Genomic DNA, 144179 nt, shown 5'->3' with positions numbered 1-144179 from the left:
TAATGTCTTTACCTGGTTTTGGTATCAGGGAGATGGTGGCTTCATAGAATGAGTTGGGTAGTATTCTGTCATTTTCTATGCTTTGGAATACCTTTAGTAGTAGTGGTGTTAACTCTTCTCTGAAAGTTTGGTAGAACTCTGCAGTGAAGCCGTCCGGGCCAGGGCTTTTTTTTGTTGGGAGTTTTTTGATTACCGTTTCAATCTCTTTTTTTGTTATGGGTCTATTTAGTTGTTCTACTTCTGAATGTGTTAGTTTAGGTAGGTAGTGTTTTTCCAGGAATTCATCCATTTCTTCTAGGTTTTCAAATTTGTTAGAGTACAATTTTTCATAATAATCTGAAATGATTCTTTTAATTTCATTTGGTTCTGTTGTGATGTGGTCCTTCTCATTTCTTATTCGGGTTATTTGTTTCCTTTCCTGTATTTCTTTAGTCAGTCTAGCCAATGGTTTATCAATTTTGTTAATTTTTTCAAAGAACCAGCTTTTGGCTTTGTTAATTCTTTCGATTGTTTTTCTGTTCTCTAATTCATTTAGTTCAGTTCTAATTTTTATTATTTGTTTTCTTCTGGTGCCTGATGGATTCTTTTGTTGCTCAGTTTCTATTTGTTCAAGTTGTCAGGACAGTTCTCTGATTTTGGCTCTTTCTTCTTTTTGTATGTGTGCATTTATTGATATAGATTGGCCTCTGAGCACTGCTTTTGCTGTGTCCCAGAGGTTTTGATAGGAAGTATTTTCATTCTCGTTGCTTTCTATGAATTTCCTTATTCCCTCCTTGATGTCTTCTATAACCCAGTCTTTTTTCAGGAGGGTATTGTTCATTTTCCAAGTATTTGATTTCTTTTCCCTCGTTTTTCTGTTATTGATCTCTAGTTTTATTGCCTTGTGGTCTGAGAAGATGCTTTGTAATATTTCGATGTTTTGGACTCTGCAAAGGTTTGTTTTATGACCTAATATGTGGTCTATTCTAGAGAATGTTCCATGTGCACTAGAAAAAAAAAGTATATTTTGCAGCAGTTGGGTGGAGAGTTCTGTATAAGTCAATGAGGTCAAGTTGGTTGATTGTTGTAATTAGATCTTCCGTGTCTCTGTTGAGCTTTTTACTGGATGTCCTGTCCTTCTCCAAAAGTGGTGTGTTGAAGACTCCTACTATAATTGTGGAGGTATCTATCTCGCTTTTCAATTCTGTTAAAATTTGATTTATGTATCTTGCAGCCCTGTCATTGGGTGCGTAAATATTTAATATGGTTATGTCTTCCTGATCAATTGTCCCTTTTATCATTATATAGTGTCCTTCTTTATCCTTTGTGGTGGATTTAAGTCTAAAGTCTATTTTGTCAGAAATTAATATTGCTACTCCTCTTCTTTTTTGCTTATTGTTTGCTTGATATACTTTTTTCCATCCTTTGAGTTTTAGTTTGTTTGTGTCTCTAAGTCTAAGGTGTGTCTCTTGTAGGCAGCATATAGATGGATCATGTTTCTTTATCCAGTCCGTGACTCTCTGTCTCTTTATTGGTGCATTTAGTCCATTTACATTCAGCGTAATTATAGATAAATAAGTTTTTAGTGCTGTCATTTTGATGTCTTTTCATGTGTGTTGTTGGCAATTTCATTTTTCCACATACTTTTTTGTGCTGAGGCGTTTTTCTTAGTAAATTGTGAGATCCTCATTTTCATAGTGCTTGACTTTATGTTAGTTGAGTCGTTACCTTTTTCTTGGTTTTTATCTTGAGTTATAGAGTTGTTATACCTTTTTGTGGTTACCTTATTATTTACCCCTAGTTTTCTAAGTAAAAACCTAACTTGTATTGTTCTATATCGCCTTGTATCACTCTCCATATGGCAGTTCAATGCCTCCTGTATTTAGTCCCTCTTTTTGATTATTGTGATCTTTTACCTATTGACTTCCATGATTCCCTGTTATGTGTATTTTTTTTTTAATTAATCTTAATTTGTTTGTTTTTGTGATTTCCGTATTTGAGTTGATATCAGGACGTTCTGTTTTGTGACCTTGTGTTGTGCTGATATCTGATATTATTGGTTCTCTGACCAAACAATATCCTTTAGTATTTGTTGTAGCTTTGGTTTGGTTTTTGCAAATTCTCTAAACTTGTGTTTATCTGTAAATATCTTAATTTCTCCTTCATATTTCAGAGAGAGTTTTGCTGGATATATGATCCTTGGTTGGCAGTTTTTCTCCTTCAGTGCTCTGTATGTGTCGTCCCATTCCCTTCTTGCCTGCATGGTTTCTGCTGAGTAGTCTGAACTTATTCTTATTGATTCTCCCTTGAAGGAAACCTTTCTTTTCTCTCTGGCTGCTTTTAAAATTTTCTGTTTATCTTTGGTTTTGGTGAGTTTGATGATAATATGTCTTGGTGTTTTTCTTTTTGTATCAATCTTAAATGGGGTTCAATGAGCATCTTGGATAGCTATCCTTTTGTCTTTCATGATGTCAGGGAAGTTTTCTGTCAGGAGTTCTTCAACTATTTTCTCTGTGTTTTCTGTCCCCCCTCCCTGTTCTGGGACTCCAATCACCCGCAGGTTATCCTTCTTGATAGAGTCCCACATAATTCTTAGGGTTTCTTCATTTTTTTTAATTCTTTTATCTGATTTTTTTTCAGCTATGTTGGTGTTGATTCCCTGGTCCTCCAGATGTCCCAGTCTGCATTCTAATTGCTCGAGTCTGCTGCTCTGACTTCCTAGTGCGTTGTCTAATTCTGTTATTTTATTGTTAATCTTTTGGATTTCTACATGTTGTCTCTCTATGGATTCTTGCAACTTATTAATTTTTCCAGTATGTTCTTGAATAATCTTTTTGAGTTCTTCAACAGTTTTATCAGTGTGTTCCTTGGCTTTTTCTGCAGTTATCCTAATTTCATTTGTGATATCATTAAGCATTCTGTAAATTAGTTTTTTATATTCTGTATCTGATAATTCCAAGATTGTATCTTCATTTGGGAAAGGTTTTGATTCTTTTGTTTGGGGGGTTGGAGAAGCTGTCACGGTCTGCTTCTTTAAGTGGTTTGATATGGATTGTTGTCTCCGAGCCATCACTGGGAAACTAGTTTTTCCAGAAAATCCGCTAAAAAAAAAATGCAGTCAGATCCCTATCAGAGTTCTCCCTCTGGCTCAGGCTATTCAGATGTTAATGAAGCCGCCTGGGGAGGGTGGGGGAGGGAACAGAGAGATAGGAGAGTAGCACCTCAGCATATAGCCAGAGTTGCTTGTCTTGCTTGGAATGACTATTATATCTGAGATTCCCGCGGGCGCGCCGCCTATGTGTGCTGGCTGTGTGGAGATTGCCCCCAGGGGGTCTGGTCCGCTGGAGTCACGGTCAGATCCTCCGCTTCCAGCCCCACGCCCAGCGTCAAGGCTCCCCTACTGGGACGGTGCACTCTCGACTCCAAAATCAGTCGCTGCCTCCCAGGGACTTCTCGTCCCTGCAGCCGCGTGGCCGTGCCGCTCTCAAGAACCAGTTGGGCCTCCTCCCAGGGTTAGTTCAGATGGGTGGAGCAGCTCCCCGTGCTTGTGCCGTGACCGAGTGTCCCGGCTGGGACGCTGTTCTCCCCGCTCCAATACCAGTCGCTGCCTCCCAGGGACTTCTCCTACCGGCTGCATCCCACGCCGCCTGCGCGACCCGGCTGGTCCCCTTCCCGGGGCTAGTTCAGGGGGGTGGAGCAACTCTCCGTGTTTATGGCGTACCTGCGTCCAGTCCAAATCCCTGCAGGACGGTTCCCCGGCTTGGATGCTGCTCTTTCTGCTCCAAGACCAGTCACTGCCTCTCGGGGACTTCTCCTACCGGCTGCGTCCCACGCCGCCCGTGGAACCGGCTGGTCCCCCTCCCGGGGTTAGTTCAGTGGGGTGGAGCAGGTCTCTGTGCTTGTGCCATACCTGACTGGTGCGCTGGCTCCAGGCTCTGAAAACAATTGTTGCTTCCCCGTATTAGTTCGTTGTCCATCTCTAAATCTGTGTTTGTTGTTCAGGGTTCGTAGATTGTTATGTATGTGATTGATTCACTTGTTTTTCCGTGTCTTTGTTGTAAGAGGGATCCGAGGTAGCGTCTGCCTAGTCCGCCATCTTGGCTCCGCCCCCTGTATTTATTTTTTATTTGTATAATTGTTTGCCGAGTCCTGTTTTTTGTTTGTTTGCTTGTTTTCTTTTGGTGATTCCTGGTAGGCATGGCTGGACTGGCCATGCTGGAGCACCCCCTGCCTGTCTTTGGGCAAGTGGAGTGGCAGGTAGGTGTTGGAGCTTGGGTCTCTCTTACTGATTTTGCAGGGCAGCTGAGCTTGGGTTGGCTGGGCTTTGGCCTCCATTTGCCTGCTTCAGTGGCTCAAGAGTGGGAAATGGTGCTCTCCATGCAGGTGGAGTGGCCGATGTGGTGGGTGTGGTGGGTTAGTGGGGGTGTACTCGTCACCTCCTGCTAGTGGGGGGAAGGAAGTGTGGGTGATTGAGGGGATGCAGCAGGCAGACATTCACACAGTCGCTGTACCGCCACCTCCTCCTGGGCAAGGGTAGGGAGGAATGGTAGACAGATATTCACTCGGTCTCTGTTAGTGGTGGGAAGAGGGAGGAAGGTGCAGCGGCTGAGTACATGTGCAGTCACTCTTCTCCCACCCTGTGCTGGGCAAGGAGAGAGAAGCAAAGGCCTTGGAGGGCTGTGCATGTAGTTGTAGCTCCTCTGCCCCTTCCTGGGCAGGTTAAGGGATGGAATCGTCCCTGGCAGATGTGTGTGCAGTGGTGCCATCTCGTGTCAGGTGGGAGGAAGGAGGAAGGCGCTACAGGGGGACGCATGCACGGTCACAGCTCTTCTACCCCTCACTGGGCAGGTTAAGGGATGGAGTCACACTTGGCAGATGTGCCCACAGAGGTGCCTCCTCATGTTGGATGTGGGGAAGAAGAAGGGAGTGGTGAGGGAGGTCTCTCGCTGTCCTGCTGCCGCTGCCCTACATCAGGCCCTTGGGGGAGAGTAGGTGGCAGTTGGGCTCACGCATGGGGGGGACGCCTAGCCTTGTTCATCAGGTAAACGGGGCTGGGTGGGGTAGGGGGAAGAGGATAAGCTCATGTTCTTGTCCACCAGTCAAGAAAGATGGTCTGGGTATGGGACCCTCTGCTGCCTCTGACCAGGAAGATGGGTTGAGGGGGAGTGTGTTCCTCCAGCTAGGATACGTGGGTGCCAGAGCACCTTGAGTCTGCTGCAATAAGCAAGCGGGACCTGTCATCTCTCAAGCGCGAGAGGGAAGCTGCTCAGGGACTGGTTAAGTGGGAGAGCTCCTGCCAAGACTCGGCGGGTCCACTTCCTCATGCATACTTCTCACCCCTGAGGTCAATGGTCCCTGCTCCTGAATATCTCTAGTTCTGGGTCTGGCACCTTCACTGTCTCTGCTTCTTTCTGTGTATGTCTGTAGTGGTTCTCTGTCCCTTTTGGGAAAGTCGTGTAGTTGTTTTGCTGTTTTCTTTACCCAAGGTTGCTGCTGGCTTTGTCTTAAGGTAGCCATAGTGGTCCAGGACAGCTGGCTGAGCTCCTCCATTCTGTGTTATTCCTCTTTCACTACTTTCCTTATTCCTTCTAATCGGTATTTGGTTCAGGTCTGAGACTTTCTTTTTTGATGTTCAGGGTTCCCAGATTGTTATCTGCTTCTGTTTCACTTGCTTTTTTTGGTCTTTGGTGCAGGGGGATATAATGACTAAGTCACCGTCTTGGTTCTGCCTCCCTCTGTTGGTTCTTTGTGGCTCTTGAGTTAACGCACAAACTCCCTAACAGGACACATAGGCCCTGCAGGCTGACCTAATTTCCCAAGTGGGGGACTCTGCCCCACCTTGCTAAGCCCCATCACACTGCCTCATTACTGAACTTAGTCATTTCTTCTATTGACCACACTCTCTCTCTGGCTGTTCACACTTGCTGCCTTCTTTCTAGAACATTTTTCTCCCCCATCCTGACTAAGTCCTCCTCACTCTTCAGGAAGCCTTCCTGACTGCCAGGTCTAGATCATGGGTCCCATAACTGCTGCTCTCATAGTCCCCAGTACTTCTGCATCACAGCACGGTGAGACCAGGGGCCTCACTATCTTATTCAACTAGTCTAGCACCTGGCATAAATTTGATGCTTACAATATATTGGATGGATGGATGGATGCATGAAAGGATGGATGAACCCCACCAAGACTCTGCTTGAACCCTCCTAGAGACATACAGCTCATTACTTCCTGGGGGAGCTATTCCACATTTGGAAGATTCTAACCACGGGCCTTCATGCTGCACAGAAACCTGCCTCCTTGTAACATCCGGTACTAGACACGGCTCAGAGAGTCTAAGTATCTAAACCTCTCCTCCCATCTTTAATTTGGTTGGGAAGAAGGATCATTAGCCTGGTTTCCAATTTAGGCTGGCTTTTCCTCTCACTCCTCCTTCCCCGAAGGAGTCACAGAAAAGCCACACACAGCCTCTATTGAGGTGGAAGTGTGACTGGGCAAGTCACAGAAGAGCCACACAGCCTGTATTGAGGTAGAAGTGTGACTGGGCAAGTCACAGAAGAGCCACACAGCTTGTGTTGAGGTAGAAGTGTAACTTACTAATGATCGAAGTGATAGATGGCCCTTGGTTGTTATTTACTCAAACCGCTTGTTTCTCAGTGGACCCTGGGGTTAGGGGACTACCTGGGATAGCTCTTTTCTCTGGGCATTGCTGGTGTTCCCTTGGCTTAGGCAGTTTCTGATCCCAGAAGGGCCAGGCCCACCACTTTAGCCCACTCATGGGATTGCCCACCCCTACCTCCTGCCTGCTGTCTGACAAGGTCCTTTCCAGCCGAGACCTCTGCAGCTCAGCTGGCCACAGGTACTGCTAGGGGCAGGGAGAAGGTTGATCATTGCCTGGGTTTTCACAGTTTGGGATGGACAAATGAGTCTGGTGCAGTTGAGACCAAGGCCACAGATGAGATTCTGTATTGGCTAGTGTTGCACAAAAGATGCCTCAGTCATGGACAGAACCCTCAAGAGCAGTCAAAGACTGACATCCAACCCAGGCCACAAATGAAATGACTCTAGCCACACATTTGCCCCAGACCCAGGCGTAGGGACTGATCATTTGAGCTCTGACTTTGGGCCAAGACTGACCCCACCCTCAATTAGCCCAAATCGAGTTCTCTTTAGTCATGGCAATCACATAAAACTGTCCCTCCCTGACCCCAGGCTCCCCAGCTATAAAACGTGGGAGTTGAAACAATGATTTCTAGACAGGCTTCCAGCTTGGAGGAGTCCCTGGGTGACACAAACAGTTAACACACTAGGCTATTAACAAAAATGTTGGCAATTTGAATCCATCCAGAGTGCCTCAGAAGACAGGCCTGGCAATCAGCTTCAAAAAAACAGCCACTGAAAACCCTATGGAGCAATTTTAAAAGGCTTAGTATTTTGTGTTTTTAGATGAGTACACTGAGGCCTGGCTTGGGAGAGTAAGTGACTCGACAGAGATCGGAGAGTCAGAGGGGAACCAAGTTCTCTGTAACTCCAAAACCCAAACTTGCTGAGCCCAGATTCCAGGTTTTTTCGTTTTTGACTTTGGGTTTGGTTTTGTCTGAGTATAAGGAAAAGGGGACTGAAAAGCATGATGTTTGAGCAGACATTTGAAGTAAAGTAATATACACTGTATTTATTTTAATTCTTTTAATTCCAGAGCTCATCTTCTTTCACTTTTCTGTATCCCTTTCCTTCATGTTTCATTCCTGAAAATAAACTTCTCAGTGAATCACTTCCTTAGCATCATTCTGGAATGACCTCTGATTCTAAAGCTGTTACAAATAGTATCTACTCAAAGGCACTTCATAAAGCAGACAACCCTAGAGAAGGTGTGGAGGATAAATTACATAGACGAGTTAGTACGAAAGCAAGAGCAACGCCTGTAACATAGGTAAAAGAAAGAGGGTGTGACTTTCTGGCAAAAATCATTTGATTTCAACTACCAAGAGCCTAGGCTGCTAACCAGAAGGTGTCAGTTTGAATTCACCAGCCGCTCCTTGGAAACCCTATGGGGCAGTTCTACTCTGTAATGCATGGGATTCCATGAGTCAGAATTGACTCGACAGTATAAAACAACAACAACAACCAAGAACTAAAAAATACATATATTTTTTAAAGTATATATTGATTTATTTAAGCTGCAAAAGAAAAGGGAAGGAAATAGAATTTACTTAGACTCAGTGAAAAATTTCTTTTTGACTTTAGATTGGGATTTCATCGGGCAATGAAATTACATTCTACATTTTGGGGGGCTAAGGGACGAATTCATGTCCTTGCCCTATGCAAAACATATTCACCCCATCACATCATGGCAAAAGTCTCAAATCAACTCCAAGTCCAAAATCTCATCTTCTGAAGCTTCTAAATCAAATATGGGCAAGACTTTAGGCCTATTCTACCCTGGGGGCAAAATTCCTCTTCACCTGTGAACCAGTGAAATCTAGAATACAAGTTATCTGCTTCCAAAATACAGTGGTAGAACAGGCACGATGTAGACATTTCCATTATAAATGGGAGAAATTGAAGGGAAAAAAGGTCTAATAGACATCAAGAAAATCTAAAACCCAGTAGAACAAATTACGTTAGCTCTCAAGGCTTGAAAATAATCCTCTCTTTTTTCTCTGAGACTATCTAGGCAATGACCCCACTCTCCAGACTCTGGGTGTTGACCACATCCTTTGCATTCTGGGTGGTGGCCCCTTGGCCCTGGGCTTCAGCTCACTCTTTCAGGCCCTCTGGGGTGGCAACTGCTCCTTCGGCTTTAGGTGGCCCCATTCTCCTAGTCCCTCTGAGTGGTGACCACACCCCTTTGGCCATGAATTTTGGGGGACCAAGGGGTTGGATGGAGCCCTGGTGGTGTAGTGGTTAAGAGTTCAGCTGCTAACCAAAACGTCAGCAGTTTGAATCCACCAGCTACTCCTTGGAAACCCTATGGGGCAGTTCTCCTCTGTCTTACAGAGCTGCTATGAGTCAGAATTGGGTTCTTTTTTTTTTTTTTTTAAGGGGTGGGTATTAGAGATTGAATTATGTCCCCTAAAAATATGTATTGTAAATCCTAACTTTTGTGGTTATAATCCTATTTGGGAATGGGTTGTCTTTATTATGTTAAAGAGGCAGGATTAGCGTAGGGTATATCTTGATTCAATATCTTTTGAGATATAAAAGAGATTATACAAGCAAGCAAAACAGCGACAGGGGAAAAGAGATACCAAGCCACATGAAGATGCCCATGAGCAGAAGTTCAAAAAGACAAGGAAATTTCCTCCAGACCTGAGAGAGAGAGAAAGCCTTCCCCTAGAGCTGGACCCTGAATTCGGACTTGTCTTCTCCTAAACCGTGAAAAAATAAATTTCTGTTTGCTAAAGCCACACAGTTGCGGTATTTCTGTTACAGTAGCCCTAGATTACTAAGATACCCATGATGCACCACCTTTCTGATGCTTCAAAGAAGCCCTGTTCCTTCTGCCTTTCTCTTACTAAAAGCTCAGATTCTCAGCCCAGTCCTGCCAGAACTGGAACAGCTGCTGTTGTTTGGTTGTATAATCAGAATTTGTTTACAGTGGCGTCCCAACTGTACATCTGGACTCACAATTAATCTCCTCAACAGCTGGTTACCAGTTTCTTCTTAAAACGGCGGTGATGTCAGCTTGCTGGTAGTACCAGATTTTTCCCTGGGAAACCCACCCTCCCTGTGAGACTCAACCCTCATGAGATGAGGCAGACTCTGAGGAAAACATTGTTATCTCCCTTTCCACTTTATTCTCAGGAATCACCGCCATCAAGTTTTGGGGCGTCTCGCTCAAGGTCCTGCCACCAGCAGGGGGCAGTAATTAAGTGATGACCTTGTAACTGCCCAATCCTATCCCTCCTCCATAGTAACAAGCCTTGTAGGACTTCATGTGATTTCATTTTGTGAAGCATTTTTCCAAGTCAGCGTAAATGAGAGAGATTTTGCTCCGTTTCCCTGCCCCTTCACTTCCATAATTTTTCTCTCTCAAACACCAGAAGCAAAATGCTAATAAATAACATTTATTGAGCGCTTATGAGCGTATGATGGCGTCCTGGTGACGCAGTGATTAAGAGCTACGACCACCAACCGAAAAGGCCGGCAGCTCAAATCCACCAGCTGCTCCTTGGAAACCCCATGGGACAATTCTACTCTGTTCTATAGGGTCGTTATGAGTCAGAATCAACTCAACGGCAGCAGGCTACTGCATGGCAGGTACTGTTTTAGGACTGTACATGTATTCCCCCATTTAATCTTTCCAGGGCCTTGTGAGGTAAGTACACTTATCCTCATTTTAGAAATGAAGCATCTCAGAAAGCTGAATATCTTCCCCTCACACTTGTTCCGAGCCTTCTCTAGCCCCATATGACCCTTGAAGTGTTGACGGTGTATTCTGAACTGCCTCTTCTAATGTCTGCCCTTCATAGTCCTCATAGCAGTCAACAACATGATGCCCTAAAGTGGAGGAGGACGTTCTCAGGGGGGCAGTCCCCACGCACCCCCCTGCTGGTAGCTTCTTAGTGAGCCCCACCTTGACCACCCTGTGCCCCTCCTTCTCACCTATGAAATCAGGACTCTACCACAGATCCAGCTCAAGCTGTCTGGCCCCTTGGAAACCATCCTCACGCTCATGGCAGGGCTATGGTGACTCCAAGCTTCCTATGTTCCAGAGGTCCTGGTCCTGCCCACCACGCTGCCCTCTCTTCCCATCCTACTCTCCCCAGTTTAGAAGACAGCTCTCCCTAGAGTGATGGGCCCAAGCAAGGGGTGGAGAATAGATAGCTGAATGGGTGGATATCTATTACTGGGTCCCAGGACTGTCTTGCCTGGAACGCTGGCCTGTTCTGTCTTGTTCATCATGACCCTAGCCCAGGGCCTGGCACATAGTAGGTGCTCAATAAACATTGATGAATGAATAAATGAGTGCTGAAGTGTACCCGCCCATACACACAGGACTATGAACTCACTGAGGGGAGGCTTGTCATCTCTGTATTCCCACAATCCAGCACAAAGCCTGGTCTGAAAGGAGAATCCACAAACAAGAAAACATTTGTTGGACCACAGTGAATGAAAGTGACTGAGAACGGAACGTGAGGGGAGGAGGAACACGCTCCACCAAGCGAAGGAGGGCGTCATGTTCCCTGAGGTTTGGCCAGAGGCAGGGCAGGGAGAGACCATGTGAAAGGAGACTGGAGGGGATAGGAGAGAGAGAGCCCAGTGCGTGTGAGAGAAAGAGAAGAAGAGGAGGGGAAGAAAAAATAAGGAGGAAAAAATTGGAGGATTTTTTTTTTTTAATTTTATTGTGTTTTAGCTGAAAAGTTTACATAGCAAATTAGGCTCCCATTTTAACAATTTTTATACAAATCGTTCCCTGACGTTGGTTACAATTTTCACAATGTGTCAGCATTCTCATTATTTCCATTCTGTTTGTTCTGCTTCCATTGATCTAACTTCCCCTCCTTGCCTTCTGGTCTTTGCTTTTGGGTAGATGTTGACCATTTGGTCTCATATAGCTGGTTGTTTAAGGGAGCACATTCCTCACAGGTGATACTGCTTGTTATCATGTGGCTGAAAGGTGATCTCCAGAAGTATGTTCACTATAAACGGTATGAACAGTTCCAAGTTCAAAGGGTATCTTAGGGCAATAGTCTTGGGGGTTCCTCTAGTCTCTACCAGTCCAATAAGTCTGGCATTTTTTAGGAATTTAAATTTTGTTCTACATTTTCTCCCATTCTATCTGGGACCTTCTATTGAGTCCCTGGTCAGAACAGTAGGTAGTGGTAGCCGGGCACCATCTAGCTCTTTTGGTCTCTAGCTGAAGAGGCCATGGTTCAAGTGGGCTGTTAGTCCTGTGGACTAGTTTCTTCTTTGAGTCTTTGGTTTCCTTCCTTCTCTTTTGCTCCAGACGAGTAGAGACTAATAGTTGTATCTTAGATGGCTGCTCGTAAGTTTTTAAGACCCCAGACACTACACACCAAAGTAGGATGCCGAACTTTACGAGCTATGTTGCACCAGTTGGCTAAGTTGTCCCTGAGACTATGGTCGCAAGACTTTTAACCCGGTAAACCAATCCTGTGAAGAACTGGAAGAGATTTAAGAAGTTATACATTCTAGTTTCTTCAGTTTGCACATGAGGCAGTTCTACTCCAATAGGTCTGAATTAATTATACTTAAGTTTATTTACAGAGGTTTATTATTTTTTTTAATTTTGCTCTAATTCTCAGTCAGTCAGAAACACAGTTCTTTTAATTGTGCTCCTATGTTAGTAAATTGTTTAATTTTTATTAACTAAAAAGAAAAAGGTGATGGCTCTCAGCTCCCTCTTCCTCACTTTCCTGGGTTTCACCACCTCACTACCACCCTCCCACCCAGAAAGGCCAACCATACCTGTCTCAGGTTGGGTTCTCTAGAGAAGCAAAACCAGTAACGTATATAGAGAGAGAAAGAGAGATTTATATCAAGGAAACGTCTCATGCAGTTTTTAGGAACTGTAATGTCCCAAGTCCGTAGAGCAGGAAAGAGGCTTCTCTATATTCATGAAGCTGCAGGAGATGGCGAACCCAAGATCAGCAGGCCAGAGAGCAGGGCTGTTGCAAGCTGTGAAGAATGGTGAATCTCAAGATCGCCAGGGAAGATCACAGGGAAGCTGCTAGCCCAAGTCTCAAGAGTTGGAGATCAGACAAATAGGAGCCAGCTGCAGGATCCAGAATAAGCAAAACCCAGGCAAACAGAGCAGGAAGGACTAAGTGGTGGAGAGATGAATGCTGAGGGGGTAGCCCCACCCCGCCCTGCTGGTACCACTTGGCAGTTCCCATCATGGGGGTGATCACATATCCAGTCTCAAAAGGGAAATGATCACAACAGTATACCCACAAAACCACCACTGCTGTCAAGTCGATTCCGATTCATAGCGACCCTATACAACTATACACAACACTATATACAACTATACGCAACACTATACAACTGCCAAAACACTGAGAATCATGGCCCCCAGCCAAGCTGACACACAGTCTTAACCATCACACTACCCTAGCCCCTACCCTTTTTATCCATAGACAGTTGGAGCTCAGGAAAGCCGATATTTTTGGAGGAAGTGCCTTCTGACCGGAGCTATCCTAGGTCCTCCTGCCCTCAGGCTCACGAGCGAAAGAAGTACAAACTAGCAACAAATGCCCAGGCGAGGAAGAGACTTCAGGATTGTTTTTTCTTTTTGCTGTTGTTTTTACCTCTATCTACCATTTTTTAAGGTCGCTGTGAGTCAGAATCAAATCGACAGCAATGGATTTGGTTTTTTGACTGTGAGACAGGCCCTGTGTAAACATGCATTAGCTCATTTAGTTCTCTTAAGAGCCCTATTTTACAGGTGAGGAAACTGAGGCTAAGAGGGGTTTGATAACTTGTCCAAAGTCCCCCAGTGACTTAGTTGCTGGGAAAGGTAGGATTTCAATCAAGGGTGTCTGTCACCAAAGACACTGGGTAGACTCCCTGCTCCTGCCCCCTCTCCACACCCCTCATCTGTCTCCCCCTTGGCATTGGCCCTTCAGCTACTGCAGGACCTGAGGGGGCTGCCCAGGTGCCCAGAGGGCAGAGGGGTCCCCTCACTCTCTACACTGTGGCCCTGTTGTGCTGTGTGGGTCTCAGCCTACCATGGCCGTCCCTCTCTGCTCTCATCACCACTTGCAAACAACTCCCACGGGGTACAGATACCTCACCAGGGGCTGTAGCTAGGGGCACGTTTGGCTCCCTTGCCTTTCCTCTGGACCAGAAGAGAGTGGGGAGGCTGGATTGAGGGATACTAGGGAGTTTTTTAAAAAAGGTAGGGACATTTTACCAAGCATCTTCTGTATGCCAGGCACTCTTCTGGGCATGCTGTCTCTCCTTCTCTCTGTCACTCTAACCCTTCAGCTGGCAGGTGAGAATCCCAAGGGCAGACAGGACTGGGGCTGCTTAAGGCCATGCAGATTGGCCCAGAAGCAAACAAACAAAATCCAAGCCAGTTGCCATTGATTTACACTTTTGAAAGTGGATTGCCAGGCCTTTCTTCCAGGGTACCCCTGGATGGGCCCAAACTTTCAGTTAGTACTCAAGCACTTAACCTTTTGTACCACCTAGGGACTCCTGAATTGTCCCAGGAGGACTGTTAAATGTTTAAAGGCACTGAATTGTCAGGCCCCACTCCTTAGCACAACCTCTTTAACGTGTTGAAAAGCAAAGATGTCACCTTGAAGACTAAGGTGTGCCTGACTCAAGCCATGGTGTTTTCAATTGCCTCGTTTGCATGGGAAAGTTGGATGATGAATAAGGAAGACAGAAGAAGAATTCATGCCTTTGAATTGTGGTGTTGGCGAAGAATATTGAATATACCATGGACTGCCAAAAGAACGAACAAATCTGTCTTGGAAGATATGCAACCAGAATGTTCCTTAGAAGCAAAGATGCCAAGACTGTGTCTCATATACTTTGGATATGTTAATCAGTCGGGATCAGTCCCTGGAGAAGGACATCATGCCTGGTAAAGTAGAGGGTCATCGAAAAAGAGGACCACCCTCAAAGATAAGGATTGACACAGTGGCCGCAACAACGGGCTCAAGCATAACGATTGTGAGGATGGTGCAGGACCAGGCAGTGTTTTGTTCTGTTGTACATAGCGTCACTGGGTGTCAGAACCAACTCAACGGCACCTAACAACAACAACTCCTTAGCAACTTCAAGGGGCCCTCCTCCAGGAGGCCGACTGTAACGGGGCAGCCAGTTGCTAGAGGCAGCCCAGGGAAGTGACCTACAGGGTGGGATTCCAGCTGGTTAGAACCCATTTCTCTACAGCTTAAAGAGCAAGCTGGGCAGAGAAGAGCTGGAAAAGTCTGTTTAAGCTGGAGCCGGCAGTCTGAACATAACAATCTGTCTATGATTTAAAAAAACAAACAGAAATAAGATTCATGAAACTGATGGGGTAAACGAGACAGCAGGGAATTACATAAATTTCTTAAGAACCTAAACTACTTTCAAGTCCTTTGGAAACCATTTAAACCATGGGAATTTGCTTATAAAACAAACCATGCAAATTAGCTATAAACCATGAGTAATCCCTGGTTACTTCACGCAGGTGCTGCAGGGGCCCCAGCTGGGTGATACGGTAGCAAACTTAGGTTTATCATTTGTAGTGTATCTGGAAATAATACGAGGGCTTTCCTTGGGAAGGAAACCCTGGTGTAGTGGTTAAGTGCTATGGCTGCTAACCAAAGGGTCGGCAGTTCGAATCCACCAGGCGCTCCTTGGAAACTCTATGGGGCAGTTCTACTCTGTCCTGTAGGGTCGCTATGAGTCAGAATCGACTCGAAAGCACTGGCTTTTTTGGGGGGGTTCCTTGGAAAGTTTCAATGATTTAGATTTTCCGTTCATTTCTCCCCTAATCATGTCCCCCAACTATTTCCTAAAGGCACTTGTTGTTTCTGTTGTATCAACAAAACTGGGCAAAAAAGTCCTTCTTAGTACCTTCAAAAAAAAAAAAAAAATTTTTTTTTTTTTTTTGCTAGGGAGGATGAAAAGACCCTTGGTGGCATAATGGTTAAGCGCCCGGCTGCTAACTGAAAGGTCGGTAGTTGGAATCCACCAGCTGCTCCTTGGAAATCCTATGGGGCAGTTCTACTCTGTCCTACAGGGTCGCTGTGAGTCGGAATCGACTTAACAGCAATGGGTTTGGCTTGGAGGGTGGATGAAAGCAGCCCTGGTGGTGCAGCGGTTAAGTGCTTGGCTGCTAACCAAACAGCAGTTTGAATCTACCAGCCAGTCCGCCGCACGGTAGAAAAGATGACAGCCTTAGAAACCCTACGGGGCCGCTCTACTCTGTCCTACAGGGTCGTTATGAGTCAGAATTGACTCGATAGCAATGGGTTTGGGTTTTTCTGGTTAGGGTGGATGACATCTCTAAAACCTTTCCAGGCCACATGTATATGTGTTGGGGCCAGGGGGGTGGGGCCTAAGGCTTCTTACTTGCTGGGACCTTGAGCAAGTGTCTTCTCTAAGAGCTCAGTTTCTCCCTTATCGCCTGGGCATAAACAAACAAAAAACCCAAACCCATTGCCATCGAGTTGATTCCAACTCATAGTCAGTTCCGACCCGTAGCAACTCTAAAGGACAGAGTAGAACTGCCCTGCAGGCTTTCCAAGGAGCAGCTGGTGGATTTGAACTGCCAAGCTTTTGGTTAGTAGCTGAAAGCTTAGCCACTGCCACCATGTGGGCATGCTAATGTAACCTGACCCTACAAATGCCAGTAAATTTCCATCAGTCAGAAGGGACTGCCCTAAACTAGCCCAAGCCAGATTTGGCCCACCCCACATGGGCAGAAAGGCCAGCTGTGGTCGTCAGTTGACCTCAACAGAGAACGCAGCAACAGGTGGAACGAATCAGAAGGAAAATCATCACTCCGACCCTATTCTGAAGGAAAGATCTGACAAGAGCCACATCACCTTTTGTTTCCTGGACACCATAATTCCTGCAACATCCTCCTTCTAGAACTTTCCCTCCCCAGTACGCCTGTGCAGCCACCATCTTGCTGCCCAAATCACATATAAGCCCTGCTTTCCCGTTGCTCAGGGAGTCGGATCTGAGGAACTTCTTCCAGGCTCTTTACTCTGCACATTACAACAAAGTTACTTTTTCTTTCTTAAAGATCAATGTCCAGATTATTGGTAGGTGTGAGCATGTGGACAGAACCCACCTTCTAGGGCTGGGCAGCACTGACAGCTCAGTCAGGTTTAAGACAACAAATGTGCACACATGTAGGAGGAGTCCCTGGGTGATGCAGTGAACACACTGGGCTGTGTGGTAAAGGTTCAAGTCCACCCACAGGTGCCTTGGAAGAAAGGCCTGGTGATCTACTGCCAAAAAATCAGCCACTGAAAAACCTATGGAGCACAGTTCTACTGTGACACACACGGGGTCGCCATGAGTCAGAACCCACTGGATGGCACTGGTTTTTTACAAATATGCCGGTTAGAGCAATATTGGAAAAGGGCCCTGCTTACAGGTTGGTGCTTTCTGCCCTAGCTCCCACTTGTTGACTGGGGAATCCTGACTGTGCTCAAAGGGGATGGCTGAGGGGAAAACACTATTAATCCCATTGTAGAGATGAAACTACTGAGGCTGGAGAGTTGAAGCAGGTTGTCAGGCACATATTATTCACTCAAGCAACGTGGAGACCCTCCTGGTGCGCTGGGCTGGAGAAGCTGCTTGGATTGCTGCTACTCAGCTTCCTCTTCTCCCAGAGATGGGCTCCTGCTGGGGCCAGTGTTTCTCCTCATCAAGGCTTCCCCAGAAAATCTCTTAGCACAGCTGAGGTCCCCCCGTCCTCAGCCAAACAGACAGTGGGCCCAGCCAGTGCGCTGATGGGGGACTCCAAGGCAGGGAGGGACAAGGGCCTCTCCCAAAGGCAACAGCCTTGTGCAGAAGGGGTGGGTGCGGCTGTCCATGGCAACCCAGAGGGAGTCACTTCGCAGGCCACAGCCCCTCCACCACCCAGGCTCCCCAGAGGGAGCTTTGGCCACTCAGAGCCTGCATCCTTCAAATTCTCTTGCAAACCCTTGTAAGAGAATTTAGCTCAAAGGACAATGACATACTCTCCCCATAGGAAACACACCCAGCATTCCCAGGAAACCAGAAGCTGACAGCTGCTCCATGGAATGGCCATCCAGGGATCCAACAGAACCCAGGAGAGCCAGCTCCAGGAGATGTCTTTTTGCATGACCTCTCCACAGCCTGGAGGACACCAGATCTCAGTGGCTACTCTCCGTGTAGAACCATGGCTTCCAAAATGTCCACAGAGACATTTTCACTAGTTGAGGGCAAAGTGAGAAAAATATGGACAGCGTAGTACATTAACCCTGCGTGGTGCAAATGGTTAACCTGCTCGACTACTAACTGGATACATCACCTCGAAAGGAAGACCTGGCCATCTGCTTCCGAAAAGTCAGCCATTGAGAACTTCTGGAGCACAGTTCTCCTCTGACACGCGTGGGGTCACCGTAAGTTGGAACTGGCTCAACGGCAACCGATTAGGCTTACGTGAAAAAAATATTATATTCTCTCATGTCATTCACAAAAATTTATTCCAGATGAATTAGAGAGCTAAGCATAAAAAACAACACTGTGCAAGTATTCAAAGAAAACATAGGGAAGAGATACACAACCTTAAAAAAAAAAAAAAAACCCGTTGCCTTTGAGTCAATTCCGACTCACAGCCTGTAGGACAGAGTAGAACTGCCCCATGGGGTTTCCAAGGAGCGCCTGGTGGATTTGAACTGCCAGCCTTTTGGTTAGCAGCCATAGCTCTTAACCACTGCGCCACCAGTATAAATATATATATATACTTATTTATTTACAGTATTAATAGCTAGATTATATTAAAAATATATGCATACTAACTTTAAAAGGCAACCCAGTAGAAAAATGAGCGAATACATAACAGAGGAAGTACAAATGGCTAAGAAACATATGAAAAGATGTTCTAATCTCATTAGTAATCTGGGAAAGTCATATTAAGATAAAAGTAAAAGACTTCTTATCAGATTGGCAAAAATTAAAAGATTGGTGGCTAAAATGCTGCGGCGGGGATGGGGAAATGGGTAATGTCATAAACTGTTGGTGTTTAATTCAGCCCAGAAGACAGCCTCATTTAGTTCAAAGGAAGAATCAGAATTACTTTTGGGTAGTGTGGACATGCTGTCACACGTTTGTTGATGGGTGAGGGGTTGATGGGGGGAAAGGAAAGAATAAGCTGAGACATAAAGTGAAACTTCAAAAGCATATGTTGCAGATAATCTTATCAGCGTGACTCACAGGAAACAAGCGTTTCTTGTGGGTGTTTAGAATAACCTCTTGAAAGCACACAGGGGCTTGAGTAGCACTGAGTCAGAGAACCACAAGAACTTGAGGGGGGGTTTCGATGTAGTCATAATTTCCCCTTAGTCCCCTTCCTGGCTCTCCCCAGGCAGGACTTTTCCAGGGTGACATTTATCTCCCCTGTCACTGAAAATAGCAGAGTGGACTGATTCCAATACTCAGAGGTGACTCCAGCATCTAGGTCTGAATGAACAAGGGCTTGGAATCAGACACTTTCTGGGCCTCAGTATGCCAATCTATAAAATGGGGCTCATAATACTCGTGGCATTGCTGGAGGGTTCAGTGAGATGATGCCTATGAAAGAAACCAAATATAGTGCCTGACAAAGGAAGTACTCTAATAAAGAACATAATACCATATGATCCAGCAATCCCACTACTAGGAATATATCCTAGAGAAATAAGAGCCATCGCACGAATAGACATATGCGCACCCATGCTCATTGCAGCATTATTCACAATAGCAAAAAGGTGGAAACAACCTAAGTGCCCATCAACAGATGAATGGGTAAACAATTATGCTACATACGCACAATGAAATACTAGGCAATGATAAAGAACAATGATGAGTCTGTGAAACATCTCACAACAGGGACGAATCTGGAGGGCATTATGCTAAGTGAAATTAGTCAATCACAAAAGGACCAATATTGCATGAGACCACTGTTATAAAAATTCATGAAAAGGTTTACACACAGAAAAAAGAAATCTTTGATAGTTATGAGGGAGAAGAGGGATGGGGAAGAGAAACCACTAATTAGATAGTAGACAAGTGTTAACTTTGGTGAAGGGAAAGACAACACCCAATATAGGGAAAGTCAGCACAACTTGACCAAGGCAAAGTCATAGAAGCTTCCTAGACACATCCACACACCTTGAGGGACTGAGTTACTGGGGCTGAGGGCTAGGGACCATGGTCTCAGTGAACATCTAGCTCAATTGGCATAACATAGTTTAACGGAAAATGTTCTACATCCTACTTTGTTGGGCAGTGTCTGGGGTCCTAAAAGCTTGTGAGTGGCCATCTAAATACACGTGTATTGGTCCTAGCATGTTCGGAGCAAAGAAGAATGAAGAAAACCAAAGACACGAAGAAAATATTAATCCAAAGGACTAATGGACCACGTGAACCACAGCCTCTATCAACCCAGAAGAACTAGATGGTACCCAACTACCACCACTGACAGGGATTACAATAGAGGGTTCTGGGCAGAGCAGGAGAAACATGTAAAACAAAATTCAAATTCACTAAAAAAAAACAGACTTACTGGGCCGATGGTGACTAGAGGGACCCCTGAGACTGTGGCCCCCGAATACCCTGCTAACTCAGAACTGAAGCCACTGCTGAAGTCCGCCTTTCAACCAAAGATGAGACAGGCCCATAAAACAAAAAATAACACACGTGAAGAACGTGCTTCTTAGTTCAATCAGCTGTAGGAAACCAAATGGGCAACACCTGCCCAAAAGCAAAAATGAGAAGGCAGGAAGGGAGAGGAAAACTGGTGGACACTGAGAAGCCAGGGTGGAAAGGGAAAAGGGGTGAGTCCTGACACATTGCAGGAATTGCAACTAATATCAGAAAACAATTTGTGTATAAAATTTTTGAATGAAAAACTAACTTGCACTATAAACTTCACATAAAACACAATAAAATTATGTATATATATATATATATAAAGAACATAATACAGTAACAAAAGATTATTGATCTGAGAATGGATTAGCTTCAGTGTTGGCTGAGGCACAGAGAAATGGAGAGAAGAAGTTGTAAAGGAGCCTGTGTGTCTGATGATACTTTAAAGCTAAAAGGAATGCAATGTACGTGATAAAAAGTGTTACTCCCTTTACAAATCAGTAAGAAAAAGACAAACACCCAAAACAAAAAGCAAAGGACACAGGCAACTCATAAAAGAGAAAATATAAATAAATGGCCAATAAACATGAAAGAACAGTTCATTATCATTATTAATTAAAGAATGAAAATCCATTTTTATCCAAAAACCTGGCAAGATCTTTTTTTTTTTTTTAATAACCAGTGCTGCCAAGGGCTGGGAGATGGTGTGCTTACTAACTGTTGTGTGAGACTGTGAAATAGGACATTTCTGGAGGACAAATTGAAGGTACATATGGAAACCTAAGGACCCCTGGTGGCACAATGGTTAACAGCTTGGCTGCTGACTGAAAGGTTGGCGGTTCAAACCCACTCAGCAGCTCCAAGGGAAAAAGAACCTGGTGATCTTCTTCTGTAAACATTATAGCCAAAGCACCTCTGTGATCATGGTCCCTAGACCTTCCGTTAGCCCAAGACGGAACCATTCCCAAATCCAACTCTTCAGACAGGGATTGGACTGGACAATGGGCTAGAAAATGATACTGGTGAAGAATAAGCTTCTTGGATCAAGTAGACACATGAGACTATGTTGGTATCTCCTGTCTGGAGTGGAGATGAGAGGGCAGAGGGGGTCAGAAGCTGACTGAATGGACTTGAAAAGAGAAAAGGGAGGGAAGGCGTGTGCTGTCTCATCAGGGGGAGAGCAATTAGGAGTATACAGCAAGGTGTATATAAATTTTTGTATGAGAGACTGACTTGATATGTAAACTTTCACTTAAAAAAAAAAAAGATCGCAGGCAAGAACATCCTATGGGGCAGTTCTACTTTGTAACACGAGGTCAATATGAGTCAGAATCAACTCAATGGCACCTAACAACAACAAGGAACAAAACCTTGAAATGGGCATCCCTGTTACCTAGGAAATAATCAGAGGTTTCCACTGCCATACACAGATTCGGGGGTATCTACCTGGATCACTAAGACCCTCCCAGTCCTCTTCCCCTGACCCCCATCCACGGGGAAGTTTGAGCAAACAATTTCCTGCCCTCTGGCCATAGTTGACAAGACTAGGGGCCCCTCACTTGAGAGGAGGGCAGGGCAGCGCAAGACAGGGGTGTCACCAGCCAGTGACAAAGAAAGCCAACCTTCACCAGAAAGAAGAAGGAACCAGATGGCCAGAGAGAGACAGAGACAAGAGTAAAGGATGTGCAGAATCAGGTTCTCAGAGAAGTAGACATCCAGATGGGATTCAATGTGTGAGAGATTTATTCGGGGAAACACCTCTGAAGGATGAAAAAAAAAGAAGGCAGTAGAAGACGGCGGGAAGAGCCTACAAACCGCAATGCAGGTCTGACGCCTGTGAAAGGAGAGAGGGAAGGAAGAGCCTCCACTCCAGTGTTGTTCTGGGGAACTCTTGGCCAGACTGATGGGGAGGCCCCAAGCAAGGAGGGATAATAAAACTTTCTGGCCCTAATTTTATAAAACATAATGAATGTGTTGTGTTCATACATAATTGTTGTTGCCATTGAGCCTCTGCATTTTCCCAAGGTAGGCTTGCAAGGGGCTCTTCCGTTGCTGGATTCCTCTGGAAAACCACTGAGTCAGTCCCACTGACTCCCTCGCCCAAGTTCCATTCCGTGCTTCTCCTACACATGCTGTCACCAAGAAGAAACCTGCAGATCCTAAGGAGTACCTCTGACCCCCTCTTACTGGCTCCTCCAGAGTCAGAGGAGACCTGGGCCAGGCTTGTTGCATCCCTGGGAGGAGGAAGCACCCGTCTTCCCCCCGGCCCCCTGCTGTTTCTTAGGCCAATTACTCTCTCGGGCTCCACTAGCTTTGTGTGTGTGTGTGTGGTAAAATATAAATAACATAAACTTTGCCATTTTCACCATTTTTAAGTGTATAATTTGGTAGCATTAATTACATTCACCATGTTTTGCAACCATCACCAATATCTACTTTCAAAACCTTTTCATCGGTCCAAATAGAAACTCAGTATCCATTAAGCAACAACCCATCTTCCCTCGCCACAGCCCTCTGTAACCACTATGTAACCCTATGCATTTGCCTATTCTAAATCTTTCATATAAGTAGACTCATACAATATTTGTCCTTGTGTGCCTGACTTATTTCACTCAGCATGTTTTCAAGGTTCATGCATATATTAAGACTTCATTTTTCTTTATGGCTGAATAGTATTCCATTGTATGGATACACCACATATTGTTGATTCATTCACCTTTGATGGACATTTGCATTGTTTCCACCTTTTGGCTATTGTGAGTAAAGCTGCTGTGAACATTGGTGTACAAGTATCTGTTTGAGTCCCTGCTTTCAGTTCTTTTGTGTACATACCTAGGAGTGGAATTGCTGGTTCCTGTGGTAATTCCATGTTTAACTTTTCTGAGAAAGCACCAGCCTGTTTTTCACAGCAGCTGCACCATTGTACATTCCCATCAGTAACATATGAGGGTTGCAATTTCTCCACACCTTGGCCAACACTTGTTATTTTCTCATTTTTTGATACTAGCCATTCTAGTGGGTATGAACTTGTATGACATTGTAGTTTTGATATCCATTTCCTTAAATGACCAATGATGTTGAGCATCTTTTCCTGTGCTTGTTGGCCATTTTTATATCTTCTTTGGAGAATTGTCTAGTCAAGTCCTCTGCCCATGTTTTAATTGGGTTGTTTGTCTTTTTGTTGTTGAGTTGGAGGTTCTCTGGCTTTGAAGGGGTCTCCTGTCTCGGTGTCTTTAATTCAGTGACTCGTCAGCTGGACCCATTTGCTCCAGGTTTCATAATAACATACTCTACAGAACAAAGACAAAGCCTGCAGTGAAAGCTGCTGCATGTGAGGCACATCACTGGGCACTTTATACATATCAACAGGGACTCTTACACCTACCCTACGAAGTAAGTATTTTCATCTCATTTTACAGTTGAGGAAATTGAAGTGCAGAGAGGCATGTGAACTACCCAACATCTAACTGCTACACTGTATGCCAGGTATGGGTGCTGACACCACTCTTGCTGGCCGAGCAGAAAGGGGAATGTGTGTCACACGGTATTAGGTGACCAAAGAAACGGGTAGGTTGGGATGTCACACAAACAGGAGAAAAGCCCAGCCACAGCAAGGGGTTTCCCTAACAGAAGCCCACAGCAGCCCCTGCCCACCACTCAGCATCTAAGATGCTAGAAAAACAACTTCAGGAACCCCACCACTGCTGCTCCAAAAACCAACTATCTCTGCCACTACACTTGTGAGAAGATACTCTCTCCGCATGAAGTCACAGCTCTCAGGCAGCTGCTTCTGCTTGGAGAATCCCAGGCCATATGTGGAAGCCCTGGTGCAAGGGAGTCTGGGAAATGCAAATTTTAGCTTCTGCCCTTCCAGAGAGGCTAAGCCTGGAAGGGGCTGAGGTGTAAGCTGAGTGAGTAAATCTGGAGATCTGTCAAGACGCTGCACAACTTATTTAACTATTTCCTTACTGATGGATTTTTTTGGGGGGGGGTTATTAATTTCTGTATTTCTACCATTTAATAATATTTCCAAAGTTACATAACATTTTACATTACATATATGATACTGTTTTATAAAACTTTAAATTTATGGCATCATAATCTAAAACTTATATTTCATGTCTAAAATATTTCTTAAATTAGTAATAAATTGATTATGCTTCCTTAGACTGTTACCTCAGTACAGTGGTGACTAAAAATGTAACTCAAAACATGCCTTTTTAAGTGACAATAAGGACTCCTTTGGTGCAAAATGTTCTTGCCATTACTGAATTTTCTTGAAGAAGAGAAAATTCTGACCCTTGTTTTGATAAAAGTCAGTCTTGAAATTCTTTTTTCATTTTTAATCAGCAAGAAAGGACAGATTGTTGGGTAACATGATGAAATTAAGCCACCAAAGTTCTCCAGCTGCCAATTTTTCTTATTTACAAAAAACAAGTAAACAGTAAGGAAGGTATTGGTCCAGTAAAAGAAAACAAAGCAGCTCACCAGCATGAGGATGGTCTGGATGGCTTTGCTTTCAGGAGAGGACTGTGGAGAACAGATAGTACCGTGAACATGCTGGGCTGTTTTCTGGTGTCTGAAAAGGATCCTAATCATATAGACACTATTGCTTGCCATTAGGGAGAGAAAGAAGACATCCCTAATGAATACCATGCATAGAAATGCTGCTGCATGATGGTAGTCAAACTTATCAGCCTTACAATAATGAGTGTAATACTTAGGCCTAATATCAGTGTTATTCCTGTTTGCCACATTTTTTTTTTTTAATAATTTTTACTGAGCTTTAAGTGAACGTTTACAAACCGTCTGTCACATATAAGCTTATATACACCTTACTCCATACTCCCACTTACTCTCCCCCTAATGAGTCAGCCCTTCCAGTCTTTCCTTTCGTGACAATTTTGCCAGTTTCTAACCCTCTCTACCCTTCTATCTCCCCTCCAGATAGGAGATGCCAACACAGATATTTTTTATATAATTTATTTGTTGTTGTTGTTGTTGTTGAGAATATACACAGCAGAACATACACCAATCAACAACTTCTACATGTATAATTCAGTGGCATTGATTACATTCTTCAAGTTGTACAACCATTTTCACCCTCCTTTTCTGAATTGTTCCTCCCCCATTAACATAAACTCACTGCCCCCTAAGGTTCCTGTCTGATCTTTTGAGTTGCTGTTGTCAATTTGATCCCACATAAATAGTTCTTAAAAGAGCACAGTGCTCCAAGCAGACACTTCCTTACTAGTTAAGCTAAGTTACTGTTTGGTTTTAATAAGACTTCAGGGGATATTTTTGGTTTAAGGGTTAAAGATTATCTCAGGACAATAGTTACAGGGGTTCATCTAGTCTTCATGGCTCTGGAAAATCTGGATCCAGGAGAATTTGAAATTCTGTTCTTCATTTTCCCCACTGTGATCAGGGTTCTTCTACACAATCTTTAACTACCATGTTCAATAATGGTAGCCAGGCACCATCCAGTTCTGGTCTCATAAAAAAGGAGGCAGTTGTTCATGGAGGCAATTAGCCACACATTCCGTACCCTCCTGCTCCTGACTCTCCTTCCTCTGTTGTTCCAGGAGAAAAGAGACCAATTGTTGTACCTTGGATGGTCACTTGCAAGCTTTTAAGGCCTCAGAGCTACCCAACAAACTAGGAGGTAGAACAGAAGCACCAAACACAGTATTAGGCCAATTAACTGGGATGTCCCATGAAACCCTTACCCTAGACCTCCAAACCAAGAAACCAAATCCCATGAAGTGTTTGGTTGTACATATAATGGATTTCTTTTTAAAAATCTTGTTGTTTTAAAATTTTGATGGCACTAAAACACATATAACAAAAGTTTTTCGTTTTAACCATTTTTAAGCATACAGCTCAGTGACATTAATACATTCACCATGTTGTGCACCCATCACCACCATCCATTTCCAAAAGTTTTCCATCACCCCAAACAGAAACTCAGCCCCACCAGCAATAAATCCCCACTTCCCCTTCCCCCCAGCTCCTAGTAACCACCAATAAACTTTGATCTCTACACAGTTGCCTATTCTAGATATTTCATATAAGTGGGATCATACAGTATTTGTCCTTTTGTGTTTGACTTTTCACTCAACACAAGGTTTTCAAGGTTCATCCATATTATAGCATATATCAGAACTTCATTTCTTGCTATAGCTGAATAATATTCCATTGTATGGATATCCCACATTTTGTTGATCCATTCATCTGTTGATGGCACTTGGGTTGTTTCCACCTTTTGGCTATTGTGAATAATGCTGCGGTGAACATTGGTGTGCAAGTATCTCTTTGGGTCCCTGCTTCAAGTCTTTTGGGTATATAGCTAGAAGTGGATTTGATGGGCCATATGGTAATTTCAGGAGTCCCTGAGTGGCACAAATGGTTAAGTGTTCAACAACTAGCCAAAGGTTGGCAGTTCAAACCCATCCAGAGGCAACTTGGGAGACAGGCCAAACGATCTGTGACCCAACTAATAACAACGATGTGGTAATTCCATGTTCATCTTTTTGAGGTACCATCAAACTGTTTTCTACATTGGCTACACCACGATGGATATTTAAGATGTCTCCAACTTACCACTATTATAAAACATGCTGCCCAGGAATCTACATTTTTCACAAACTCCTCAGGTGATTCAGAAGTTAAAAACAATGCAGAAGATCTAAGCTTAGTGAGGATAAAAGTTCTGAGACATACTGTCAAGTAAAAAAAAGCAAGTCGCAGACCATGTATGTAGTGTAAATATATATAATCCATTTATGTAAAAAAACAAGCCACACACACATGCAGAAGACAGACTGATCACAGTGGTATCTTTTATAACCAGAGGGAGGGAAATGGCAGTGGGCACAGGTGGATAAAGACCTTCTTAGCATTTTCACAGCTAGTGTGTAATCAATCATACCTTACTTGTGTGATGAAAAAATGACAGCTTTCTCTAAGATAAAACAGGTTAAAAGCTATGACCATGCTGATTCTGCAGGTGAACTTGGGGGTCTCTGGGTCTCTGGGATGTACACTGCAGGAATGCATCAGCAGACAACATCTGGGTAGTCTGCTTATTTCTTCCAGCTCATCGTTCATCCTCGGCATCTTCAAGGCCCCTCCCATGGGGTCTGACCAGTTCCCAGGGTGTAGCCAGTTCCTGGAGTCTGGTCAATGGATGGGACGGCAAGTAGGATGAAGAGCTGAGACAGGAACAAGCCGTGTTATTGGTGCTGTATGGTTTCCTGGGGTGGGGTGGCCCTATGCAGGCACTCTCTGCCCACTCTCCCCATGCCATGCCCAGGTCCATGACATCAGTGATTCCTTGTTCAAGAAGCTCTGTAAAAAGGGAGTAATGGAAGCTGGGCCTGGCCTCTGCCCTGCGGCACCCCTGCACCATCCAGCGCTCATGAGCCACACCTATTGGGAATGACTTGCTCACTGTCTCTCTTCCCCGAAATTCCACAGGCTCCTGGACAGCAGGCACACAGCTCCCTGATGGTAGCATGGTGCCGGGTACATTTAGCTGCCCAGTTTCTGTTGAATCACTGGTCACAGCCAGGTGCATATATACCCACCCTGCAAGGCTCCCTCATATCAGACTGTGCTCGCCCCCTTCACATCAGTCAGACAGGGTCTCCCTGAACCCAAGCTAAGGCCTGACTGGTCTGGACATGGTGGCAAACCAGGCTGACACCTCTCCCCCACTGGGATGGCTATTATCAGAAAAACAGAAACAAGTGTCGGTGAGATTGCGGAGAGACTGCAACCCTTATCTGTTGCTGGTGGAGATGTAAAACGGTGCAGCTGCTGTGGGAGACAGTTTGGTGGTTTCTCAAAAATGTTTAAACCAGAGTTAACATATGACCCAGCAATTCGCCTCCTAGCTATGTACCCAAAGGACTTGAAAGCAGGGACCCAAAGAGATACTTTTACACATGTTCACTGCAGCATTACTCACAATAGCCCGAAGGTAGAAACAACCCAAGTGGCCAGCAACAGATGAACGATTCAGCAATATGTGGTATCCATACAATGGAAGATTACTCAGCCGTGACCGTGCTACAACGAGGATGAATCTTGAAAACATTCTTCTGCGTGAAATAAGCCAGACGCAAAAGGATTAAACTCTATGATCCCACTTAGATGAAATATTTAGAATAAGCAAATGCATAGAGATCAAAGTCTATTTGAGGTTACCGGGGCGGGTGGGCAGGGGACTGGGAAGCCATTGCTTAGGGGTACAGAGTTGCTGTTTGGGGTGATGAAAAACTTCTGGAAATGAACAGTGGTGATGGTAGCACAACATGGTGAATATAATTAATGTCACTGAATTGTACCCTTAAAAAATGTTTAAAAAGGTATTTTTGTTACATGTACTTTACCACAGTAAAATTAAAATTTAAAAAATTGATTGAACCCCTGAGGTTAGTAGCTAAATAACAAATTGGCTGAAAAAATAATAAATACCCTAAATTATACATGTAGAAACTGTTGAATTGGTGTATGCTGTGCTGTGTAAAAAAAAATTAGAAATAATAACATCACCCATAAGTACTGTGCTTTTAAAAAATCACCTGCATGTGACCAGTCAACAATTACTTTAAAACACAGATGAGAACATATGGGTCAGGGAAACTAGATTAATGGAAATGGAACAACCAGAATAGAAAGGAGAATGTTGATGCGTTGTGAAGAATGTAACCAGTCACTGAACAACTTGGGTAGAGATTGTTGAAAGGGACTCAAACTGCTGTGTAAACTTTCACTGAAAACACAATAATATATTATTTAAAAGAAAAACAGATCGCGTGCTTACTGTATCAGGGTTGTGCTAAAGGTTCTACACATCTGAACTTGTTGAATCAGACGGGCACGAGCTCCTGAAGAGTAAACTCATATTGCTGTTTAATTGCTAGATGACCCCCTAGGACAAAGGAAGGCCTGGGGGAGACGGGGGACACACACGCTCCTATGGACACCTACCCAGTCTCCCTCTAAGCAGAACCAAAGACGGCCCCCACCCCTGCCCAGTGTACATCCCTCTACGCTGACACTCGGAAGCCACGGAGACCCAGAAATGACAACTCACACACCCTGCTGGGCTAGGAAATAATCCAGGAGGCCTCTTCCCACAGGCCAGAGATTACTACCCCAATGGGCAGTGGAGGCTCTGGGTCCCATTCTGACCACCCCTAGCTGGCCCTGGAACTACAACCCAGAGGGCCTTGTCCCCCTAATTCCCTGGAGGTGCTTGGGGAGAAGCACTGGGGCGGTGCTCTCTCTGCCTCACTCTCCCCACTGGCTCTTTACACACTAATCTCTCAGCGCTTCAAGCGAGCTCAGCCATGGCAGCTGCAGGGGCCCAGCAGGGCCACGGTGTGAGGGAAAGGAAGTAGAGGCTGAACTTCAGTCTCTTTTACAGCTTCTGAAGTCCCAGGTCAGTCTCTTTCTCTAAGGTGGTGCTACATCAGTCCCTCACACCTCAGTGTGAATTATGTTGCTTTCTTCAAGGAGGGCCTCAGCATGACATAGGGGAAGGCCCTACTGAGGATCTGAGGGGAAGAAAGCAGTGTCTGGAAAATCCCACCTTCTCTGAGAATGGAGGTCTTGTCCCAAATAAGTGTTTTTGACTCACTTTGCCCACCCCTTCTTACTCTGAAAGAGCAGGGACCCCAGCTTATGTCAGGTCTATAACCTCTCCCCCCGTGCTAAAGACAAATCAACAACCAGGCATGTTTCACATTTAGCCGTTTTTAATGCTCAAAAGCTCTGTACAAAAAAAAAAAGAAAATCACAAACGAATCCTCACAACACCCCTGTGAGGTAGGCAAGTATTAGTCTCCCATTTTACAGATGGGGAAACTGAGGCAGAGAGGTGAAGTGACCGGCCATTGGTCCCAGCACAGCAGAAAGTCAAGGCTAATCGTGAGAACACTAAGATCCCTCACACTTCAGCCCTGCTCTCTGACCCCTCATCAAGACCTTGTCTGTAAAGAATTAAAACTCTTTAATACATGCAAAAACAACAACAAATCTGAAAAGGTAGTGAACATACAGTAGTTTCGCAAAAAGAATTCAGCCAAGATGGTCAAATATTTCCCAAAAGGGGGTTGATGTGAACTTCAGCCTTTTCAAACTAATGACACCTCCGTTTTTCTGCAGAAGCCCGTAAGGCCAAAGAGAAGCTTCCCTGGCCTTGATGAGCCCAGGCCAGGTGGACAGCCCACTGGCTGCTCAACTCCTGTATGTCAGCCAGCACCAGTCCCTGACAGAGAAGCTGCCAGGCTCCACTCCGAGGCAGCAGCAGTCTCCCCACTGACGGGGCAGTGGACCATGACAGCCTCTAGCTCAGCAGGGCCTGGCCCTTTCTGCTCCCACTGGAGGCTGCTCAGTGGTTCTCAGGAGGGATGGCCTGGAATTTAGGCGACTCCCTCTCTCTCTCCCGAGCCCACCCTCACACACTCTACTATTCACTCAGGGCCACCCCACTGATTACACTTGAGCTCAGCAATCTCTGGGGCTCCTGCCGCAGGTGGGGGCGAGGGCCATCCCAGGCTGTTGGGACAGGGAGGAGGCACAGGCAGAACTGCGGCTGGAGGCTCTGGCTTCCTCAGCACCTCACCCAGGCTCCCAGGCAAATCGAGCAGGCCTCTTCCACAGTGCTCTATCCGCCTTCCAGAGGCTCTTTCCTTCCCCTGCACGTTTCCAGTTCCCTCAGGAAACCTCCCCAGTCCAGCCAGCGAGCTCCAGGGGGAAGGGAGAGGGAAAAGGAAGAAGAAGCAGCAAGGGCCCCGGCCAGCCCCAACGGCCACATGGCTGTCCCGGAAGTCTCCCAGGTTGGAGGTGCAGCATGAGAAGCAAGGAGGCTGTGTGAAGCTGCCTTTAAAGCAATAAACCCGCCTAGAGCGCCCCCACCCCCAGGTAGCCAGGGACTCCCCACCACCTGCCCAGGGCAGTGCTCAGGCAGCAAAACAGAGCGGCAAACGGGGAGTGAGGCACGAGACAGAAAGGGAAGGGGGCTCACACTGGCCAGTGCCTGTACTGTGTTGTTCTCAGAGGTGCTAGGAGGGGACAGAAGTAGCAGGTAACTCTGGGGGAAATTCAAGGAGTGAGCTCCTTGGGGCTGAGTGCCCAGCTCTCTGCCAGTGCACACACCTGGCCATCCTGGAGGGCCACCCACATGCTCCTGTCATTTACAAGGCACGACTGTGTGCAGTAAATGTCCCTACAAAAAGCTCTTTCAAAACAGGGGTCCCAACTCTACCCCACTTTCTCTCCAGGAAGCTGGGAAATCTTTTCCTCAAGGTTGGGACCCCTGGAAGCCACTCCTAGGGAAAAGCACCTGGGGCTCTTGGCAAGCAAGCGTGGGGGCTTGAGAGAGGATGGGGACAGGGAGGAGTGCCCCCCTACGAGGAATCCCCAGCAGGGGGCTCGGTGCTTCGGCTCCACTCCTGCCACCTGTAGCGGAGCTTCGAGAAGGGCTGGCCCTCCGTGTCCTCGAGCTCAGGGAAGCCCAGCTGGTTGAGGATCTCGTAGATACCAGCCTTTGAGGCCACCTGAGAGGGAAGCAGAGATGGGGCGGCGTTACCAGGAGGGTGGGCACTGTCAGCCCGTTGTCCACTTCCTCGTGTCGTCCCTCCCTCACTGTGCACCAAGGCCTCACAGCTCCTCGGCCTGAGCAAGTTTCCTCTCTGGATTCTGTTAACTTCTCTGAGCTGTTACTCCTTACGCCGGAGTAAGAGTCTCTGCCTCCTAGGAGTGTCGCCAGGAGGGTTACGTAGCATGGATTAATGGGGACAGTTTCTGTTTGGGATGGTAAAAAAGATCTGGAAGCAGACAGTGGTCATGCATATGCGACACTGTGAATACGCTTAATGCCTCTGATTTGTATACTCAAAAACAGTTAAAATGGTAAACTTTGTTACGTACTTGTGAACTACGACAAAAATTTTTTTTTAAAGCATGGCCAGCACTCAGTAGATAGTAAGTGCTGGACAGATGTACAATGAGGACCACTGTCCATTGAGCACTGGGGGGTGGGAGGGGCAGCACCTGCTGTGGCCTCTGTGGCTCCCATGCCCCTTGTGGTCACTCACAGCCCAGGCCAGCCTCGCTTCGGGTATTCAGCTGGGCCCACCAAGAGGGCTGGAAAAGACAGGTGGCTGCAGAAGCCACCAGAGGCCCCTGGGGTGTGGCCAGGCTGTGGGGCCCACCATGAGCCAGACAGAACTGGTTCTGCTTCCCAGTGGCCCAGGCCCTGGCCCCACACTCAAACCATTCAACCGCCAGTTCCCTTCTATCCCCCGCCATCCTGGGGGATGAGGAGGATGTCAGCTCCACAGAGAACAAAAGGATCAGTTTGTCCCTCTTCCCTGTCCCCAGGAAACCCTTGCCCTACCCTCTACTCGCCCCTGGGAGAGGGGCTGGGGGCCCCTGGGGCTGGAACTCACTCTCCTGCCTGGGCCAGCAGCTCTCTCCTTCTTTGGCATCCCCCAATGCCGACCACCCAGACTCAGTTGGTCGGGGATCCAGCTTCCTCCCCAGCTCTGGTTCCCCAATTTCTACTCTCCAAACAGAACCAAAGCTGTCTTAGTTCCCACCACCCCCAGGCCCCACCCAGGGCTCTGTGAGAACACTGACCCTAGTCCTGCTTAAGAGGGTGGCCCTGACATGGCCTTGGTATGACCCTGTCAGGTCTCCTGGCTCAACACTCATCCACATGTGTGAACCACCACTCCCCCCGCCGGCCCGCCCAAAGAAAAACCAAACCCACTGCCGCTGAGTCATTTCTGACTCATAGCAACCTCTTAGGACAGAGCAGAACTGCCCCACAGGGTTTCCAAGGGGCGCCTGGTAGATCCAAACTGCTGACCTTATGATTAGCAGCTATAGCTCTTGACCACTACACTACCAGGGTTTCCATGCGGTGGGTCATGAATTTCAAATGCAGCCCCACCCTGACAGCCAAAGTCCACCCTCAAGGCTGGTCCCTGGCCGCCACCACTCCTGTCTTGGCATTGCAGGATTCTCCCTGCCTGCGCTCCCTACAGCTCGGGGTCCACCCCATATCTGCCTCAACCCGTGCCCTTCCTCTACCACCTGGCTTAGGTCACTGGCCTCCTGCTCTCCCACCACCAGTGGACAGCCCATAAACCAAAAAACCAAACCTGTTGCCATCCAGTCGATTCCGACTCATAGCGACCCTATAGGACAGAGTAGATAGAACTGCCTCATAGGGTTTCCACGGAGCAGCTGGTGGATTCGAACTGCCAACCTTTTGGTTAACAGCCAAGCTCTTAGCCACTATGCCACCAGGGCTGCCCATGGCGGGAACTAATTCCAGCCTGGAATATTGGGCTGGCGAGGTCAGGAAGGGCCAGCTTCCCGGCAGAGGGGTAATTACAGGTGGCTTTGCCTAGGGGCGAAAGGAGGCCTCTCTTCTGACCTAGAGGGGCCCAGGCAACAGCTCTGCCTCTAAAACTGTCAAGCTTGAGGAAGAGCCGGGGAGGCCAGGCAGGGAGGACCCATAGACGGTGAACGGTCAGGGTAGCTTATCTTAAGCAAGAACACGGGGGCTTTAAAGTCAACCAGCCAGCTCTAATGCTGACCCTGAAGAAGTTGTTTAAGCTCTCTGTACTCAGTTTCCTCCTCTGAAAAATGGGAGAAGAATATAACACTGTTTAAGGCACATTCGCTTACCACAGGGCCTGGAAGATGGCACCCTACGTATCTCACGTTGAATCTCTACCACAGCCTTTTGTGGTAGTGGTAACATTGCCGACATCATTCCCATTTTAAAGTTGAGGACAGTGGGCTCAGGGGGGTTGACTAACTTGTCCACGGCCACAGCTGGGCAGCTGTGGTGGTAGAACCCTTCACCACCAAGCCACCTTGCCTCTCACAAGAACACTAACAAGGGCTATGGGCATACAGTGCCCAGCCAGGGTCAGTTCCCTTCTCCTCTTTGGTGCCAGGAGGGCGGTGAGAACCCACATCCCAGGAGGGACCCCGCCCAGCACTCTGTGCTGCCCTGTTCCCAACACACCTGTCTCCTCCCTCCTCCACATTCATTCATTCATTCACTCACTCTTCAACCTTTGACTCAATGACTGCCAAGCACGGACACTTAGCAAAATGGATGCTTCCTCTAGACTGAGAGATGGGAGCTCCCCTACTCAGCAGGGACCCTGTGGGGTGATGCTGAGTCTGTGTAAACCCATCACACCACGGGCCCTCTCTCACCTCCCGCATCCAGGTGCTGAAGGGCCTCTGCCAGGAGTTGGTCTTCTCCAGGTGGAGGTAAGCATTGAAGAGAATCAGGTAGACGTAGCGCTCCAGGTACTGTAGGCTCCTCAGCTGCAGCTTCCGTGCCTCCTGCTCCTCCTTGGCTGCCTTCGCCTGGAAGAAGGGACAGGTGAGAGTTCGCATGGGGAGAGTTAGAAGGGACAAGAATAGTTACACTGACACCTGCCCCCCACCACACTACACACACACACACCATATATGTATACCACACACACACTACATATATACACCACACACACACACACCACATATATACGACACAGACACACACCACATACATACACCACACACACCTCACATATATACAACACAGACACACACCCCACACATATATTAACACACGCACAGCACATTTATACAACACAGACACAGCACATATATACAACACAGACACACACACCCCATATATACACCACACATATATCACATACATATACCACACACACACATGCACATGCCACATATATACACATACATAACACATACACACACCCCACATATATACACACATGCATACACACACCACTGCCGTGGGCACCAGAGGTGGGATGGGAAGAAAGCGATTCAGAGAGCAAGGCTAAGGGTGTTACCCCTGCCCAGGGGCCTGGCTGGTGCCTGGGTGCCAGGAACATCCCCCCCACACACACATATACCTGTGAGGCATGGGCCTGCAAGTTGCCCCACCTCCCTGAGCCTCCATTTCCTCACCACGGAACTATAACTACCATCTTGTTGTCCTGTCCTGAGGGTGACTGAGCATGCCTGACAAGAAGGAGCTTTCAACAGGAAAGCTCCATACAGACGACGTGTGGACAGGTCACAGGCCCCAGGGTGGAAGCTCTGGTGAAGGGTGTAGGTTCTGCCAAGCTCTAACCACAAGGACCCTCATTGCCAACTCCTGTTGTCCCTGAGGTGTGACATCTACCCCTTCACCCCTAGCCTCCCAGGACTGTGGATGGAAGGCTCTCAGCTCCTCTCTCCAGCCCCCTCAGCCTTCCCCAGCGAGGGGTGCGATGGGTGTGACTGCTGTCCTGGGAAGACAGCAGGCTGAGTTCTGCCCCGGGCAGTGCACCATCTCCCTTCTTGATTTGCCCTCTGCCTGGTCTGCGGCCTCCAGCTGCTCAGTCTGGGCCCAGGTGGGTGAGCCCATCTCAGGTGGGAAGGGGAGACCCCTATCTTGGCCTCTGACCCTAACTGGTCCCTGCCTGACTTCTTTGCCTGTTTCTCACATGGTTCAGGACTCAGAGCCAGAGGACCATGCATACAGCCCTGTGACCCTGGCTCCCAGGCTGGGGAAATACCAGAAAGGCCCTGGGGGACAAGGGCCAGCAAGACATGAAGCTGCTCAGGGGGACGAAATCTCAGGTGTGAGTGATGGCTAACCTTATGGGGGTGGCAGTCTTTTTAATAAGAACCTTAGCAACTACTGTGAAAATGGCACCAGGCCACCTGGTGGGAGAGCAGGGACAGCAAAACTAACTGAAGGGAAGTTTCCCAGAGGGCATGGGGGCTCAGCAGGCACGCAGGCCAATTTGATTTGGATGGAGGGAATGGATGCCAGATGGGGCAGCACAGAGGCAGGGTAGTGCCTGGCACTGGGGGCTGTGAAAAGGCTGGCCTAGCTGGACCAAGGAGGCTGGGGGACAAGAAGGGAAACTGTGGGTTGGGACCCAGTTTTGGGAGACCCCAGTGATGCCTGGAAATTTATCCTCTAGGGTGGTGGTTAACACCCTGAACCCCATGCAAAATGCAGGTGCCTGGACCCCATCCCAGACCAATCCAATGAGAGCCTCTAAAGGGTGGGGTCTGGGCATCAGGATGGTTAAAAGCTTCTGGGTAATTACTGGACATTCTGACCAAAGGTTCTACAGAAAAATCCTGATCAAAAAGGGGAAAATGCAGAAGAGAATTTCAAATTCTCATGGAATCCGACTTTCTGGAGCCACTGAGGATGCGTGAACCCCTGAAACTACCGTCCTGAGATATAAACCTTAAAGCAAAAATATCCCCTGAAGTCTTCTTTAAACCAAACAATAGTTTAATTAGCAAAAGAATGTCTGCTTTGAACATTGTGCTCTTTTAAGAACTATAAATGAGGCCAAACATTAGATAGGAAGTTTAGGGGGCAGTGAATTAATGTTCATGCGAGAGGAATCACTCAGAAAAGGAGGGTGAGAACGGTTGCACAACTTGAAGAATGCAATCAACACTTCTGAATTATACATGTAGATACTGTGGAACTGGTATATGTTCTGCCGTGTATACTCTCAACAACCACCAAAAATAAGTTTTAAAAAAGAGAGCTCCTCGGTAGTCTCTGTAGCCAGGGCTGAGCAGCCACGGGAGCCACTGAAGGTTTTAGGGGGAGTGCCCTGGAAACAGGAGACTCAGGAAAGATTAGTGCTCAGGCGGAAGGGGACTGACAGTGGGTCTTCCTGCGGTTCTCCTCAGTGTGGGTGCTGGCGAGCAGGCTGGGGACACACAGACAGGCTCCTTCTGCAGGATTTCATGGCCACCACACCTGACTTTCCTCCCCTAATCCCTACAGGTGTGCCATGCATCCCACCCCCCATGGAGAGTAAACATGACGTGGGGACAACCCTCACCTTGTATGAATTCCCTCTCACCACCCGCTCAGGCCTCCGCTCAGGCCCATGGCAGTTAGCCGCCGCTCTAGAAGAGAGCTTGGCACAAGGCTGCTCCTCTAGGCGCCAGCAACATCCGTGAGAGGCTGCAGCAAGCCCCGGGGCCTCTGGGAGCCAGGAAGTGCTGGTCTCCCAAACAGCTGGGCCACAGCTGGAAGCCCTTCCGCACAGGCCCACAACATCTGCCTACATCTGTGTCTCCCCCTCGGCTGCTGCAGGAAGACACCCAAGTGGGCCCCGCCACCCCAGATGCGACATTATCCACAGCCTCAAGAATCAGGGCCAGAGTGGGCCCGCTCATGGGGCCTGCGCTCCCCCAGTCAGCATTTCTTTCTTGGGTGGCTCAGGCCTTCTTTATTCCCAGGGTGGTGTGAGTGAATGGTAACTTGCAAAGCCAGCCGCCCACACCATCCTGAAGGAACACTGGGAGCCTCAGAGATGTGGAAGGAGATGGCAGGCCACACTGAGCAGGCAGAGGGGATCAGAGTGGGTGGAGGGGACCAGAATAGGTGGAGACCAGGGTGGGCGGTCCAATCACAGGGAGACACAGGGTGCCACAAGCTGGGCTCTGGTCCTGGTTCTGCTGCTTAAACTCTTGGCCCCCAAGATTATGGAGGTAGAATCGCTCAGTAAAGTCAGGGATGGGAAAGTATCTTGTAAACCAGGAAGAGCTCCACAAAGCCATTCATTCATCAAACGGGGACGTGGCTACAACATGCCTGTCACCAAAGATGAGGGAGGCACAGCCCTGTGCTGAGAGGCACAGCCCTGTGCTCAGAGACACAGGAAAACTCGCAAAGCAATAAGCCACCGCACCGCAGGATGGAGAGGGAAGGCAAGTAGCTGGATGTTTGAGGTAGTTTAGAAAGAAGAGAAGGGGCCATGATGATGCAACATGAAGCACCCACCCAACAGCTCCATGGGAGAAAGACCTGGCAATCTGCTCCCTTAAAGATTACAGCCAGGAAAATCCTATGGGGCAGTTCTATTATGTCACATGGAGTCTCTGAGTCAGAACTGACTGGACACAGTACCCAACAACAGGAAGAAGAGGAGGCAGAATGGGGCTCTGCTCTAGGAAGGGGGCCACCTGCGAATCAGGAAATGGGTCAAAGAATGAGGGGTGTCAGGTAGACAGACAGAGCAAGGAGCTTGTGCAGGAGGGGAGGGGAGGGGATGGGGGCATGAGGCAGGGCAGGTCAGGGACAGAAAGGGTGTGGAAGCCAAGAAGCACCCTGCAGACAAAGGGGCTGGTGGCTGTGAGGCTGAGAACAGCCCCCTGACTGCTGCAGAGAAGAGGATGGGGGCAGGGGTGGGGGCAGGATGACTATTGCTTTCAGGACCAATCATGCAACTGCTCAAAAAAAAAAAAAAAAAATGCAATCTTGTTTAGAAATAGGCAGTGGACCAAAAAAGCATTATTTTACTTACATACAAACCGTGCCCAATACAATACAACCCTGCCTACCGGAAGGACAGAGATTTCATGGGGCATTCACCCCATCCCTTACTGTGTGTTGGCAGCCCTGGTGGCACAGTGGTTAAGAGCTCAGCTGCTAACCAAAAGGTCAGCAGTTCAAATCTACCAGCTACTCCTTCGAAACCCTATGGGGCAGCTCCATTGTGTCCTTAAGGGTCACTAAGAGTTGGAATCGACTTGACAGCAGTGGGTTTCGTTTTGTTTTGTTTTGGGAGGGCGGTTAAAGTGTGTCAGAGTAGAACTGTGCTCCATAGGGTTTTCAATGACTGTGATCTTTCAGAAATAGGTTGTCAGGCCTTTCTTCCGAGACACTCTAGGCAGACTAGAACCAACATAAGCAGCCAAACAAGTTCATCTTTTGCACCACTCAAGGACTCCACCCCATCCTTAGGCTGTTTCTATTCTTCCCCAGTCTCTATGTAGAGGCCTGGAGCCATTTTTAAAACAGTTTCTTACAGATGGAGCAGGAGAAAAGTGGGATTAAGATCTCAACTTCTAGTAAAAAGACCAGATTTAATGGTCTGACCAAGACTGGAGGGACCCCAGAGGTCATGGCCTCCAGACTCTGTTAGCCCAAAAGTAAAACCATTCTCAAAGCCAACTCTTCAGACAAAGATTAGACTGGACTGTAGGACATAAAACGATACTAGTGAGGAGTGAGCTTCTTAGCTCAGGTAGACACGTGAGGCTATGTGGGCAGCTCCTGTCCGGAGGTGAGATGAGAAGGCAGAGGGTGCAAGGAGCTGGTTGAATGGACACAGGAAATCCGGGGTGGAGAGGAGTGTGCTGTCACATTATAGGGAGAGCAACTAGGGTCACATAACAATGTGTGTGTAACTTTTTGTATGAGAAACTGACTTGAATTGTAAACTTCCACTCAAAGCACAATAAAAAAAAGAAAGAAAGAGGCTAAGAGCTGGCAAAAAAAAAAAAAAAAAAAAGTTTCTTAGAAAGAAGGAAAGGAAATCACCAGCATTCTCACCTGGTAAGAGCCATTTTAAACTACTTCCAATTAAAGAGCTAAGGAGAAATGTCTTGCAGGTATAAAAAGCCCTTGGCTCTGGACTTGGCCTGTGGACATGGCCACACCAGCCCTATCCTTTCTGTGACCCCTTCGCTGGGGACAGAGGCTCCTCATTCCCAGAGACACCGGCGAGGATTCGAGTGGACAGGTTGTGCAATTCCTTCTGAGCCCCACTGGCAAGGGTAGAATTATTTCTAAATTCAGATCATTGTATAAAGGTGATGTTTGGCACCCGCCGGAAGGCTCAGGGACACATCCTGCCCGATCGCAGGTCTGTGATTTGAGACAATGACCCATCTTCCTAGCAAGGCCTCGGTTTCCTAAAATCATCCCATGTCGGCACTGCCTGGGAAGGACTGGCCAGCTGCCGCTTGTCAGTAAAAATAGCGGAGCTGTTTTTAAATGGCTGGCAGGCCAGGCTGTCATTAGCTGCGGCGGGGCCAGACAAGGCTTCCTCATTCATTGGGACTAAACCCTAAAATAGAAGAGGGCCCAGGAAAGGTGGCCAGGGCTCCGGGCATTGCAGTCCTCCCAAACCTCCAGTCTGCCTAGTGAGGGACAGCGGGCAGGTCTGCCTGGCACTAACGCTGGTCCAGTGTTGTCCATGGTGGCTCTCTCTAAGCTCTGCTCTTTGCTGGGCCACCAGGAGGTGGTCCCCTGGGGTGGGTGGGTGAGCCTCTGAGGCTGACTGTGCTAAGGCAACAAGCGTGCAGAGTGCCTACTGTGTGCCACGTGCCGGGCTGAGCATGTTATTATCTCCCAGATCAACTGTTACGTTCTAATACACCCTCCCAGCAACCCTGTGAAGGAGGCGGGATGTCCCGTTTTGCACTCGAGCCTCAGCAGTTAAGCAACCGCCCTAAGTACCCAGCAGGGACATGAACTTCAAAATCCAAGCTCTTCCTACAACCCCAGGCCTTTTGGCCACAGTTAAGTTCATCTCCTCCCTGGCGCATCCTTGCCTGTTTACTTGCTCTGTTCCTCCTGCCAGGAATGCCCTTCCCCTCCTCCTGGCCTGGCCACGCTCAGCTTGTCCCTCCAGGCCTAGGACAAGCCACCCTCCTGCAGCGGGTTCTGAGCACTCCAGTCCCACAACCACACCCTGCTCAGCTTCCTCTGCTCTCAGTCCGAGCCATTTAATTAAAATTGTACTGCATTCCATCTTAAGAGTTCCTTATTGCTTTGGCAAGGTGCGCTCTGTCTCCTGAGGAAATGATAAACCCTCAGCAGGTACCAGGTTACGGCCAGGTTTACCTTCCCTCCCTTCCCAGCCCAGCGTCTGGGTTAGGGCTCAGTAAGGCAGCAGGTGTTCAGTCAATGAGCACTTGCTCCCTATGTCACCCCATCCTGTCTTCAGCTTTAAGAACCATCCAGATTCTAGGGGACTCCCAAACATGTACCTCCAGCTAGGACCCTAGGCTCAGCTGTGCCATCACCCACTCAAATATCTACATGGATCTCTATCAGGCTTCTCAAACTTACAAAACATCTCCCCAGCTGACCTGATCATTCTCAGAACCTGCTACACCTACAATTTACCCTTTCTGGGGCAGTGGCTAAGGCTTCAGCTGCTAACCAAAAGGCTGGCAGTTCAAATTCACCAGCCTTCTTGGAAACCCTATGGGGCAGTTCTACTCTGTCCAATAGCGTAGATAGGAGTTGAAATCAATGGCAACAGGTTTGGTTTGGTTTTTTTTTGGAGTGGCAACTCCATCCTTCCAACTGCTCGGGCCAAAACCCAAGACTCCTTCTTGACTCTTCTCTTTCTCATACCCCACGTCCAATCCATCAGGAAATCCCATTGGCTGTACTTGAAGTACTTCCAGAACCTGCCCACTTCCCACCACCTTTACTTATATCACCCAGGTCCAAACACCATCATCTCAGCAACAGCCCCCTCGCTAGCCCCCCTGCTGTGACCCTCACCCCCTACTGTCTGTTCTCAACACAGCAGCCAGGTTGACCCTGCTCCTCTGCTCAGAGCTCTGCACTGGCTCCCATCACACTGACGGCAGAAGCAGAGGCCAGTGCAATCCCTGGCCAGGCCTCACAGTCTGCCTCCCACCCCCATAACTCCCTGCCCTCATCTACTACTCCTCTCCCCTCCCTCACTCTGCTCCAGCCACACTGGCCCCCTTGCTGCTCCTTGAACACTAGGCAGCTCCCACCTCAGGGCCTATGTACTTGCAGTATATTCTGCTTGGGATGTTCTTCCCAGATATCAGTGTGGCTCACTCCTTCACCTCCTTCAGGCCTGGGTTCAAATGCTACCTTCTCAATGAGCCCCTCCCTAACTACCCTTTTAACCCGAAGAACAAGTCTGTTCAAGAAATGACGCTGGAACAACTGAATTTCCACATGTAAAAGAATCAAGTTGGACCCCTACTTCACACCATATACAAAGGTTAACTCAAAATGGATCACTGACCTAAATATAAGAGCTAAAAATCATCAAACTCTTAGAGGAAAAAATCTTTTGCCACTGAGTCGATTTCAACTTATAGCAACCCTATATGATGGAGTAGAGCTGCCCCATGAGGTTTCCAAGGCTGTGACCTTTACAGAAGCAGACTGCCACAGCCTTCTCCTGCGGAGCAACTGATGGGTTCAAACTGCTGACCTTTCAGTTAGCAGCCAAGCTCTTAACCACTGCGTCACCAGGGCTCCTTCTTAAAAGAAAACAGGGGTAAGTCTTCATGATCTTGGATTTGGCACTGGACTCTTAGATATGACACCAGAATCACAGTCAACAAAATACAAAATAAATAAACTGTACTTCATTAAAATGAAAAACTTTTGTGCATCAAAGGACATTATCAAGGAAGTAAAAAAGACAACCTATAGAATGGGGGAAAAATTTACAAAGCATAAGGGTTTAATATCCAGAGTATATAAAGGAACTCCTATAATGAAACAACAAAAAGACAACCCAATTAAAGCATGGGTAGAGGACTTGAATAGACACTTCTCTAGCAAAGATACACAAATGGCCAGTAAGCACAGGAAGAGGCGCTCCATTATCGCTAGGGCACCAAAGTTCATTACGGCATTAGTCACAATAGCCAAAAGGTGGAAACAATTCAAGTGTCCACCGACAGACAAATGTACGAACAAAACGTGGTGGATCCATACAATGGAATATTATTCAGTCATAAGCGGAAATGAAGTTCTAATACATGCTATAACATGAATGAACCTTGAAAACATTATGCTGAGTGAACCAGGCCAGACACAAAAGGACAAACATTCTAGGGTTCTACTTATATGAAATCTCAGAATGGGCAAACTCATAGAAGCAGAAACTAAATTAGTGGTTACCAGCGGGCTACGGACTGGAGGGAATGGAGTCACTGCTTAATGGATACTGCTGCTGTTTGGAGTGGTGAAAACATTTTAGAAATAGACAGTGGTGATGGTCCCACAACGTGGTGAATTTAATTAATGCCACTGAATTGTACCCTTGAAGTTAAAATGGTAAATTTTATTTTTAATTTTTGTTTATATATTTTTACAACAAAAAAAGCTTTTTTAAGTACAACCCACAGGGCCCCCAACTCCCTGCTTTACTTTCCTCCACAGACATACGACAATCTGACATGCCCCATCTTTTACATTTGTTTACTGTGTCTATAAGGGCAGGGACTTTTGCATTTTGTTCATGCGGCACATCCCACACCTAGTACAGTACCTGGTACTTAGTAGGTTCACAATAAAGGTTTGTTGAGTCAATGAATGACTGAATGCTTGCATCTTACATTTTGATTAATCATAGCATCAGAGAATGCCTGGGGTTATCAAGATCAACCCCTTCACTTTCCAAAAAAGGAGGCTGAGGTCAAAGAGGGTAATGGATGTGCCAGGGTCACAGGGACAGCTGGCAGCAGGGCTCCAGTCCACTCCCGCTCTTAAAGCCCTGGGCACAGCACAGGCTCAGGGAAAAACTGAGACCCAGAGAAACGAGAGGAGCAACGAGGCCAGATGCAGGGTCTGCACCGATCCATGCCAGGCACTCCCACCCATTTCTAGAACCTCCCTGTTGCCCTCTCCCCCACCCATGGCCTGGTGACCCTTGCCCTCCAGCTGAAGGATCCAGGCTGCATAGAAAGCTGATAGTCCTCAAGGATGGCCAATTGTTGAATGGGAGGTGGGGGTCCCAGAACTCAGGTTTCACCCTCCTCCCACAAGTTCAGTACCACCCCTCTCCTGGCAGACAATGGCCCCCAAGCAATCAAAACCAGCTGCTTTGGTGGGTTCCCACTGAGTCCCCACAAACTCCATCCTCAGGCTTGCTGGCAGGAGGCCTCGAGCACAAGGAGCTTTCTGTACCTAGTCCCTGTAAGGGGGAAAATGGCCCTCAGCCCATTGCAGGTAACTGGTTTTCCAAAGACGTCATATTTTGTTCAGTGTTTTCAAAGCTTGAAGGCGTTAAACCCAGCACTGTGGGCTTCTCTGTACACCATTCATTCAACTCATTCAACAGGTGGCATTGCTAAACAGCCCCTCTAGGTCACACACTGGGAATTCAGCACTGATAGGACAGGGACCCAGCCTCTCAAAGAGCTCACTGTCCCTGCCCATAACCTGATGCATCCCTGGTGTCCCAGCCAGCCTGCCAACACACCCTACACCCTACACCCCACTCCCGTCTCACACAGGACCCAGGCTGGTCCTCACGGCCACCCTTAAAGGCAGGCAGGGCAGGGAAAATGATCCCAGTTGACAGATGGAAAAGCAGACATGCCAAAGCGATTTTCCCAAGGTTGCACAGGGAGTTCCCAGCAGAGCCAGGGCTAAAGCCTGGGCTTCCCAACCACCAAGCCAGGGCTCTTGGTTGCTGGAGAAGAGTGTCTGCTCGTGGAAGACCAGCAATGTGGAAGAACCAAGAGGCATACACAGAAACAGGGGTCAGGTTCTCCTACTTGTTTATGTAATAATCTGTTGGACCTTTCACTCATCTACTCACTCACTAGATGGTTATGGAGCCCTTACTTGAGCTGGGATGGGCTCTGGGGCTGGTATTTCAGAGGTGAGCCCCTGCCCGGTAGAAGAGAGGTGAGCAGCGAAAACAGCCACACCGGGACATAGGCATAGAGGCAGGGGCTCAATAGGTGGGGAGTAAGCTGGAGGCAGGGAGGATGCCGGAACAGTCCCTAAAGAAGGGAGGCTGGAGCTGATACTTAAATCCCTCCCAAACAACTGGAGCTTCCAAGACAGATGGTGGACACTCAGAAACCATGCCTGGCATACCATGGGTGCGCAACGGATATTTACTGTTGAATAAACCAGGAAACTCCCCATAGAGGGAGGAAATTCCAGCTCAGCCTGACAGGGGAAAGAAGAAAGGTCTTAGCTACTGAGATACATGTGCCCTCCAACACAGGGACACACATACACACACACAGACACATAGACACAGAAAGACACGCAGATACGGACATACACAGATAGACACACAAATAGACACACACAGATACAGTCACAAAGGTGCACATGGATACACACACAGACACACACACTCCATTTTGGCAGCCGCCCACTAACCCGGTGCTCTATTTTGGGCTCGTGTGAAGGTGCCTGGGAGGCAGCCCTTTCCCTGCATCAGAGTTCATGAGACAGCACACAGCATTCCAGGGCTGCTCTAATTGTGGGGCCCCAGACCTAGGGACTGGTGGACTGAGGTCTCTGGGAATGGAGTGTGGCCCAGCCAGAGTCTTGGGGAGATTGAGAGAGACCCCATCTGGGGCCTAGAGCCAGAGCTGTCTCACTTTACACTTTCTTAAGAAATAGCCTCAGCCTCACTATGCTGTGCTGGATCTCTGCTGACCTCTTGGCAGCTCCTTTGTTTGTAGGGCCTACCCTGCACCAACCCAGGGCAGCACATGCAGTAGGTGCTCAATCAATGCTGGCAGCTTCCTTGCCATTTCTTCTCTTTTCCACCACCACAACATTGCCTCCTGTGGTTGTGGCCACCACGGTGGAGCAAAAGGAATAAGCTAAGTAAGGAGTTGGGAGATGAATTCTGGTCCTGCTTCTGGCCAGTCAGAGGATTTCAGTAGGTCTCAGTTTCTTCCTCTGTAAAACAGGTCTAATAAAACCCACCCTGATCTCACCAGCTACTTTGAGGACCAGAGGAGACAAAATGTAAGAAAGTTGTTAGAAAAACTGAAAAGCAGCACTCAAAGTTGAAAGCATTAGAGTCTTTATGAAATAAATCCCAATTTGAGACCAAAGAACATTTTACTTCTGTGTGGCTACCTTTACCTCAGCTTTTCCTCAAACTTCAGGGGACAGATGGGAGACATATTAGACTGTTCTGAGTGCAGAGCACTAAGAATTATCGTCAGCAGCCAGGCCAAAGGGAAGTGCCCTTGGCATTAAGGGTTCTAGCAGGCCTTCCTTCAGGAGCCTTGACCTTGGTTTCTGTCACAAATATTTTCCCTTTTCAAGCCCAGCAGGAAACAACTAATGCACCAGATGGTGTTACCAACATAGGCTGTTGGCCATCTTGGATTTTCCTCAGCCTGGGCTCAGCCTTCTCACCGCTATCCCAACATAACGGGGTGGTTTAGTTCAAAGGGTTTTTTCTTTCTTTTTCCTTTTGAGGCAGTTTTTAAAAATACCTTAAGCATGCTGCTCTCTCACACACATGAGGTGGCCAGACCCTCACCCAATCTCACTGACACCCTAGAGAATGGAGGAGATATCACTGTGGGCTACACCCCCAGAGGTTGGGCCACTGAAGACAGGCCTAGGCAGAGAGAGAAGTCGAGACTATTACACCAGGGCATGTCTGTCCCGCTCGAAAATGTGAGTGTAGCCTTGATACCATCACCCCAACACACACAAAATAGCCTGGGTATCCAAGCTGTATCCGTGATCCTGTCTGTGATGTTTTCTTGTCCTCTGGCATTCTCTCCCCAATCAGTCTGGAAGCACCTCAGAGGCAAGGACTATGGCCTCTAGTTCTTATTTCCTCCATAGCAGGGCTTGAGGTGGGCGGGAAGAGTTGGAACTGTGCCTCCTCCTCCTGGGGGGACAGTATGGTATAGTAGAGGGGGCTACAATCTACAGGTCGGGGTCTGGGGTCTCACCCCACCCCTGCCATCTGCCAGCTGTGTGTCCTCGGGCAAGCCCAGTGCCTCTCTGAGCATTGCTTCCTCATCTGCGAAATGGAAATAAGGTTACACCCCTCCCTACATCACAACAGGCATGGTGTAAGGATTGAGCAAGACTGTGGACGGGGGAAGGTATCACCAGCCTGGCATGGGCAGCCTCTTGAGCAAGCTCTGAGTTGGTTGGCTGAGAAAACGTAAGGACACGCTGAGCTTGGGTCCTCCAGACTCCGACACTGGCCTCTAATGACTCCCAGCCTCCCCTCGTGGGCCCCTTCTCCTACCCCATCTCAACCACCCAGACCCTCAGCTAGCCGCAACCTCATCAGAAGACTCCAGCTCTATCAGAATCCAAGGGAACACTTCCAGTCCAGCTGCCGTCTAGTCATCTCCAACTCCTGATGGCCCCACGTGCATCAAAGCAGAACTGTGCTCCGTGGAGTCTTCACTGCCTGAATTTTCGAAGCAGATCACCAAGGTAACTCTAGATAGACTTGAACTTGTCTAGCAGATGGCTGCGTTAACCATTTGCACCACACGGGGACTCAGAATTTTAGGGTTGTTTAATCCATCATCTTTCCTCTCAGCTTTAAAGCAATGCCTCTCAAACCAACTCGATCTCTGAAGACAGATAAGAAAAGGGAGAAAGCAAGCACTGAGCTTGCCTTTTCTGTGCCAACTACACTTCAGGGGATTTCCGCCTTCCAGGAGTATTGTAGTTAATTAATGCAGAGGAATGACAAAATTAGTACATTACCATTTTGCAAACCCTTAAAGAAATAAAGAATTCAGGCAACAAGCACCAGCGGCTACCAGCATCACAACAAGAAGACAATAGGACCTCCTGTGCCCTTGACTGCACGCGGCACCACCTGGGAGGTCTCTTGCCAAAAACCAAGTCAGAACCAGATCAAGCCTCCAGCTCTCACAGGAAGCACGGGGACAAACACATACTAAACTAAACCCAGGGATGCAGTTAGCAAAATCCACACTGTGAGACAAATAGCCCAGTTTTTGCAACAAATACATTGGGGGCGGGGCTGTAATAGATTAAAAGAGACTTAAGAGTGGAGAAATTAAGACCCTTGTGCATTGCTGGGGGGAATATAAAATGGTACAGCTGCTGTGAAAAACATTTCAGAGGTCCCTCAAAAAGTTAAACACGGACGCTGAGCCAACACGGTGCTGTAGACAGACGCGCCATGCTGACCCTCTACAGCAAAGACCTGAAAAACTAAGTAAAACAGGTACAAACATTAATCCTGGAACCCTAAGCATCAAATGAAGGGATAAAGAAGTAGATCAAACACCTAATGGAAGAAGAAACTGATGGAAAACAGAGTACAAGGAGAGATACAGTGTGGCAGGTCCCTGTCAACTAATACAGTACAGCATTGCCATCTTGGAATCCACCCAGCAAAGCCCCCGGACAGGGCGTACAGAAAGACAACTTCATGGAGCCCCGAACAGGAGAGAAAGCACCTGCCCCATATGCTACCGCCTCCCCTTCCCGCCAGCCCCCAGGTCCGACCCACCCCCACCTAACCTTACATACCACCCCCATTCCCACCACCAGCCTCCACCATGCCACCATGGCTACAGTGTCGCCAGTGCTCAGCCCTGCTGCTACACCAGGCCCACACCACCTCTACCCTCCTACCACTTGACCAGCTGCTGCATGGTGGGAAGTAAGCCTGCACTATTCCTTGTCTGATACCCCCACCTATCTGGTGAGGGGCTGTGAACGCTCTCACACTGCTGCACCTACATCAGGAGGCAGGCAGCACCCTCTGTCCACTCTCTGCCATCTCACCCAACCAGTGTATAACAAAGCAGGTTCTCCCTGCCTGCTGCTGCCCTGCTCACCCAGGCAAGGTGGTGAGAGCTATTGTGCCCACAGATGAGCAAGCAGCAAAGCATGCCTGGCCTGCTCACCCTAGCATATCAAAACAAAACAAGAAACCAGAACAAAACAAATGAACATATGCTCAATAAAGAAAGAAAATAATACCTTAAGGTCTTAGAGACAGCAAACAATATCAAAACACATAAAAAGGTAGGTAGGACAAGAAGACCCCAACAAGTGACCAAAATAAAGAATGAAATGACCTTCCAGTAGAATAAAGGACAGAGGAACTACCTGATATAGAATTCAAAAGACTGATATTTATTTCTCAAGCTAAAAGAACTGAAGAAAAAATTCAAGCCTCAAGTCACAATATCAAAGGATTCTACAAGGAAAATATTAAACAACACAGGAAGCATCAAAAGAAGACAGAAGGAATACACAGAGTCACTATACCAAAAAGAACTGTTAGACGTTCAATCATTTCAGGAGGTGGCATGAGATCAGGAGTCAATGGTACTGAAGGAAGAAGTCCAAGCTGCACTGAAGGCATTGCTGAAAAAAAGGCTCCAGGAATTAACGGAGTACCAACTGATGCAGTGCTCAAGTGCTCACTCATCTATGCCAAGAAATTCGGAAGACCGCTACCTGGCCAACCAACTGGAAGAGACAAATATTTATTCCTATTCCCAAAACAAGTAATCCAACCAAATGCAGAAATTATCAAACAATATCATTAATATCACAACAAGTAAAATTTTGTTGAAGATCATTCAAAAGTGGCTGCAGCAACATATCGTCAGGGAACTACCGGAAATTCAAGCCAGATTCAGAAGAGGACCCAGAACCAGGGATATCATAGCTGATGTCAGATGGATCCTGGCTGAAAGCAGGGAATACCAGAAAGACGTTTACCTGTGTTTTATTGACTATGTAGAGGCATTCAATTGCGTGGATCATAACAAATTATGGATGACATTGCGAAGACCAGGAATTCCAGAACACTGAATTGTGCTCATGAGGAACCTGTACATAGGCCAAGAGGCAGCTGTCTGAACAGAACAAGTGGATACTGCTTGGTTTAAAGTCAAGAAAGGTGTGCATCAGGGTTGTATCTGTTCACATACCTAATTCGATCTGTATGCTGAGCAAATAATCCGAGATGCTGGACTATACGAAGAAGAACGGGGCATCAGGATTGGAGGAAGAGTCAGTAACAACCTGTGATACGAAGATGACACAACCCTGCTTGCTGAAAGTGAAGAGGACTTGAAGCACTTACTGTTGATGACCAAAGACAACAGCCTTCAGTATGGATTACACTTCAACATAATGAATACAAAAATCCTCAAAACTGGACCAATAAGCAATATCATGAAAAATGGACAAAAATACCAAAGTTGTCAAGGATTTCATTTTACTTGGCTCCACAATCAACACCCATGGAAGCAGCAGTCAAGAAATCAAAAGACGTACCACATCAGGCAAATCTGCTGCAAAAGACCTCTTTAAAGTATTAAAAAGCAAATATGTCACCTTGAAGACCACGGTGCACCTAACCCAAGTAATGGTGTTTTCAATCGTCCCACATGCATGCAAAAGCTGGATGATGAGTAAGGAAGACTGAAGAAGAAGTGACACCTTTGAATCGTGGTACTGGCAAAGAATATTGAATATACCATGGACCGCCAAAAGAAGAACAAATCTGTCTTGGAAGAAAGAACAACCAGGATGCTCCTTAGAACCAAGAATGGCGAGACTACATCTCAGATACTTTGGACATGATATCAGGAGGGATAAGTCTCTGGAGAAGAACATCATGCTTGGTAGAGTGGAGAGGAAGTGAAAAAGAAGAAAACCCTCCATGAGATGGACTGACAGAGTGGCTGCAACAATGGGCTCTTGCATAACAACGATTGTGAGGCTGGCTCAGGACCGGGCAGTGTTTCGTTCTGTTATACATAGGATTGCTATGAGTCGGGACCAACTCAACGGCACCTAACAAAAACAACAATAACACGGTCAGCTGATCTTTGACAAAGGACTAAAGTCTATTAAATAGGGAAAAGGTAGTCTTCTTAACAAATGGTGATGGCAAACCTGGATATCCACCTGTACAGAAATGAAACAGGACCCATACCTCACACCATACACAAAAACTAACTCAAAATGGATCAATGATCTAAAAATAAAACCTAAAATGATAAAGATCATGGAAGAAAAAATAGGGACAATGCTAGAGGCCCTAATACATGGCAAAAATACAATACAAAGCATAACTAACAATGCACAAACACTAGAAGATAAACTAGAAAACTAGGAGCTCCTAAAAATTAAACACTTATTTTCAGCAAAAAATTTCACCAAAGAGTAAAAAGACAACCAACAGACGGGGAAAAAATTTTTGGTTACAGCATGTTCGACAAAGGTGTAATCTCTAAGACCTACAGAATATTTAATGCCTCGATAAGAAAAAGACAGATAATCCAATTTAAAAATGGGCAAAGGATATGAACAGACACTTCACCAAAGGAGATATTCAGGCAGCTAACCGACACATGAGGAAATGCTTGCAATCATCAGCCATTAGAGAAATGCAAATCAAAACTACAATGAGATACCATCTTACCCCAACATTACTACCACTTATCAAAAAACAGAAAATAACAAATGTTGGAATGGTTGTAGGGAGATTAAAATTCTTACGCACTTCTGGTGGGAATGTGAAATGGTACTACTACTGTCTTAGTCATCTAGTGCTGCTATAACAGAAATACCACAAGTGGATGGCTTTAACAAAGATAAATTTATTTTTTCAGTCTAGTAGGCTATAAGACCAAATTCAGGACATCAGCTCCAGGGGAAGGCTTTCTCTCTCTGTTGGCTCAGGAGGAAGGTCATTGTCATCTTCCCTTGGTCGAGGAGCTTCTAAGGCACAGGGACCCCAGGTCCAAAGGACGCACTCTGTTCCCGACACTGCTTTCTTGGTGGTATGAGGTCCCCTACTCTGCTTGGTTCCCTTTCATCTCTTGTAAGATAAAAGGTGCTGCAGGCCACACCTCAGGGAAACTTCCTTTACTTCATTCAGATCAGGGATGTGACCTGGTAAGGGTGTTACAATCCCACCCTAATCCTCTTCAACATAATCCAATCTTGCCTCCTTAACCACAGGCATAGATTAGGATTTACAACATATAGGAAAATTATATCAATTACAAAATGGAGGACAACCACAAAATACTGAGAATCATGGCCTAACCAAGTTGACACATATTTTAGGGGGACACAATTCAATCCATGACAACCACTGTGGAAAACAATATGGCGTCTCCTTAAAAAGCTAGAAATAGAAATACCCTGCGATACAGCAATCTCACTTCTAGGAATATATCCTAGAGAAATAAGAGCCATCACACAAATAGACATATGCATACCCATGTTCACTGCAGCATTATTCACAATAGCAAAAAGATGGCAACTACCTAAGTGCCCATCCACAGATGAAGAGATAGACAATTTATGCCATATACACATAATGAAATACTAGGCAACAATAAAGAACAATGATGAATCCGTGAAACATCTCACAACATGGACAAATTTAGAAAGCATTATGCTGAATGAAATAAGTCAATCACAAAAGGACAAATATTGCATAAGCCCACTATTACAAAAACTAAAGAAAATGTTTAAACACAGAAAAAAACAATCTTTGACGGTAACGAGGAAGGGGAGGAGTGAGGAGGAGGAATCACTAACTAGATAGTAGACAAGTGTTAACTTTGGTGAAGGGACAGTCCAAAATATAGGGGAAGTCAGCACAACTTGACCAAGGCAAAGTCATAGAAGCTTCCTAGACACAACCAAACACCTTGAGGGACCAAGTTACTGGGGCCGAGGGCTGGAGACCATGGTCTCAGGGGACATCTAGTTCAACTGGCATAACATAGTTCATAAAAAAAAAAAGTTCTACATCCTACTTTGTTGAGTAGGGTCTCGGGTCTTAAAAGCTTGCAAGCAGCCATCTAAGATACACCTACTGGTCCCATCCCATCTGGAGCAAAGAAGAATGAAGAAAACCAAAGATACACGGAAAACATTAGTCCAAAGGACCACATGAACCACAGCCTCCACCAGCCTGAGCCGAGAAGAACTAGATGGTGCCTGGCTACCACCACTGACCAACCGCTATGACAGGGATAGCAACAGAGGGTCCCAGACAGAGCAGGAGAAAAATGCAGAACAAAATTCAAATTCACAAAAAAAGACCAGACTTACTGGTCTGACAGAGACTGGAGGGACCCTAAGACTGTGACCCCTGGATACCCGGCCACTCAGAACTGAAGCAAGTCCTGAAGCCCACCTTTCAGCCAAAGATTAGACAGGCCTATAAAACAAACAATAACACACATGAGGAAGGTGCTTCTCGGTTTAGTCAAGTATACGAGACCAAATGGGCAACATGGGCCCAAAAGCAAAGCCAAGAAGGCAGGAAGGGACAGGAAAACTGAATGAATGGACACGCGCCCAGGGTGTAAACAGAAAGGGAAGAATGCTGACACACTGCAGGGATTGCAACCAATATCACAAGTTAAATGAGAAACTAACTTGCACTGTAAACTTTCACCTAAAATACAATTAAAAAAAATTTTTTTTAATTAAGCATAGAATTACCATGTTATTGTTATTGTGTGCTGTTGAATCAATTCCAACTCATAGCTACCCTACAGGGCAGAGCAGAACTGTCCCACAAGGTTTCCTAGACTGTAATCTTTATGGGAGCGAAGCCTGGTGACACAGTGGTCATATACTCGGCTGCTAATCAAAAGGTCAATGGTTCAAATCCAACAGCCACTCCAGGGGAGAAAGATGTGGCAGTCTGCTTCCATAAAGACTACAGCCTTGGCAACCCTATGGGGAAGTTTTACTCTGTCCTACAAGGTCGCTATGAGTGGAAATCGAGTCGATGGCAATGAGTTAGGTTTGGGGTTTAATCTTTCGGGAGCAGCCTGCCCAGTCTTTTCTCCCACGGAGCAGCTGGTGGGTCAATTAGAGCCAAGTGCTTAACCATGGCACCACAAGGGTTCCTTAGAATAACCATATGATCCAGCAACTCCACTCCTGGGTATATAAACAAAAGACTTGAAAGCAGGGACTCAAACACATACATGTACACCAGGGTTCACTGCAACGTTATTCACAATAGCCAAAAGGTGGAAACAGCCCAAATGTCCATCAACGGATGAATGGATCAACAAAATGTGGTCTAGCCAAACAAGAGAATATTACTTAGCCATAAAGTGAAATGAAGTTCTGATACATGCTTCAACTTGGATGAATGAACCATGAAAACATTGTGCTAAGTGAAATAAGCCAGACACTAAAGGACAAATATTGTATGATCTCACTTACATGAAATATCTAGAATAGGTAAGTGCATAAAGTAGATTAGAGGTTACCAGGGGCTCAGGGAGGGGGGAAATGGAGAGTTTATTGCTTAAAGGGGTACAGAGCTTCTGTTTGGGGTGATAAAAGAGTTTTAGAAATGGGTAATGGTAATGGGTGAATGTAATGAATACATAGTGAAGGCCACTGAATTGTATACTTCAGATGGTGAGAATGGCAACCTTCCTGTTAATATATTTTACCACAATTGAAAAGAGAGAGAGAAAGAGAGACTCATGAGACATATCAACCAAATGCAGTGTGTGGATCTTGCTTGGATCCTGATTCCAATAAACCAGCTATAAAAAGACTTTAATGAGACTACTGCAAAAACCTAAACTGATGAGATATTTAATGATAAGGAATTACAGTTAATTCTTTTGAATGTGATAATGGCATTACAATTATCTTTTTTTTTAAAGACCCCCTTTCATGTAGAGCTATGTGCTGAAATTTGCAGATGAAATAATGTCAAGTCTGGGACTTGTTTCAAAATACCAGTGAGAGTTCGGGGGGGGCTTTCATGAACTAAGATTGGGCACGATGGGTAATTACTGAAGCCGGGGTACAAAAAAGAGGAAGGCCCTCAACAAGATGGGACTGACACAGCGGCTGCAACAGTAGTCGCAAAGAGAACGATGGTGAGGACGGCATGGGACCGGGCAATGTTTCATTGTATTGTACATAAGGTTGCAATGAGTTGGAACCAACTTGAATCAGCCTAATGAAATAATCCACATGGATAACGGAGCAGCATCCACCAAGTGTTCTCCACACATCCCGTCCTGGAGAATGACAGCAGACAATCAAAGGGCCCAAACACACAGGAACAGCAGATGAAAGCAGGGGTCCCCACAGGAGACGAGCACATAGCACACGTACATTAAATATGACAGTGTAAAGGCTTTTTAGCAAACATGATACAGTGTCCATGAGCTGACTCCATGAACTTGCTGCTTCCTGCCTCTACTCGGCCTACTAGAACATAAGCTCAAACTTATCCACCTCATGTGTTATAGATTAGAACTGCTCCATAGGGTTTTCTTGGCTGTAATCTTTATGGAAGCAGATTGCCAGGCCTTTCTTCCCAGGCACTGCTGGGTAGGTTCAAACCACCAACCTTTAGGTTAGTAGACGAGTGAAAACCGTTTGTGCCACCCAAGAACCTAAATAAAAGCCCAATGAAGCTTTAATCATTGGTCTATCCCCAGCCAAGGCCTAGCATAGGACAGGCACTCAATAAAAAAAAAACCAACGTTTAAATGGATGAACCTAACTCAGGTGAGCACCTCCCCATGTGCACACCACGACCACACCTACAAAGGCACGTGCCAGTAAGTGCACTAAGACCAGAAAGCAGAAAACCAAACAGGAAATCATCACTGGGCTAAGAGGGATCCTGGAAGACTCTGCTGTCCCTGGAGGAGAGCTTTGGGTAACGGCCTAATACTGTCTTTTTAACAACAACCAAACCACAAACAGTCATCGTCCCTGCTGTGAGACCTCACTGTGCGCATGGAGATTGGCAGCACATTCTGAAGTCCCCTTTCTGACCCACAACAGAGACGTGACCTCCAGGTCCTTCCGCTCTTCTCTGCCAAGGGCCTCGGAACATCTTTGCTGCTAGAGGAAGCACAAACGCCAAGTTCCAGGAGCTATTTCTCCTGCTTATTATATTATTAACGTGTAAGGTGACAGCTGAGCCCAGCAGGGGCCAGGGAAGTGAAATGCACCATTTGGGGCTCTGGGGGAAGAGGGGCAGGAAGCTGAGGAGCCACGTGCTGTTGGGGGTTTCAGAATCCCAAGGCTGTAGATTCCTGGGGGGAAAGCACCAGCTGGCTGCAATGTTGACCAGACCTGGAATGTTCCAGCCAACAAACATCATGTTCCAATCAATAAAAAAAAAAAAAATTTTTTTCGATGGCAGTGATAAATTCCCGTCCCCCCAGCCTGGGCTCCGGTCCGGTTCCATCCCACTGTCTGAGGGCTTCACCCAGCCTGAAATGCGTCACCTGCACATACAGCCTCCTGGCCTGCTAGAGCAGAGAACTACAGACTCCACTGGAGGTCACCTGTTGTTGTTTGGCGTCGTCCAAGTTGATTTCAACTCAGAGCGACCCCTTGTGTAACAGAGTAGAACTGCCCCATAGGGTTTCCTTGGCTGTAATCTTTATAGAGGCCGATCGCCATGTCTTTTTCCCACGGAGCCGCTGGGTGGGTTCCAACAACCAACCTTTCAGTTAGCTGCTGAGCACTTAACCATTGGACCACCAGGGCTCCTTGGAGGCTGCCTAGAGAGGTTTAAGTAAAAGTGGTATCTGACATAGGTGGGACGCACTGCCAGTTTCCAGAGGAATCCACTGGAGGGGCGTAGGGGAGGCAGCTGCCTTTCTAGGGCCTCAGTAAGCCCCCTGCACCCCACAGGGCAACACGAATGGAGACCGGGGGTGAATAAACTCCCCTGAATTGTACTCTACAGATACGTACAAAAGTAGACAGCAGAGTGTAATGGATCCCGTGTCGCCTCAAAAGCAATGGTTTGGGTCTGCTGTTCGGTTTCATCTCCTTCCCTCCGCACTGTGGAGCCACCTTCCCCCTGCAGACGCCATGACACCTCACGCCTAAATCCAGGTGTGCTTTTCCTAAAGTTGAGGATGTTCTTTTACACGCATCTCGAAGGGTGACGTGGTCACCCAGCAGAGAACCAGGCTCCCTGCCTCTCATTTCCACTCTGCCACACACTCGTGTGGGACCTTGGACGCCCCTTCCCTCTTTGGGCCCGAAAGAAGGGGTCAGATGCTCTCTGAGTTCCTATAGCACTAAATCCTGAAAGTAAATAGGGCGGTTTGAAGCTACAAGAACATTATGGGAAACTCTTGCCCTAAAATTAATCCTCCGAGCGGCTGCTGCGGCTGTGCACTTCCTGTGCGTCAGCCAAGCGCTGTTTGCACTCTCTCACGGAATTCTCATACACGACCCTGCCAGGCAGTACAAGGGCCCCTGCCGCCATCATTCACATTCCTTCTGCTGACCAGCAGGCAGGGGGCGTGGCAGCTGGGTCACATCAGCCAGAATACAGTCCATCCCAATGTCCAGTCCAACCACACATGTTCCAGAACTTGTAAAAACTGAATTTCCACAAATCAGAGATGTTAAACCGAGAGTTTCCCTGACACACGTGCAGAGCTGGCCTAAGGTCCCTTCTGATCTGGGAGCGGCTAGAACAGCCGCTGGGCTCAGCACACTCTGACCCCAGGACCAGGACACGGTCCCAGGCTCGGCCAGACCAGGACGAGCAGGGTGACCTTAGAGCACCATCCTAACTTCCTGGCTAAAGAAGACACTGCCCTGGTCACCAAGAGCTGCAGGCGTGGACCATGATCACTTTCACAGGTCCACGAAGGATTCAGAAGATAAACATTTTAAAGGACTGTTCTCTGTTCTGAGATGATGGCCCCTGTACTTCTCTGGGACTAACATACTCTTTCTTTTATGAAACGGGAATTGAGTTTTTTAATTTATGAGGTGTGAGCTAGGTTTTAAAATTGTGTTTATTTCCTTCCTTCCTTTCTTTAAGACGGACACATTTAACAAAATTACACATTGGCAACCCTAAAAGGCCCTTCACCTCTTTGTTACAACTGGCCAGTAGAATCCCACCGGCTGCAATGAAGGTCCCTTTAGCTCTTCCTTGGTTCTCCAGCAGTGCTTCCAAGGTTCTCTGACTGGGCGGGCTTGGGGTGTCTCATGCTGCCCAAAAGTTCCACGAACAAAACTTGAAAATGGAATTCCCAGCCTCCTTCCAAGTGGTGGCACATGGCCCCGGAGAGGGCGCCTCCAATTCCCCCAGGCTGACGGTAGCAAAGGGTGGGATAATCACAGAGCAGAGGGCCAGAGTTGCCCACCAACTTCCTCCACACACCTAAGGGGATATAAATCAGAGGACAAGAGGGGAGGAAGCCTAGTTCCTGCCAGCCCTGCCCAGCCCTCAAGAGAAGTGCAGTCTAAGGCAGCCTTGGCCAAGGCCAAAACCTCAGGCTGCTGAAACAAAGGCCTGGCTGGACCATAGAACCTCCGGCTCCAGTCAAAGACCCCAAGCCCTCAGGGCCTGAGAGAACACACAAGCTCTGACTGCTTGAACCACAGACCCCTGGCCTGGTTTGAAAGCCAGTCACTTCCTTCTTACTGAGCCCCAGCTGGAGCTGGGAGACTGGCCAGGTCCTGGCTGTACTGAGGACACCGGCCATATGCTGGCATACAGAATCAACGCCCTCGGCAGGGGTGCGAGAACAATCGGTGGTATCTGGGCTGGCCACCAGCATCATCCTGGCTCTGTTCACTAACAATCCGGGCTTTCTGATAGAACCGTTATCATCACCATCGTCACCACCATCATAGCAGCTAACATGAATCACTCCTACTAAGTTTGCAGCAATGAGCTAAACCCTCAACATGTACTACCTCCCTCCTCCTGCCTTATCACTGAATTGGGGTGACTCACAGTCCTCTTGGGAGTGTGTTCTCAGTTGCCATCAAGTCAATTCCAACTCACAGGGACCCCGTGTGACAGAGTAGAACTACCCCGTTGGGGTTCCTTGGCTATAATCTTTACAGAATCAGATCATCAGGCCTCTCCCCCACGGAGCCCCTGGGTGGGTTCAAACCTCCAACCTTCCAGTTAACAGCCGAGCACTTAACCACTGTGCCACCAGGGCTCCTCTGAGGAGTGCAGCGAGGATTACGAGAGACAGCAGGTGTAAGGGGCCTGGCACCAGCTCTGACTTGCTTTCCATTAGCAGCTGCCTCATCCGTGAAGCAGGACTAATAGCAGATCATGTGAGTGGCCCCACACTCACTCCATGCAAAGCACACAGCCCAAGGGTCATACTTCCCAGGATCTCTACATGTGTTTTCTGGGAGATGTTCCAGCTTAACTCAAGTCCCCCTCCCAGGGTCCAGAAGGGTCCGGAGCCTCCACCCCAGCCTCGCCCTGGCCCCTGCCAACCCTCCCTCAGCAGTCTGGGAAGGGCTGGGGTAGGGATGGTTGGAGGTGCCTGATTCTCCAAGGGTACCTGGCTGCACAAGGCTAAACCTCCCCCCACAGCCCCTCCACACACGCCCTGCCCCATCCACCACACCTGAACAGACCCCAGGTCAGACCCTGACCGTGGAGCCCAGGCCAGCAGACCTGAGAGAGACTGCTTAGGGGCTGGGGCCCACAGGCTGCTCTCAGAGGGTGGTGGGGGGGGGGTGGGGGTGAGCTCGCCCTTTCTGGAACATTCTTTCCTTGAGTGTCTTCTCTGAGTGTCTTTCCAGGGAGGTGGGACTGCTGCGTCCAGAGTTCAGTTGTGCTGGGTGCACGTGGGGAAGTGCCATGCCTCATTGGCCTCAGTGTCTGTCCCCCACAGGTGATGAGTAGGCACAAAGGTCTCTCTCAGAGCCCTCTGGTTCCCACAGTCTGAGAATCTGCCCCGGACTGAGAGTGTAGGTTCCAGCCAGAGGCCCTACTACCCAGGTGCCAGATGCCTGTGGCCTGGAACCCAGCCGAGCCTCCTGACCCCCTCAGCCCTACGTATTTACTGCCAACACCTGAAGCATGTTAATAATGCAAAAACAAAGCCCGTTTATGGAGGAGGCTGTATATGAGGGGGCCCAGGGCACTCCAGGTCTCATGCCCAACTGTCAGTGGGCAGCTGGGAGTTTTTTTGAGGTGGGAGGCAGGGGTGGGGCAAGTCTGGAGGGAGGAGTACTGGGCCTTAAAAGAAGACATAGGTGTGAATATTCATGACATTGAATTAGGCATGACACCAAAACCACATGCAAAAAAGGAAAAATAGATAAATGGGACATCATCAAAACTAAAAAGGTCTGTGCTTCAAAGGATACCAATAAGAAAATGAAAACAAAAAACAACCCAGAGAATGGGTGAAATTTTTTGCAAATCGTAATTGATTAAGAGACTTTTATCTAGAATATAAGAAAATACACAGAAAATTATATATTCTAATATTTAGAATGAAAACCCTGGTGATGTAGTGGTTAAGAGCTACGGCTGCTAACCAAAAGGTCAGCAGCTCCAATCCACCAGATGCTCCTTGGAAACTCAATGCGTCAGTTCTACCCTGTCCTATAGGGTTGCTATGAGTCAGAATCAACTCGATGGCAACAGGTAATATCTAGAATATATAAGGAATTTCGGTAACTCAGTGATAAAAAACAAATACCTGAATTTAAAAATGGGCAAGGATTTGAACAGACATTTCTCCAAAGAAGATATACAAATATCCAATAAGCAGGTGAAAAGATCATCATTAGTCAACAGGGAAATGCAAATCAAAAAACCACAATGAGATATCACATCAGCTTACCAGGACAGCTAGGATCAACGGACAGATAACAACGAGTGTCGACACAGATGTGGAGAAACTGGAACCCTCATACACTGCTGGTGGGAATGTAAAATGGTGCACCCATTTTGGAAAAGTCCAGCAGATCCTCAAACAATTAATAGAGTTATCATATGACTCAGCAATTTCACTCTCAGACATACATCCAAGAGAAATGAAAACATATGTCCACACAGAAATTTGTACACAAATGTTCACAGTGGCACTGTTCTTAATAGTCAAAAAGTGGAAACAATCCAAATATGTATCGACTGATGAACAGATAAACAAAATGTGGCATATCTATACCATGAAATATTATTCACCCTTGTAAAGAAATAAAACATTGATACATGCTATAACATTGATAAACCTTGAAAATATTCTGGTAAATGAAAGAGGCCAGTCACATAGGATCACATATTGTAAACCTCCTTTTATATCAAATGTCTAGAACAAGCAAATCTACAGAGACAGATCGATTAATGGTGCCCAGGGCTGGGGAGGTTGTGGGGGCAGGCAACAAAGAGTTACTACCAATGGGTGTGAGGTTTCTTTTCTGGATGATGGAAATGTTCTAAAATTCATTGGGGTGATGGTTGCACAACTATGAATACATTAAAAACTGTTGAATTGTACACTAGATGGGTGGCTTATACGGTATGTGAATTATAGTTCGATAAAGTTGTTACTTTTTAAAAAAAGAAAAGTAAGATTCAGGGGTCAGACCACCTAGTATAGTCTCCAGCCAGCAGCCTCAGTATCGGGTTAGATTTCTAGGAGCTTGTTAGACACGTAGATTCTGGGGCCCCACCAGGAGGGGAAGGGGGCAGCAATCTGCATTTTAACAAGCCCTCTGGGTAATTCCGAAGCTCACCTAAGGGAGGGACCATGGCTTAGAGTACCCAGTTCTCAGCCCTGGCTGCACACTGGAGTCGCCTGAGGCCTTTTTAAAACACACCCCCACCCTGGCCCCACAGCAGATCAATTAAATCGAGTCTCTGGGGGTGGGGAGCAGGCATGGGTATGTTTTAAAAGCTCCCAGGTAAATCTATTGTGAGAGCCACCGGGAGCCACCGGGAGCCACGTGAGATTCTCTGGCCCACTGCTCTTCAGCGCCTTAAGAGTTTGGCCCAAGCTCAGCTCACTGTAGCCACCTGGTGGCCATACTGGGGAATGACTCTACATCTTGCCCCTAGCCCCTCTAAACCCAGGTGGTCCTAAAACAGGGCTCAAAGATCTTCATCTTCCCACTGCAGAGATCAGCACCACCCTGGCACAAGGCAGCCAGAGCAACCACTACAAAATGTAACCCTGATCACGCCACCCTTCCCTCTCCACTTCCAATGGAACAGAGCCAACTTGCCCATACAACTTCATCTCTGACAGCTTCCCACAAAACTGTGGAGGCACCAAACCACCTGCGCTACCTCCTATCTCACCTTGCACCTTGCTGCCTCCTGGCTTTTGCCCATGCAGTCCTCCCGCCGGGGGTGCCTTCCCCTTGCTTTCACCCTGGTGGGATTGTTCAAGGTCAACTCTGTGGGGCTTCTCCAGCAGATGTTCCCTGCTCCACCCTTGTATGCCTCACATTGGACACCCAGGATGCAGAGCTCAGAGGAGGCTGGAGGGGGGGGTGGTATCAGCCAGGAATGCCTGGGAAGCAATGAAGAGCTAGCAGAGCTGAGAGGAAGGGAATGGGGGGGGTGGGCTATGATATGGGCAGTGTTGGCTGGGAAGCAGGGCTAGGCAAATACCAGTGGCAGCCGCAACCTGGGCAGTGCTCTCTTAGAGCAGAAGCTCACCCTCTTAGCTCATTGCTGCCACCTGGTGGCAGCATGCAGGACCACTGTAACTCAAGGTAACTTGGGCAGAGAAAGGTGCCTGGATGTACAGTCCAGCTGTCGGCCCTCAGGAAAAAACAAGTCCATCTTTTGAAATTACGAAAGATCTATCTTCTGAAACTTCTTAACCACCCTCCCCTCCCCACATACGGCATCTTCCTAATCTCTGCAAACTCCCCTCCCCACTGACCTCTGACCTTAAGACACAGCCTGCGGTGTTTCCATTCAGGGTCACCTGGCCTGCAGAGATTCCCTGAGCCTCAGGGGCTGGCGGGGCTCACCTGGCGGTAGGTGCAAATGATGATTTCCCGCAGGTGGTAGTGCATGGGTGTCATGGTCTCGCTGACTGTGTCCAGCGCTGCATCCACCTCCTTCTTCACTCGGTGCCCGTCGGGCAGCAGCTGCACCACCTTCAGCACCACCTGGGGCCAGAACAGGGATGAGCAGACAAAACCAGCAGGGGTGGGTGGGTGGCAGCTGGCCAGGGCCTCCACACCCCACGCCAAGGGGCACACCAGGCCTTGAGGCCCGGCCCTGACCACAAGCCCTGCTTGTTCCTCAGCCTGACAGCTGGGGCTGGGGGGTGGGGGGCTCTGGACATCTCTGAGGCCAGAGCTTCCAAGATGCTTCTTTTTTAAGCAGCAGAAATTGTCTTTAAAGAAAATCTAACCTAGAACTCTAATCTATGAAACAGATAGAAGCTCAATAGAGGGCCCCTAGGTCCTCCTCTGCAGAGGTGCCACGCCCCTTGGGGAACACTAGCCCTATGGAACCTCAGCCCCCCAGCTCTGGGAACTCGGGCCTGTGGAGGTCAGTCTGAAGGTCAGGCTCTTGACCCCCCCGACCCTCCTCCCTCCCCTGCTGAGCCCACCTCCAAATCTGTCCTTGCCGTACTCCTCCTCAGCCACTAATCCAGACTTCTGTCACTTGTCACCGTGACTGCAGTAGCCCCCGTCTCCCCATATTTTCCTTTGCCCCCACTCTTTGCCAAACAGGTTTTATTAAAATATAAATGTGAGCATGTCTCCCAAGTTTCCATCTCTTCATGGCATCCTTGTGCTCAATGTAAAAACTATAACTTCGCCCAGTTCCCCAAGGCCCACACAGCCCAAGCCCCACTGCCTCTCTAGCCCCACTTATAACCCCTTACAAACAACATAAATGGCTTTCTCTGAGCACATCCCCCCCGCCCCCGCAGGGAAAAGAGACCCCTTGGTTGACGCCAAAGGGCAAGCTCACCTCAAACTCGCCTTTGGTGAACTTAGCATCTGGCACACTTACGAGCTCCTCCTCGCTCATCTCAGGAAAGCCCTGGGGGCGAGGGGCGGGGGGACAGCCGCTGGGACGGGGCACCCCCTGACCTCGCCCTTCCCCCCCGACCAGGAGTCCCTAGCCTGGGGTCTGCCAGCCCCAAATGCTCTCTGCCTGGGTGTGAGAGGAGGATTCAGTGCTGCACCAGACACCAGCTCTGCCCCCCATACCCTTCTGCCATAGACTAGTGCGCCAGGGACCTGATGCCCACAGCTACTGAGTGGACCCCACCTTACACGATGCCACACACACCCGGTGCCCGTGGCTGTCTGGCAGACCCCACCTCACACAAGGCCATACATACCCAGTGCCCGTGGCTGCCAAGTAGACCCCACCCCACACGAGGCCACACATACCCGGATGTGCCAGAAGGCTAGCACAGCCACCACCATCGCGGTTGTGGTACGGCCCTGGCCGCTGAGGCAGCTGAACACGAAGCCAGTGCCCGGGTCCTTGGCGAGAGCAGCCCGCAGGGCCTCAAGCAGCCGGTCAAAGTCCTGGGCAGGGAGACAGAGGGCTGAGTCAGGGAGGCTCCTGGCCACACAGACACTCCCATCATGGCCACCCACCCAAACGGCAATACCAGCAGCTGCTCTAAGCGCTCTCCCACGCTAGACACTGTACCAGGTGTACCACCTTGTACACACACAGTATACACACAACACCACAAGCATGTAAACAGCTTCACCCTCACATACAGTCATAACCCCCTCACCGCAGGCACCCAGGACAGGGACAGGCACTTAGGGTTCATTCGGCCCACCCACCACAGGCAGGACACGCACAGGTGTACTCCACTCCTGAGTTCTGTGCCCCCAGGCTGTACAGGGACCCAGCACGGAGTCCCCAAAGCACAGCCCCCTCACCCACAGCCTCACTTGCCCTGCCACCCACCTGAGCTGGACTCAACCCAGGTCCCAGCCTGAGGGCAGGGTCCTAACCTCAGACAATCGCTGCAGCACACAACCACCAGGGGGCAGCACACCACGGACAATGAGACCCACAGAGCAAAGTGTGGCAGGAAATGCAAGCTCCTGTCACCATCTCGCACACAGAGCACACCACAGGCCCACACACACCCCACACAGACCCACAGCAACACACACATATCACCCCAACACCACAAATCACACATCACCCTACCTACAATACATGCCAGGTACACACACATGTATATCAGTTTCCATCAAGTCAATTCTAACTCATGGTGGCCCCATGTGTGTCAGCATAGACCTATGTTCCATGGGGTTTTCAATGGCTGATTTTCAGAAGTAGATGCCCAGGCCTTTCTTCCATGATGCCTCTGGGTGGGTTCAAACTGCCAACTTTTCAGTTTGTAACCAAGCATGTTAACTGTGTGTACCACCCAAGGACCCCGTGTATACACATCTCTTAAAGTCATTAGATTATACAGATGCCCCACAAACACGTCACCAACCTACAACTGCCACACACACGAACACCCTCAAAGTCACACACAAGCATTCACACACATTCTCCTCCACAGACCTCCAAACACACCTCCCAAATGACACGCTCTCCACAATATTCCCCAATAACAACACTGACACCACAAACTCCACGGAAACACACACCACACACATACATACACTCCACAAAAACATCCGCACACATTCTCCCCACAAAGACACACATACACCACAAATGCCACAGACATGCCCACTCCCCCATGCCTACAACACATACACACACACAAGCAAGCAAATGCAAAGATTGGAAGGGACATGCAGAAACTCCTCGGGCCAAATCTGAAAACCCGAGACAACGTCCCAGCCGCTGCAGGTGGCCCAGGCCGAGCAAAGGAAGCCTCCTCTACCTCGCAGCCCCTTACCTCCTCTCGGGGGGCGCAGAAGTCTGGGATGGGGATGCGGTGGTAGGTGAGGCCGGGGCAGGCCCCACGCTGCCGGATGAAAACCTCCTGCGTGGTGAGGCACGTCTGGAACCTGGGGGTCCACGAGCCCTCCGCGCCCTCCTCAGGCACACTCAGGTGGGCCTTCAGCTGGGTCTCCAAGTTCTGGGGAAGAGCGGGACTGACAGCTCAGGCCACCGAGACGGGCCTGGATCAGCCCTGCCCCCCACCCCGAGCTCCCATAACCACATCTGGATCCAAGGAGGTGGCAAGAGCACTGGAGCAAGGGTTTCCCAAATCAGCCACTCCCTGAGACTGCCCCTCTCAGGCCTCAGTTTCCCCATCTATACAACAGAAGCATGGGACCTTTTAAAGATGCTCCCAGGCCAATTCCCCAGAAGGCCTCTGAGGCGGGAAGTGCTTAGCAGGCAGGAGGCCTCACCTCCAGCTGATCAGGGGCCAAGGAGGGCCCAGGCCACCGCAGGCTGTGGGTCTGTCCATCACACTCCAGCACGGCCTCCTCCCTCAGGCTGACCCAGACGACCTGCCGCAGCTTCCTCTTGGTATCAGTCAGGTAGGCCAGGATGCTTCCCAGGGCCTGAGGGGACAGGCAGGTGGTCAGCAAAATAGAAGGGCTCAACCCAACCCTCCCCCTACCCTGCAAGAGGACCCAGACCCCCAGAGCAGTAGTCACCTTGGCACTGGGCTGGGCTGTGCCATAGATGGGCACGCGGGGCACCCGCCGGAAGTTGGCCACATCCATCTCTCTGACGGTGCTGAGCGTATCCGGGGAGATAAGATCGTCCACCCCCTGTGGGAGAGCACTAAGCCTGGGACCCAGAGCAGCCGATAGCAGCCTCAGAGAAGGCCAGAGCCTGGCCTGAGGCCACCCTACTCTGAACAGAGCCAAGAGGATGGACAGAACCAGCACTCAACAGTTCACAAAGTACTTTCACATGCTTGGTACCTCACCACCGCCCTGGTGAGGACAAGAGGGATGGTGCCCACTCTCCAGATACGGAAACTGAGGCTCAGAGATGAGAAGCTGGCTCTAATTCAACTCAGAACCCAGGTCCCTGGCTCCTTACCCAAAGCTCTTGGGTTTGAGACTGAGGAGAAGTACTAGAGGGGCAGCCAAAGCTGTAAGAGCTTCTTCGGACCTGAGAACAATCCCATTTCCCTCACAAGAGGAGCCCATTACCTCACAGGCCATCACCCCTTTGCCTCCGGTAAGGGCAATGCTTAACCCAAATCCCACAGGCATCAAGGGTCCAGTGGCCCAGGGCCAAGCCACACCCACTCCACTTCTCCTAGGACAGCCAGCCACACTCACCAGAGAGCCCTTGGCGATCAGGTCCCTGGGGGCCAAGGGCCCCACGGAGCTCAGCGTCAGCGGCAGGCGGTACAGCTCCGAGTGGGCACACAGCCAGCGGCTGAAACTGAGGGCAAAGGCCAGCGGGTACTGCAGGCCGAGGCGAGAGAGACATGGGGTTCAGGGGCACAAGGCCATCCTGAACTCTCCCTGCCCGCCCATGGTGGGGAGCCTTGCAACAATCCACCAGGACCCCAGGGAGGGAGAAAAGGTGGGTACGAGAGGACCAGGGCAGCTGAAGCTGGAACCTTCCAGGCCCTGATGTCCCAGTCAAGGTTACGGAGACTGGGGTCCAGGGGAGAGAGGGAGGCCTCCCTTTAACGAGCTGCTCAGGGACATCTCTCTATCTGGGCCTCTGGTCGCCTGTCCCCAAATCACCCATACCACCTCTCTCTAGGACCAGCACACACAGCACCACGTTCCTCCCAGCTCCGTGGTGGGAACTGAGTGGCCCGAGGAGAAGGGGGCACAGGTTCACGCATCCCCGGGCCTGACCTGCTCATGGAGATAGTAGTTAAATAGGATCAGGTAGAAGTATCGCTCCAGGCTCTGCAGCGTCTTCTGCCGGAGACTGTGCTGGCTGCTGCTTCCCTGGGAGGAGGGGGAAAAGGAGAGCAGGGCAGGCATTAAAGATAGGGGACCCCAGGCCACCTGGTTCCCATCTCTGGAAGGCCAGGAGTTAAGTCTCAGAAATCTTAAGAAGACAGTCTATTCCTCCCTTCATAACACAGTGCTGCCAGGCTGGAAGTTTTTCTAAGCATCTAACCCTACTCCATGTCCTACAGTTAATCCCTGGTGAGCTGCTGGCCACTGCCCCCAAGCCCCACATTTCTCACAGGGACGCCTCCCCAGGGGCTGGGAGCCCAGAGCAGGCCGAGCTCCTCCCACCTTGCTCCAGCCCCGCCCACCATCTCGGGGCTGGGCACCCTCAGTGGTGGAGGAGCAGATGTTGAGCACCCTTTCCGGGAGCCAGAAGCCTGTTTGAGAACTGCAAACCTCCCTCACAAGAACACAAAAAGGGGGGAAACTGAGGCTCACAGAAATTCAGTGACTTGCTCACAGTCACACAGGCAATGACAAATGCCGCTGGGTCCCCCCCCCCATGTAAGTCTCCTAACCTCAGCCTAGCATCCTCTGAGCACGGGGTTGCCAGAGATTATCCCAAAGGTCCCCTCTCAACCTTACTATCCCAGGTTTTCCCCCTGGATCAGTACCACCCTTTGGGTATAAAGTACCACCCAGATGATCATAAAGTCCTAAGAAACGCCAGGCCCTCTGGTGAAGTTTTATTCCACCTTTAGGAACCTAGACCAGAGATACACCAAAATCAAACCCGTTGCCATGCAGTTGAGCCCAACTCATAGCGACCCCAAAGGGCAGAGCAGAACTGCCCCATAGGGTTTCCAAGGAGCAGCTGGTGGATTCAAACTACTGACCTTTTGGTTAGCTGCCAAGCTCTTAACCACTGTGCCACCAGGGCTCCAGACCAGCCACAGGCAAAGGTTTTCTATAAAAGGCCAGATAACAAACATACTAGGTTTGTGGGTTGCGCGGGCTCTGCGGCAGCTACTCAACCCTGAAGCTGTAGCATGAAAGCAGCCAGAGACAATTAGTAAATAAAGGCTAGGCTGTGTTCTAATAAAACTTTATTTACAAAAACATGTGGTAAGCTGGGTCTGGGCCATGGTTTGCTGACCCCTAGTCTAGACTAAGAGACCTGGTGGCGCAGTTAAGAGCTCAGCTGCTAACCAAAAGGTCAACAGTTCAAATCCACCAACTGCTCCTTGGAAACTGTAGGGGGCAGTTCTACGCTGTCCTATAGGGTCGCTATGAGTTGGAATCCACACGATGGCAACAGGTAATCTAGACTAAGGAAAAAACTCCTAGTGTCACTGAATGAAGACGCTCATCATAATAGCAGTTACACTGATGAGGAACTGGAAGCAACGCAACTGTCCAACGATAGGGCGAAGTTTAGTGAGTCATCGCAGGTGACATCGAGGGACACAGGCTCTGCACCTGGCTCTGTCCTAAGAGCATGATGTCATACTCCCTTCAGGAGGATGTATACTGATAGCGTGACATATTTTATCTCGGGTAATCCTTGTAACAACCCTCCAAGGTAGTTACTATTATTGGCCCCCATTTTACAAATGGGGAAACTGAGGAACAGAAAGTTAAGCAGATGGCCCAACTCCACATGACCTGTAGACAGGAGAGCCAGGACCAGAGTCCTAGCAGTTGGGTGTGGAGCCCACGCTCTTATCAGGCCAATGATAGCTGAACCACCCAATGGGCTTAAATTGCACAGGCATTAAAAACCTCAAGGACAAAAACCAGTACTGACATGGAAGAGGCTGATGCTGTGAGGTCAAACGGAAGAACCAGGATGTCAAAAGTGTACTGAGGCACCCTACACAAAAAAACCTAAGCATAAAAAAGCTGGAAATAGCGAAAAATGCTCAGAGTGGCTGTGTTGGACTCGTGGGTGATTTTTTTCCTTTCCTCCTATTTCCCAGTTTTCTGTAGTATGATACTGCTTTTAAATTTTCTTTTTAGGAAAAAGCACCAAAGAAGAAACAGGTTCAGAAAATGCAGATCAGAATTTCAAATTCTCATGGAATCCAGACTTTCTGGAGCCATGAAGGCTGGATAAACCCCCAAAACGATTGCCCTGAGATAATCTTTAAATCTTAAACCAAAAATATCCCCTGAAGTCATCTTAAAACCAAACAATAGCTCAGCTTAACTAGTCAAAACTGTCTGCCTTGAGCATCATGTTCTTTTAAGGCCTATCTGTGTGGGATCAAATTGACAACAGCAACTCGAAAGACTAGACAGGAACCTTCGGGGGCAATGACTGTATGTTAATGAGGGAGGAACAACTCAGAAAAGGACAGTGAGAACGGCTGTACAACTCAAAGAATGTAATCAATGTCACTGAACTGTACATGTAGAAAACTGCTGATATGGTGTATGTTCTGTCGTGTATATTTCAACAACAACAATAAAATAAAATATTAAAATAAAGGCTCTGCAGACTTAAGACTCTCTCCAGGCACCGTGAGCAAACATCTGTCAAGCTGACCTCCTCTCCCCAGAGTGAGGGGACAGGGTCTGCTGAGAGAGCCAAGGGCCCGTCATTCTTCCAGAAGCGGCGGGCTGGACCAAACCCCAGCCTTCCCGAACAAACACCAGGGCTTTATTTTGGGGGGAGCCATGAGTGGTCTGGGAAGTATCTGCATCCAGAGGTCCCCTGGGAGCACCCTAGCCAGCAGCCCCTCCTCCATCCTGTTTATCCTGTAGCTGAAGGGACCTGTCCAGGGAAAGTAAACTTCCCTCTTCCTTGTCCATCCTTCCTGCAGGCCCAGCTCTCTCATTTCCCTTCCTCTGAAATCTGCTCTCCTCATGGGAGAAGCAGCAGCCAGGAAAAGTCAGTCTGAAAGAAACCAGTCACCAGGCCTAACAAAATCAGGCAGCGGGGCGGATGCAAGAGCAGAGGCTTTCACGCCTTTCCTCCTGCCCTCACCTGGGCTGGGCTCTCAAGCTGGATGTCTTCCAGTTTCTTCTGGTTTTCCAAGACCACTTCCTTCAGGTCGTGCAACTCTGCACAGGCAGTGATGGCTCTGTCCAGCTGGTACCCGGGACCAAGGCGGAGGAAAGATGGCAGAAGAGAAAATAGGAAAGAGGAACAGAAAGTGAATGGTCAGCAGGGGGAAGATGGGAGCACCGGGGAAAGAAGACAACTCCAGCAGTGGGCAGCGTGGCTGCCCCCTCCCAGGCCCCGGCCCAGCTCCTTGCGAGCCCCCTCACTCACCTCCTCTACCATCTTCCTTCCCTGGGGCACCATGCGGAGAAAGCTCTGGATGACCTGGAACTGCTCCATGGGGAGGGACTTGGTCTGCGGGGAGGCAGCCCTGACAAGGAAGGTGATAGCACGTGTCAGGGCTCCCAGGGGCTCCAAGTCAGCCACACTGCCCACTTCCTCCTGCTCATATAGCCAGTGAGAGACACCACAAGTCTTCCCTCCGAATGAGGCTGGGGAGGCAAGGGGCATTTCTACCCCTGCGGAAACTGAGGCTTAGAAAGGTCAAGTAGCTTTGTCCAGGTCACCCAGCAAGTCTACGGCAAACCGGGAAACAAATCCCAGGTGACTCACTTTCCAGTTTTGACTCCCAGTTCCTGGACTGTCATCCCCAAGGCATCCCACCTCCTCTTCTCCGTATCCCCAGCCCCTCAAGACACAGGGTCCCAGGTCACTCACTCTGGCTGTGAGGCTGGCCCATTGCGGTGGAACAGAACAAGGGTGCCCAGGACCATGCCTAGGTTGGTCCTGCCCACGCCCGTCTGGCAGCTGAAGAGGAGGGCAGGGGGAGGCCCAGGGGCATCTCGGAGCAGCAGCAGGCTGGGGGTTTCCTGAGGAAAGACCGTGAACATCAGGCAACACTGTGGCCCAGAAACCCCTCAGCCGAGGACCAAGTTTGGGAGGGGATCATGACATTACGTCCACCCCCACTCCACAATCTGCAAGATGGGTCAGACACGTGATTCTGTCTCTTTCCCCAAATCAGTTGGGACGGCGGGCAAGTCGCCAAGCCCCACAGCCCCACCTGCCCCGTGAGTACAGCCTCTGCCCTGAGCCCCATGGAGCTCAGTGAGCAGGTGCTGGAGGAACAGAGACCCCCTTAGAGGGGACAAGGCCTGTACTGGACATCTCATGAGATGCAAATTGACAAATGCCCCGAAAGGAGCTAGGACAGAAGCTGGCACACAGCCAATGCTCAGGAAATAGGAGCTGAAGAGTCTCCACTAAAGAAATGCGGAGACTGAGGCCTAGAGACCTTAGGTGGTTTGTCCAAGAGCACACAGTAAATCAGCAGCCCAGCTGCAACCAGAGTTCAGTTCTCCAGACAGACAGTGCCGAACTCTGTCATCAGAGAACATACAAACACACACCTACACACAGACATCCGACACACACACAGACCACTGACACACACACGTACAGATGTCACACACATAGACGTGTACATGCACACCCCCCAGAGACACACACAGACATGCAGAGACACATTCAGAGACGCACAAAGACGTACATGTCCCACACAGATGTCACACAGACACGGTGTACATACACACGTGAGACACATACAGACACATACACAGACATACAAACACATATACATACCTACCTTACTGAGAAACACATACGTCAGAAACACCACATACATACACATCCCAGAGACACATACAGAGACACAGACACGCAAAGACATATGCATATATACCTCACAGAGACACTGTGTATATACACACCCCAGACACACAGAGATACACAGAAACACACAGACACCCAGAGATACAACCATTCAGAGGCACAGATGTCACATAGAGACACACACAGATGTGTACATACACACCCCCCAGAGACAGAGACACACAGATACACACTCAGACACATACAAACACATATGTACACAGAGTGACACACAGATACACAGACACAAAGACACACACACAGGGGTGTATATACCCCACGCCCCGTCACCCACGACAGGGTACACACACAGAACATGGCCTTCCTCTGAGGAAAGCCAAAGGCCACGCCCACCCTGAGCATCGCCATAGAGAGAGCCTAGACACCGACTGACTCTCGGAAGCGCCTGCCCCACTCCATGTCCCCATCACCCCTCCCAACCCCACTTACCCGGACCACACTGACAAAGGCATCAAACTGGGCTTCCAGCGGGGCCCCTTGCTCTGGCAGAGGTAGGCGATGGTACCTGCCAGGTGAGAGGGAGCAGCCCGTCAGGTAGGTCTCACACCCTGGGCACTGCCCCCCCACACCGCCCACTGCCAAGCAAAGTTCATAAACGCTGCCACCATGGAGAGAGAAGGGTGTGGGGAGCTCAGTCCAGCCTGCAGATGGGGAAACAGAGGCCATGGCAGGAGGGTAGTGGCAAAGACCACCCACGCCAGCACAGGGTCCCACACAGCCTGGGGCACTGGGGTACCTGTAGGCGGGCTGCAGGAAGAGGGGCCGCTTGTACACCTCCTCAGTCACACGCACGTCGTCCTCGCCCCGGATGGCCATGGCATGGGGCTCCCCCCGCAGGTCCTCGGGGTTGTAGTACACGTGGTATGTGTCTTTGCTCAGCTGGGCAAAGTCGTGAATCTAGACAAGAGGTGTGGGGACCACAGGGCCATTACCCACCCACCTGAGTCCTTCCTGTCCTCTCCCTGACCTTCCTGGCTGAGATCTGGAGTGACCAAGCTACACTGAGGCCACGGGCAGGCTTCTTTCCCTCCGGGAGGAAACCTGGTGGCCAGAGAAGCTATCTAGGCCCTCGGTGTGCTGACAGAACCAGGTGACCACTGGCCTGAGGGCAGCCCACCTATGCCTGGGCTACCATGGCCCACACTGGGGCCGGGCAGGAAGGGCCTGCCTAGAGGGCAGTGGGAATTAGGCAAGCACCCGGCCGCAGGACACCGGAGGCTCGGCAGCTGGGAGCTGCCGGAGGATGGAGCAGAGAGCACGTGAGGCCTGGAGGGGCCCAGAGACGGTCGGGCCCTAGCATGGCCTCACTCCTGCTTGCTGGACTTGGGGGGCACTGTGACCCCATACCTCTGCGGTATGTCAACAGGCTCAGTGACCTTGACAAGCTTCTGTGTGGCAGAGAAGGAGGAGGCCAGAGGAACCTCGAAAACAGATAACAGAAGCCTAGAAAGAAGTGACTCACCCAAAGCCTTATGGCTCGTGGACGTTAGTCTTGGGACTCCTAGTCTAGTGCTCTTTTCACTCCACCAGACCCCTTGGGAAAGGGACAGAGACAGAGAGCCGAGAACAGGACGTGCTACCTCTAGCTGCCCTGTGAGCTGGCCTTGCAGCCAGCCACTCACCCAGGCAAGGCAGAAAAGTAAGGGCTTGCGGGCTGCTGTGAGCCACTTGGGCTGGCCCTGGGAACGTGTCTGTAAAGCTGGGCTGGGGTCTGAGGGGCTCCCACCCACTCCACCGGCCCTTACCCTCACCTCTTTCCGGATGGCCAGCTCCAAGCTCTCTGCCTGGACGTTGGGTCCGAGGCCCTGCAGGTTGTCGTGAAGGTTCTGCTTGTCTCGAGGGGTGTAAGGCATGAAGTCCTCACCAGCACGCAGAAATAGCACGGGCTCCTCCCGCACACAGAGGGTGATGCACTCCTGCAGGGCCCAGGGCCACGAGAACCATCAGTTGCCCTCTACCTGCCACCTCCAGACCTCCACCCAGGCCAGTCCGCCTTCCTCCAAGGCCCACCACCCACCCCGTCTCTGCAGCCTGAATCCTACCCAAGGAGCAAGGTCAATGCCGATGACACTCCCTCTGAGCCCCCCTCCTCTCAGTGCCAATGGTCCTTATTTATATTAACATTAGAGCCCTGATGGCGCAGTGGTTAAGAGCTACAGCTCCCAACCAAAAGGTCAGCAGTTTGAATCCACCAGCTGCTCCTTGGACACCCTATGGGGCAGCTCTACTCTGTCCTATAGGGTCGCTATGAGTTGGAATCAACTCGACAGCAATGTTTTTTTTTATATTAACATTATCCATGAATACATTTTTCTTCCAGTAACGGACAAGTTCCCTGCAGGTAGAATCACATGCTGTTCACTTTCATATGCCCATGATTCCTGGCATGATCAGGCAATTGAAAAGTACCAGCTAAAGAAATGTATGCCTTCACCACTATGCAATCATTCACTTGCTGAGCACGAACAGGCAGAGGGAGGTGGGAGGCAGGCTCCACCCTCAAGAAACTCACAGTCAAGCTGGGAAGAGGGGACCCAGATACAGCCAGCACCCCCACCCCTTGCTGGCCCACTCAAGGCCCCTCTACCTTAACCCCCCAGGGCCTGCCCTCGATGAGCCTGGGATCGCAGGAGACCCTCAGCCTCTGTCCTGGAGACACCCAAAACATCGAGCAGGAAAGAGGAGCAGCTAAAACAGGCTCTTGGAGTCCAGCTGCCTGGGTTTGAGTCTTGGGCCACCACTCACAAGCAGTGTGGCCTGGGGGAAGTTATTTATCCTCTCTGCACCTCGGTTTTCTCTTCTGTAAAATGGGAGAATAACTGTCCCCCCCCATAGGTTGGCATGGGGCTTTGGTAAGACCTAGCACAGGTGAGCACTTTAGAAGTGCTAACTGCACCCATCATTTGGGCTCTCTCATCAGACCTGGGTCCACCTCTTACCCTCCTCACTTCCTCCAAGGCTTTCAGAACAGGATGTATAATGGGTGTCTGACATCAGGAACGCCCATGTCCACACAAGACAATGGAATCAGCGTTGACCCAGAATCTCCCAGCCACACTGACCACGCTGACCATCCTGGCATCCAAGGCCCACCCTCCCAGAAGGCAGCCAGACCCCTCCAGAGCCTCTAAAGTTGTCCCTCCCAGAAGCCCTTTTCTCAGTTTTGGGGCTAGCCTTGGAGACAGCCCATGCTTACCCTGTGCCCGTCCTTCCGCAGTGTCTGGAGGACTTGCCCAAAACCCAAGAGACTGGGCTGTCCCATGCCAAACACAGGAAGCCCGCCCCGAACCTGTCGGAAGTTGGGGGCTCCACAGCTTCCCACAGTGCCCAGCACGTCCATCTTGTCAGCAACATCTCGCACCATGAAGTAGCGGCCCTGGCAGGGAGGAGAGCCACAGGGAGTCATTCAGATGGCCCCAGGGGTATCGTCTGCAGGCTGGGCTCTGTCTCAGGCCTAAGCATGAAGAAGGGTAGAAGGGGCAGGGGCCATGGTCCTGCCCTCAAGCTGCCTGCAGGCTCATGGAGAAAACAAACAAAATATGTGGCCATCTGTGATCAGTGGAAGGGTGTCAGAGTGTGCTGGGGAAAGGAAAGAGAACTCCTCCTGAGGGGAAATCAGAGAAGGCTTCATGTAGGAGGTGGCATCACCTATGTAAGAGCCAGGTCCATGAAAGAGAGCAAGTAGAGGCACTCCAAGGGGCAGGAAACCAAAGCTGGCTCTAGGGTGGGGCCCACAGCCACCCCAGGGGGAAGGAAAATGTCTCTCACCCCATGGGAAACTCAGGAGAAAGGGGCCAGAATAGGGAGTCACAGCTGAGGCTCCAGGAATAAACTAGAGGAAAACTGTGCCAGCCCTTTCCTTAGGGACAGTTCTGAGCATGGGCGGGGTAGGGGGCGGTCCTCTCCCCTTCCCAGGCCGAGGTAGGGAGGCCACAATGACTGCAGAGAAAAGAGCAAAGCACTGAGCAGACAGCCAGGCGACAATGGAGGGAACCAAAAGAGTTAATTCCCGGGTAAAAAGGAACCCCAAGGTTACCTCGTCCATCCCCCTGCCTCCAGCAGGCCCCACACCTATATCGCCTGACAGACAGGAAGTGGGACCCATTCTTCCAGAAGAGCCTGAGATTCCCAGGGACTCCTTCAACAAGTATAGATTCATCGTCACGATTATTCGTTGAGTCTTTCATTCCTTGAATATTTATCAAGCACCTACACTATATCCCTGGGACTACAGAAATAAACAAGATAGATTAAAAAACGCTTATCCTCACAAACTTTATTTTCTAGAGGACATTTAAGGCCTAACAAAACAAAACAAAACAAATCCCCTAAACCAGACTAGCTATGTCCCGAAAGAGAACAGAGGAGATTCCAAGCCTGGGGGAAGCAGAGGCTGGGGTTCCTGGGCCCTGGGGGAGGTACCCATCTCTGTCCCCCTGGATGTTCCAGGGGAGGCGTGAGCAGGTTGGGGCCTGGCAGTGGACAGACAGGGACAGAGGAGCAGGGGACTCGAAAGGGCAGGAAGAAGGGGCTCTAGGAACACAGGGCAAGAGGAAGCGGGATCAGTACCCGGGAGCGTGTAAGGAAGGGTATGGCCCTTTAAGAAGGTAAGGCGGTAAAGCAGACAGAGGGACTGGGGAGAGCAAGAGGAAGGGGAGGGAGGGAGCCCATGAGAAAGAGGACCGAGGGATGGGGCAGGCCTGACCTCACCTGCACCAGGTAGTGCTCCGGGGTAGCAGCCGAGAGCCGGCCCAGCGTGTAATGGGCCTTGAGCAGCTCATCATGGATCTGAAACTCTTCCTTGCAGTTGTACCTACATGGGGCAGATGGAGGCCAAGTCAGGCAGCCCCCATGGCCAGGGCCTTCTCTACCTGCAAAAGAGTCACCCCACCTCCATCCATGCAGCTGGCCATTTGTAGCAAACACTGCCCATTGCTCTCCAATATCCATTCTCCCCTTCTTCTCAGCAACAAAAAAAGAAACCAAACCCATTGCCATTGAGTTGATTGTGACCCACAGCAACCCTACAGGACAAAGTAGATCTGCCACATAGGGTTTCCAAGGCTGCAATCTTTACAGAAGCTGACTGCTACGTCTTTTTCCCACAAAGCGGCTGGTGGGTTCAAACTACTGACCTTTCAGTTAGCAGCCAAGTGCTCAACCACTATGCCACCAGAGCTCCTTTCCAACAGAACCCCCCAATTATGACTGGCTACTGAGCAACCCAGCTGAAGACTATAATTCCCAGACTCCCTTGCAGCAACATAAGGTCATGTGATTAAGTTCTAGCCAATGGGATATGAGAAGTGATTATATGCAACTTCTTGGTCATTCCCTTAAAAGGAGGATGCATGCCCCCTATTTTTTATTCCCTCCCTGGTTAAAATCTAGAAATCATGGCAGGAAGTAGAACAGCCATCTGGGACCACAAGATGGAAATCATATGTTAGGATGGTGGGACAAGAAGAAAGAAGAAGGCTGGGTCCCTGATGATCATGAAGCAGCCATACCAGCATGGACTGCCTCACAGACTTTTGTGTGAGAAAGATATAAGCTTCTGTCCTGTTTGAGGTACTTTATTTAGGGGTTCAAATTCACCCAGAGGCACCTCCAAAGCAAGGCCTAGCGATCTAGTTCCGGAAGATCACAGCCACTGAGAACCCTAGGGAACAGGGTTCTGCTGTGACACACACGGGCGGTCCGTGAGTCGGGAGCTAACTGTACAGCAGCTAGTTTATCTGAGGCTTACTTCGTTCCAGCAGCCTAACCTGCACCCTAACACACTTCCATCTAGTCAGACGGCCCCTCCATCAGGCTGTATCTGAGAGCACTCACCACACTCAACTCCCCAGCACCGGGAGGTGCTTCAGAACACAGGCTTTGGAGCCAGGGGCCCTGGACATGAGCCTTAACTCCACTGCTTAGTAATTCTATGGCTTTGGACAAGTTACTTAGCCTCTCTACGCCTCAGTTTCCCATAATACCCACCTCTTAGAGCTGCTGTAAGAATTAAATGTGATAATGGATGTAAGGCTTAGCCCAGCGCTGGGGCACAGGAAGCCCTTATCAATACAATCACCATTACTAGTAGCCGCTCTCCTGCCACACAGGGCCATTTCTAACAAAGCCCACAGGTAAAACTCCAGATTTCTGTAGATGCTAAACCAAATGAAGGTTCCAACGCTCAAGCGAGACTTACTGTGCACTCAAGACACAAAAGCTACCGTGCTGATTTTACGAGCGAATAAGGCACAGATTCCTGGAGCTCACGATCTGGTGTCTGACCCTCTTTATAAAACAAGGGCGTTTAGGAAAGGCATCTAAGGATATAAACTTCCTTTGAAAACATTCAGCCAAAAATTATTCTCAAAAAGGTCTCCCTCCAGCTCACTCTTCTGCCATCATCTCACCACATGACCTGAGGTAGACAAATTCCTCAACGGCCACAAAACTCAGTTTTTTTATGTGTAAATTGAGGAGCTGCATTAGATCAAGGGTCAGCAAGCCTTTTCTGTGAAGGGCCAGTTAAAAAACATTTTACATTTTGTGAGCCATACGCTCTCTGTTGAAACTACCCAACTCTGCCACTGAAGCACTGAGCAGCCATAAACCAAAAATCAAACCCACTGCAGTCAAGTGAATTCCAACTCAGACTGACCCTATAGGACAGAGTAGAACTGCCTCATAGAGTTTCCAAGAAGTGCCTGGTGTATTCGAACTGCCGACCTTTTGGTTAGCAGCTGTAGCTCTTAACCACTACACCACCAGGGTTTCCAAGCAACCACAGACAATATGAAAATGGGTGGGAGTGGCAGTGTTGCAATAAAACTTTACTTATAAACACAGGTGGTGCGCAACACTTGGCCCACAGGCAGTCATCTATCAACCCCTACATTAGGTGAGAAGGAGCCCTGGTTGCACACTGGTTAAGCGCTTGGCTGCTAATCCAGAGGTCGACAATTTGAACCCACCAGCTAACCCATGGGAGGAAGATGTGTCAGTCTGCTTCTGTGAAGATGACAGCCTTGGAACTCTACAGGGCAGTTCTACTCTGTCCTATAGGGTCCCTATGAGTTGGAATCAACTTGAGGGCAGTGGGTTTGACATCAGATGAGTTCTAAGATCCCTTCTGAAATTGCTGGGTGGTGCAAATGGTTAACATGCTTGGCTGCTAGCCGAAAGGCTGGAGGTTCACGTCCACCTAGAGGCACTTCGGAAGAAAGTCCTGTTGATCTACTTTGAAAAAATCGGCCATCGAAAACCTTACGGAGCACCGCTCTACTCTGACACACATGTGGTCACCATGAGTCAGAATCAACTCCATGGCAACGGGTTAGTTAAGGTCCCTTCCAGCTAAAATACTCGACAACCCGAGGAGTCCTGCACTCACAGCTGACTCCAGGCGGGACACGAGTAAGCACCGTGGTGCTGAACTTGTACAGCTGGTCAGCGACTAACCGTTCTGAGCCCCAGCACTTCGGTAAATATTTCCAAAGTCATCCCTGCTTATACCGAGAAGGAAACTGAGGCCCAGAGAGGGAAAGACTTACCCAAGGTCACAAAGCAAGTAAGATGCAGAGCCAGGCCGAGGACACGTGTCTCCCAATGCTGACTTCAATTCCTAAACCTAGTTCTACCTAGTTTTGTCATCCACCATCGTTGTTGTTGGGTGACATCAAGTTGATTTCAACTCACAGCGAGGAGAACTGCCCCACAGGGTTTTCTAGGCGGTAATCTTTACAGGTCCAGATTGCCAGGTCTTTCTCCCACGGAGCTGCAGAGTGGATTCGAACTACCAGCCTTTCGTTTAGCAGCTAACCATTTAACCACTGTGCCACCAGAGCTCTGCGTCTGCCATCAGAGACTAAATCTCAAGCCTCTTTTATGTAACATCTTTCCTTCCCCTTATCGTGACCACAGTAATTTATGATGACGACCACTTTCCTGCCACACTGGAGGCCCCGTCTGCGAGATCTCTGCCAAACTTGTGTGTGTGGAACGTATTTAACTCTGAGCTCATCGTGTCCTGCTTCCTGCCGTCCTGGAAGGGCCCAGAGGCGGGGCAGCGCGGCAGGCAGATGTGCTGTAAAGGACAAGGTCCCCAGCTCACCAGGAAACGGTATCCAACGTCCCTGCTGTCTTCCTGCCTCAGGCTCACCAGCACTGCAACTCTAGCCGGGACAGGGTTTCCGGGCCCCCTTCCTGACCTGCTTCCTCCAGACACACACTTGTGTCTAGGTCTCTCTCAAAATGTGCTGCCAGAACCAACCCTGAGCCTCCTCAGGAAATGTCGCTGAAGGACTAGTTAGGAGACTCGACTCAGCAGCTTCCAGTTTTTTCAACCCAAAGCCTTTAAACTGCCTGGTGTTAACCTCAGTTTCAAACCATAATTACTGACTGTGAAAAAAAACAATCTAAATTTTATGCATCTAAGGGTATAAAACGCATGGCACAGGGACTGGGTTAAGGGTATAAACGGGGCTCTGGTGGTGCAGTGGTTAAGAGCTATGGCTGCTAACCAAAAGGTCAGCAGTTCAAATCCACCAGGCGATGCTTAGAAACCCTATGGGGCAGTTTTCCTCTGTCCTATAGGGTCGTTATGAGTCAGGATCAACTTGACGACAACAGGTTTGGTTTGCTTTTATTTTCTTTTTAAGTATACAGACTTCCTTGAAAAATGGTCAGCCAAAGATCATTTTCATGAAGGTCTTCCTCCAGCCCACTCCTCCTTCTCCGCTGCAGACCGTGGACATGGTAAGTAACATGGGCTCAGAGACTTAGGACAGAGACCCAGCTCTGACACCCACTTGCTATGTGGCTTCAGACAAACTGTCTAACCTTTCCAGGCCTGAGTTTCTCCATCTGCGATACTGAACGCACTTTGTAAATGTTAACTCCTATATGCGCCCCCCAACCTCCAGTTAGCTCCCCCTGACCGTGTCTTCCAAGAAATCAGAGCCGCAAGGCCTGGTCAAGCTGCCCCACCACTCACGTGATCACGACGGGAGCCACCTTGTTGGGGATGATGGACTTGGCCTTGCTGTTGTGCAAGCCCGTGGTCTGGAAGGAGTGGACGCTAACTGAGTGCTGACCATCCATCATGCCACTGCCCTGGAGGCCCTCGAAGGGGGCGCCCGCCGAGACCGTCTGCTGGGCGGTGCTGGCCGTTGTACCCATAGTCCGACAGCAGCCTCAGGACCCGAGACCTGTGGGGTGAGAGGGCACGCAGTGAAGGAGGGGGAGGAAAACGGTGCCACAAGAGGTGCCCTAGCTTACCCCTCTCCCTCACCTTACAGACGTGCAGCTGTCGTGGCTGGGTGCCAACTTGTGCCTCGCCCTTACTGACGCTTTGGGGGAGGAACGGACATAAAGAAACAAAGACACAGCCCTGGCCTCTTAAGAGTTTAGACTCCTCTTGCAAAGATAAGGCAGTGAGAAGAGGACTGACTACCCACACCTGGCTGGTACTTAGGGCCCTACATGAATCAGAAAAAAAAAGCCAAACCTGTTGCCGTCAATTCCAACTCATAGCGACCCTACAGGACAGAGTGGAGCTGCCCCACAGGGTTTCCAAGAAGTGCCTGGTGGATTCGAACTGCTGACCTTTTGGTTAGCAGCTGTAACCACTACGCCACCAGGGTTTCCCAACAGTAAGGTTCAAATACTCAAGAAGACTTATTGTCCACTCAAGACAGAAAAGGTACTGTGCTGATTCTAACAATGAATAAGGCACAGTCCCCCGGAGCTCATGAGCCAATGTTTGATGCTCTTTACAAAAGAAAGGCCATTAGAAAGGCAGAGCGGTGGAATGGGTACAGCATCTAAGACTATAAGCTTCAGGCAGTATAGAGGCTGGGCTTTGGGGCCTGGGAGAAGTCACCCGAAGGGAGGACCAAGGGCAGATGCAAAGAGGGGGTCGGACTTGGACTTGAGGGATATGGATAGGAACAGGATGCAGGAGGGTGTTGTTGCCATGAACAGCACAAGATGAAACCGGGGAAGTCCAACCAGGTGAGTGAGTTAGTCTCGGTGCTCTCTGTGGATCAAGGTTCAGGGAACACACGAAGCTCCTGACCCGGCCGTCAGCTGCCGGAAGCTCCTGCCCACATGAAGAATGCCAGGCATCCTCACCCTTCAGCAGTTCTCTGGGAGGAATCCCTCCTAAGGAAATACTTAAGGATGTGTGCAGAGAGCCAGCTACAGGGTGTTCTGTGGGTGCAGGTGTTGTTTACGATAACAAAGCCCTGGAAATGACCCCCATGGCCAACCACAGGGCTGTGGTGAATAAATTACGGGCCATCTCTAAGATGAAATGTTACACAGGCATTAAAAACGTCATATGGACTGACGTAGGAAGACATCTAGGAAACAGATATGGAAGAAGCAGGGTGCAAAGCAGGGACCTGCTACAATCACATCTGAATTCATTAAAAAGTTCCGGAGAAAAGCCTGGAGGAAGTGCATCGAGATGCTAACGTAAGGCATCTCCAAGTAAAGCGATCGCGGACCATTTATTGTGTCCTGTTTGCTCATTTGTGTTTTCTGATTTTTCCCCTCTGATCATTGTGTAATAAAGTTAAAACCTATTAAAACAAAAAAAAAGAATGGTTTGGGAAGAGGGCCAGGATACGTTTTAAAAGTTGGCGGAGGGTGTGGGGAGAAGTGGCTCTGAGGTCCGAGAGCTGGGGCTGCTGCGAAGAGAAGTGGCTGGGGATTCCACGCAGACCCAAGCAGAGGGTGAGGGACACGGAGACAGAGGCTCACAGAACTTTCCAGGAGCTCAGCAGCTGCCAGTCCCATTTAGTATCGATGGGCCAGGAGCAGGAATGAGCGGGAGCAACCTGCTCTGCCATATCCAGCAACCCTACCTCACCCACGTCCCATTCTGTACAAACACACAGTCAGCAGTCCTTAGAACGAAACGTTGCATCCAACGGGCAGGCGTGGGCTGCTCTGCATGGGTGGGGACTCTCTGCTCCCAACAATCCACACTCCCACACCCCCTCTCACAACCAGCAGCACCTCAGAAGTGGACAGTGGAGTCAGGCGGTCAGCATGAAGCCAGGGTCTCCCTCTCTGCCCCATACCCTGAATCAGAGCTCCCAAAACCCAGGCAGATGCTCCCAGGTCTCTGGGTCCTCTTCCCCAGAACCAGCTCCTGCCCTGGGCACCCCCAGCCAGAACCTTCCCAGACGACTCCTGTCCCTCTCCAGTCTGGAAAGGGCTTCCTCTCTCCTGCCCTGCCCTGACATCCCTGAAAACTTTCAGCAGCCGGCCTGACAGCTTTACTAACACACACACCTTGTGTTTACAAGGCCCCAGTTCCACTGCTTTCCACACACCATCCAATTTTTCTTTCTTGGCTGAAGGTGGAGGGAATGAGCCTCTATGTTCCCAAACAGAAACACAGGCGGTGCAGAGAGGGATAGGGGCTCCACAGTGGAGACCTCAGCTGGTCGACAGCAGAGCCGGAACTTTTTCTCCACTTGGCCTGCCTGGCAGGCCCCAAACACCCGCTCACCAAGGCTTCCCAGACCCCTCCCAGCAGACCAGGCCAAGGCCTGTGTGGGAAGAGCCTCTGAGGAGGTGGGTACAGAGGGTTCTCCTGAGGGGAGGGGTGATGGATGGGACATGGGAAGAGCCTGCAGGAGGCAACAGCAGGCCACAGCTGTGAGCCCAAGGCCAGGCCTGGGACTCACCACCAAAGGGCTGAGCTGGGCCTGATGCCTCAGCCTCTCCTGTCCGTCATGTCCCCCATGGCTCCAGCCACCCCGCCTCTCACGGCTCCACAGGCAATGACAGGCCCCAGCCGGTGTCCTGTAAGACAATACAGACGGGCACAGCTGCAGACTGCAAGGGCCAAGAAGGGCGCCTAGGGTGGGGGAGGGACAGTGATGCTGTGAAAATTGAGCTTTCCTCCAAAATGTCTAGAGAGGGGCACAGCCTCAGTGACCCCAGCCCCTTACTCTGCCCTCTCACCCAAAACCTCTCTCAAACCCACCCAAAGTGAGCCTCACCACTCAAGAGCCTTCACCCTGCTGACCACATGCTGCGGGGCCGTGGGCAACTTCCTTCCCCTCTCTGGGCTGTAAAATGACAGCGGTCTGAACACCCCTGCCAGCTCCAAGTGGATTGCAAGCCTAAGACTGGCAGTCCTCATGGCCACCCTCTGCTGTCCACTACCAAGAGAAAGTGGTCAGCAAGGACAGGGGTGTGGATTGGGTCCCTAGTGCTCAAACCTCTGCTAGGGGGATACTGTGGCTGAAGTGGGAAATGGGTTGACTGAGGACTATAAGACAAGGTGTCTGTGAGCTTGGGTGGGTGAACAATTATGTCTTTATTTTCCTAAATTCTAAGAAAATCGGTGTTTTCCCTCCATTACGAGTCAAGGCAACGCCAGCAGTGGCGCAGAACTCCTTGGGAACGGCAGTAGTCATCAGACCCACGCTAGACCACACACGTTCGCCGGCTCCTGTCCACAGATGCTGGCGTGACAGAACCGGGCAGCTTGCAGGCAACCCCGCACCTGGCAGTCATTCAGCCCCCAGACGATGGAATCCGGGTTCTGACAATTAAGTTTAACTTAATAAACTTGGAGAATTCTGGTAACCTTAGAGAGAAGTCTAGAGAGAAGTCAATCTTGCCTTATAAAGCGAGCTATGAGGAAGCTGTAATTCCATTCGCAAACTGGGATGTTCAACACTTGGAATCAGCAAAATAAAAAATCCCAATGGCCTGGATGTCCAACACGACCCCTGTGTGCCTTCTCAAAGACATGTCAGATTGATTTAATGTTCTTATTTAGACTTGGCAACAACAGCTTTGTCACAGGCGTGTCTAAAAAACAAAATTTAACTTGAATTTGCCTAACGGACTATCTTCTTAATGCAATAATTACTAAGGACGTATATTACTATGTCACTATATTGTTGTCGTTGGTTGCTATCAAGTCGATGACAACCCTATGTGTTACAGAGTAGAACTGCTCCGTAGGGTTTTCTTGGCTGTAATCTTTAAGGAGTTTTATTAATTTTGTTGTTGTTGAGAATATACACAGCAAAACATACACCCATTCAACAGTTTCTATATGGACCGTTTAGTGACACTGATTACATTCTCACCCTCCTTTTCTGAGTTGCTCCTCCTTTGAGTTAGTTTAAAGATTACCTCAGGGCAATAGTTTCAGGGGTTCATCCAACCTCCACAGTTCCAGGAATTGGCAGTAATCTTAATGGAAGCAGACTGCCAGGCTTTTTCTTCCTCCATACTGCTGGACGGGTTTGAACCGCCAACCTTTAGGTGAGCCACCCACTGCTATCGAGTTGATTCCAACTCATAGCAATGCTATAGGACAGAGCAGAACTGGCCCACAGAGTTTCCACAGTGGATTCGAACTGCAAACCTTTTTGTTAGCAGCTGTAGCTCTTAACCACTATGCCACCAGGGTTTCCTTAGCTGAGCAGTCGAGCGCAAACCATCTGAGCCACGAGGGATTCTCCATCTGCGTTTTAGCATTTGGATAGCTCTTTCAAGAAAATGTTTCCTTTGTAATTGCATACAGTTTACTTTGTGCATTTAAAAATATTATTCTGGGAAGGGGTCCATGGGCTTCTGCTAGACTGCTAGAAGCGTCCTTGGCCCACCAAAAAGGAGAACCCCTGCTTTAAGGGATGAACATTCCCCACCAAACACGGGCCGCTTCCACCTTCTCCTTTGCTTCCGTTTATTAACATTTCCAAGCACCTACTAAGCAGTAGGCACACGCTAAGTGCTTTATGTCACATCACCCCCCAACAACCCCAGAAGTTCAAGACTTTTTGTGCCCATTTTTCAGATAAATGCGACTAGCCTTTGGCAGGTGGTAGCAGGTGATAACTGCTTCCTGCTTCTTCACGGTCGACCCTGGCAACAAGAACACCTCACCACACTCCCCTGTCCCTACTGGATCTGTACAATCCCCACTCAGAGTCCTTGGACCCCCATCCACTCCACTCGCTACCAGGATACCCCAGACACCCCACCTAGAGGCAGACACCGGTTTCCTCTGGCGTTTATTTCAGTGGAGAGAGGGAGACACCGTGTCCTGTTTTACTCACAGAAGGTCTAGGTGGCCAGCTAAGAAACCACAGAACCATCTAGGCACAGCTGCAAGGCCATTTGAGAAAATCCTGCACACAGACACGCCTCCAATGGCCAGTCCCCGGAGAGGAGGAGCTGCCCTGTAGAATCCCTGGCAGAGAAGTGACCTCATTTCCTCAAGAATCATCCAACTTCAAAAGCTGGGACATTCATTCCAACTCATCAACCAACTGCCTGACGCTGCAGCTGTAAGTCCACCTGGGGTGGCCTAACCCGCCAGCATGGTCAGCTTCTAGCCAATGGCAATATTCAAGCCAAAGGGGTGGGAGCTGGCCATTCCAGGGCCTCGGGGAGGACAGGCAAGAGGTTTGGGAGCAATGCGATTCCTAAGGCCCACCACTAAATATCTCAGGGTCCACATCCATTTCTTTTCACATGGTTCTTGGCAGAAATGAATTGTCACCATTCTGGCTTCGGTTTCCCCATCTCTAATGCAAAGCTCAAAGGTCGCCACCTTCTCTGTCCTTGTCCTGGAGCAACAGCCACAACTTCCAGGCTTGCCAAGCCCCTCTGGACTTGGAAAGGACGACAGCTTTTCCAAAGCAGAAGCTGGCTCTTGGGACTCAAGCAGAAAGCTGGGCACTTGCTACTAAGCCCAGCCACCACCCCGGCGCCATTCCCTTCTCTTGCTGTCCCTGCCACCGGGATCTCAGACCCTCATGCAAAATCCCATGTCCTGCCTTAGGGGCTGCTGTAACCACAAGAACCTCCACAAACAGCTGTCACCACAGGCCCCATGCTGCTGAGGGCTAACCACCATGCACACCCCTCCCGTCCCCCGCAGTCCACAGGAGCAGCGATTCGAGTTGGCCACACAACTGGAGGCCATCTAGTCCAGCCCTTTCAGATGAGGAAACTGAGGCCCAAAGAGGGGAAGCTGTGTGCCCCAAGTTACAGGCAAACGGTCACAGGATGAAATCGGAACCCAGGGCTCCTTCCTCCCAAACCAAGGCCCCCAGCTGGTCCACGCTGTCTCTGGCCTGAGGCAAAAGGAAAGATTCAGTTAGCAGCACACAAAGGTTATGTTCAGCAGACATTTCACTAGTGTATAATCTCACTAGTGAAATTCAGCATGTGCCGGTTACAAGTGTGTGATTCACGAGCCCACCAGGTGGGACTTGCTGGAGGTGTGGTGGGATTTCAACAACCAACTACGATAGACAGCCAGTGACCCTAAATGCAGGCAGGGGGACGCCAGGAGGGCCACTGGGTGGATCTGACTGCAACGCTCTTGACATAAATTATTTCATTTAATCCTGAAGAAAGAGATGCCAACTCTTACAACCCAATAGCAAGTTGGCAAACAACCCAATTGAAAAAAATGGGCAAATGATTTGAAGATACATATGGATGGTAAATGTTATGGATTGAATTATGTCCCCAAAAAACACATTTTGAAGTCCTAACCTCTGTACCCGTAAATATGACCGATTTGGAAATGGGTTTTCTTTTGTTATGTTAATGAGTTCATATCAGAGCAGGGTGGGTCCTAAACCTAAACACTTCTGACTTATATAAGGAACAGAATGACATAGAGACACACTCAAGGGGAAGTCTCCAGAACTGTGAGAAAATTAATTTCTGGTCTTTAAAGCCACCCATTTATGCTATTTCTGTTATGGCAATATCAGAAAAACAGCACATGTAAAAGTGTTCAAAATCATTAGTCATCAGGGGAACACACTAGAGGGACAAATTTAAAAAGATTGACAATATCAAGTGTTGGTAAGGTTAGAATAACTGGACTTTCATTCACGCACAGCTGGTGATGTGTAAAACGGTTCAGCCACTTTTTAAAACCGTTTTGTAGTTTCTTATACATTTAAACATACACTTGCCCTATGACCCAGCAACACTACTCCTAAGAATGTATCTACCCAAGAGAAGTGAAAACATGTCCACAGAAGGACATGTATATAGCAGCACTGTTCATAACAGTGAAAAACTAAAATCAACTCAAATGTCTGTCCACTGGTGAGTAGATGAATCAAAGATGGCACATCTGTACAGTGGAATCTACTCGGCCATAAAAAGGAATGGACTACTAATGGACACGCCAAGATACGGATGAACCTCAAAAACATACTAAGTGAAGCAAGCCAGGTCTCAAAGACTTCGCACTGTATACCTCCATTTACAGAACATTCTAGAAAAGGCAAAACTATAGGGACAGAAAGCAGATCGGTGGCCACCAGGGACAGGGGTGGGGAAGAGGACCAACTGCACAGGGACTACAGGGCACCTTTGGGGTGATGCAGCTGCCCTCCATCTTGAGTGTGTTGGTACAGGTCTGGATACATTTGCCAATATTCAACAAACTGGACACTTAAAATGGTTAATTTTACTATATGACATTTACTTCAACAGATCTGTTAAAAGGAGAGGCGCTCCCTTTCCTCTGTCCCACAGTGTGCTCACCCCTCTAGCCACATCTCTGTACCCAGCTCCACAACTCACCCACTGTGCAACCATGGCCAAGCTACCTCTCTGGGCCTCAGTTTGCTACCTCTGTGAAATGGGGACAATAATATTACCTTCTTCTTAAGGTTGCTGTGAACGTTAAATAATATCATCTTTGTATATCAATGTTCACTGCAGCATTATTCGCAACAGCCAAAAGGTGGAAAAGACCCAAGTGTCCATCACCAGAAGAACAGATAAACAAAATGTGATCTATCCACACAATGGAATACAATTCAGCCATGAAGAGAAATGAAACTCTGCTACATGCTACAACCCAAATGAACCTAGGAAACATTATGCTGAGTGAAATAAGTCAGACACAAAAGGACAAATACTGTGTGATCCCACGTATATAAAATATCTAGAATAAGCAAAAGGATGGACACCGAAGTGGATGAGTGGTTACTATGGGCTGGGGATAGGGAGTCAGAAGGAGTTATTCCTTAATGGATACTGAGTTTTTGTTTGGAGTGATAAAGAAAAAAAAAAAGTTTTGGAAATAAACGGCAGTGATGGTTGCACACCATTGTGAATGTAATGACTACATCATTGAAATTGTACACTTAAAAGTGCTTAAAATGACAAAGTCTATGTTATATATATTTTACCACAATTAAAAAAAAATGCATGGGGAGCCTTCAGGCTAAATATGAAGCAGTCACAACTGTATTAGTGCCAGAGAATCTTTCACAGAGAAGCACCTCACAGGAGCTGCCGGGTAACACACTTTGAAGAAGGCTGACTCAGTGCATGATACATCGGTGGGAAGGGGGTCCCTGGGGATGCGCCCAGGGCATTGAGGATGGGGCACAAATGGAAGGGTGGCTTGTTTTAATCAATGGCCGCTTCTGCCTTTTTGTATGGCCTTTGAGAAACTGCTTCCCTGATCTCTGCCTCAGTTTATCTGCCGGAAAAATGGGCTGCACTGATATAATGGAAAGAAAAATAAAGAGTTGCTATTTTAAATATGTGTGTGTTATGTGCATTTTACATGTGTATACACACACAATATACATTATACATACATATATGTAATATACTTTACACACATGTAATATGCATTATAAATACATATACATAATATGGAAACCCTGGTGGCGTAATGGTTAAGTGCTGCTACAGCTGCTAACCAAAAGGTCAGCAGTTCAAATCCACCAGGCGCTCCTTGGAAACTCAACAAGGCAGCTCTATTCTGTCCTATAGGGTCGCTATGAGTCGGAATCTACTAGACGGTAATGAGTTTTATATATTGTTGTTGCTGTCGTTAGGTGCCGTCCAGTCAGTTCCAACTCACAGCAACCCTATGTGCCAGAGAACGAAAGGATACCAGGTCCTGCGCCATCCTTACAATCGTTGTTACGCTTCAGCCCATTGTTGCAGCCACTGTGCCGATCCATCTCGTTGAGGGTCTTCCTCTTTTCCACTGACCCTGTACTTTGCCAAGCATGATGTCCTTCTCCAGGGACTAATCCCTCCTGACAACATGTCCAAAGTATGTAAGACGCAGTCTCGCTATCCTTGCTTCTAAGGAGCATTCTGGTTGTGCTTCTTCCAAGACAGATCTGCTCGTTCTTTTGGCGGTCCATGGTATGTTCAATATTCTTTGCCAGTTTTACATATAATATACATTAAATATATATATACATACACATTATACATAACCCACCCAGTGAAACCCAGTTATATTTTATATCATAAAAATACACACATCCATATATATATAAAATGTATACAAAGCCCTGAAAACAGGGCCTGGCCAGTAAGTGCTCAACGCCAGTGGTTAGCAGAGGCCACAGGGTGGAATGCTGATTAGACCCAGGAGCTGCAGACAGAAGTGTTTAAGGATAAAGCGTCTGGACGAGAGTAAGAGAAAGCAAACGGATCAAAACGATAACAACTGTGAGGTCATACAGATGTTCACTGTACTCTTCTTTCAACTTTTCTGTAGGTTTCAAACTTCTCAAAATAAAAATTCTGAGTAAAATATTTTTTAAATAAAATTTTAAATTAAAAAAACAAAACAACCTCTGTCTCATATGAGAAGCTGGTTTTCTACATATTTCTCCTGGTTCTCCCCCTGGAAGACGCAGAGAATTCATCTCATCTGGAGGGTGAAAATTTATAATCCTCCCCACTCCTCCATGTGCGATTTGCTTGATCAGCATAGTTTTGTATTTTCTATTTTAATTCGCTGACAGCACTCAGAAGTCCAGAGATTTCAAATAAACATCTAGCTCTCTGGCTTCCCTTGAAGAATCCAAAGACGGGCAACAACAGCGCACTATCGGGGGTGGCAAGTGGCTGCCCCTCCAGGGAGGTGCCCTACAATCCCTTTAGGCCCTCCCCTGACCTCTGGGAGCTGAGGAGGGCGTCCTGGTCTAACCCTTCTCCTGGGACAGCTCTTGCATGTCAGCATCTGTCATGTCTTGCAGTCCCTGCAGCCCTTCCTTGCCTTTCTCAAGGCCCCTAGCAGCCAAGACACAGAGCACCCTTTCCCAGCATGCTCTGACCACACGGAGAAGAGGGTCCCCACCCTCTTGTTCTGACTGTTTGCACGGAGCTGTCTGCTAACACCTCCAAAGTCTGTCTCTCTTGGCTCAGTCCCTGCTCCCCGATCCTGGACTGGAGCAGTTGGCTTTCTGGCCTGAGGCAGGACTGGCCTCCGCTGGGGAAATCTCCCTGGGTTAGACTCTACAGTTCCCGCAGCTCTGGCCCAGCTTCCCAGCCTGACGGCATCCTGAAGTTAGATCAAAATGCCTACAACACCTCCATCCCCACCCCTGTAGTCTGTACTAGACGAACCAGCAGAGACCATCTATACCAAGAGGGGCAGAGACGGCTAGCTGAGCACATGGCCACCCAGGCCTGAGACTACATTGCCCATCTCCTGGCAGCTGAGTGGGGTAATGGACTAGCTAATGGGATATATAAGAGGCAGTGTTACGTGGCAACTTCTGGAATCCTTCCTTATGAGACCATTGTCCTCCCTCCTTCCATCCTGCTGCCTGGAACACAGATGTGATGGCTGAAGTTCTGCAGCCATCTTGAACCATAAGCATGTGAGCCACACCCTAGGAAGGGTGGAAATCAAGTTCCCTGCAGAATCTGAAGAGTGGAGCCATACACCAGCCTGGATCACAAAGCACTGGACTTGGACAGGAGAGAGAAATAAAATTCCATCTTGTGTAAAACACTGTTCGTTGGCTCTTCCTATTGCTTGCAGCCAAATCTAATCCTGACTAACGCACGGCATTATTTTTAGGTTTGACCCTCGGTGACCAGATGCTACATGGCAACAGGACAGAACTTACTTCCTTCTCCTCTTACAGAAGAACGTCCAGTTTCTTTGCTGGTGAAACCAGGCTGCGCTGTGGGCCTGAGATTCTGTGCTTGGACCAAACAATTCCAAGGGCCTGTGAGCCCTGCCCCTGCTGGGACCAAGGGGTTCACAAAATACAGAAGACATAATCCTGCTTACCACACGTGAAACAGAGCAGCACCAACTGAAAAAAGGCACAGGGCCACAGCTCTCCCCAAGTCAACTGCAGAGATTCAGAAAGTTCCAACCAGCTCAATGTTTGTTTCATGCAACTAATGAAGGCTTGGCCTCAACTACTCCCAAAAGGCAGAGGGAGACTACAGGAGTCTCAGTCTACCTGCCTGGAGGACAGTCTCTCCTTGCCCCTCCAGGGGCCTTTCTCAGCAGGGGAACTCCCTGGAAGAAGATACGGTCTGTATGGAAGGAACCCTGCCCTGTTGGTTCTTTCAGAGAGGAACAGGAGGGAAGGGTAAAAATACCCAGGGAAGTAGTCAATCACTTCTGAGAAGGGCACTCACTCGTAAAAGAACCTGAAGCTTCTGTCCTTATGCAAGTACCATAGGGGGCAGTGAGGGGGCACTCGGCAGGGGAGAACCCTGGGAGAACAGGGTTAAGAGTATGGGCACACGCCCTTGCACTCAGCTCCAAGGCAGGCATTTGGGTACGTGGAGGTCAGCAGAAACCCAGAGCCTCCAAGACCCCGCTCAGAGCCCTGACCCTACAGATACTCACCTGGCTGCTACCAGGGGCTGGGTCCAAGAGGGCCAGTGGGAACTTAGACTAGTATCCCACTTCTGACCTCCACCAACATCGTCAAAACCTGAACAAGCATTCTGAGCAGCTGGGAAGAACCACAACCCAATCCTGGGGTCTGTCCCCATCCCTGCCACTCCCTGTGGCCTTCTGTCCAAACTCCCTTGCTTAACATTGAAGGCCCCCTTTCTATCCTCATCACCCCCTATTTGCCCTCTACATCCCCGACCTGCAGGCAATTGTGTTCCCACCTGCCCTATGGTGTGAAGCAGTTAGTGCCCCAGCAGGAGGGTCTGCCCCCATCACTGACTTTCTCAGAGGCCTAGGGTCAGCGCAGCCCTCTCTGGCCTCAGTTTATTTCCATCTGTCAGGTGAGGGGCAGGACGAGATGGGTGGTTTTCAAGCATTTCAGCAGTGGAAGCCTTTGTGTAAAACCAGCCTTTCAAGAAATTCCAGTGGATAAAACAGTCCAAAGCAAAGCTGCTGTGCTGGCAGGCTTGGGAGGGGTTGCACAGCCCTGTGCCCCTGAGCCATTCCTAGACCCCTTCTACGGAGGGGCAGCTCTGGGACTGCTGGCCACCATACTTCTGCCCTCCCCGGTCCCATAACCAGGACCACCGTGCACACCCACCGTCCCCCTTACCTATTCATCCAAGCCCCTCCCCTTCCAAGGCTTCCAGGCAAAAGGATCTCTACCGCTCCAAGAGCTCTCCATACTCAGCCTGTGCACCACTCAACTGTGGCCTTGACCCCAGGGGCCTGGTGTATTAGTAAGAACATGATTCATCTCCCCTTTTCCCACAGTCCACTTTAGTCCCCCCTATAAGGGTTGAACCCACGGCAGTCGTAGGTTCCAAACGTCATTTTGCTGAATGAATTTCACATTCACTATTTCATCTGGGCTTCAGAAGAACCCTATGAGGAAGGCAGAGGCGAAGGCTATTCCCATTTAGCAGATGAAAACACTGAGGCTCAGAGAGTTCACCACATGACCTAAGGACAGCCAGGCCTCTGGTTCCACATCCCAGTCTCTTGCTACTGCATCCTCCTCCCATCACACTTCCATTCCCTGCCTGAAGCCACCCCAGTTTTTTCAACAAGACATCTGGAAGCTTAAACCAGGGGCCTGACAGAAAGCAAAGAAATCTCTCCTCCTCCTCCCCTGGGGTCCAGAACAGGCCCAACCCAGGGGAAGAGCTTCTCTTTGAGGGCCACAGCCTCCCCCACACCCCTGGCAGCCAGAAGCCCCAGGACGGGTAACAATGGAGCTAAAAATAGGGTCATCTGAGGGACAGCAGGGGACTGAGTGGCCAGCTGCAGGAAACATCTGCCCCAGCTGCTGAACAAACACAGAGGAAGTCACCACACCGTAGGGTTCCCCCACTGTGGGGCCTGGGAGGGGGGCATAAAACTCTCAGGTCTGTACCCAGGGGAAGGGTTCATACCAGCCCCTCACCTGCCCTCAGCCCTGTCTCCCCACTCCTAGCATGCATACACACACAGTACAGGATCTAAGTCCTCCTTGGACACCAATGTGAATCTGAGAGTCAGAGAACCAAAAGATGCCTTTGAGATCCTTGTCTGTTCCTCTCATTTTACAGAAGAGGAAACTGAGGTCCAGAGTAGGCCAGAGACTTGCCCACACTCACAGAGCCGGCAGGCAGCATGGCTGGGACCAGGGTCTCTTGCCCCTTGCCCCTATTTCCCTGCTCATCTGCTCCACTGAGCACACCCTCCCAAGGCCAGGGAAGACCCTAACCAAGTAAGTTCTCCAGCTTGGAGCCCACCAAGCAGAGGAGACAGAGTCCAGCATAAAAGACTAAGTTAAACTCAAGGAAGACCCACGTGGCAATCCATGATGTTCCCCTAAGCAGGCCTAGCCTCCCTCTCCAGCCTCTTGTATCCCAACTCCTGCCCTTGTGCTCTAAATTCCAACCAAACTAAACTGCTTACAATCCCTGGAACAGGCAATATCTCAGCAGGTGTTGGCAAAAAATACTAACGGGCCTTTCCAAATACATTAACAACAATAATAATTAAACAGAGTTATACGCTATGGGTCGGAATCGACTCGACGGCACTGGGCTGGGTATACGTTACTGGGCTGGGAGAAGAGGATGTGTTCTAGTCTATATAAGGCAGAAATTGTCCAAATTACTTTCAAAAATCCTTAAGATAGCCCGTAAAAAACAAGGCTGGGTCATCTCTCGATCAGCTAGTTTTCCCTCCAGCAATGGAGAGATGCTACAGATGAAGCTTAAGGACCACACGCCAGCCTTACATTCACTCATTTCACGTCTTTCCACTTGGCTCAGCCATCCCTCCTCTGCTCCCCTCTGCCTAGCTCACTCCTATCTCCTCCTCCAGGAAGCCCTCCTGACCCTCTCCTAGGGGTCCCCAACACGTCCCAGGGGTCCACGAGGTCAAAACAGTACTAGGACATGATTGATTCCTTTTTCACCGTGAAGACATTTTCGGTGATGGTGCAAAATCAATGGAGGGTGAACCTGCTGGAGTCTTAGCCCAAAGCAAGGGCCCAAAAAGTGCTGTTAGTCACTGTATTCTTCACAGACTTACACTTCCAGCACAAACACACCCCAGTTTCACTTAGGAATGTCCTGATGAAGCAGTAAAAATTAGGAAATTCATTAAATCTCAGCTTAAGTACATACCTTTTTAATGTTCTGTGCTGAAATATCTACTATTTATATTTAATATACCATTAAACACAATATTAAACTATACTATTAATATCACATTAACTTAATGTTAATGCTATTTGATAAATATCTAATACTCTGCGCTGAGACAGGAAGCGCCCACCGAGCATGTGGTCTGCTCGCCGAAGCACGTCGCCGTCCCAAGGAAGACGCACTGCTGGTGGTTTGCGCTGTGAGCTGAACCAGCCGCTTTGTCCGCAGCAAGAACAACTGCCAGACCAGCTACGGTCATGCAGGCTTGGCTATCTGGCGTGCATTTCTCCAAAACGAACAAAGTAAGCCTGTCACGTCAAGCAAAAAACTGGCAGTATGTGCCGTCAATGATAAAGTTTGAGCTTTCAAGGGAAAGTTAGAATTTTGGAAAACTTGTATTGACCGCTGTGAGTCTGACAGCTTCCCAAAACGTAACGGTTTTTCGGATGGTATCAGTGATGACACAGATAGGTAAATTTTTGGTATCATGAAAGGTGTCCACATTTGGAAGATGTCCATAACTCAGTGGACCAGTATTTTCCAAATGACCAATGCAGGTTACAAAATCATGCCTGGGTAAAAGATCCCTTCAAAGTGCACCACAGTCCAATGAGTCGTCATGGAGCAAAGTATAAGAAGTTCACTGACGTGGTTTCAGATTCCACATTTCAAATAATCTTTAAGACACTAAACCAAAAAAAGAAGTTGCCATCAAGTCAATTCCAACTCCTGGTGACCACATGTGTCAGGGTAGAAATATGCTCCCACAGCTTTTCAATGGCTGATTTTTCAGAAGCAAATCGCCAGGCCTTTCTTCGGAGATACGTTTGGGTGAACTCAAACCTTCAACCTGTCAGTTAGCAGGTGAGTGAGCGAACCATTTATACCACATGGAAAAATACATACTGTATATTTAATTTAAAAAAACAACAGTATTTTAGAGTGTTGTTCCATTAATAAAGGAGAAGCAGGGGGTGGATTCCTGTATGCAAACACACACACAGGGGTAAAATGTCTAGAAGGATAAATCTCAAAACATTAATGGTGCACCACTGTTATCTCTGGAACATGGAATCACGTGTGATTTTTCTAATTGTCCTGCATACACATATCTTCCCTGATTTTTCTACAAAGAACATATACAAATTGTAGGAAAAAAGAACCACAGAGAACAGCCATGATACTAGCTATCATGGCTCCATCTCAACTTTGCACCCCAAAGAGACCCCGATGCCACAGGAAAAAGGTCAGAGGAGTGAGGACGCCCCTGGGAGTTGCCACTGGCCAAAGGCCAAACACCTTTCTGTGGTAAAAAGCGAGGAAACTGGCGTCAAAGCCCTGGGGTAGACTACCAGCGCTGTCCCGCACAAGAGGTCCTGGGCCAGTTCCTTAAACTCTCTGAGCTTCGCTTTCCTCTGAGGCTTCCTTGTAGTGGATGGGGGTTAAATGGGGTCACAGGTGTCCAAGCCTGACCTGAGTAGGTGCCTGACCACCTCAGTTCTCAGGGCAGCTTTTACGCATAGGAGAAGAAATGGAGGCCTAGGAGGATAAGCGTGAGTCCCGGGGTGCTGCAAATGGTTAATGTGCCCGGCTGCTAGCTGACAGTTTGGAAATTCAAGTCCACCCAGGCACCTCAGAAGAAAGGCCTGGCAACCTACCAAGAAATCAGCCATTGGAAACCCTATGGAGCACAGCTCTACTCTGATACACATGGGGTAGCCTTGAGTAGGTTAAAAGAATGAGCAACTTCCTTCCTCCCATCGCCCCGGGGCCCACAGAGTCCCCACAAATGGACTACGGTTAAGAGTCTTAACTCCCAGTCCTGATCTCTCAGAGTCCCCTCCCTTCCCTGGGCCTCAGTGTCCCCAGGAGTAAAAAGAGCAGGCTAGGCACTGGACATGACCTCAGATGCTGCCCCCAGACCCCACACCCGTCATTCTCACCAACTCCCCGTGTAGAAGGCAGGGCAGGAAAGGTGGGTACTTATCCAGACAGGAAATCACCTGGACAGATGAAGGGCAGGCCCTCATTCCATGGGGATCCCCCACCTGGGGACCTGTGGGGTCATGGGAGCCGGGAGAGCATGGGCATGTGGAGGCTAAGAGGAAACAGGATTTACTGCAGAAGGCCAGGCACACGGCAGAGCCCCGGCAGGGAAGTGACTTCATTTCACACTCTGTCCTTCTCACTTCCGCCCCTGGCATGGAAGAGTGTAAATCCTGAGAGGGCTGCCTTTCACCAGGCCTGGTCACTCCACACAGGCCAGGGCAAGAGACACAGATTTTTCCTCTCCCGCACTCCTATTATTCCCAATCTAGAGATGAGGGAACTGAGGCTCAGAGGGGCTGACTTACCCAAGCACACAGCAGGGCAGGGACTCCAAAGTCTTTCCCTACCACACTGAGCGGCACAGAGGAGGAAGATGTTAACTCAGGGTCAGAAACTCAGAAAAGGCTTCCTGAAAGAGGAGGCAACTGAACTGAGCCTTGAAGGGTGAGCAACATTTGACAGACAGAGAGAGAGAACAGCATGTTGCACAGAAGGAAGGCAAGAGAAATGCTTAGAACTGTGCAAAGCCTGCTAGGATGTATTAAGACACTTGTAAGGCCAGTGTCCACCACTCATCTGTCAGTTTGTCACACTATGGTAGCTTGCGTGTTGTTCTGGTGCTAGAAGCTATGCCACCGGTATTTGAAATATCAGCAGTCACCCACAGTAAAAGGTTTCAGCGGAGCTTCCAGACTAAGATGGACTAGCAATAGAAGTCTGGTGATCTACTTTTGAAAATTAGCTGATGAAAATCCTATGGGTCAAAACAGAATATTGTCCAACTGGACTCAAACATACCAGTAATCATGAAGATGGCACAGGGCCAGGCAGCATTTTGTTCTGTTATGCATAGGGTCACCATGAGTTGGAGCCAACTAGTCAACAATTAACCCCAGCAACAAGGCCAGCATACAGAGGGTAGGGATGGGGTGGGGTCTGGCTGAACCCCGAGTGCCCTAGGAACTATGCCAAGAAGTTGGGATGTTGCCTACAGGGTGTGATGTGCTGCTTCATGCAACAGAGGAGAGGCATGACCATGCCCTGCATCAACCTAAGAGGGCTGCATGGATGAGGTGGCATGTGGGAAACCCCCTGAGCAAGAGCTGGGTATTACTCAGGGGGCACTGGGGCCCACACTTTAACAGGCCTCACCCACCACCCCATCCTCCCAAACTAGATTTGGTTTCTATATAAAAGAAAACAGAAAGGAATTCATAGAGCCAATAGTTCCATGTGCCAAGGTGTACTAAGTGCCACTTCAATACAACTGCAGAGCACTAAGTGCACAGACTGCCTGAGTTCCAGCCTCAGCCCCACCACCCTGTGTGCCCTTGACCAAAACACTTTACCTCTCTGTGCTTCCACGTCTGTCAAATGAACATAGTGATCATGTCTACCTCTGAGGGCTGTGAGGGTTCACCAAGGTAACAGTGCTCAGCACATAGTCAGCGCTTAATAAATACTCACTGCTGCTAAGACTTCTCCTCACACCCCCCGGGCTACACATCATGGCCATCTGACCCATAAAGAAGCTAAATGATGTGGCCTCAGTCCATGCAAGAAGTGGTGGAGCCAAGATTCAAACTCAGGCCTCTTGGACCCATCCCTCAAAACAAACCTAAAACCCTGAAACCCAGGCCCAGCCTTGGCTTTGCAGGGCTCTGGGCAGTCTCGGGCAGGGGAAGGGTTCCATCGCCTCAAACCTCAGGCTGGGGTCAGAGCAGGGCGAAAACACCAGGGCTCAGGAGGGAAAGAAAAATATTTTGAAGTTTCTCCCTCTTCCTGTTTATCTACCTTCTCAATCCTGAAACTCCTGGTAGCTGTTTATTCAGGGAAAAGTCCTGCCAAGAGGGACATCCTGCCGTGTGGCTGCCTGGGGCAGGCCACCCTGCCAGCCTTGCACGGGGGCACTGAGGTCCACTTCCCTACGGACCCCTGCCCGGCCCAGGGAGGCTGCTGTATAAAGGGACTTTTAGCAGCAGCCAAGGTAGGAGAAGGCCTGGCCCGGGGAGGAGGCTCCACTGCCACCACCTCCTCTGCGCCAGCTGGCACTTGGGCTGTGGAGAGGTGACAAGAAGGATTCGAGGAAATGGCTCTCAGCCTGGCACTGAGGGAAGAAGGGCCCGAGCCTGGGCCGAGTGTGGTGCTGGGACAGGCCTGGAGTCAGGCAGACCTGGAGTCCAATACTGGCTGGCCAAGGACTCACTGGGTGACCTTAGCAAAGTGAATGAACTTCTCTGAGCCTCAGTTTCCTTATCTGTGAAATAGGACAATACTGGTACCTACTTCACAGGCATGTGGTGAGATGTAAATGAGACAACCTCAGGGAAGGGCCAGCACACAGCAATGTGAAGAAATATTCCTGATTCCCATTCCCACCATAAGCTGATACCCTCACTCAGTCCTGAAGATCTGAGGTGCCTTTGATATAGGATATAACAACAAGAGCTCATTTTTTTTTTTTAATTTTTTGATGCCAATATTCATTTCTTTGCCCACCCTTGGAGAGTTCAGGGTCAAGTGGGACAGACATGGAAACAGCTAACGACACCACCACCAAGGGAGCTGGTATGGTCAGGAGAACCCTGTAATGGGGTCTGAAAGAGAAGATGAAAATGCTGCCTCGGGGGACAGGGAGGGCTTCAAGAGGAGGTGGCTCCGAGCCAGGTGTGCACCTGAGCCAGGTGTGCACCTGAGCCAGGTGTGCACCTGAGCCAGGTGTGCACCTGAGCCAGGCTCCTCTCAGTACCCAGCAGGGCTCTGAGCAAGGCATTCGCACACTCCTGCACTCACCAGGAGCACAATGAGTATGAAGTACGCAGGGTGCCATTTGTGTCTGACACATATACGCGCACACACACACATACATGCACACACTGCACCAAGCCCACAGCACCCATGCAGCACCCTTATGACAATCCTAGCCTGTGCCTGGCCACCCCAGGGCACCCATGTCCAAAAAACAGTGATGCTTTCCTCATCTCTCCCTGTACCCACCACTAAGGAAGGCAAAGTGTAGTCTGGCCACCAGGTTCAGGACAGGGGCTGGGAAGGAGGTGGTGAGGAAGGAGGAGAAGAGAGCTGCTCGGTGGGCATACCAGTGCAAGGAGACCCGGAAATGTGGCCTTTGGAGGCACAGCCCTGACCCAGGCTGAGTCTCTTCCCCACAAGGCTGGGGTAAAAAGAAGCAGGGGGTAGGAGGTGGGTAACATCAGATGGTGAGACAGATGGGGGTTACATAGGCTGAGTGCAGCCTGAGTTACTGGGTGACCCTCGGCAAGTCAATTCCCCTCTCAGGCCCTCTGGAGCCTCCTCAGTTACCATTCTGATAAAACATGGACTCTACCCCTTCACCCAGCAATTAAGGAGCCCTGCTGGCACAACAGTTAAGCACTGGCTGCTAACCAGAAGGTTAGCAGTTCAAACCCACCCAGCAGCTCCACAGGAGAAAGACCTGGCAATCTGCTCCCATAAAGATTACAGCCCAGAAAACCTTCTGTGGCAGTTCTACCCTGTCACATGGGGTCACTATGAGTTGAAAATTGACTCAACAGCACCTAACAACCACCACCCAGCAATTCACCCAGGGCATACATCCTAGAGAAATGAGTGTTTACGTCCATCAAAAGACATGCCAGAATGTTCACAGCAACTTTATTCAGAATCGCCCAAACAAAATACAAGGTGAAAGTCCATCTACAAGAAAAAGAATAAGTAATTGTAATAAATCCATACAGTGGAATATTACACAGCTACAAAAAAGGAACAAACTACCGATACCTGCAGCAACACGGATGTATCTCAGAGTTCATGCTCAAGGACGTCAGAGGCATCTAGACAGAATGATTTCATTCATATAAAGTTCAAGAACAGGCAAGACTAACCCTTGTTGAAGTTAACTCGGAAGAGCTGTCATTTAGGGGGACGGGGAGAGGGTGACTGACTGGGAACGGGCATGAGGGAGCTTTCCAGGGGCTATAAATGTCGTATAACTTGATCCGGGTAGTGGCCTCACAGGTGACACATCTGTAACAATTCATAAAGCTATACCCTGATTAATGGAATGTAAATCATATCTCAATTTATACAAAAAACAGAAGGAGCTAATGCCGGGCTTCCTCTCAGGACTGCAGGAATGTGATAAGAGAGTCTATGTGTGGAGAGGGTCAGGTCCTGGGTAAGAACAGGGTCTGGCAGTCAGAAGGATCAGGGTTCAAATCTTTTATTGTGTATTGTGGTAAGCATATACATAAGAAAACGTGCCATTTCAGCATTTTTAACATGTAGAATTCAGTGACGTTAATTAGGTTCACCCTGTTAAGCATCTATCACCACTAACTTTCCAAATTTTTCCATCACAGTATGCAAATCTTGACGCTCCCTCTGACTAAATTTTTTCCCGTTTTTGATTTTTGTTTACCAAATTTTTTTTCATTACAAATGTAATTTACAGTTACTTTCACAGGACAAACAAAAGATGTACAAAGAAAAAGTTTATACCCTCCCCATCTCCCTCCAAGCCCACCCCTTACAGCGTCCTTCTACAGCAAGCTCTCTTACCCCTTAACAAAACAACACAAACATTCCCTCAGTCAATAAGTGTAACTCTGACGCTGTCTATTGAATGACGGCATGCCATTTTATTGTGTCACTAGGTATTCAGTGGAGGCCTGGGAGCGCAGTGTGCTAAAGCACTCAGCTGCTAACCGAACCACTCAGCGGTTCGAACCCACTGGAGGCTCCACAGGAGAAAGAAGTGATGGTCTGCTTTTGTAAAGACTATACTGCCTTGGAAACCCTATGGAGCAGTTCTACTCTGCCCCGTAGGGTTGCTATGAGTGGCAGACTTGAAGGCAATGGGTCGATGCCTTCAATGAAGAGCTACTAAGTATCAAACAAGTCAACCAGACACGCATGCCCCTTGTTCCTCCTGGAGCAGAAATTCCAGCAAGAGAGAGAAAGAGGCGGAGGCAACAAAGAAATATAATAATGATACACTGTATACACTGTGGTGTGGGCTATGAAGCCAGCTGACAAAGGGCTGCCATGCAAACCAGAAAGGTAGGAAAAGGGCATGTTTGAGATGTGATACTCAACTGAAGGGCTATTTCTGAAGAACAGGAAGACGCGGCCGAGCAGGCAGGAAGGCAGCACGTGCAAGTGCCCTGAGGTGGGAAAGAACACGGAAATGAAAAGAGACTGTGGTTTCCAGCGGCTCGGCCACAAAGCTGCCACAAAATCCTTGTGCAAACACCCTTAGGTGCTGAAGGTTTTACTTCGTTAGGACAGGTTACCAAAAGTTGGAATGCTTAGATAAAACAGTACGTGCATTTAAGGAGTTTTAATGGCCGTATTATTTTTCCAATAGGTTGCAACGTTGCTTATTAAGAGTGCCCGTTTCCCCACATCCTCACTGGTATGCGACGTTATTGATCATTTTCATTTCTGTCCATATGAAAACTCCCTACTTCTTGTCTGTAAAATGGGGGGGATGCCAGCTCCTCCTCCTCTAGCTGCTGTGAGGTCTGAGAACTCCATCTAACCTGCTGAGCACAGCACCTAGCACTGAGTACGTGCTCAGCAAATGCAGGGAGGGGGCCATTACCATCATTTCTATACCAAAAAAACAAACCAAACTCACTGCCGTTGAGTGGATTCCAATTCACAGAGACCCTGCCGGACAGAGGAGAACTGCCCACAGGGTTTCCAAGGCTGTAATCTTTACTGAGGCAGACTGCCACATTTTTCTCCCGCAGAGCAGCTGTTGACCTTTCCGTTAGCAGCTGAGCACTTAACCGCTGCACCACGAGGGCTCCTTTCATTTGTGTACCAATGCCAGTAATCTCATAAATACTAGGTTAACAAGAGGAACTTCCTAAAAGGGTTACAACACTCAGACCCAGGAGGTTTAACACGGCTGTTCCTGGAGTCAGAGGTACAGGGCGGAGGAAGTGACTGTGGCTTAGCCACTAACCGAGATGGGGCAGCTGAAGGAAGCAAGTCTGCAGTAAGGATTACATAGGCAGACAGGAGGGCACTGTCAGGCTGGGGGCTGCGTCTCGGCCCCTGCTGCAATCTCAGGAGGAAGAGGAACTGGCCCTGAGGCCCGAATGTGGGTCCTTGTGAAAAGCAACATCACAGACAGGGAAAAAGAGGACCCAGAGGGGAAGTCAGCACAGCACGTCTGAGACCTGCTACAGACTTATCTGCCCATAGAGCCCAGGCTCACCAACCCACTTCCCAGGTGGGGAAACAGAGGGAGCAATAAAACCAAAGCCAAACCAGTTGTCATGGAGTCGATTCTGATTCATGGCAACCTCACGTGTGTCAGAGTGGAACTGTGCTCCACAGGGCTTTCTTTTTGAATAGATGAATTTTACTGCATCTTAAAAATATCACCCATAAGTCTTAGGAATCATCCAGCCTTGTTTCCGTAGCTGGACAACTCTTAGATCTTATTCATCAGCCTATTGAACGGTTCCTTTTTCAAAGACATAGACATGATCCAAAAATTTTCAGATATCCTTGTTTTTTACTGTCATGGCTTGCTGAATTAAAGCAGCTGAATTTAATATAAGTTCAATGTCTTTTCTTCAAGAATTAACTCAGCTTTCTGAGCTTGAGACACTGAACAAGCAACACCTGGCCTCAACTGAACCCTGCGGAAGTATTTTTCACCCAAGAAGTTTCGGATTTTAACAAGAGACCCGCTTCCCTGACTAATGATGTCGATGGGGAAATCAGCATACACGGACCTCACCTTGTACTGGAAGCCCAGTGTAACACCCTTGATGGTGTTCTGTACATGACTACAGATTGTACACACTGTAGCCAGTTCCTTCTATTTCCCCACCATTTGTCAACGCGTAGCCTCTTCATTTTCTTTCCGAGGAGACTGAGTTCTACTATGATTTGACTAAAGTCCCTCCACACAGCTCCCCTGGGGCCCTTCACAAAACCGTGCATCCCTTCAGGGTGTCAACATTTTCTGGAATGTTGACAGTCTGGTCACTGAGAATGGTCTTTATTCTCACAGTAGATGGGGCAAAAAGAGCCATAGGGTTTTTAATGGCTGATTTTTCAGAAGTAGACTGAAAAATCTTTCTTCTGAGGCACTTCTGGGTGGCCTCAAACCTCTAGCTTTTGGTGAGCCAAGCACGTTAACCATTTGCACCACCCAAGGACTTACAGGTTCTACAACAAGCATCTCTTATTTAGAAACCAGAAAGGGCCAAACGGGCCAAGGCAGGGAGATACAACGACAGCTATTAGCCCATTCGGTTCCTACGCTGCCACCTATCGCCCCCGAGCATGGACTACGGGGCTGAGGTCCAGCATCCCCACTCACCCAGGAAGTCTCCAGAGCCCTAAGAGGTGACACAGGGCTCTGGGTCTTCAAGAGCTGGAAGTATGACTCTATGCAGGGGTGTCACCTTCCGGATTTGCTGTGAGCATTTTTTTAACTGAGATATAATTCACATACAATAAAATTCTCCCACCTAAAGTATACAATTCATAATTGCTCTCAATAGTTGTACTCCTGTAAAAAGTTGAACTGGCAAAAGTTGTGTGGTAGATATATTTACAACAACGACCAAAAAAACACAGAGTGGCTGCTGAGGCTGCTTATGTACAACCAAACACCTCATGGGATTTGATTCCTTGGTTTGGAGTTTTAGGGTCATGATTTCATGGGACATCTCAGTTAACTGGCCTAACTGGCCCAGGGTCTTAAAAACTTGCAAGAGGTCATACAAGGCATGACAGTTGGTCTCTATTCACCTGAAGAAGAAGAAGAATCAGGTACAGGAGGAGACTACGGAATGTGTGGCTAATCACTTCCATGGACAGCTGCCTCTTTTGCTGTGAGACCAGAAGAACCGGATGGAGCCCAGCTACTATGACTGAACATTGTGGTCGAAGATTCCATAGAAGAATCCTGATCAAAAGGGGGAAAACGCAAAACAGAATTTTAAATTCTCGTGGACTCCAGACTTCCTGGATCCATGGAGGCTGGATGAATCCCTGAAAGTATTGTCCTGAGATAATCTTCAAACCTTAAACCAAAAATATCCCCTGAAGACATCTTAAAACTGAACAAAAGTTTAGCTTAACTAGTAAAAAAGGTCTGCCTCGAGCATTATGCTCTTTTAAGAACTATCTGTATGGGATCAAACTGACAACAGCCACTCAAAAGATCAGATAAGAACCTTAAGGGACAGTGAGTGTATGTTAATGGGGAGGAACAACTCAGAAAAGGATGGAGAGAGGTGTTGCATAACTTGAAGAATATAATCAATATCACTGAATTGTGCAGGTAGAAACAGTTGAATTGGTGTATGTTTTAATGTATATATTCTCAACAACAAAATAAATTTTTAAAAAGTATACAATTCAGTGGTTTTTAGTATTTTCACAAAGGTGTGCAACATCACCACTAATACCAGAACGTTTGCATCGCCCCAAAAGAAACACTATACCCATTAGCAGTCACTCCCGATCCCCCCCGCTCCCCAACCCCTGGCACCCAGTAATCCACCTTCTGTCTCCATGGATTTGCTATTCTGGACATACATAAATGGGATCATGCAATACACGGCCTTTTATATCTGGCTTCTTTCACCTGGCATGATGTTTTCAAGGTTCATCCATGTTGTAACATGTATCAGTACTTCATTCTTTTTACTGCTGAATAATATTCCATTGTATGGATGTACCACATTTTGTTTGTCCATTCATCAGTTCATGGACACTTGGATTGTTTCCATTTTATGGCTGTTAAGAATAATGGTACGAAAATTTATGTACAAGTTTTTGCAGGGATGTTCATTTTCATTTCTCTTGGGTATACTCCTAGGAGTGGAGTATGGTCACGTGATAACTCCATGTTTAGCTTTTTGAGAAACTACTAAACTGTTTCCAAGAGCTTTTTTACATGGACTTTTTTTCCTCAACTTCATACCATGAAAAATTCTACAGAAAAGTTGAAAGAGTAGCCCAACCTACATATCCATAGTCCAGATTCATCATTTGTTAACATCTGTTATATTTTAATGTAGATTGTAATTTTGTGTTTTGCTATTCTACTGGAATGTTTTAAAAGCAATGAGACCCCTCCTTGGTATATACCCTGAAGAAATAAGAGCTTTGACATAAACAGACATATGCACACCCATGCTCACTGCAGCACGATTCACAACAGCAAAAAGATAAAAATAACCTAAATGCTCATCAACGGATGAATGGATAAACAAACTGTGGTGCATACACACAACAGAATACTACACAACAATAAAGAATAATGACAAATCCACAAAATATCTCACAACATAGATGAATTTGGAGGACATTAATAAGTCAATCGCAAAAGGACAAATATTGCATGAGACCACTATTATGAAATAACAAGAAAAGGTTTACACGCAGTGTCATACATTGAATTATGTCCTCCAAGAAATATGTGTATCAACTTGGTTAGGCCATGATTCCCAGTATTGTGTGATTGTCCTCCATTTTGTGATTGTAATTTTATGTTAAAAGGATTAAGGCGGGATTGTAACAGTACCATTACTCAGGTCACCTCTCCGATCCAATATATAGGGAGTTTCCCTGGGGTGTGGCCTGTACCACCTTTTATCACTTAAGAGATAAAAGGAAAGAGAAGCAAACAGAGAGTTGGGTACCTCATACCACCAAGAAAGCAGCACCAGGAACAGAGTGCGTCCTTTGGACCTGGGGTACCTGCGCCTGAGAAGCTCCTCAACCAGGGGAGGCCTTCCTCCAGAGCCGACAGAGAGAGAAAGCCTTCGCCTGGAGCTGACACCATGAATTTGGACTTGTAACCTACGAGACTGTGAGAAAATAAATCTCTCTTTGTTAAAGCCATCTACTTGTGGTACTTCTGTTATGGCAGCACTAGATGACTAGGACACACAGGAAAAAAAAAAAAAAACATTCTTTGATGGTTACCAGGGATGGGAAGGGGAGAGAGGGAAAACTACTAATTAGACAGAACACATGTGTTAATATTGGTGAAGGGAAAGGCAATACACAATATGGGTGAAGTCAGCACAACATGACTAAGGCAAAAGAAGACACTGAGAGGAAAGCAAGAATAAAGGGCAACTACAGTAATTACTATAATGTAGACAATCCTGCAACAATAGTATTAACATATAATAATCTATGAATGGATACACAGGTAGATAGGTATGCTAAACAAGTGTGGGAGGGTGTTTAAGGGAACACACTCATCTGCAAATACACGTTTGGTTGTGGATATTTCTACATACAAAATGTAGGTGCTACATGTATATTAATATAGACAACAGACCACACAAGGGCCACAGTCATGGAAACTTAGACATAACCAAACACCTCATGGGATGAAGTTCCTAGGCTTGAAGGTGAAGGACCATAGACTCGGGGGACATCTACGTCAATTGGCACAACATAGTTCATAAAGACAATGTTCCACGTCCTACTTTGATGAATAGGTATTAAAAGCTTGCGAACGGCCATTTAAGATACAACTATTGGCCTGTTTCCGTCCACAGCAAAGAAGAGTGAAGAAAACCAAAGACTCAGGGGAGCAGTTAGTCCAAAGGACTAACGGACCACATGAACCACAGCCTACATGGCCCCGAGACCAGAAGTAGATGGTGCCCGGCTACCACTACCAACTGCTCTGACTGAGATCATAACAGAGGGTTTCAAACAGAGCAAAACTATAAAACAAAAATTCAAATTTATAAAAAAGACCAGACTAACTAGTCACTATGAGTCAGAATCAACTTGACCGCAACAGGTTTTTTGTTGGTTTTTTTTTTTTTTTTACTGTTCTGACAGATAATGGAGGAGCCCCTGATAGTATGGCCTAAGACACCTTTCTCAGCCAGAAATGAAGCCATTCCCGGACACCACATTTCAGTCAAACAATAGAAAGGCCCATAAAATAAACAGTAACACCCGCAAGGGATGTGTTCCTTAGAGCAGTCAATAATACGAGACCAAAAGGACATTTACCCAAAAGCAAGGATGAGAAGGCAGGAAGGGGTAGAAAATCCGGACGAAAGGAAACAGGGAACCCAGGGCGGAAATGGGGAGAGTGCTGACACATTGAGGGGAATGCAGTCAACATCAGGGAACACTTTATGGACAAACTATCAAATGGGAAACTAATCTGCTCTATAAACATTCACCTAAAGTACAATAAAAAAAAATTTTTTAAAGGCACCGAGAGCATACGAGGCCAAATGACCACCTCCTAAACAAGCACTGCCCTGCAATTCTGGGCTCAAGTTCGCTCCTGTGTTTCCTATCCAGTTCCTTCTCCATGAAGGCCAAGTGACATCACTGCACACAGCACAAACAAAGAGAGGCTGTGATTCAAATAGAAAAAAAGGAGGAAAAGGCTGAGCCCCCCACGCCCCCCTACCCCAGCCCACGGCAGCCAGGGTGTGCCGAATTCAAAAGCCAAGCCTCTTAGCAGTCCAGTCGGGACCATGTTCACACTGACAACATGTGTGTGAACTAAGCAAAGCCCATCTCTATCTGCGCCAACTTCCTGGCTCCCATAATAAATGGGTTTAATACCCGCTACATGCAGATTTCAACAACACCACCATTCTACCCTTATCTTTGAGTGAACAAGACAGCTTGCCACTTACCAGGCAATACTCTATTAAACCAGGCATTTGGGGATTCCTCATTGACCAAAAAACCCATTACTGTCAAGTCAAATTCCAACTCATAGCGAGCCTATAGGACAGAGTAGAACTGGCCCACATGGGCAGTTTGGGCAAATCTGAGGTCAGATGACTCTATCCGAGTCCACCAGCCTTGGCAGTGTGGACGCCCCACCGCACAGCATGGTGGAGTGAACAAGGCCAAGGCAAACACAAAAGAGGGCCCAGGGCTTGCTCCCTCCTCTCGCCCCAACACTGGCAAGTTAACTGCAGCAAAATGTTCATATCAATCCAATTACACTCACATGGTTAATTGGAAATAGGTTGGCTTTCTGGCTTTATTAGTATTTAACTTTTGTGTTACAGCTATGCAAAACCTGTAAGTATAAGGCCTTTATGCCTAGTTTTACATTTGTACACACTTTAGGTATATTCTTATAAAAATAATAAATCAACAAGAGAAACCTGTGAGATTTTTGTTTTCTCTCCCTTTAAAAGGGAGTCCACAAAAGACACCTATTGTATGATGCTGTTTATATGAAATGTCCAGAATAGGCTTGTATGATGCCGTTTATATGAAACGTCCAGAATAGGTTTGTATGATGCCGTTTATAGGAAATGTTCAGAATAGGCAAATCTACAGAGACAGAAAGTGGATGACTAGGCTGGCCAGGGACATGGGGAGTGGCTACTAAGGGGTACAGGGTATTTTTTGGGGTGATTAAAATGTTCTGGAAGCCCTGGTGGCACAGTGGTTAAGTGCTACGACTGCTAACCATGAGGTTGGCAGTTTGAATCCACCAGGCGCTCCTTGGAAACTCTATGCGGCAGTTCTACCCTGTCCTGTATGGTCGCTATGAGTCGGAATCAACTCGACGGCAGTTGGTAAAATGTTCTAAAACTGATTGTGCCGATGGATGCACAACTGAAGACACTCAAAGCCAATGAATTGCACACTCTAAATCGGTGACTTGTGTGCCATATGAATTATATCTCAATAAAGCTGTTCCTCCAGGGACAGGAGGGCCCAGTCCCTGGAGAAGGAGCTCATGCGTGGTAGAGGGTCAGCGAAAAACAAGAAGACCCTCAAAGAGAAGGACTGATAAAGTGGCTGCAACAACGAGCTTAAACATAGCAGCGGCTGTAGGATGGTGCAGGGCCAGGAAGTGTTCCGTCCTGTTGTACAGGGGTTGCTATGAGTCGGAACTGATTTGAGGGCACCTAACAACAACAACAACAAAGCTGTTAAAAGGGAGGAGAGATCCCTATACTACCCAGGTTTGAGCAGTACTATGCTGGGAATCAAGAAGCCCACTTTCGCCTCCTCTCCTCACCCTCCCCCTACAGCGCCCCAAGGGCGAAGGAGAATGAGGCCACGATGAACCCCTAAGTCACAAAGCAACCCCATCGCTAGGTGCGCAGGTGGCTGCCCTGCCACCTCCCAAGACAGCATTCCTCTCCCCTGGAACCCGCTCAGTACAACAATATGGAGGCACTACTTTGAATTACTAAATTAGGAAAAACTCACAACAGTGGAAGCCCCCAGTGATTCGCTTATTCTTGGATGGTACTGTCAAGAAAAGAAAGGTGACAATATAGGTTCGGTGCCTCTGTGATCTGACTGGCTAGGTCAGGGTAGAGTCAGGAGCGTGAAAATCTAACCAAGGCAGCCTCTCTGCCTCAGAAGGCCGCAGACACGCCACCCTCCACCCATACACGCCAGGCAAAGAAAGGATTCTTACCGGTGAAACCCAAAGCACACTGCCCAAAAAAGAGCCAACCAGGGCAACAAGATGGGTCTGGAGAGCCCTTCTTCTGTGGACCCAACACAGCCTTCCCCGGGCCTATTACGCCAAGGACACTTCACAGAGGCAGGAAGAGGAAGCCCCACTGGCCGGCTGGGGTGCGGGGGCAGCGCTGTAGCCAGCTCAAGTGCACGTCCACCCACACACCCAGACCCCCTGCCACCAACTCGTCTGCCCCCAGGACCAGTCGCCAAAAGGCCGATTTTGGACAGACCAATGCCTTTTGTTCCAATACCACCCTCTTCCAGAAACCTGCTCTAAATTTACCACTCCAGGAAGCCTTCACTCTGTCTCCCCCAAGCCTCGCCAAGCCGCAGCTCAAGGCCAGCGGGAGGTGGACAAGATGCCCCATCCAGAAGGAAGCCAGGCTGCTCGTGCACCCCAGGCTCCCAACTCTCTGGGCGTCAGCTCCAAAGACCCAGTCCCAGGGACATGCTAGGGGCTCAGATGGCAGCGCTGGGGGGAGCAGGTGTCACTCTAAGACAGTTTATTGTTCTTCACTGCTCTTGCGTCAGACCCAACTCACGATGACCCCACGCACAACGAAATGAAATGGCTGGTGCCCAGTCCTGCGGGGACAGTGTGCCACTATGATCCACAGAGCTTTCGCCGGCTGATTTTTAGAAGCAGATAGCCAGGCCTTTCTTCCTAACCAATCTTCGTCTAGAAGCTCCGCTGAAGCCTGTTCAGCAGCACAGCAGCACACGAGCCTCCAGCGGCTGCACGTGAGGTGCGCTGGCAGGGAATCGAACCTGTGGAAGGCGAGACTGCTACCACTGAACCACCAACATCCTCGCTCCAAGACAGACAGCTAAGGGGAAAAAAGCAGGCCTCAGAGCCATGGACCAAGCACGAGTCCACTATATATCCGAAAATGAAAAACATACAAATTCACACACAGGCCCAGCAAAGATGATAAAAGGACACCCAGCAAACTGCCGTTACCCTGGGGAGAAGAGGTGGTCCAGACGGGGAAAGGGGAGCTTTTATATTTTACTCTCTCTATGAAGCTACTGCCTGTATCTTTTGTAGAGATAATTATTCGATTTTTATTTAAATATCTTTAAAAGTAATAAGGGCCCCCATGAACTGGTAAATGGAGAAGCAAGCTCAGTACATCATACTACTTAGCAATAGAAGAGGCATAAACTACACACACAACATGGATGAGTCTAAAAAACAGCACACGGAATAAAAGAAGCGAGACACAAAAAACTACATGGTATGTAATTTCACTTACATGAAAGTCTAGAAAAAAACAAAACCATACTGATGGAGCGGAGGGAAGTGGGCCTGGGACCAGGGGTAGCACAAGGGAACGTTTTGGGGTGATGGACGTGTCCTAACACGTGACCGTGGGGTGGTGGTGTGACCATATACGTTTACCAACACTCAGCAAACAGTACACTTACAATGGGTGGATTTCACGGGCTGTACATTACACCCCCCTTGAAGCTGCTTTTTAAAAAGTAGCAGAGGGAATGAGGAGTGGCTGCTTAATGGGCATGGGGTTTCCTTTGGGGTGATGAAAATGTCCTGGAACTTGACAGAGGCGGCTGGTTGCACAACATGGCGAGTGTACTAAATGCCGCTGAACTGTACACTTTAAAATGGCTAATTCATGTTATGAACTTCCCCTCCTTTTTTTTTTTTTTGCAGAGTAGATATACATTTTTTTTATTGTAATTTAGATGAAGGTTTACAGGACAAGTTAGTTTCTCATCAAATGAAACACACACATTGTTTTGTGACATTGATTGCCAACCCCATGACGTGTCAACGCTCTACCTTCTCGATCTTGGGATCCCCATGACCAGCTTTCTTGTTCCCTCCTGCCTTTTCGTCTGCTCCTGGGCTGGTGTGCTCCTTTAGTCTCATTTTGTTTTATGGGCCTGTCTAATCTTCAGCTGAAGGGTAAACTTCAGGAGGGACTTCAGTACTGAGTTAAAAGGGTGTACAGAGGCCATACTGTTGGGGTTTCTCCAGTCTGTCAGAGCAGTAAGTCTGGTCATTTTTTGTGATACAGAATTTTGTTCTACATTTTTCTCCAGCTCTGTCTGGGATCCTCTATTGTGATGCCTGTAAGAGCAGTCGGTGGTGGTAGCCGGGCACCATCTAGTTGTGCTGGACTCAGTCTGGTGGAGGCTGTGGTAGTTGTGGTCAATTTTTTTTTAAGTAAGGTAGGCAGGAACATAATTACTGCATCCTTTTCGCAGATGAGAAAAGTGGGTTCAGAGGAGGTAGTCAACTGCCAGCCCAGGGCTTGTCCATCTGAGGCTCTGTGCATACCCCACCCCCCGCCCCCGCCCCAGGGCTCTGCAGTTCTGGGGCCTGATCTCCAGGAGGGCCCTTCTCTGGAACACTTGGAAACCAGAGCTTCCCCAACAGGCCTGGAGTTGGCCCAGCGGAGCTACACCTGCAGGAGGCTCCAAAAGTCTACCAGCTCCATCGCAAAGAGGGCTGCCTTGGGAGGGAGCCCCCGTCAAGAAGGCGCTGGAGCTAAAGCTAAACCACCACTGGCAAGGACAAGAGGAGGGAGGGGTCCCCCATCAGACAGAGGCTGGAGAAGAGGGCTTCTAGGCCCTGCCAGGCAGGGTCCGGGGCTCAGATGGGCGCTGGCCCTGGGGAGTAAAGGCATCAGCACCAACTCCAGTGGCCTTAGGAGAGTAGCAGTCAAAGGAGCCATACCCACTGGCCACTTTGAGGCCAGTAAATCAAAAACCCAAACCAAACCCAGTGACGCTGAGTCGATTCTGACTCATGGCAACCCTACAGAACAGAGTAGAACTGCCCCATAGAGTTTCCAAGGAGCACCTGGAGGATTCGAACTGCCAACCCATTGGTTAGCAGCCATAGCACTTAACCACTACGCCACCAGAGTTTCCTGAGGCCAGGAGGAGTACGGTTAATACCTTCACAGGGTACTCTGGTTCCAGGAAAAGGGAAAGAAAAGGGGAGGAGGGCTTCCTTCTGTGTTGTCTAAACAGTACCTTCAAAAACGCCATGTGTCCCTGTCTTCCACTCCAGGGGGGCCAGACAGAGGCCAGCACTGCCTGCACAGTCAGGGCCCAGGGCTCAGCAGGACCAGTGGCTGGCAGGGGCCAGGGTCGTCTGAGGGCACCCACCCCTCCCCAAGCACGGCCCCTAAACCAGCCTCTTGGCAGACAGGCCGCTTCTGTGGGCAAGGACCAGAAGGCAGCTGTGGACCCACAGCTCTCCCAGCACCACACCCTCCCTCCTCCTGGAATTTCCAAAAGCCGTAGTTCCCAGGGATCCCACAGGGTCAGCAGTGACAAAACCAGTGCCCAAAGCCCTCGACCCTGTTGGGGAATGAGACACTCCCTACTGCCTGCCTTGGGGTACAGGTGACCCCAGATGCCCTATGCTGTCTCCGAGTACCCTAGCTCTAGCCCAAGCACAGGAGCATCCCTTCGAGCCAAAGCCAGTCCCTGTGCCGATTACAGGAAACACATCAAATACCTCCCAAGGTCCAGGAATTCCACCACTGGACATTCACCTCTTGGGAATGGCTATAAAAGTTTTTGTTCAAAGGCATTCCAAAGGAGAGGATCTATTAACTCATGCCTATCTTAGATAAAAGCAAAAACAGGTATGTTGACGCTGGAGCACAGTCTGGAGCTCCAAACTCCAAAAAGAGGGGCCCCAGGGGCTGGAGGGCACTAACAAGAGGGCAGGAGGGTTCTCTGGAGAATTGGGGTGGGGTGGGGGGGAATATGATTCTGAAAAGGGAAAGTGAGAGGTCCAGAATTCCAGTGGGCCTCCAGCTTCTGCGTCCTACCAGAGTGGAAGGGATGGAAGGTCCTTCCTGACCAGCTGGGTGTGCTGATCAGGGCCCCTCCCCAGGCCCACAGACCTGCTCTGTTCCCTAAACACACCAAGCTGTCACATCTTCACCCCTCAGCACAGGCTGCTCTTCCTGCTTGAGAAATCTTCCCTCACCTTACAAACACTTCATGCAGTGTCACCCCTGCCACCTACCCCTGCCCCCAGGTCAGCCATTCCCTCCCTCCAGCTTCCACCTACAAGGCACCGGTGGTTCCTGGTAGAGTGTATGGCCTCTCTCACCTCCTGGCAGGCGTGAGTCTAATTCACCTATGGGTCCTCTGCACCTCATGCCGAACCCAGGGGTCAGGAAAAGCCAGGAACCCTGAACGAGATGCTGCCTGGTGCCTTCTCACCACGTGGCACTGTGGAAGCATCTGGGTCCCCCGGGTCTCTTCTTCTGCAGAGAAAACTTAATCACGTAACAGCAGCAGCTCGTGTTTATCCAGCACTTACTATGGGCCACACACTACCCGGATGGCCCTTAATGTACTATCTTCTCTCATTCTTGTAACACTCTTATAAAGGAGTGGTGGTGTGGTGGTTAAGCGCTCAGTTGCCAACTAAAAGGTTGACAGCTGGAACCCACCAGCTGCTCCATGAGAGAAATACGTGGCAGTCTGCTTCTGTAAAGACTTACAGCCTTGGAAACCCTAAAGGGCAATCCTACTGTGTTCTGTGTAAGTCGAAATAAACTTGACAGCAACAGTTTTTTTTTTTACTGTCATTGACTCTGTTACACAAAGGAACAAGGCAGAGAGGTTAAGTGAGTTACCCAGGGGCACACAGCTAGTGAGGAAAGGAACGGAATTCAGAGCCCAGTGGGCTGGTTCCTTTCATTACAGGTCCACTGGGGGCAGGAGGATGTTCAGGGGAGCACTGGTCAGGCCAAATGACCTCCAAGTATAACAAAAGACACTGAGCTCCCAGCTTCAAACCCCAACCCTCCATGGAAGATGAACTCAAGAGCCGTTGAAGGCCAGTGCTCCCAGGCCTCCTCTGTCCCCATTTCCCAAGCAAAGGCCCAGGGGAAGCAGAACATCCCCCCAGACCCATCCAGCTGTGGCCCCATTGAAAGGCCAGCCCAGGACCATCCCTGTGCCCAGTGCTAGTTACAGGAAACATAAAAGCCCCATCTGCAGTTACCTTGGTCCAGACCAGGGAGGCACACAGCTGCCCGCTGGGAGGCGAGAGCCATGATTTGGGGCTATTCTTAGCAAATCACTGGCTCCCACTCCAGAGGCCTGGCAGGCACAGGCCAAGCAGCCATACACCCTGTCTACCATCTCCTGACCCTGCATATAAGGTTCCACAGGGCGGAGAAGGGCTGGTGGGCAAGAGGCGGGGACAAAGCCTTCAGCTTTCACAAGAGGGGCAGCCTGGACTGTCCAGCCTCCCCTAGGCTCTGCCTCTGGCAAGCCTGACCAGCCTTCAAGGCAGACAAGAGCCTCTGCCCAGGTCCCAGGCTGAGAGCCATGCACCTAGCTGCTGAAGAAGCTGTAGAAAGTCTGGCCACAGAAGAAAGGCCCATAATCAATGTCCCATGGGCTGCATGCTCAGTCTACACCAGGCAGTGGGCAACGTGCTTTCCATAGATTGTCCGACATTTAACCCTCACCACATCCCAAGGGTAGGAGTTCCTGCCCCTCGTTTTAAAGATGAGGAAACTAAGAAAATAAATAACTTGGCCAAGGTCACATGGTGAGGTAGAGGTCAAGCTATATCCAGAATCTGGGCTGGCTCCCAACGCCCAGGGTGGGCAGAGGGAACACTCCTGTAGCCAGAAGGTAGGAGACTCCCTCCCTGTCCAAACCCAGGGTTTAGGGGAGGAGTCCACACCAGGGAGTAATGCCACTCATGAAAGACCCAACTGCATTTCTACTCCTCCCCTCCCCTAGAGCTTCTCCCATCCTTGCCAAAGACCCTCAAGCTTGGGTTCAAAAGGAGGGACCTACCGCCAAGTTCTCCTATCCATGGAGGCAAAAATCAGTTGGAACACGCTACCCCGCCCACACCACCTCACTTCAGGAAGCTTCTGGACACCCAGGGAAGATAAGAATCAAAGGTTCAAGGAACCCTTGATGGTACTTTAGGCATAGCCCAGCCCTGGAACTGGGTAGTGCAAATTTGCACTAAACTACTAACCAAAAGATTGGTGGTTCGAACCCACCCAGTGGCACCATGGAAGACGAGCCTGGTGACCTACTTCTATAAGATTCAAAAACAAACAAACCAGCTGTCATCAAGTATAAGATTACCCACCCATTTACTACCATCGAGTCGATTCCGACTCATAGTGACCCTATACAACAGAGTAGAACTGCCCCATAGGGTTTCCAAGGAGCGCCTGGCAGATTCAAACTGCCGACCTCTTGGTTAGCAGCCGTAGCACTTAACCACTACGCCACCAGGGTTTGCAGTATGAGATTACAGCCATTAAAAACCCTGTGAAGCACAGTTCTACCCTAAAGCACTTGGGGACACCATGAGTTGGAAATCGGCTCAACGGCAAAGAGTTTTTTTAGAACATGAAAGTGGGAGGCCAAATGGCTCTCCAAGTATAATGGAGGATACTGAGCCCCCATCTTCAAAGTGGGATTCCAGACACGAGGCCACATGACAGGTACAACCTGAACACAGGTGCACCCAACAGAACAGCTTCTGGACCCTGCCGCCACACAGAGCAATAGTGATAACTGAGCAATGGAGCCTCAGATGCTATCTCAGTCTGTCTTTGGCTTCTGCTGTCAGGTGACTCTGGCAGGTATATGTGTCTGTGTCCCAGATGTGGTCTATGTGGACTTCCTATATATGTCTGCCCCTGCACATGTCTGTGTCCCTGTGTGCATGACTGCATCTGTCCACCTGGTCACATGCACGTCTGTGTCTCTGGACTCCTGCCCACCTGTACTACTGCCTCCCTGTGTCTGTCTTCAGCCTTTTCTGTATCCACTTCCTCTATGTTTCTGCCCGTGTGTCTAAACCTGAGCGCGCACACACGTCTCTGTCCACACAAGCATCACCCACCTGTGGCTGGGTGAACTAGGTCAACGTGGGCCACCTGTTTGGAGGCAGGTGGGTGTGTTCACCCAAGTTTTCGCAGTGCCAGCCAAGGGCTGCAAGCGAGCTGGCAACTCCCACACCCAGAGCAGAGCAGTGCCCAAGGCCACAGCCCAAGCACACTGCCACCGCAGTGTTCCAGAAAAGCAGAAACCTGCCAGGGACATTGCGGGGGGCACAGTCCTGGAAGGGGGGACAGAGCCCCAGACATGGCAGAACCTCTACCTGAGGCCTGTCTGCACTCACAGGAAACAGCGTCTGGCCCAGTGCCTCTCAGCCTCCCAGCCTCACCCCCAACCCCCAGCAATGGAGGCGCTTCAGAAAGGAAGTGAGACTTCCTCCCACTTGCCTCTGAACCTCCTGTAAGGCTGGCTCTAGACGTCAAACCTCGGGAGCCTCAAGGCAACTGGGAGAGTCCCGTGCTCAGCCTAACCCACCTGCAGAAAAATATAACCTGGGGGTGGGGGACACACATACCCAGAAGCACTCCCCAGCTCTCCCACTGCTCACTGGCCTTGGAGGCGGTGAGCGGTCCTAATTACTAGGAGGTACTGAGGAGAGGTGGGTACTGAGCTGGAGCACTTTAAACACATCTGAATGGTGTCATGAGAGCTGGATGCTAGCTCCCCGTGACCAATTACAACCAGTATCACTCCTTTAGCAATTAATCATGTGTGTAGCCTCTTGGCATTTCCACTACCATTGTCCAGGACTCGCAACAAACCTCCTATCAGCCAACTTTCTGTGTTTGTCTTGCTTTCCCACAGAGCTAAGCCAAATGAGGACAGACCCCCTCCGGTCCTTCACCACCCATGCCCCCCCAGGCAGAGCCCTCCCTGGCAGTTAAGAAATGCTTAGTAACTGGATCCCACTGTTCTGCAAGGAGTTGGTGCCTGCACCTCTGGTTGGAAGAGTCAATAAGCCTAGAAGCTTCTCGAGGCCCCAAAGCTCTTTTTCATTTCTGACTCCCCAAGAGACAAACCTGTTCCAAGCATCCTGGCACCTTAAAGAGCTTGGTGCAGACGGCCTTTCTCACACCACACTCTCACACCACACTCTGCCTCCTGACAGGTCACTGCCCCTTATGAAGTTGAAAAGGCATTCTCCTGGGATACTCAGGCCGACTGAAGTGGAAGGCCACATGGGGCCCTGGATCCAAGCCAAAGCCCACTGAAACCTCTGGACCCCTCTGTGGGCCTCTAGAGAGCAGCCCAGCAGCCTGTCTCTGGATCCTGAAACTTCTCAGGAAGCCGGGCTGTGGGCTGCCAGACCAGGCCTGGCAATGAAGAGTGGGGGTCTCACCAGCCCAGGTCTACCCAGTCCGGGGGAAATCGCAGGAGAACAGAGTTCCCCAGGCCCCATATACAAAACGACTCAATAACGGTTCGCTGTTCCACATCTGAGCTCCCACTTCCCTCCCTGGCACCAACGCCGTGCCGATTTAGGGTGGTGAGAAGGAATGGTGGTAGCCAGCACCACTCCCCTCCGGGGAACCTGGAGAAATGTGCGCTCAAGGGGTGGGGGAGTGGGCGGTCCAAGCAGCCCGGCTGGGGTGCGCGGAGTCCGACCGGCCCTCCCCTCGCCAGCCCAGGATCCGGACGCGTCGGTACCTGCCTGCCCGAGGCTCCCGGGGGCATCCGCACTTCTGCGGCCGGCGCGCTGCGCCCGAATTGCGGGCGCCGAGTTAGGCAGCGGCGGGGCTCGCCAGGCGCGGGCTCCGGCTCCTTCCTCCCAACTTCCCCAGCCCATTCGTGGGCAGAGGCGACTCCGGAGGCGGGCGGGCGGGCCGGGCGGTACGAGGCGAGGCCAAGAGAGCCAAGACCACGAAAGCCGGTGCCCGCGCTCGCCTGCTGTGCGAGCCGCGCGCCTGGACCAGCTCGCGCCGCGCCGCTCCCCCGCGTCCCCCACGCCGAGGGGCGGGCCCGACCGGCCGCCAATCACGGCGCCCGCAGCCGCGGGGCCCGCGGAGCCCCGGCCCCGGCTGCGGAGGGGCGGGGGGCTCGGATTTAAAGACACACTCACCCCAGGCCGGGACGGACTGGCAGCGCAGAGCCGCCGCTCCCCGGCAGGGATGGAGCGGCGGGCCCCAACTTCCCCAGCCGCGCTTCCTGCCTAAACCCGCCCCCCAAACCCGCCGCCCTCGCAGGGAGGAAGAGTCTGGGGCGGGGGCAGACTGCCCGGGAAACCAGTTCCTCTTCCCTTGTCATTAGCTCGGCTCCTTCTGGAAGGTGCCCCAGCGCTCCATCCAGCCTTCCTCGCGGGAGAACGCAGCACAGGCTCTCGACGCCACACCCCCTCCCAGACTCCAGCTCCGTGGAGGTAGGCGGGCCTGGGCTACCCTGGCCCTCTCTGCTCAAAGCCAGGCCGAGCTCCGGCGGGACCGAGACGAGAATCCGGGCTCTGGGCTCCGTCTTATTCTCTGTGCTGTGCGACCTGAGCCAGGTGATCGCCCTCTCTGGGCCCGAGCCACCCCAGCTGTCAAAAGCCAAGTCCCTAAGGAGCGAAGTATCCGATCAACCGTGGGCTTCTCCTAATTCTGGACTCCCGGACACGCAGGGAAATGCGCCCCCTCAGACCCTGGAGGCGAAAAGGGAGCAGTAGAGGAGGACCTCCAGGAGGGGAGGGAGTCCCTCTGCCCCCACCCTCACGGCTCCTGGCAGTGACACCCACAATCTCTGGCCCCCACGAGAGTCTGTCCCAGCCTCCCACGCCGCGCCGGGCTGGCACCCACCCCGATGCTCCTGCGGCCCCCGCCACCCTCGGCTCACACGCCCCGCAGGCACCCGCGTGCGTTCACTCTCTCGTCGCTGCTTCTTCTCAGGGAGACGGGCTTTGTTGTGTTTGGTGAGTCATTTCCTCCTTCTGTAGCTCCACACTCGGGAAATCCTTCTTCCTCACCTACCACTACCTGCCTCGCCCCTTCCCAAGTCCCGGAAGTCAGGACTGGAGCGGGACTCAACCGGACCGGGAAGCTCCAAGATGAAGGCAGCGCTGGCCCTGCCTCTCTCCAAAGTCAACCAGAGGGCGCTGGGCTGGGAGGACGTTGCTCCTGTGACCCTCCTAATAAAGACTACAAGAGGACTGGCTGTCATTTGTGGTACTCTGGCCATGTCCCTAGAACCACTTTAAGGGCTTCGCCTGGATTATTTTATGAGGCATAGAGGCAAGTACTTTATTATTCCTGTTTTATGGATGAGGAGACTGAGGCCCAAAACAGACTTTACCTCAGCCCCAGGCTTCCCCATGCCCCATCCAACGTGCCTGAGGAGAGCAGCAGAGAAACTCCAGGAGCGGCCTGGAGAAGCAGACCTCACCTTCAGAGTTCAGCAGAGCTAGAGTCAAATGGGCTCAGAGTTTACTGGCTGTGTGATCTGGGACAAGTGACATAAACTCCCTGATCCCAACTTCCTCATTCCCAAAACAGCCCATCCTCCTTCAAACAGGTGTTTGAGGAGCCAATGAGCCAGCACATGTGATGCCCAGGTGTAGTGCATGGGGCACCTTAGGGGCTCTATCCTTAAGCGTGGTTCCCTTCCTTCCTCCTCTGACCACGCCCCATATCCCACACCCCTCAGATTCACCAGCTGATGCCCTTGCCATCCTGAGGAAGCTGCACTACAGAATAATGCCCCCCCTCGCCCGAATGACTGGGAACAGGTTAGGGGCACACAAGCACACACATACACACACCCACACACTGCATCTGGTCCCCTCACCCTCCTCTCATACCCCAGCAGATGCTGCATGCTTGGATGTCTGCCTATCTAGACCAAGCTCCTGGAGGACAAGGGCCAGGTCTGACCTGTCCTGTGGTCCCCAGTACAGTGCCTGGCGCATCTTCATTCTTTCACTTGTCTTCACCATATGCACACTAGGTGCTCTTGTCGAATGAAGCGGCAAAGCCCAGGGCAGAGATTTCTCGGAAGAGCCAGAAATCAGGGCCCTCCTGGCACCAAAATGCAGCCTCAGGGCTCGGGTGATAGGCCCCAGAAGCTTGGAGGCATCTCAGGGAAGGTCCACAGACTGCATCCAAACCACAGTCCTCAGCCTCGTGGTCTACTCCCCAGCCCGCAGAGGGACTGCCAAGTTCCTGCTCAGAGCAGCGAGCAGCCTGGGGCTGGGGTCCCCCAACAATAAGAAGCCTTCAGGAGCAGATCTCCCAGACCCTGGGCCTAGGAGGGGGAAGGGAGCTGATCACTGGAGGAAAGAAGAAGGAACAGACACAGGGTAGCCCTAGGCACACCCAGAAGAAGGTACTCTGCCCTCTTTCCCCTGTCCTGGCCAGACGGGTAGAGAGAAAGAATCCACTGGGCTGGCAAAGTGGGCCAGCAAGGCTCCCTGAGAAGGCTGGAGCTCAGAGCAGAAGTCCAAAGACCCCTGAGAAAGGATCCATGGTCCCAGAACTGGACCTCAGAAAGTAGAAGGCTCTGGACATCCCCCCACTCACCTCCACGCTCCCTGCCGGCACTACCACCATTCCTCATCCCACATGCACAAGCGCCCAAAACAGCACTTCATCTTCTAAAAAATACCAGGACCCAATGGGCTGGAGAGGGATGTTGGCAAGGAGTGAGCTTCTTGGATCAGGTGGACACTTGAGACTATGTTGGCATCTCCTGCCTGGAGGGGAGATGAGAGGGTGGAGGGGGTTAGAAGCTGGCGAAAAGGACACAAAAAGAGAGAGTGGAGGGAGAGAGCGGGCTGTCTCATTGGGGGAGAGTAACTGGGAGTGTGTAGCAAGGTGTATATGGGCTTTTGTGTGAGAGACTGACTTGATTTGTAAACTTTCACTTAAAGCACAATAAAAATTATTTAAAAAAAAAAATGCCCGGACCCTGTGGGTACCTACATAAATAGGTGCTGGTGTGTGAACGTGTGTGCACACATATGTTGTTGGGTTGCTTGTATGTGAACTCCTGTTTGCAGGGGTATGAAGAAGGGTATGCATGTTTGTGCAGGTGTCTCGGCAGGCAGGTGGGAGTGTGGATGTGCAAGTGAGTGTGTGTGGATATGTGGGTATGTGCGGCACCCACACACCAACTCACCAGAGTCCAAAACCAGATGAGCTACTACCACCAAGAATAATGAGTAACCCCATTACTCACACTTTCAGAAGAATCGCCTGTGGCTGTCTGTAGGCTCCTCTGCCCAAGCAAGGTGTTAGTGCTCTTTGAAGAGAGCAACTCAGTGAGTCCCTGTGCAGAAACATAAGCTGTGGGAACCCCAAATTCCCTCGTGGAATCACACCAGTCAAGAATTGTTTCCTGACAGGCACAAATGATTGGCCGGAAGGCAGAGGAGCTGGTTTCGAACCAGCAAAGATGAGACTTGACAAAAGATGGGAACCATGCCTCTGCTGCTCTGCTCTGCTCCCAGTTCCACTCAGTCACCACAGGCTGAGTCCAACTGAGCCCCGAGGAATGGACAACGTCAGGGCAGAGAGCTGACCTGGCCTTGCTCCTCGTGGCCTTATTATCGCTAAAAACAGGAACACAGACCAGGTGGGTATCTTGGGGATAGCAGTCTTCCCCCAAGTCAGGTGGTCTCTGAGCCACAGGTAACTTATTCCTGGTACTTGTGTCCCAACTTAGACGATCCCCTGCTGTCTGCTCTGCCCGCCACATTGCCGTTCTCACTGCCTATCTGCCTTTCAGGCCCACTGCTCTACCTCCAGGACTCAGCCAAGCCAGGTGCCATCAAGTCAACTCTGACTCCCCAAGTATGTCCGAGTAGAACTGTGCTCCACAGTGTTTTCAGTGGCTGGTTTTCTGAAGTACATTGCCAGGCTTTTCTTCCAGGGCATCGCTGAGTGGACTGGAACCTCCAACCTTTCGGTTAGCAGTCAAAGCGCGTTAACCATTCGCACCACCCAGGGACTCCCAGGACCCAGAGCCCCACATTTATTCAGCTCCCCTTCTGTGTGATGTCTGGGGGTTAAAGACACTGGCTTTGAGCAGGACAGACCTAGGCCTGAATCTTACCTCAGCAACTTTATCGCTGTGTGACCTTGTTATGAATTGAATTGTGTCCCCCAGAAATTAATGTTGAAGTCCTAAACCCTGGTGCCTGTGAGCAGGACCTTGTTTTGGAAATAGAATCTTTGAAGTGTTATCCATTAACATGAGGTCTTACTAGAATAGGGCAGGTCCTGATCTAATGTGAGTCGTGTTCTATAAAAGAGAAGAAACACAAAGTGACAGAGGGAAAACAGCCACGGGGAGAGAAAGTTACGCGCAGCTGCAAGCCAAGGAAACGCCTGCGGCTACCAGAAGCTGGAGGAGACAGGAAAGGACCTTGCCCTAGAGCCCTGGGAGAACACAGGGCCCTGCTGACACCATGAATTCAGACTACCAGACAAGAAGCTCTTGTTCTTTAGAGCCACCCACTTTGTGATATTTTGTTACAGAAGCCCTAGGAAACTAATACAGACAGGATACATTTCACCCTGTTTTGCTGAGTCTCATTTTCCTCATCCATAAAGTGGTCAGAAGAGCAGGTCCTGCCTCCTGAGAGTGTCTGGAGAATTAAACGGGTCCCTGGCACTCAGTGAGGCTCCCTGATGGCAGCTGCTGTTGTGTCTACTCTTATTGCCAGGCAAGCTCACGAGTTCAGGTTCCACCTCCTTTGGGCAGCCTTCCCTGGTCCCCTCCCCTCCCCCACCCTTGGGGTCCCTGCTCTGGACTCCTTCGCTTCCACCCTCACTGCCCTGCAGGGTCCTGAGACCTGAGCGCCCCAGCCTGGCACAGAATAGGTGCTCAATACTTGGCAACATAGTTATCAGCAGGATTCTTCATTGTATTGATCATATCTTCCATCCTAATTGTTGCTTAATGGATACTGAGTTTCTATTTGGGGTGATGAAAAACTTTTGGAAATGGATAGTGGTGATAGCTGATGGACTTCAGAAACTAGACGGTTCAGGATCTTTCCCCACTCACCTCCACACTCCCCCTCAGAGGGTGAGGGGACAGTGCTGACTACAGCCAAGCCAGGACCCATAGGTGACCTGACTTCTTCTGCAAGAGTGGCCTGGTTTGTCCCTCCCTCTGCAACCCAGCCCAGCCAGCTCGAGCTGTCCTCTCTCTGAAGGCTGGGGCACTGGAGAGTTTACCTCTTTCCGGTGGGGTGGCTCAGACCACACAGGACAGCTACCCCATGCCCCCACACCCCAGTAGCCTTCACCACTCCACTCCTCCAGCTTCAGTGGACTCCCAGCTGATCTGACCATGCCTGGGGTCTGTGTCCCAGGAATGTGGGTCCTGAGTCCCCAGCAGAACCCCAGCCTCTGGGGTTAGATTAAAAGGTTGCGCTGCTGTCCATCCGGGCACAGAAGAGTCTCAAGGGGCAGGGTACCAGGATACCAGACATCATCTTCTGGTTTCTGAAGGGCTGTGGGGAGAGACTAAGGGCTCACAGACAGCTGAGCCCTGTCTCAGGAGGAGCTGCTCAAGTGTCTGAGCTCCATGCAACATCGATTTGGAAGTTTCTAACCCTCAGCTCAGGACACGGAGGTGAGCAAGACCCCGCCCTGCCCTCAGGCACTCACATTCCCATGGGAAAGGCAGACAGGTGAGTGGTCATTTCAGAGCAATGTTTGCTGCAGGGGGAGGTAGAATCAGGGTGCTGGTGGAACAGAGATGGGAGCATTCAGCTGAGCAGACACACGCCCTTCCAGGGTCAGCTGGGGTGAAAGCGGGTGCTTCCTAGGGCCCTGCTAACTCTAGCGAAGTGCAATGGTTCGTTCCAGCTTCAGCAACAGACAGAGCTGAGTTTTAATTACATTTCCACCACTTATTAGCTGTGTGGCCTCAGGCAAGTTGCTTAAACTCTCTCAGCATGTTTCCATGTCTATAAAATGGGGATAGTTATATCTACCTCAAAAGGGTTTTGAGACTCACTGAACTAATCCATTTAAAGCCCTTAACAAACGGCTGTTGGAAAGGAAGCTCAATCCATAGTAATATTTGTGGTTACTATTGCCATCAAAGATGCCCTGGGAGGCTGCATCCCTGTGCCGTCGCCTCCTCCCTCCCCTAGCCAGCACTTTTACAGTGCCCCCAACATGCAGAGAGTCCCCCGACCCCACTGCAGAATCCCAGGCTCTGGACACTGAGAAGAATGGGGACCAGGGAAACTGCCAAACCCTGCAGCAGGGAGACCATCCATCCCTGAATAAACAGTCTGTCACCCTTCCCTCCCACTCTTTCTCTCCTTTAAATAACCCAGATCTGTTGCCCAGTTGTCTCCAAGCAACGCCACTCGAGGCTCACAAGGATGTCTCACTCTGACAGGGCCATTTATGAAGATGCTGCAGGGGGGTGGGGGCAGGGAGGGGCTACATACAGCCTCCTTCGGGACCCCAAGAACCTTCCTGTGGTGGGCTCCTTGGCCCCAGAAGCAGAGCTCCTGCTCTCACCCTCACAGACGGGTGGGCAGGGTGAATGCTTGCTCACCAGACCATCTGATGAGCGGCTGAGGCCCCCAGACTTACAGGCAATCTCCCAGACTCTATAAAACTTGGGACACACGGCCACACTAACTGGCTATATTATTGCAGCCTAGTCACCCAGCCTGTCTGAGTCTCATGACCGTTAGTGTTAGGAAATAGTTTTGATGAGGGGTGGGGAAGAGACACCCTCATACATTTTGGCAGCATCTATAGAAACAACAAATGCACAGACCCTTTGCCTCAGCAATTCCATTTCTAGGAATTTAGTCCAGAGATATGCTTGTTCTTAGGTGCCATTGAGTCAGTTCTGATTCACAGCAACCTTAGGTACAACACCACGGAACACTGCCCAGTCCTGTGCCATCCTCACAACCACTCCTGTGCTTTAGCCCATTGTGGCAGATGCTGTGTCAGTCCACCTCGTTGGGGGTTTCTTCTTTTTCACCGACTCTTTACCTTACCAAGCATGATGTCCTTCTCCAGGGACGGGTCCCTCTTGGTAACATGTCCAAAGTATGTGAGACAAAGGCTTGCCATCCTCAATTCTAAGGAGCATTCTGGCTGTACTCCCAAGACAGATTTGTTCATTCTTCTGGCACTCCGTGTATTCAATATTCTTTGCCGACACCATAATTCAAAGGCATCAATTCTTCTTCAGTCTTCCTTATCCATTATCCAGCTTTCACATGCATATGAGGTGACTGAAAATACCATGCTTATATGTGTGCAAACTGACAAATGTACAAGGTTATTCATAGTTGGTGAAGGATGGTGAAAGACTGGAAATAACTGAAAGGTCTATTGATAGACGATTGGCTCAATACACTATGGAACACCCCGGAAATAGAAATATCATGCAGCACACATATCTGCTGAAGAACTAGAAGCAGATGTGGACAAGGACGTTCAGGGGTAGCATTGTCCATGAGAGTAGGGTGCTGGAGACAACCTCAGCATCCACCTCTAGGAGAGCAGATAAGTAACATGAATTCCAGCCATGGACCCTTGTCCAACGGTTACACCCAACAATCCAGGTGCATACACAGAAATGAGGGGAGAGCTTGGAAACATAGTATACAGGGGTAAAAGTAAATAAGGATATGTACATTCTGTAAAAACATTCATCAAACACACTACCATGCGGTCCTCTGAGAAAAAGGAATAGGGCAAATAAAACAAGAGAAAAGCATCCTATATGTTGGTGATGATGATATACTATGGATTAGGGAAAGTCAATTACTCAACTCTGCTCTTGAGGTAGGAGGGCAGGAAGGAAGGATGGAAGAATAAAAGGATGGTTGGAAGAAAAAGGATGAATGGAAGGGAAGGAGGGAGGGAGAAAAGAAGGAAGGAAGGGAGGGAGGGAGGAAGGGGAAAGAGCAAGAGGAGAGGGAATCACAGGACAGGATCTCTAATATTCTAGCAGTGAAGAGGTATAAAAATGGTAAGCATCTCATTGAAAGTGTTTAAGATTAGAAGTTCATCTAAGGATATTAGAGAAGACTTTTGTTTTGGGTGGGAAGTAGGTGACCTCTAACATAGTATTTTACTCCCAAAGTAAATCTTAACTTCCCTTTAGCTTTCTTGTACCAATCCAACCAAAATGCAATAAAGATTCTAATCTACCAGACTGAAATTTTAAATTGCACCTACATTTCTTAACAAAGAAAAATAAATAGTTTTTGAATACCCAATCTGATATTTGATGTAAAACAGGTAATAACTATTTAATCAAGGTACCTATCAAAATCATACTTAAAAAAAAAAGACCCTAGTGGTTTGTTTATTGAGTTAGAAAGTATCTCCCATTGCTTCTGCATTTATTTTGATCTGGGGTCCTAACTTTGATAAGGTTTATAATTTGAGGTAGCATCTTCACTTACCCTGTAATTGCACTTGGTACCCTGAAAATCTCAACACTAACTTCTTTGATTAAAAGGGAACACTATCTAGAGACTACCTAAGTGAGCCTAGAACAGTTTCTCGACCTGATTCAGTAGGGTGGGCCTGGAATTTAGGGTTCTGAAAATCATAAAATATTGATAAATATTAATGTCTGTCACTAGCATAAACATACGACTGCGTGCTCACAAGAACAATCTGTTGAGTACCTCTGGTCACCCACCACAGGCTTTCCAGTGCCCCCTTCTGTGCACGTACTTCTGTCACAGCACACATCCAGTTAGGTCCCTTTATTATCTCCCTCTGTGAGCATCTGGATGATAGCAGTTGTGTTTTCACTTCTGGCAGCCACACAGGCACACAATAAGTGTTTACTGAGTAAAAGCAGTAAATACTGTTGACAGGTTTAAAAAAAAAAATTACTTCCTTAGTATTCTGTTCACTCTTGTTAATTTGTTCAGTCAAATTACTAGTACTAACTTGGAGAGAAACAGAAGTTAGAGAAAAATACACAGAATAATAAAAAATGTAAAACTGTGAAAATGTATCAATAAATTAATGTTTACGTAAAAAAAAAAACGGTAAGTGTATGTTACATTCACACACATACTTATGCCTGCACTGAATGTCTCTGGAAGGAGGCATAAGAAACCCTAACATGAGTTGCCTCAGGGAGGACAGAGTGACTGGGCTGCAGGCAGGAGGGAACCGTCACTGTATACCTTCTTAATCATATGAATTTTGTTCCATGTGGATGTGTTATGTGTTCTAAGGTAATAAAAATTGTAAAAGTTGTGTTTATACTCACAGGCTTAACGCACCTGGTCAGTCCTAGAAGGTTATACAAGATGCTGGAAGGAAGGCCAACCCCTCAGAGGGGGACTGGGCCTGGAGGAGGGAAGGCAGACTTGCCTTTTGCTGTCCTTTTGTAAAGTTGGTTTTTTTTTTACCCAGCTTTGTACCTATGGTGTATTCTGTTAATTAAATCACTGTTAACTTTTATTTTGAACATTTTTATGTACACACAAAAGTATAGACTAATATAGTAGTTGACTCTCTATACCCACATAAGAGGAACAGTGTTCTTTCATAGGACATCAGGGCTGAAGGGTTCTTGGTGGTGTCTTGGCCTCACTCCCCACCTCACCCATGAGTCCCCCTCCACAGTACCCCTACCCTTTACTGGGTGTTTCCTGAGTGCCGGGCACTGTGTTAGGCTTCAAATCCACGACCTCTTTCCTCACAATCCTCCTCCAGTACATTCTTCTACAATCCTCATTTTAAGGAGCCCTGGTGGTACAGTGGTTAAGTGCTTAGCTGCTAACCAAGTGGTCAGCGGTTGGAACGCACCAGCCGCTCCTTGGAAACCCTATGGGGCAGTTCTACTCAGTCCTACAGGGTTGCTGTGAGTTGGAATCAATCTGACTGCAATAGTTTGTTTTTTTTTTTAATCCTCCTTTTTCAAAGGAAGAAACTGAGGCACAGAGAGGTCAAGGAACTTGCCCAATGTCCCCCAGCCCTCTCTGACTCCAGAACCTTTGCATTCAGCCAAGAAACCGCTGCCTGACTTTAGTGCCCCCCGGGACAGGGAGATAACTCCCTCAGGAGGCAGAGGCTTCCCTGCAGAACAGAGCTGGGTATTAGGACTTCCACTTCCTCTGGTTGATCTGACACACAATTCCCGGTCACTTCCCTCAGTCCCCAACTGGTCCTGTCTTTCTCCTCACCCTGGGACCACCAGAGCACATGGACCTCCTCCCAGGGGGCTGCCTTTCAAGTATTTGAGAAATGCCATTTCACTGCCCCCCACAGACTTCTTCTCCAGCTAAACACCCCCAGGGCTTCAAAGGTCAGTGGGAATCTCAGGACCAGAAGAGGTCATAGCTGTTATTCTACCTCCAGACCCCCCAGGGGGACTTTTCCCATGAGGTCCAGAGAAGAATGAAGCCCTTCTTTCTCTCCCCACTCAGCCCCCTCCCCACATTCCCCAGAAAGCTGGTCTCCTGGCTCTGACTTCACACCCAGCTGACATTTCCAGTTAGAAACTTGTGGACAAGTTCCTTTCTAGGCCCCCTGCCACACTTCCCAGGCTGTCATCCTCCCCTCCCCCCCCCCAACACACACACACACACTTCAAGTCTCTGAAGGGGGTACGGTACTGAACTGCTACTCACAGGAGGCAGTGAAATGGTTAAAATGACCACTGTTCTGTAGGGGGAGAGAAGCCAGGATGGAGGGGGGTGGTGGGGGCATTAGAGGCAAGAAGGAAGGAAGTGAAGGGCCTGGTCTAGGGAATCAAGAAAGCCCCCAGCAGCCTCTTGGAGGTGAGCATGCTAAGCCTCCCCCTCTGGGACCTGGGTTTCTCCGTCAAATTCCTGCTGTTTCTCTCCAGCTGGTTCTGTATTCTCTCACTTCCTCTCATAACTTGGCCCAGATTACTCAAGGAGGCAGCCTCCCACCTCCTCTCCAAAAGCCATTATTTAAAAAGCTTCCCCAAAGTCCCAAGTGGGCCGGAGATCTGCTCTGAATGAGGAAGGCCAGTGTGTGGGAGGCGGAGACCCCACCCAGCCCCAAGGGGTGATCCTGGAAGCCCCAAAGCCACCTCTCCCTTCTGCCCCTGGGCAGCAGGCCTGGGCAAGGGGCTTTCACCTATTAGCCCAGTGGAAGCCAAGAGACCCTCAGCCCCAGCCCCAGCTCACAGCAGAGCTAGAAGGAGCCAGGGGCCCAGAGAGGGCATATCTGGCCCAAGGTCACAGAGCAAGTTAACCAGGAAATTGGGGCTTGAGGCCCCATGAGCTGACCCAACCCTGAGCAGGCCTCAGAAGGAAAACCCAGGTCTGTGGGGGATTGGAAGGGGATCAAAATGGGGTAACCTAGTTCTCTCTTCTAGCTGTGCCCCATCCCACCACGGACCAGCCTGGTTTGAGAAGCCCCTTGGGTTTCTTGTTGCCCCATGCATGGGCTCTGCACCCGCCTCTGCAGCCTTGGCACATGAGCCTTTGCCCCTCCCTAGGCAGCAGCATGATGTCACGTACGGAGTCAGGCTTTAGGTTCAGACAGACCTGCCTGAGTCCCCATCCCACACCTGGAAATATTGCCTAGCTTCAGGCCACTCATCCGTGAAATGGGGATAATAACATCTAAATGGCAGGGTTATTTTGAAGACTATGGCAAATGAGGACCTCATATACAGTAGAAGCTTGATAAATATTTGTTCTCCCGTCTTCCCGCCCTGGGACCCCTACCTCCTCTCTAGCACAAGAGGCTGTACACAGTCAGGAGCATCCCCGCTCAGCTTGCTTGAGTAACTAGGGGTAAGTCTACTCGTTTCTCTGGGTCTCATTTTCCTCACCTATAAAACGAAAGTCAAACTAGCTGACTCTTCATCAGTATATATTGTTGTTATTGTTGGTGCCGTCGAGTTGATTCCGGCTCACAGCAACCCCACGTGACAGAAAAGAACTGCTCCATGGGAGAAAGACCTGGCAATCTGCATCTGTCTTAGGCTGGGTTCTCTAGAGGAGCAAAACCAGTGAAGCATATATAGAGAGAGAAAGAGAGAGACAGAGACAGAGAGGAGCCCTGGTGGCACAGTGATTAAGAGCTACAGCTGCTAACCAAAAGGCTGGCAGTTTAAATCCACCAGCTGCTCCCTGGAAGCCCTACGGGGCAGTCTACTCCGTCCTACAGAGTCTCTATCAGTCAGGAATCAACTCAACAGCACTGAGTGTATAGCAGAGAGAGAGAGATTTATCTCAAGGAAATGGCTCATGCGGTTGTGGAGGCTGGTAAGTGTCAAATCCATGGGACAGGCATTAGGCTGAAGGCTACTCCTGACTCACATGGTTGCAGGAGCCCAAAATCAGCAGGTCAGACGGCAGGCTGCTGGCTCATGGGGCTACAGGAGCTGGCGCAAACCCAAAAATCTGCAGGTCAGATGACAGACTACTGTCATGTCATGTCCCAAGCACCAGAGATCAGAGGATGACGAGTTGGATACAGGATTGAGAGAGGGCAAGTTTTGCCAGAACATCTATATATATATCGGACACAGGCCACACCCCCAAGGAGGCCTCCCTTTCAAATGATTGGCTGCTCACATCAGATCACAAAATGGAGGATGATTACATAATATCTGCCAAACCATCGAGAATCATGGCCTAGCCAACTTGACACATATGCTTAACCATCACAGTCCACCCCTTGTCAACTTGGCGTGGGTACACATCTCCTTAAACCATACATAATCTCTAAATAAAGACAATTAGAAAGTCATTCTTGTGCCTAACATGATACAACAAAGGTCCATACAACCAAAAACATACTAGCCCCCTTTACACCTTATATTTTATAATAAGTGATGGAACAAGGGAGGAAAGAAAACAAAGATATTTGCTATGTGTATATGTGTTTATATATACACACACATACATGTATAACAAAAGTTACAGTCCTCCTTTCTGCAACTAGTCACGCGGTCAGAGCTGGTATTTAAAACTACCTTCTTCCACCACCCATTCCCTATTCTCTTTACCCCAAGCACCTCAGCTAGTCATGGTTCCTTGCCTAGTGGGGTGACCCAAACCTTCGCTCCTGAAGGGTCTAGGCCATTAGTAGTAATGACAGAATTGAGTTGCTGTGATTTTCCATTGACATTAATCACAGGGCTTGGTGGTACAAAGAGACGCCCTAAAGGATCTCCTGCATTCCAGACATACCCTTCTTTACCTTCATTATGATATATCAACCTAATTTTCCCTTAGTAATCAGGATCAATCACATCAGCTACTACAGTAACTTCCTTCTTTGCCTGTTGATCCAGAGGCATGAGGAACCCCAAGTGGCCGAGTGGCATTCTTAACTTCCAGTTCAATGGAATCAGTGATGTGTCTCCAGGTGGGAGCATTCCTCCCTTTGAAACTAAGACCTCTAGACCCACAGAGCATAGGGTTGTGGGGACAGGAAGCAAAAATTTTGCTAGTAGATCACTAGGGGTAATAGTGAGTGGTGTCACTTCCATTTCCACCCCTTGATTCCTGGACCCATGAATCCTAACCATGGGAGAAACAGCACCACATATTGGCTGTTGATTTAAAGTATATATAGCCTCCTGGGGAACATTACCCCAACGCTGCAAGGTATTGCCACCTAGTAGGCACCCTAATTGTGTCTTTAGAAGGCCATTCCATCATTCTATCAAGCCACCTGCTTCAGGATAATGGAGAACATGATGAGACCAGTGAATTCCATGAGCATGGGACCATTGCCACACTTCATTTGCTGTGATTTGAGGCAATGCTGTGCAGGATACCATGATGGTTGATAAGGCATTCTGTGAGTCCACACATGGTAGTTTTGCAGAAACACGGCATGCAGGGAAGACAAATCCATATCCAGAGTAACTGTCTATCCCAGTAAGAACAAAATGCTGCCCTTGCCGTGATGGAAGTGGCCCAATGTAATCAACCTGCCACCAGGTTGCTGGCTGATTGCCCCTAGGAATGTTGCTATATCAGGGACTCAGTGTTGTTGGTCTCTGCTGCTGGCTGACTGGGCACTCAGCAGTGGCTATAGCCAAGCCAGCCATGGTGAATGGAAGCCTGTGTTGCTGAGCCCATGCATAACCTCTGTCTTAGTTATCTAGTGCTGCCATAACATAAATACCACAAGTGGATGACTCTAACAAACAGAAATTTACTTTCTCACACTTTACAAACTGGAAACCCAATTCAGAGTCCCACCTCAAGGGGAAGGCTTTCTCTCTCTGTGTACTCTGGAGGAAGGTCCTTGTCTCTTCGGCTTCTGCTTCTTGGTTCCTTGGAGATCTCCATGTGGCTTGGCATCAGTCTTCCCCATCTCTCCCTTGCTTGTTTAATCTCTTTTACATTTCAAAAGAGATTGACTCAAAATACTCCCTACAGTAATCCTGGCTCATTAACATGACAAAGACAATCCATTCCCAAATCGGATTATAACCCCTGGGCATAGAGGCTAGAATTTAAAACACATGTTTTGGGGGGACAAAATTCAATGCATAACAACCTTCATCCCTGTCATCATGGCCACTTTGTTCATAAGGATATTGGGCAATGACAGCAGTGGCTGGGGAAAAAGCTAACTGTTATCCACCAAACACTTCATCCTATCAACTTGATAGTTAAAATCCTCCTCTGCTGAGGTCACCCTTTGGTGAGCATTCACATGAGACACAAATATCTTCACTTCCTTGGCCCATTCAGAGAGGTCTATTCAACATGCCTCTTTTCCATACCTCCTTGTCACTAATTTTCCAATCATGTTCCTTCCAAGTCCCTAACCATCCAGCCAAGCCATTGGCCACAGCCCATGAACCAGCATACAATCGCACATTTGGCCATCTGTCCTTCCAAGCAAAATGAACAACCAGGTGCACTGCTCGAAGTTCTGCCCACTGGGAGTATTTTCCTTCATCATTGCTAATTCATGGAGGTCCCAGAAAGGGGCTGCAGTTCTGCCAATGTCCACTTCTGAGTGGAGCCTGCATGTTGCACAGAACCCTCCCTAAACCAGACATGAGTTTCTCTTCCTCAGTCAACTGACAGTAAGGAACTCCCCATGAGGCCACAGGTGCAGACTGGGAGAAGGAAGGTAATGTGACAGGAGTGGGGACCATGTGCATTTGGGCCACTTCCTCATGTAACTTACTATGCCCTCAGGTCTTGCTGGAGCTCAAGCTCATATATACTACTTCCATTTAATAATGAAGTGCTGCTCTGCCTGTCCAACTTTATGACTTTGTGAGTAAGATGGTTAATGATGGGCAGTTCAGGCCACATAGTGACTTGGTAACCCATGCTTAAGTGTTCAGTCTCTACTAAGGCCCAGTAACAAGCCAAAAGCTATTTCTCAAAATTAGAGAAGTTATCTGCAGAGGATGGCAGAGCTTTGCTCCAAAATCCTAAGGGTCTGCTCTGTAATTTACCAATGGGGTTTGCCAAAGACTCCAAACAACATCTCTATCTGTTATTGACACTTCAAGAACCATTGGATCGGCCAGATGATATAGCAGAGCAGCTTGCATGGCGGCATGAACCTGTTGCAGAGGCTTCTCTTGTTCTGGGCCCCACTCAAAACTAGCAGCTTTTTGAGGAAACCATATGGGTAGTTCTACTCTGTCCTATAGGGTCTCTATGAGTCAGAATTGACTCAATGGCAATGTTTTCCGTTGTTTGTTTGTTTTTGATAAATAGGCCAGAATAGCACAATCAAATGAGGGATATGTTGCCTCCAAAATTCAAAGAGGCCCACCAGGTGTTTTGCCTCCTTTTTAGTTGTAGGAGGAGCCAGACATAACAACTTATCCTTCACTTTAGAAGGAATATCTAGACATGCCCCACACCACTGGACCCCTAGAAATCTCACTGTAGTGGAAGACACCTGAATTTTTGTCAGGTTAATTTCCCACTCTCTAGCACACAAATGTCTCTCTAGAGTCATTGACACTTCTCCCTTACTAGATCCAATCAGTATAATGTCATCCATATAATAGACCAGTGTGACATACTGTGGAAGGGAAAGGCGATCAAGGTTCCTGCAGACTAAATTATGACATAGGGCTGGAGAGTTGATATACCCTTGAGGTAGGACAGTGAAAGTGTATTGCTGGCCTTGCTAGCTGAAGGCAAATTGCTTCTGGGGTTCCTTCAAAACTAGAATTGAGAAAAAAGCATTGGCCAGATCAATAGCTGCCTACTAGGTACCAGAAGATGTATTAATTTGTTCAAGCAATGAAACTACATCTGGAACAGCAGCTGTAATTGAAGTGACCACCTGGTTAAATTTATGATAATCTACTGTCATTCTCCAAGATCCATCTGTTTTTTGCATAAGCCAAATACGTGAGTTGAATGTGGATGTGGTGGGAACCACCACCCCTGCATCCTTCAAGTCCTTGATGGTGGCACTAATCTTTGTAATCCCTCCAGGAATGCAGTACTGTTTTTGGTTTACTGTTTTCCTAGGCAGGGGCAGTTCTAATGGCTTCCACTTGGTTTCTCCCATCATAGTAGCCCTTATTCTACATGTCAGGGATCCAGTGTGGGAGTTCTGCCAGTTGCTGAGGATGTCTATTCCAATTATGCATTCTGGAACTGGGGAAATCACTGTAGGATGGGTTCAGAGACCCAGTGGATCCACTGTGAGATAGATCTGAGCCAAGATTCCATTAATAACCTGATCTTCATATGCCCGTACTCTGACTGGTGGATCCAAGTGACATTTTGGGCTTCCTGGAATTAGTGTCAATTCAGAGCCAGTGTCCAGTAATCCACAAAAAGTCTGATTATTTCCTTTTCCCCCAATTAATAAAGGCCAAAGATCCCTTGGGGGAAGGCTGGGAGAAAGATTAACAGTAAGTTTTTGGCAGTACAATGGAGTCCTTCCTTAGGGGACCTGGCCTCCCCTTCATTCAAAGGGTTGTGGGTCTGTAAACTGGCTCAAATCTGGGAATTGATTGAGGGGCCATGAATCTGTACTCCAGAGAGTCAAGTTAGACTGTCATTTACTTGACCTAGAATTCTTCCGCTTGTACAGATCAAGTAAATATTTACTAGATTTCCCCTCTGTTTCACTCCTGGGGACACCATAACAAAGTAGGCAACGCCATAAGTCCATACAAGTATCAGACTATTCTGATTACTGCTTTGACTCTGCTGTCCATTACAGTAACCGCACCCACCTTGTTTTTGTCAGTTAAGTACTGCCACGTGGCCCCTACCACCACTGGGCCCAATCAGCCCCTTTGTAGTTAGGTATCATAATTCAGTTAGGGCAGTTTCTGCCGTCAAATCTGACTTGCATAAAATAGCAATCATAGCAGTCTTCAAGGATGCTGGGGCTCCCTTCACAAATTTGTTCCTCATTCTTTGGTAAAAGGTGGGTACTCCATGGGTGGGTCTGTGAGTCCAATCTGATAAATCCACTCTAACATGGCAATTTCCCTAAGCCTTTGAATACCTTCTTCTACAGTATTCCAAGGCAGGTCTGGAAGTTCAATTTGATTTAGTATAGGCCACCACTTAATCCATGCTTCAGTGAACCAACAAAATAAACTATTAGATCCTTTTCTAACCTCTTGAGCTGAAACATTAAATGAAGAATCTGTGCTTAGTAGGCCTATAGCAATAAACTTATCCAACTTTATGTTCCTTGCACCATTATCCCACATCCTTAATAGCCACTCCCACACATATTCCCCAGGTTTTGGTTTGTATGTTATTAGAAAAATCTAGCAGTTCTTTTGGAGAGTAGTGTACCTCCTGCTGGGTCACATTTTGTACTTCACCTTTTGGGACTCACTGGGACTTACATATAGTTATAGCTCTAGGAGCAAAAATGTAGGGGGTGGAGGGGTGGGTCCTGGGAACATTCTGCAATGTCTTAGAAGGCATCTACTCAGACAATGCCCAGGCAACGCCCCAGGTGCTGCCCGAGGCAATAGCTCAGATAAAGACTCTTCAGACACAGCTGAGTTAATCTCATCAGATGAGGATGGAAGGGATAATGGTTTTACTGGGGAGGGTGGCTTAGCAGACAAAGATGGATTGATCTCTTCAGATGGGAGTAAGAGGACTGGTTTTGTTGGCAGCGGTGATTCAATGGAATTTGGGGGTTCAATTTCCCCAGCTTCCTGATTATATACCCATATGTCCCCATCTCAAGTTTCAGGATCCCATTTCTTCCCAATCAACGTCCTCACTTTAACTTCAGACACCATTCAAGGTTGGGAATCCATTGGCATTATAATTCAGCCACTCTTACAATAAGATTCTGGGTTTGGTTTTGGGCAATATCGGCTCCATAACAAAAAGAAATAAGACTTTCCTTCAAAGCGGAAGTGTTAACTTTCAGGTCTTATATGCAGTGCTTGAGTTGTGTCTCTGAAGCTTTGAGCTTATCTTTCTTTCACCACTTTGTTCACCAAAAGAGGACAAACCATCCAACTTTTTATAGTTTTCATTCTGACAAAACTGTAGAAAAGTATCAAATATGCAATCATCCAGAGCCTTGTCTCTCACAAATATTTGATCCATTGGTGGTGCTATTTTGCATATTTCTATTGCCACCTCAGGCCACAGATTAGCAGTACCCTCTTTACTACTGGAGGCAGAGTCATCAGCGCCTATAAGAAGAGCCAGACTTGAGAACCAATTCAGAAAACTCATCCTTATGATTTTGTTCCTCTATAACCACTCTCAGTCCCAAATGTCTTAGGCTGGGTTCTCTAGAGTAGCAAAACCAGTGAAGCATATATATATATATAAATATACATATAAAAAATATATATATACATATAAAAAATATATATATACATATAGAGAGATTTATTTCAAGGAAACGGCTCATGCAGTTGTGGAGACTGGCAAGTCCCAAATCTATGGGTCACACTGCCCACCATGGCCCAGTGGGGATCTAGCCTGGACTCCAAGCCCTTCCCCACCAGCTCTACACCCTGTCCCCATGCCCACTGCAGCCCTGAGGTGACCCAACCTGAACCCCAGGCCTCTCCCTGCCACCTTTGGATCTCCCCACCCCCCACCACAGCCCTGAAGGGGCCTGGCCCAGACTCCAGGCCCCTCCCCACTGGTTCTGGATCCCTCCGCCACCCACCACGGCCCTGACGGGACCTGACCTGGGCCCCGGGGCCCTTCCCTCTGTCTCGGGAACCCCACACTGCCCACCACAGCCCCACTCTAGCCCCTGGCCCGGTTCATACTGCAGACAAATGACCCATCTCCCCCTGCTGGACCTGCCCTGCTGCACCATAGCTGGGTGACTGGCCCTGCACACCCACACAAGGTGGTGAGAACTATCATGCCCATGAATGAGCAAGCAACAAAGTATGCCCAACTCACTCACCCAGACATAACCAAACAAAACAAAAAATGAACAAACCTACAATCAATTAAAAAAAAAAGTCAATAAACAAAGAAAATAATGCCTGAATGTCTTGGAGACTGCAAACAATATCAAAACATATTTAAAAAAAAAAAAAAGAGCAAGATGGCTCCAGTGAGCAACCAGAATAAAGCACCAGTTGACCTTCCAGCAGAAGAACGGTACTGGAACTACCTGAGAGGGAATTCAAAAGTCTAATATTCAGGGCACTTTAAGAGATTATGAAAGAGATCAAGGAAAATGCAGACAAAATCATGGAAAACACGGACAAAACAATAGAATTAATAAAACTAATAGAACAAAATATCAAAATAAATAATTAGAAATCATACAAAAACAGCAGTTAGAAATCCAAAAGATAAACAACAAAATTTCAGAAATGGACAATGCCACAGAAGGTTTTAGGAGCAAATCTGAAACAATTGACAGAATCAGTGATACTGAAGACAAATCCAAGGCTGCCACTTTGCGGAAAAATCAGAGAAAAGAACGGAGAAAAATGAAGAAAACTTAAGAACTACATGGGATTCATTCAAAAGCAAAAATCTGCACTTGATCAGAGTTATACAATGGGGAGAAAACACAGAGAGGATCATTGAAGATCTGCTGACAGAAAAATTCCCTAATACCATGAAAGATAAAAAGATGACCATCCAAGAACTTCAATGAACCCCATATAGGATAAACCCCACAAGAAAGTCACCAAGACATATTCTAATCACACTAGCCAAAACCAAAGACAAAGAACCCTGAAAGCAGCTCAAGAAAAATGAAAAGTCACATACAAAGAGAAAACAATAAAATTAAGCTCTGATTACTAGGCAGAAATGATGAAGCCACAAAGGTAACGGGATGATATATGTAAAACCGTGAAAGAAAAAAATTGCCAATCAAAAATAACATTTGCTGCAAAACTCTCTCTCAAATATGATGGCAAAATTAGGACATTTCCAGATAAACAGAAATGAAGGATATTTGTAATAACCAAACCAAATTTACAAGAATTATTAAAGGGAGTCCTTCAGTTGAAGAACCAACAACCTGAATCAGACAACAACCTGAATCTAGGACACAGGTTAGTATCAGCCAAATACTGACCTAGGTAATGAACTCTCAAGGATAAAACAAGACTAAAAGACTCAAAACAGGGAACTAGAGATGTCAATCTGTAAATGATGGCAACGTCAGAACAATAAAAGGGGGAGTACATGGTGTAGGTATAGAACTTTCAAATGGAAAAGAAGTCAAGATGATACCAAGTAAAAAAGACTGGTTCAAATTTAGGAAGATAAGGATAAATTTCAAGGTAACCACAAAGAAAGTTAACAAACCTACTCATCAAAATAAAGAAGAAAAACATAAAGTCTTAGTAAACATAAAATCTACAATAATGAAAGAAACGAAACGAAATTTCACAAACAAACGGAATTCAGCATGGGAGAGTAAGAGGAACAAAGAAAACATCAGCACCACCAAAAAGAAGCACTACAAAATGACAGCAACAGCTCACGCTGAATGTAAATGGCTTAAATATATCTGTAAAGAGACAGAGAGTGACAGAATGGATTAAAAAAAAAAAATGACCCACCAATACGCTTGAGCCCATTGTTGCAGCCACTGTGTCAGTCCATCGCATTGAAGATCTTCCTCTTTTTCACTGACCCTCTACTTTATCAACCATGATGTCCTTCTCCAGGGACTGATCCTTCGTGATAACCTGTCCAAAGTACGTGAGACGAAGTCTTGCCATCCTCGTTTCTAAAGAGCGTTCTGGCTATACCTCTTCCAAGACAGATTTGTTCATTCTTTCGGCAGTCCGTGGCATAGTCGATATTCTTCACCAACACCATAAGTCAAAGGCATCGATTCTTCTTCGGTCTCCCTTGTTCATTGTTCAGCTTTCACATGCATGTGAGGCAATTGAAAACACCGTGGCTTGGGTCAGGTGCACCTTAGTCTTCGAGGTAATATCTTTGCTTTTTATCACTTTAAAGAGATCGTTTGCAGCATATTTGCCCAATGCGATGTGTCTTGATTTCTTAACTACCGCTTCCATGGATGTTGATCATGGATCCAAGTAAGATGAAATTCTTGACAACTTCAATCTTTTCTCCGTTTATCATTATGTGACTTATTGGTCCAGCTGTGCGGATTTTATATGTATACATCACATTCGTACATATATACTTAAAATTATACAAGTAGTCCCCAACTTACAACAGGGTTCTGTTATGATGGCTTTGTCGTAAGTTGGATCTGGTGTAAGTTAAATAACTCTTTTTTTTTTTTAGTTTTCATTATTATTGCCTTTCATTATCAGTATCTTCTTATACCTGATCTTTGAACATCTGAGAATGGTAACATCAACAAACTATGCACTGCAACATTTGTGCGTAGTACAAAAAAAAATTTTTTTTCTTTTTTTTACATATTACTAACGACAAGAGATACAAAAAAAAGACAGTCATAAGTGCAGTTCATAAACCAAAAAAAAACCCATTGCAGTTGGGCCAATTCTGACTCATACAGACCCTAAAGGACAGCGTAGAACCACCCCATAGGGTTTCCAAGGAGCACCTGGTGGATTCAAACTGCCAACCTTTTGGTTAGCAGCTGTAGCACTTAACTACTACGCCTCCAGGGTTTCTAGTGCAGCTCATAGTCACTGGAATATGTCATCAGTCAGGGACTACCTGTGTGTGTGTATACTTCGTAGGACATGCCACGTACAAGAATGTTCATAGCAGCTTTGTTCACAAGAGCTAAAATGCTGGAAACAATTCAAATGTCCTTCAAGAGAATAGGTAAACAAATTGTGGTATGGTCTCACGACAGAATACTACCCCGCAACTAGAACGAATGCTTTACTGACCTACGCAACATCGTGGATGAAGATCACAGATTCACTGATGAGTGCAAAAAGCCAGATACAAGCAAGAACATACCATAAGATTCCCGCATTTACATGAAGTCCTAGAAGAGGCCAAGCTAATCTAGGATGATGGAGATGAGAAGAGTAGTCACCTGGTGAAGGGTGACAGTGACTGAGACAGGGCACAGGGGAAGCTTCCGGGGTGCCGGGAATACTCTGTCTTGACCTGGGAAGGGGTCACACGGATAGATACTTACATAAAAGTTCATCAACATGTAGCCTTATCAGTGTGCTCTGTCATTGCTGCTCGTTGCCGTTGAGGCGATTCCAGCTTTACCGTATTATTTTCACTCTGACAAAACTGTAGAAAAGTATCAAATATGCAATCATCCAGAGCCCACTGTAATTACGTTTTTGTGTAGCTATTGCTTAATTGACTCTGCAAAGGCAATCGACTGTGTGGATCATAACAAATTATGGGTAACATTGTAAAAAACCGGAATTCCAGAACACTTAATTATGTTCCTGCAGAAGCTGTACTTAGACCAAGAGGCAGTCATTCGAACAGAACAAGGGGATACTGGGTGGTTTAAAGTCAGGAAAGGTGTGCGTCAGGGTTGTGTCCTTTCACCAGACTTATTCAATCTGTGTGCTGAGCAGATAAGCCAAGAAGCTGGACTATATGAAGGAGAATACAGCTTCAGGATCGGAGGAAGGCTCAGCAACAACTTACAATATGCAGATGACACAACCTTGCTTGCTGAAAGTGAAGAGGACTTGAAGCACTTACTGATGAAGATCAAAGAACACAGCCTTCAGTTTGGATTACACCTCAACATAAAACAAAAATCCTCACAACTGGACCAATAAGCAACGTCATAATAAACAGAGAAAAGACTGAAGCTGTCAAAGATTTCATTTTACTTGGATCCACAATCAACACACATGGAAGTAACAGTGAAGAAATCAAATGACATATTGCACTGGGCAAATCTGCTGCAAAAGACCTCTTTAAAGTGTTGAAAAGCAAAGATGTTACTTTGAGGACTAAGGTGCGCCAGACCCAAGTCATGGCATTTTCAATTGTCCTGTATGCATGTGGAAGCTGGACAATGAATAAGGTAGACCAATGAAGAAATGATGCATTTGAATTAAGGTGCTGGTGAAGAATACTGAATATACCATGGACTGCCAGTAGAAACGAACAAATCTGTCTTGGAAGAAGTACAGCCAGAGTGCTCCTTGGAAGAGAAGGTGGCGAGACTTCATCTCACATACTCTGAACATGTTATCAGGAGAGATCAGTCCCTGGAGAAGGATATCATGCTTGGTAAAGTAGAGGGCCGGTGAAAAAGAGGAGAACCCTCAAGGAGATGGATTGACACAGTGGTTGCAACAACGGGCTCAAACGTAGCAATGATTGTGAGGATGACGCAGGACCGGGCAGTGTTTCGTTCTGTTGTACGCAGGGTCACTATGAGTCAGAACCGACTCGGTTGTACCTAACAACAATTGGTTAATGTGCCCTTGGGTGATGGGAATAGTTAATGCTCTCAGTTTACCAGAGGTTAACCCACCACTCCTCACCACTCACCCACTAAGTTCCAATTTTACTTCCTTAATTCTTCAAACTGGCGAAATCTGGTCCCTCCTCAGGACCTTTGCACTTGCTGGTCCCTCTTCCTAGAATGCTCTTCCTTTCTCGTCAGTTAGGTCTTTGCTCAAGTGTCACCTCCTCAGACAGGCCTTCCCTGATCTCCCATATGAAGTAGCCTCTCAGTCTCCCACTACGCCAATGCTACCGTAATTCTCAGCATGGCTTTCATTACCTGATTGCTCCTTGTTCTATTGTCTGTCTCCCTCTACTAGGATGTCAGCTCCACAAGGGCAGAAACTTGTCTATATATTTGGGTTCAAATCCTGGCTCCACCTAAAACAATTTCTGGAACACAGTAGGTACTCAATAAATAACTGTGAGGCGAAACACCTATAGAGCAGGTCTTG

General features: G+C 48.6%; 1 protein-coding gene and 1 pseudogene across 4 annotated transcripts; both read right to left on the bottom strand.

The window, feature by feature from the left end:
* Window positions 1-29420: 29420 nt before the first annotated feature.
* On the bottom strand, window positions 29421-120099 carry PALD1 (phosphatase domain containing paladin 1). Of its 4 annotated transcripts, none has more exons than XM_064269666.1 (20): window positions 120040-120099; window positions 81199-81412; window positions 76917-77019; window positions 75403-75582; window positions 73952-74122; window positions 72943-73103; window positions 72636-72711; window positions 71193-71344; window positions 70746-70845; window positions 70458-70562; window positions 67424-67519; window positions 66890-67018; window positions 66251-66367; window positions 65999-66154; window positions 65539-65721; window positions 64043-64183; window positions 63615-63686; window positions 62657-62797; window positions 34531-34686; window positions 29421-31844 (listed from the first exon to the last, which is right to left on the bottom strand). In XM_064269666.1, exons 2-20 carry the CDS (start codon window positions 81381-81383, stop codon window positions 31695-31697), a joined length of 2574 nt encoding a protein of 857 aa, XP_064125736.1. In that variant the 5' UTR covers window positions 81384-81412; window positions 120040-120099; the 3' UTR covers window positions 29421-31694. The 4 variants fall into 4 exon arrangements, with proteins under 4 accessions (XP_064125736.1, XP_064125734.1, XP_064125735.1 ...); XM_064269664.1 differs by lacking the exon at window positions 120040-120099 and adding an exon at window positions 119628-119791; XM_064269665.1 differs by lacking the exon at window positions 120040-120099 and adding an exon at window positions 83906-84015.
* Window positions 89910-107561, bottom strand: LOC135227940 (large ribosomal subunit protein uL6-like; annotated as a pseudogene).
* Window positions 120100-144179: the final 24080 nt, after the last annotated feature.

The sequence above is a fragment of the Loxodonta africana genome, chromosome 16 (genome assembly GCF_030014295.1).
Source record: "Loxodonta africana isolate mLoxAfr1 chromosome 16, mLoxAfr1.hap2, whole genome shotgun sequence".
Taxonomy (NCBI): domain Eukaryota; kingdom Metazoa; phylum Chordata; class Mammalia; order Proboscidea; family Elephantidae; genus Loxodonta; species Loxodonta africana.
This window is presented reverse-complemented; position numbering and strand designations above follow the sequence as displayed.

Excerpts from the sequence above, each read along its gene's own strand:
- PALD1 (XM_064269666.1), bottom strand. The coding sequence starts at position 81,383 with ATGGGTACAACGGCCAGCACCGCCCAGCAGACGGTCTCGGCGGGCGCC. Across the intron at positions 74,123-75,402 it reads TGCGGAAGGACGGGCACAGG|GAGTGCATCACCCTCTGTGT; the intron begins GTAAGCATGGGC and ends TGGGCCCTGCAG. Across the intron at positions 66,368-66,889 it reads TGATCGCCAAGGGCTCTCTG|GGGGTGGACGATCTTATCTC; the intron begins GTGAGTGTGGCT and ends GCTCTCCCACAG.